The sequence below is a fragment of the Suillus subalutaceus genome, assembly GCF_016647625.1.
Source record: "Suillus subalutaceus strain FC151 chromosome Unknown DFJ58scaffold_142, whole genome shotgun sequence".
NCBI lineage: Eukaryota > Fungi > Basidiomycota > Agaricomycetes > Boletales > Suillaceae > Suillus > Suillus subalutaceus.
This window is the reverse complement of record NW_024540391.1, coordinates 1-130,555: the sequence shown is the minus strand read 5'-3', so window position 1 is coordinate 130,555 and position 130,555 is coordinate 1. Positions and strand designations below refer to the sequence as shown.

Sequence of the window (130,555 nt, the reverse complement as noted above, 5' to 3'; positions counted from 1 at the left end):
CCCCTGAATCTGACGCTGAAGCCGCCGCAGCCATGCAACGCACAGATGGCAATGAGACTAACAGTTCAGCGCAACCTGCTCAACCTGCAGCAGGCGTACAAGGATCTCAAGGACGACCAACTGCAAACACAAGGCTCAAGTGATGGGGCTGGAGAAGTTTACTATGAGGTTAATTGTTGTGGATATTTCTTTGGTCGTCGTCGTCCCGCCTCGCATCAGTCGTGAGGTCCATTTATTCAAACTCTGTCATTCGATATTTTTCCCTCTCCGTTTCGTGTGCGTTGATGCTCATCCACTTAGCTCGTGCGGTTCTACATATGTACACCTGCATGGTATGTATAATATCTTTAGATCACGCCATGGTATCGTTGTATGCCTGATGCATCGCTGGCTACTCCATCGAGGGGGCCGTTCAGATTCTTTATGCCAAAACCCTGATTTTCCTTGTCCGCTTCAACTTTCATTGAACCCTGTCGACAAGACAAATCCCAACACAACATATCGCGAATGTTTATAACAACACATAGTACGGCTCTAGACGTCCGATTTGACTCAAGGGCAAACTGCAACACACGGAGGATGGGGTGTTTTTGACGCGAAGGAACTCGGAAAAGAGAGACCTGAATTGCAAGGTAACATAAAGAAACGGGATACAAGACACCCGCAAGCCCAAGGCTCAGAACCAAGATATGCAGCTGGCGTAAAGAGTTCATTGTGTGCCTCCCAGCGTACACTATATGCTCCTCGTTATCATCTTCCAGCCGACTTCTTGTGCGCGAGCAGTATGCAGATACATCTACATCAAGTGCGTCATTGGTGGGTTCGTGTTTGATGGTGGTATAAGTAAAGAAGCGGAAGCGGTGTTGGGCGAGGAACCGCATAAGAAGGTGGTGTTGGATAGGTGCGTTTTTGGTCCTTGGGGATGCTGGATGATGGGTAATCCATGGTCATGATAAAGCTCACAATCCACCCGGCGAGGATCTGGTGCCAGGCATAGATGAAGGAGGTAAGCTATGTTGCGAGGAATGATCGTTTGTATTTTTACTTGGAGTTCCTGGGGACCGTGCATCGTCTGCATCGATTTCTGGAGTCGATACGCTCACCATTGAAATAGCCTCGTATTCGATGTACCCTGAGAAGTCGAGTCGGTGCTCGTACAATTGTACAAAGTAGCATGCCCGAGAAGATGAGACATCGGGTGGCCTCTCAGATGGAAAACTTGCATGCAATGGCCTTAATGCTACTTCATTGTGTCAGGCGTGATTGGTGCAAATTGATTACTATTTTCAGCGCCGATACTAGATGAAAAGAATCATTCTCGTTCCAGACAGCTGCCACCAAACAGCTCGAGGGCCTCCCGAACACTGACCCAGTAGATATTGATATTGATATTGAGGTGTCGCTTGGGCGTTGTCGATCATGGCATACAGTAAGTGAGGTCGTCAGACCCGCAGTTACGCCGCCCCTGAGCTTGTCTATGACAGAGGTGGTAAGTTTGTGTACGTGTGGGAGAGAGATGGAGTCAAATCACTCGAGTTAGAAATTTAGGTATTGTGGATATATACGCTGAACAAAGGCAACGGGAAGTAGACGGAAAGAATGAATAAAAAACTAAACATCCAACTCACCTTCAACAGCAGCAAGGCGTCAGCTCAAGCTGTATACTCTCAGCGGAGGCAATTGTGTGTACAAGGTCGGTGAGCACGAGATTGGATTCTTTAGTACCAAGAGGCGTCCAAGACATGTAAGTAGGCAAAATCTAGGACATACTTCTCAGGATTCAGGAAGGGTCACTGGCGCAAATCTCCCTACACTCATTAGCACTCCCATTGCTCAAATGTGCAAGGGATTGAGGACATTGTGCTGTGATGTCAATACACTGCCCCATCCTACTTCTCCACCTCCGCTGTAAAGTTCCTGATTCTGTTCATCCTTGTGAGTCCACAAGTCAATTGATGCTGATAGAACACGTACGATGCTGATTCTTCACTGTAGAAGCAAGCATCGCACAGTCGGTCTGTGTCTGAAGATGAGTGAGAGTAAGAGAACCACATCTGGGCCCAGCATGCATGAGCACGGCCGCCTTCACATATTCTGCAGAGATTTGCCTGGACGTGCAAAATCCTTCTTTCCACCAAGGGTCGTGAAGAGCGTATTCAACGTGAGGTGCTCGGTGTTACTAATGGCGTGGACAAAAATAGCGCTATCAGTCCAGTGGGTCAGTAGCTAGCAGTGGGATATGCACAAAGAGAGATGCACTAGTAAAGACATGTCGATTTTGGGAAGTGGAGGAAGAGAAGTAGCTCGGGTTTTCCCGGATTGAACTAGCTCTAAGACGAAGGAATACGATTTGACAAACGTCATTCACACTAAAGTACTTGAGCGCTATCTATGTAGTGGCGCATAGAACAGCTCTCGAGAAATGGTCACTTCAATGACGTCAAGAATGTTTCCTGATGTCGCTTAAACACGTGGGCGGCAAATCTAGATCTGATGGCGGCGTCGACTTGCTGGGCTGGTGGTGGTTCAAACTCCTTACCTCAGTTTCCCAGTCCATTCAAATCAGACCTCCCCGTAGATGTATACTATAAAGCAGGTTGTCGCCAAACTACCTTCATGAGATGGAAGGCGTATGGCATATGCACACTCAAGATCGCTCCCCTCCGAATCCTCCATATGCGTGTCTGAACTGGGTACAGTGGTGCTCCTCCTTTCAGAGTTAAAATTCACCACCGCAACCCTCACCCGCGCACTCGGATCCAGCGTCCCCTTTCTCCTCATGCACCTCCCTCCCCCTCCGCCAATTTCTTCAGATTCAGGCGTTGAAAACACGCTCGGAGAAGTCGTTTCTACTTTCTGGAACCCCGCTCTCGGTGGTGCGCAAGGTATTCTTCGCGGGGAACTTGATGTTCGATGGGAACGTGATTTGGGAGGTGGTGGGCGGCCTGGGTTGTGGTGCCGTGACAAAAGAGTGCAGAACTGGACACCGGATACGCTTGGGGAGTGTGTTAATGCCCTTGAGGACATTGCTTGATAGGTGATTCGTCTTTGGATGACTCAACTCGGGGTTGAGTGCCACGCTACCATTGTATGTATACCTACCACATATTCCTCTCTGTTGATTATACTTCTCAGAGGCGCCGACTGGGCGTGTAACCTCATTTGCATGTTCATTTCATACAATTAAAATTGACTCTCACTGTTGGTCCAGGTATCTGGACATATGTCACTCGGGTCCCGGGCTCAAGCGAACTTCATATCTTAGCGCTCGCTGCTGACAGATTTGTGCAAGTTGTGATAGACGGAACAAACCGAGATGTATCGAAATTCGATCTCACCGTCGCTAACATGCGTTTTCAGCAACGTGTCTGCAACCACGGCATCAATCAAGTCTAAGCGCCTAGCAGGTCCGTTCATCACTTCCACCATCACTTCTCCACAACTCTTATCTTGTACGTCATCTCAAGGCTCATTGTCTATCTGTTTATAAAGCACGTCGTCCTTTCTCAATTAAGGTCATGCCCCGCGAAGAGACTGAGTCAAGTACGTCAGCCGGAGTGAGAAAATCGCTGTTGGACTCATCGGCACGTATGAAGCCTCTAGCGGGAGAGAAGGATCCACCACCATATGGTGCGCAGCACCGCCAGGATGCTCTTTGGGAAGGTGAGTGGATCGTATTGGGATACCCACTGGCTTACTCAACAAGCAGGCGGGAATGATGCGCTCCCTCCGCTGTGGCATCCGTTTAAGATGTTCGATGATAGAACGTTTTATCAAGACGACACGCTGACCATAGGTTCATGGAATCGACCTTTACCAGGGGTGCGACTAGGTGAGTGGAGAAAGTGTCACGAGGAGCGAGGGACTGATGACGAAAGATAGATTATCCAGGACAACTCGTTGTTACCGGATGCGAGTGGCACATCTCACCACGCGGTCGGTCCTACTTCGTCAACCACAACACTCGGTCCACATCATGGAAGAAACCAGCACCAGAACGTCCACCAGGGAACTTGATGCTTGTGTGCATCATTGAAGGTCACTCCAAATGCATATGGAATCTTATCTACGTAGGCACGAGTTGCAATATACTGAGCGCGTCGGACGATTGTTCGATTCGCCAATGGAAAAGAGACGGAGAGCCAGTAGGAAAGCCTTTGGGTGGTCATGGGGCACCGGTAGGCTCCATAGCACTATCGCCGGATGAAACAAAGGTTGTGAGCGGAAGTGCAGACGGAAGACTATGGCTGTGGAACATCAAGAAGGGCAGCGTGGTTGGTGATCCGTGGGAGGGGCACAATGATGCAGTGATGTGCCTCGATTGGTCTTCCAATGCCCTGGATATAGCAAGTGGATCGACCGATGGCACCATACGACGCTGGAACCCGGATACTGGCCGACAAATAGCACCGCCAATAGAGAGTGGTCACGACTGGGTGAATGTTATCAAATACTCTCCGCAAGGTGACAAGTTCATGAGCGGCGGGGAGGACAAGATGATTTGCGTGTGGTCAAAGGACGGGCAGCTGCTCATCAAGATCAAGGGACATGAAGGCACGGTGACGTCATTGTGTTGGTCCAAGGACGGCGTGCACATCTTCTCTGCGTCATATGACAGCACTATCCGACAATGGCGGTCGATTGATGGGGAGGAGCTCGTCGTTCTTCGAGGCCATACCCACGATATCAGATCCATATGTCTGTCCCCTAATGAAAGCTATCTCGTTAGCGCATCAAGTGACTGCTCTGTTCGTATCTGGGATCTCAAAACCAATCAGCAAGTCGGAGATCCACTCTTGCATGATGACCAACTATGTGTTGTTATCATGTCCTCCGATGGAAAATACATTGCTAGTGCTGGATTAGATGCAAAGATCTATGTATGGAGCGTGGATGCAGTGCTCAAACAGCAGGGTGTGCGCATCTGCATTGTGTTTTGACGTCTTTTCTATTTTCTAAAGGTTTTGGTTCTTTTTTAGGGTACGGAAGATGCTAATGCAAAGCCTGACGCAAAGTTTAAGGCAAGTCAATCCTGCGTCTTTTTCCTACTTGATCTTACCTTTTTACTAGGGATTTACAGTCCGATCGAAACAACAAACCAATACCAGAGGTTCGGCGAGATATGTTCGTGTCATTTTTTTCGATCCTTGGGTCGTACTAACTTGATTTTGATATAGGGCAATGATTTCTTTGGCAACGATGCAAATCGTGCACCTCATTATGCTCCATCTGGGAGCCCATCGTCTCTCATTCGTTGGCGTCATTTGCTCGGTCCCATTCATTTCGGTACTCGACCTGCAAATGCACTTCAACCAATACCGCGCCAGCCCCGACAATGGAATTTTACCTTATTTCCTAGAGGAAGCTCCAGCCGCATCGTCGATGTAGCTCCTGGTCGCAAGAAAAATGTGAGCGGCTCCCATCACTCCTTTTCATACATTGAAATCGATACATTTGCAGAGAATTGCCATTGCCCCTCCCACTAAGGCAGAATTGGATGCAGCTATGCAACGTGCGAATGGCAACGGGACCGACGGTTCAATGCGACCAGGCCAACCTGCGTCGGGGACGCAAGGGTCTCAAGAACGACCAACACAAATTCATACTCAAACTCAAACTCAAGGCTTGACTGGCGGATCGGGAGATGTTTCCTATGAAGTTAACTGCTGTGGACTCTTATTTAGTTGTCGTCGTCCCACTCCGCGTCAGTCATGAGCCTGTCGTTTACTGAGACACTCCCTGTCAATCGAAGATTTTCTCTCCTCCCTCTCGGGTGCTTCTATGGAATATTCCGCACCCAGCTAGCTATCACAACCATGCTATCGTCTCATTTCTTGGATTACAACTGTACTCATGACTGATGTTTAGAATTACTGTGACTACCAGAGAGATGCCATTGATTTAAATCCCACTACCCAATGTGCTAGTGGGGCACAGTAGTTCACACTTGAGTACATGTCTCTGGTTCTTTCCAGGTGTACTTCCACTTGCACACCACACAATGTTCCGACACGCTCAGATATTCTACTACTCCGATCATCGGAACGCCCTCCCCTTTGCAATACCTCTTCTCGCTTTCTGGTTGAAGCGTCTGTTGCAAGAGTGTGTATAGAGGCCCCCGGAAGCTCCCTATGATGTTCAGCCGAAATTTTGCCTATTTGAGGCCCAGATTTTGCGTTTTCCTTGTCCGTTTTTTGCCTATTTGGCGCCTTGGGGAGCCGCTCCGGTGCTCCAAACACACTGATGTCTGTCCGATTTTTGCCCATTCTAGGCCTTCAGCCGATCTGCTTTTTCAACATGTGAATCTGTATGATCAGTGACTAGTGAGCACCAATCTGCGCCAATTATCTCGAGGCTTATTTATTGAATTTTACATAAATGTTGCTCGACGAGAATCTACATCGTGAAGTCCGTTCTGTGCAGAACATCGAAGTTCATTACTGCGATCTCTTCCCATTACTCAGTACTCAATATTACAACCCTGGTCACAAACTGCCTAGTCCCATACTCAATGCTTTCGGGGCAATTATCCAGGATGTTCCTGCGAGCAGTTTCTTGTCATCCTGGATTCCTGCTCTTGCAACTGGCGAGGCGACACCTACTCGAGCTGAAGGATCTACAATCGAACATGTCCAAGCGGCTGTGAGTGTCGAAAAACAAGTATGACTTAAGCTCAATGAAACTCAGTGTGGAAACCTTCCCCTCGACGATGCACTACAACGACCAAGGTGGATGATACCCCTATGTGGTGGTTGCCCTTCTCACTTTGTAGGCGACTGTGGCGGAGTATGCAAGTTGTCTCTCGATGCAGAGAAGCATTGGAATGCACTTACTTCTGTTGCAGTTCTGCAGAAGTTGCTAAAGTTAAAAATTCCTGGCGGGCGCGTGTTGAGAACATAGTTTTGTTAGCTCGCTGCATCTTTAAGTTTAGATAGTGAATTTTACCCGCCAAATACCATAGAACGCCCTTGTCACACTACCGCTGTGATATTTCCGTGACACGTGACAACCCTTGTCCGATTTTGCCTATTCGACGCTCAGAACCGTGCCTATTTGAGGGCCATTTTGGAGGGTCTTGACGGCCGAACATCATAGGGAGCTTCCGGGGGCCTGTGTATAGATATGGTGCGCCTCCTTCGTTGGCAAATGTGATGGTGGTGTCGACTTGCTAGGATGGTGGTGGCTTCCCCTTAGCTCAGATTCCCAGTTCACCCCAATCACACTTCCCCGTAGACACATACGTGTCCTTGCGCAACGTAAAGCAGAGAAGAACAAATTCTCGCCAAACTACGTCTACGAGATGGAAGACGTATGGCATATGGACGGCCAAGACCGCTCCCCTTCCGAATCCTCCTTGCCCGTGTCTGAACTGGGTACAGTCACTAGCGCTCCTCCTTTCAGAGTCAACGCACTCGGATCAAGCGTCCCCTTTCTCCTCATGCACCTCCTTCCCCCGACGCCCATTTTCTTCCGATTTACGTATTGAAACCACCCTCGGAGGTGTTGGCTCTGCTTTCTGGAACCCCACTCTTGGCGATGCGCAAGATCTTCGCGGGGAACTTGATGTTCGATGGGAACGTGGTCCGGGAGATGATGGACGGCCTGGCTGTGGTGCCGTGACAAAAGAGTGCAGAACTGGACGTTGGATACGCATGGAGAGTATATCAACGCCCTTCAGGACATTGATTCATAGGATGGTGATCCATCTATGGATGACTCGATTCAGGCGTTGAATGTTACGCTACCATTACTAAGTAATATGTATGTATACTACGTATTCCTCTTTGCTTTGATCACACTTGAGACTCACAGGCGCCACTAGGTGTGTAACTTCATTTGCATGTTCATTTCTTACAATCAAAATTGACTCTCATTCTCGGTCCAGGTGTCTGGATATATGTCGGGTCCGACTCCCGAGCTCAAGCGAACTCCATATCTTAGCGCTCGCCGCCGATGGATTTGGTGCAAGTGGAGATATGTAAGACGGAACAAACCGAGGTGCATGGAAATTCGAACAGAAGTCACCTCACTGCCACTAACATGCGTTTTCAGCAGGGTTCCCGCAACTACAGCATTAATCAAATCTAAGCGCCTAGCAGGTCCGTTCGTTACCCCCCCCACCATCTCTACTCCTCGACTCTTATTTTGGGCATCATCTCAAGGCTCATTGTCTACCTGTTTGTAAAGTACGTCGTGCTTTCTCAATCAGGGGCCATGCCTCGCGAAGACGCTGAGTCAAGCACGCCAACCAGAGGGAGAGAAGCGCTGATGGGCTCCATCGGCACGTATGAGACCTCTAGTGGGAGAGAAGGATCCACCACCATATGGTGCACAGCACCGCCAGGATGCTCTTTGGGAAGGTGAGCAAACCGTATTGGGATACCCACTGACTTACTCAACAAGAAGCAGGCGGGAATGATGCGCTCCCCTCCTCAATGGCAACAGTTTGAGGTGTTGGATGGTAGCACACAATATCAAGATGACACGCTGATCATATCTTCATTGAACCGACCTTTACCAGGGGTGCGATTAGGTGAGCGGAGAAAGTGACACCAGGAGCGAGGGACTGATGACGAAGCATAGATTATCATGGACAACTCGTTACTGGATGCGAATGGCACATCTCACCACTCGGTCGGTCCTACTTCGTCAACCACAACACTCGGTCCACATCGTGGAAGAAAACCAACACCAGAACGCCCGGCAGGGAGCTTGATGCCGGAGTGCATCATCGAGGGTCACTCCAAATCCATATGGAGTCTTGCCTGCTTGGGCGCCAGTTGCAATATACTGAGCGCATCGGACGATTGTTCGATTCGCCAGTGGAAAAGAGACGGAGAGCCGGTAGGAAAGCCTTTGAATAGCCATTGGGCACATATATGCTTGATGGCTGTATCCCCGGATGAAAAATGGTTGTGAGTGGTGGAAGTACAGACGGCAGACTACGGCTGTGGAACATAAAGAAAGGCAGTATGGTTGGCGATCTGTGGGAGGGTCACAATGGTCAAGTGCGTTGCCTCGATTGGTCTCCCAATGCCCTGGAGATAACAAGTGGATCAGAAGACGGCACTATTCGACGCTGGAACCCGGATAGTGGCCGACAAATAGCACCGCCAATAGAAACCGGTCATGGTTGGGTGAATACTGTCAAATACTCTCCACAGAGTGACAAATTCACGAGCGGTGGGGTGGACAAGATGATCAGCGTGTGGTCAAAGGACGGGCAGCTGCTTATCAAGATCAAGGGACATGAAGAAGCAGTGATGTCGTTGTGTTGGTCCAAGGATGGTGCATACATTTTCTCCGCCTCATATGATAACACCATTCGCAAATGGCGGTCGATTGATGGGAAGGAGCTCGTCGTTCTTCGGGATCATACCAAACCCGTCAGATCCCTCTGTCTGTCTTCCAATGAAAGCCATCTTGTTAGCGCATCAGATGACTACTCCGTTCGCATCTGGGACCTCAAAATCAATCAGCAAGTCGGAGATCCACTCTTGCATGACGACGAACTCATGACTGTTGTCATGTCCCCCGATGGAAAATACATTGCCAGTGCTGGATTAGATGCAAAATTTATGTGTGGAATGTGGAGGCAGCGCTCAAACATCAGGGTGTGCGCATCTGCATTGTGTTTCGACGTCTTCTCTATTTTCTAAAGGTTTTGGTTCGTTTAGGGTACGGGTGATGCTAATGCAAAGCCCGGTGCGAAGTCCAAGGCAAATCAGTTCCATGTCTCTTTCCACTTGTCCTCACCCTTTTATTAGAGACGTCCAATCCAACCGAGAGATGTACGCCAATCAGTCATGGATAATCTTATACTTCGCTAATTTGTGATGTTAGAACTTTGCCTCCCGTCCAATCGTCTCCAAACAGTATGCAAACAATGGAGGCATGGGGAGATATGTTAGTCTAAAGTTTCAATCACCAGCTCCTGCTAACCTGACTTCGACACAGGGCAATGACTTCTTCGGCAATGATACAAACAGTGCACCAGCTCGGCGTGCAAACCCATCATCTCTCCTTCATAGTTTTTTCAGTTCCCTACGTGTCGGCACGCGACCTCCAAATTCACCTCAATCAATACGGCGTGAGCCCCGACATTGGAATCTCAACTTATTTTTTGTGGGGATTTCCAGACGCCCCATCGAAGTTGCTCCTTGTCGCGAGGAAGATGTGAGTTGCTAGCATACATCACTCCTCTCTCATTCCATTGACAAAATCACAGAGATACGGCATTACCCCCGAATCTGACGAAGAAGCTGCCGCAGCCATGCAACGTACCAATGGCAATGAGACTAACGGTTCAACGCAACCTACTCAACCTGCAGCAGGCGTACAAGGATCACCAACGGAAACACAAGGCTCAAGTGGTGGGACTGGAGAAGTTTCTTATGAGGTTAGCTGCTGTGGATTTTACATTGGTCGTCGTCCCACTTCGCATCGGTCGTGAGGTCATTTATTCGAACTCTGACATTCAATAATTTTGCCTCTTCCCTTTCATATGTGTTTACGCTCATTCACTTAGCTTGTGCCGTCCTATATATATACAGCATGTTATGTATCATATCTTTACATAGATCATGCTATGCTATCATTACATGCCTGTTGCATCTCTGGCTACTCCATTGAGGGGGGCCGTTCAGATTCAATATGCCAAATCGTTGATTTCTCTGGTCCACTTCAACTTTCATCGAATCTCCCCGACAAGACAAATCCCAACACGACATATCGCGAATGTTTAACAATACAGTACGGCTCTGGACGTCCGATCTCACTCAAGGGCAGGCTGCAACACACAGAGGATGGAGTGTTGTTGACGCGAAGGAACTTGGTAGAGGAATCTGAATTGCGAAGAAACGGGATACAGAAGACCTGCAGGGTTAACACTCAAAACCAAGATATGCTGACGCAAAGAGTTTATTATGTCCCTCCCGGCATATGACATACTCGTCATCATCCTCTGGCCAACTTTTTGTGCGCGAGCAGTATGCAGATACATCTACATCAAGCGCGTCATTGGTGGGTTCATGTTTGATGAAGGTATAAGTACAGAAGCGGAAGTGGTGCTGGGCGAGCAACCGTGTAAGAAGGTGGTGTTGGATAGGTGTGTTTTTTGATCATTGGGGATGCTGGATGATGGGTGTTAATCCATGGCTATGATAAAGCTCCACAATCCACCCGGTGAGGATCCGATGCCAGGCATGGATGAAGGAGGCAACTATGTTGCGAGGGATGATCGTTTGTGTTTTTACTTGGAGTTCCTGAGGACCTTGTGTAAGAACCTGAGTGGCTCTCGCTGCGAGTTCGAAGGGGTGTGGAGACCACTAGTGCGTTGTATATGCGCTGTAGAATTGGATTAGCTTTCAACGAAGGTTATGCGATACGGATCGAGACGAGTCTGAAATGAATAGTCGATAGATATAGCGATGCGGTTCAGAAGACGAGTGCGAGAATGAAACTGGGAGACTGGTATATTTGCCTGCAGTAGTGAGACATATCGGGTGACCCCTTAGATGGAACACTGTCATACAATGGCCTTAATGCCACTTCCTTGTGTAAGGCGTGATTGGTACGACTTGGTTTACTATTTTCAGTGCCAATACCAGATGAAAAGAATCATTCTCGTCCCAGATAGCCACCACCAAACAGCTCAAGAGCCACCTGAACCCTGACCTGATAGATGCTGATATTGAGGAGTCGCTTGCGCATTGTGCAGGAGTTGAATGTGGCATGAAGTGAGGTCGTCAGACCTGCAGTTACGCCGCCTTTGAGCATATCTATGACAGAGGTGATAAGTGTCGGTGTGTGTGGGTAAGAGGGATGGTTGTGTGGGGGAGAGATGTGGTCAAATCACTTGAGTTAGAAATCTAGGCTTTGTCGATATATAAGTACGCTGGGCAAAGGGGAAGCGGATGGAAAGAACGTATGAAGAACTAACATCCAACTCACCTTCAACGGCAGCCAACCAGCTGTATACACTCAGCAGAGGCAATTATGTGTACGAGGTCAGTGAGCATGAGATTGGATTCTATTAGTACCAACAGGTGTCAAGACATGTGAGTAGGTAAAAACGTCCCAGGAAGGGTTAGGGCAAATCTGCCTACGCTCATTAGCACTCCCATTGCTCACACGTGCGATGGACTGAGGATACTGTGCGATGACGGCAATGCACTGCCCCATCCTACTTCTCCGCCTGCGCTGTAAAGTTCCTGATACTGTTAATCCCGGTCAGTCCACAAGTCAATTGGTGCTGATAGAACACGTACGATTCTTATTCTTCACTGTAGAAGCAAACACCGCACAGTCAGTCTGTATCTGAAGATAAGTGAGAGTAAGAAAAACGCACCTGGGCTCAGCATGAATGGACACGGCTGCCTTTATACATTCTGCCCAGGTTTGCCTGGACGTGCGAAATCGTTCTTTCCACCGAGCGTTGTGAAGAGTGTATCCAACGTAAGGTACTCGGTTTAATGGCGTGGGCAAAATGATGCTACCAGTCCAGTGGGTCAGTAGACAAGAGAGATGCACTATTGAAGTCGATTTTCGGAACTTCAAGTGGAGGTTCAAGCAGAAGTTGATCGGGTTTTCCCGGATTGTGCTCAGAATTGATGAGTTCTTAGACGAAATTATCTCTAAGACGAGCACAATTTGACAAACGTCATTCACACTAAAGTACTTGCGCTATTAGAGCATACTATCTATAGCATTCGAGAAACGGTCACTCCAATGACGTCAAGAATGTTTATCGATGCCGCGTAAACGCATCGGTGGCAAATCTGATGCCAGTGGTGGCGTCGGCTTGCCATGAGCTGGTGGTGACTTCCCCTTAGCTCAGACTCCAGTCTACCCCAATCACGCCTCCCCGTAGACGCATATGTACATCCTTTCGCAATGTAAAGCGAGAAGAAGAAATTACATTCGCGAGATGGAAGGCATATGACATGCACGCTCAACACCGCTCGACTTCCGAATCCTCCATATGCGTGTCTGAACTGGGTACAGTGGTGCTCCTCCTTTCAGAGTTGAGATTCACCACCGCAACCCTCACCCACACACTCGGATCCAGCGTCCCCTTTCTCCTCATGCACCTCCCTCCCCCTCCGCCAATTTCTTCAGATTCAGGCGTTGAAAATATGCTCAGAGAAGTCGGTTCTACTTTCTGGAACCCCGCTGTTTGTGGTGTGCAAGGTCTTCTTTGTGGTGAACTTGATGTTCGATGGGAGCGTGATCCGGGAGGTAGTGGGCAGCCTGGGTTGTGGTGCCGTGACAAAGAGTGCAGAACTGGACGCTGCATACACTTGGGGAGTATGTCAATGTCCTTCAGAACATTGATCGTTAACTCGGATGGTTATCCATCTTTGGACGACTCAACTCGGGGTTGAGTGCTACACTACCATTGTATGTATACATACCACGTATCCATCTCCACTTTGATTACACTTCTCAGAGGTGCCGAACCGGGCGTGTAAACTCATTCGCATGTTCATTTCTTACAATCAAAATTGACTCTCACAGTTGGTCAAGGTGACTGGATATATGTTGGGGTCTGGACTCAAGCAAACTCCATATCTTAGCGCTCGCCGACGGATTTGGTGTTGGTCAGATGTGAGGCGGAATAAACCGAGGTGCATCGAAATCCAAACAGAAGTCACCTCACTGCCACTAACTCAGCAAGGTGCCTGCAACCACAGCATGCAAATCTGAGCGTTTAGCAGGTCCGTTCATCACCTCCATCTCCTCTCCTCAACTCTTATCTTGCGCATCATCTCAAGGCTCATTGTCTATTTGTTTGTAAAGCACGTCGTCCTTTCTCAATCAGGGTCATGCCCCGCGAAGAGACTGAGTCAAGCACGTCAGCCAGAGGGAGAGAAGCGCTGTTAGGCTCATCGGCACGTGTGGGACCTGTAGCGGGAGAGAAGGATCCACCACCCATATGGTGCACAGCACTGCCAGGATGCTCTTTGGGAAGGTGAGCAAACCGTATTGGGATACCCACTGACTTACTCAACAAGAAACAGGCCGGAATGAAGCGCTCCCTCCTCAATGGCAACAGTATAAGGTACTGGATGGTAGAACACGATATCAAGACGACACGCTGTCCATGGGTTCATGGCAACGCCCTTTACCAGGAGTGCGACTAGGTAAGCGGAGAAAGTGTCACCAGGAGCGAGGGACTTATGACAAAGCATAGATTATTTGGTTACTGGATGCGAATGGCACATCTCACCACTCGGTCGGTCCTACTTCGTCAACCACAACACTCGGTCCACATCGTGGAAGAAACCAATACCAGAACGTCCAGCAGGGAGCTTGATGCCGGAGTGCATCATCGAGGGTCACTCCAAATGCATATGGAGCCTTGCCTGCTTGGGCACCAGTTGCAATGTACTGAGCGCGTCGGAGGACTGTTCGATTCGCCTGTGGAAAATAGATGGAGAGTCAGTAGGAAAGCCTTTGAATAGCCATTGGGCACATATATGCTCGATGGCTGTATCCCCGGATGAAAAAATGGTTGTGAGTGGAAGTACAGACGGCAGACTACGGCTGTGGAACATGAAGAAGGGCAGTATGGTTGGCGATCCGTGGGAGGGGCACTATGATCAAGTGAGGTGCCTCGATTGGTCTCCCAGTGCCCTGGAGATAGCAAGTGGATCAGGAGACGGCACCATTCGACGCTGGAACCCGGATAGTGGCCGACAAATAGCACCGCCAATAGAAACCAGTCACGGTTGGGTGAATACTGTCAAATACTCTCCACAGAGCGACAAATTCACGAGCGGTGGGGAGGACGACATGAGCAGTGTGTGGTCAAAGGATGGGCAGCTGCTCATCAAGATCAAGGGACATGAAGACGGGGTGATGTCGTTGTGTTGGTCCAAGGACGGCGCATACATCTTCTCCTGCATCATTCGATGACACCATCCGAAAATAGGCGATCGATTGATGGGGAGGAACTCGTCGTTCTTCGGGGATCATACCAACCGTGTCAGATCCATCTTGTCTATCCCCTAATGAAAGCCATCTCGTTAGCGCATCAAATGACTGCTACCTTTCTCATCTGGGCCCTCAAGACGAATCAGCCAGTCGGAGATCCACTCTTGCACTGACGATGAACTCATTGACTGTTGTCCATGTCCCCTGATGGAAAATACATTGCCAGTGCTGGATTTGATGACACAAAGATTATGTGTGGAGGGTGGAGGCAGCATTCAAACATCAGGGTGTGCGCATCTGCATTGTGTTTTGATGTCTTTTCTATTTTCTGAAGGTTTTGGTTGTTTTCAGGGTACTGATGATGCTAATGCCAAAACCCTGATGATGAAGTCCAAGGCAAGTCAGTTCTGTGTCTCTTTCCTACTTGATCTCATCTTTTTCACTAGGGACATCCAGCCCGACCGAACCAACAAGCCAATGCCAGAGGTTCAGCGAGATATGTTGGTGTAATTTTTTCGATCCTTGTATCTTACTCACTTGATTTTGATAGCAGGGCAATGATTTCTTCGGCAACGATACGAACTGTAATGCTTCATCTGGAAGCCCATCATTTTTCATTCGTTGGCGTCATTCTCCTCGGTCCCATTCATTTCGGTACTCGGCCTGCAAATACACTTCAACCAATACCGTGCCAGTCCCGACAATGGAATTTCACCTTATTTCCTAGAGGGACCTCTAGCCGCATCATCAATGTAGCTCCTGGTCGTAAGAAAAATGTGAGTGGCTCCCATCACTCATTTTTGATATATTGAAATCGATACATTTGCAGAGAATTGCCATTGCCCCTCCTACCAAGGCAGAATTGGATGCAGCTATGCAACGTGTAAATGGCAACGAGGCCGACGGTTCAATGCGCCCAGGCCAACCTGCGCTGGGGACACAAGGGTCTCCAGGACGACCAACACAAGTTCAAATTCAAACTCATACTCAAGGCTCGACTGGTGGAACAGGAGATGTTTCCTACGAAGTTAACTGCTGTGGACTCTTATTTAGTTGTCGTCAGTCCCACTCCGCGTCAGTCATGAGCCTGTCGATCGATGGTTTTCTCTCCTTTCTCTCGGGTGCGTTTATGGAATATTTCGCACCCAGCTATCATACCTATGTTATCGTCTCATTTCTTGGATTACAGCTGTACTCATAACCGATGTTTAGAATTACCGTGACTACCAGAGAGATGCTATTGATGTATATCCTACTACCCGACGTGCTAATAAGACAGTAGTTCACCCTGAGTGCATGTCTCTGGTTTTTTCAGGTGCACTTCCACTTGCACATCACACATTTTTCTGACACGCTCAGATACTCTGCTGCTCCGATCAATGGAATGCCTTCCCCCTCGCGATACCCCCTTTTGCAATACCCCTTCTGGCTTTCTGGTTGAAGTGTCTGTCGAGTGTGTGTATACATCTGGTGCGCTCCTTCGACCTTGTAGCTAAAATTATGACTGATTATCATGTCTAACAAAGATCCGTCATAGCTCAATAAGGAGGACAGTGGCACCCCAATCCGCAGCTCATGCTGCGACCTCACCTATGCCACCTGGCGTCAACACCCATCCGCATTGGAAGGCTGGCTCCTGGCAGTATAACCTTGCATATAACATGAATGCAGGTTCCAGTGTTCCCTGGGCACCCGGAATTGGGCGAGCTCAGAACGTCCCCGCTAACTTTAATCCTTACAAGCGCATCCCGTACCAAACCCGAGCTACTGGCAGACACTGGCTCCCTGACAACTGGTCTTGGTTTGGCGAACATGGTCCCTGCGAAGTGCGTGCGTGGTTTGGTCCTCCAGAGATGATCTGGCTTGAAGGACACTGTAGAACAGATTGAGAATCTACCAGAGATGTACGAGGGGACGCAGCGCCACAAACTTCGTGGATACGGAACCCTTCAAGTCTGTTACCGACGGATGGAGCAGACCGCTCTACCCTGAAGAAGGACTTCAACAATCGTGGTAGCTCAGGATAGCATTCGGAGAAACTCGACCCTAACCAGTTATGGGCCCCTACAAAGAGGTTCACAGGACAGCCATAACACTACAAGCATGGGCACACCTGTACGAGACTATTTTTAGTCATCCAGCCTCCCGACACAATTCTGTAGACAGCTTGAGTTCTCGCTCACAAGGGCCTGAGCCAACATTCCATCTCTTCGGCAACTCCGCCACCACCATCGTCGCACGGTCATATAGGTTCAATTTATTCGAAGCGGACATCATGCATCATCATCCAGATCGCAACATGTGCCCCCTTTCCAGCTCTGCCATCCACAACTTCGTGTAGGGGTAATGCAATACCCGTTGTAGTTACAAGTGAGGGTTAGTGCATTAACCTTTGTAACTACAAGACAAACAAATGCATTAACTCACGATAACCACAAGAGCCAGACCAGGCACACTTGACTCTTGAGCCACAAATACATTCTCGATTGATACGAGCCGGCGGCAGTGCATGCTAGGTTACAACGTTGCGTATAAGATTGGATATTAAGGAAGTAACAATTCAGGAAGGTAGAGATCTAAGTCGGCTTCACTATCTGCTGGACACGTAGTATTACAGGCTGCAGTCAGTGGGAGATGCGCTGCCCACTTGATCTCAAAACAGTGGGCGAGTTTGTCTCTGAGCCGAGCCTGACGATAGGCATAGGCGCTTAGACCCTCATTGTCAGTGGTGGATTCCAACTTGAAGTGTGTGTTCCGCAATCTTCTTCTTCCACCATGATGCGTGCCACCTAAGAAAGCAGGACACCCGGCGCATCTCCTCCTGAAGTAGCTCAACTTCTTCTGCCCATCGCATGGATCTTGCACGAGCTTTGCACCATTCGACTCTGAGACCTGCTGGCAAAATTAGCGTCTTTCTGTCGTGACTCACACTCCAGCTTACTATCTTGTACCACTTCATCTTCATCATCCCTGACTCCTTCAACCAGCCATATCCACGATAACTGTCTTCAACTTCGACCTTCACTTTCCCCTCGCTTTGGAACTGACATCCCGCGTATATCGTCCTTCCTCTCAAGAACCCTGTATTTGTTATCCCAGCCAACATGTCCAAGTACGTGCGCAAGAGATGAGAGAGCCATGCGAGCTGCACGATACTTCTCTCCTGCAGCTGTTGCCCTGGCTTCAATGCGATTGAGGGCGTTCTGGGCCCGAGTATTCGCGCTTTGGCCACGTATCCAGTCCCTCTTGAAGGTATACATGTAGTCCCGCAGGCGAAGACTTTGTCTGATTTCCTCGAGGGTGTCTCCGGCCTGAGCATGTCGTAATTCCCATTCGATGGTGAGGAGTTGGGGATTACAAGGTATAGGCTTGCTGCACAGAGCGGATGGGAGCCAGAGCTGGGAATCCTCGGGATTGATCGTGTCTGAGGTGCTGTGGGAAGGCGACTGGACCCTGGATTCCAAGAGCTGTACTGCAGGGGTGTAGAGAGCTTGAATGCGCTTCCAAGTATCAATTTTGTGTTGTAATGCATTCCGCAGTCGTTGGACTGTGCCCATTTGCGTATCCGTGGCATGCAGACCCTGCTTCATGATATCTACTTTCAAACGACGCCTGTTTACAAAGAAATGAATAGAATGAAAATTAAGTCAGATAATACTACATACTGTTCGTTCTCTAGGTCAATCCCCAATGCGATGAATATACTTGGGGACACATCAGCGTGCATCGAGATGTCAGTGCCTTGATGGAGCTCAGATGCCTTGAGTTGGGCAAGTTTGAGCCGGACAGCAGCTTGTGTAACAGCTTGTAACCCAAGTCATTAGTAGCTCCCCATGATTGGATTTAGTGTGTGCTACTCACGAATAACCTTTGCTTCAAATGGATTTGTGACCGATGAATCGTTTGGGTTCTCCTCCCAGGATTTGATTTCAACCTTCCAGGCCTCCGTCGTCTCTGGCACCAGAGCCTCGTCAAGTTCTTGGAATGCTGTTTGATGCGCCTCATGTTCCTCTTTGGCCTCGATCATTTTACGAAGGAGTGTGGCACCTGTCGCAAATACAATATCATACATGTCAGTACCAAGTTGCAGCCAAAACATACCAAGTCCCACAACCTTCTTCCAGTTCCAGTCACCAAAATGGTCGTCGAGTGCGTCTCTCTGTGAGCCTGGCCCCATTTCTTTGGTACTAGAGGCCACAGGGTTGATATTTGACCATCCACGTTCAGGCGCTTCGCCATCAGTGCGTCCAACATACTTCGAAAAATTAAAAGAAAACTTGGTCTGACGTGTCAGAATGTGCGCGGGGAGGTGAAATTTTGGAACGAAAAATCTAACGAATGTCGCCAGATGGTCTAGATGGAGGTCGAGTGGCATTGTTGACATCCTCTGCCATAGGTTCTTGTGCCACTGGCAAGCGATGTCGTACGAGACATTGAGTGTGTCGATGCAGCGTCCACGGAGGGTCGAGAAGAACAAAAAATCCATATTCATGTATCTAAGTTCAGTCAGTATCATCAATAACTGCCAGCTGGTTTAATAGATACCTTTCGCCTTTTTGTAGATCGCCAATGCCATTCGGCAACTTCATGTTGTGTCGTGCACAATCAATGGTCCCAACTCCTGTGGCAGCTAGACCATGAGATACCTTCGTGTCTGCCATGTTCACCGCATTATGGAATGAACATGTACTTTTCTGTGTATATAGCGGTCAGAGTAAAATATGTAGGCGAATACAATAAAAGCTCACCTCCTGCGGGTTGCCACTGTAGGTTTGTAGATATGCCTTGTAAGCGGTCTCCTCGACGAAATAAGCCCATCTGCGACTGAGGCCAGGGTCCATGCTGTCTTTAGATACCATGCGCCTTTTGAGGTGAAAGTTCGCATCAATTGCTAGAAAGAGACCATACAACCAACTAGTCATCAGTCAGCCAAGTGAGTATAGATATGGATGCAACCGCTTGTACCGTTTTCCTTTCAGCGCATCATTCCAATTATCGGGTAGGTTTTTTCCTGGTTGCAGACAAGCTGGGCATATCACAGCACACTCACCATGTCCAGTACCCTCCACACTGGCAGAATCATATCCCCAGCCAGCCCGCTTGAGCATTTTTAGATGTCGCCACTCGTGCACTATCCGCATAAAGGCTTCATAATGATCCTGATGACACGAGTGAGCTGGATATTTGAACAAGAGTAAGGAGGTAGAACACATACCTTTCGTGAGCGAAGTCCTGTGTTGTCTGAGAGTCATGCAACAGCATGATAAAATTCATAGCCTGAACATTTGGATTCAAACGACAGAATGTGATATTGTTCGAGGATTCGGAAAGTGGCAGCGGTACGTGGATCAGTCGTTGTTGCCAGGAACCAAGCTGTACAAAGTAACTGTATTGTATGTGTCTGTGCGGTCTCACAGCCACAGAAATCAAGGCCGATCTCGTGGATTCCATTGGTATCGATGAGAGTGAAATCGTCGTTGTAGGCCCTTTCTGGCATCAGATATCGTTCACCTGTTGGATGACCGAGCTGCACACGCAACCCTAGCGTCTTCAGTGAGATGGTCACAAAGTAAGAGCCCGTCCACTCCTGTTGAGAATCATTCTAAGTACATGTAACATTTATCTGCTTGATAGCCTCTCACCTGGATCCGATGCGAAGGATTTTTAGTATGACTTGCGATAATGCAATCATGGCAGCACAGCTCTGTGCTGAAGCAATCTTTACAGTGGAATTGTGGAGTGTCAGAGTGACAGTTTCTGCAGATAGTGTCATATACATAGTCCCCGTGGCCCTCATGTCATAGTAGTTCCTGTAAAAAAAGGTCCCGGTCCTTGATCCATGTCAAGAGCGGGTGATCCTGGATAGATAGGGCGTCAGTGTTCAACCTACATGTACACATGCAGGCCAAGTCATTGAAAAATACTTACTCCTGCACTGTGGTATAAGTGAGTCTCAGCTCTGCCTAGCTGCTATACTCGCAGAATGCAAGAACGTTCGACCCTAAAGGGGAAGCAAGGAAAGCAAGGATCCACGGAATGATGCTAATCAACCCTGGTGAATGGCGGTGAAATGCGCTGAAGGCGCGCGCGGGAAAGCGAAGTGCGAAAGTGCGCGAAGCGCGGGAAAGTAGTGCAAGCAGTGCACAAGTGTAGAAGATGGATACTGAGACTGATAAGAGGAAAAGCGCGGATCTAGACGGATACTGAAGGTGCCACTAGCTATAGACTGATGCTAGGGCCTCAAAACGATGATGGACACATGCATTGCATGGAACTAACTGGTGATAGATACTGAGTGGTAGGAAGCTGGTGGTATGAAGCTAATGTGGAATAGTTGGGGTGTAAAACGAACATGAGAGTATGTAAGTTCTACCTAAGCGCTCTCCCAGGGCTCGGAGCCGAATAGGGAGCGCTCTAAGTATGTAAGTGAGGTAAAGTGATGTAAAGTAAGGGTCCATGATGAAATAGGAAGTGTAATATGCCAAATATAGTCAGATAATGAAAAGGGACATACCAAGGGACTGGTTGGACGATGGATGGATGCTCCTGGATGATGCGCGATGCAGGGCGCTTAAGTGCGAGAAAGCACGCAAGGCGCGCATGCGGGAATACTGCGCGTTGTGCGGGAAAGTGTCGCGCCTATGGCAGCATTTCGCGGGAAGTGGTGCGCTCCATGGTGGAAGTCATAGTGGATGATGGTGCAAGTTGTGCCATGAAGGCCAGTCATCAGAATTTGTAATATGAGCCCATATGAGCCTGCAGAAACGCGAGTCTCTACACCGGGCTATAGCCTTCCCAGCGCTGGGAAGGCTATGCAGGCGTCCCACTCTTGTCTCAGAGCTTCCAAAATGTATCCCATTCCATCCAATCGAGCAGTCAGTCCTTCCCAGTGCTTGAATCTGGCTATCAATACCGCATAGTATTATAATGCATTTCCGACTCTGCCATATGGACTTTGATGCAATTTCGCAGCTAATGCATTACACCACTTGTGAGTTCCATGGTTACCTGTATTTAAGGCTGAGATATGTTGCTTTCATCCTCTAGCTTCACATCATAACCATCCCGACGATTTACCTACATGGTTCAGATCTGGCTACAGGCTGCACTCAGTCCGGAGGATGATGTCCGAGTCATTCATGAGTCCCTTCTCTATCGCTCAATTGAATCATCTGCCGTCTCACTTTCATTGACTTAGGAATCATTGGGCCACTTGTCCCCATAGCTCTGACTTTGTGTACCACACCTTCTGAGTCCTCCTATGTGCCTGCAGTTTGTCATGGCTTGAATGTCGACCCGAACGACCTGACAGAAGACATCAATGGTGTGTACTATCCTCTATCTTTGTATGAGACTCACTTCGGTTCAGATGTACTATCTAGGCCATGTGTTCCTTGCGATATGTCAACACTAACTTTGTGGGACATAAACAGGATGTACGTATCCTTGGTGCCGTCTTACGCGCCTGCTGAGGACTGTGACGACATTGTTTTCTATGAGGACGAGCGAGGGTATGCAAAAGTCGCTAATACTATTGCAGATGATTGCCACATTTATTTCTATTGTGGCACGCTGTACAATATACCAGCAGATGCTAATGCTCCTCCACCCTTCACCTGTGTCACAAGTGGGCATTACATCGGGGTTTTCAGTGCTGAGTAAGTTGCAGGTTATCGTTATCTTAACGCCTCAACATTAATTAATTTTCTTTTCAGGGATTATGTGCCCATGGTGAAAGGAATTACTGATGCTGTTTTTTTCAAGGTTGAGTCACTTGAGGTTGGGGAGAGAGCGCTGAGGAAGGCAATCGAAAGATCTGACATAGTCAGATTCCTGACACCTTTGTAATAGGAACTGCGATTCATTGGTAACTGTCATGCCTAGTCACTATCATACTCATTGTACTTGACTCTTCGTTCTTTTACATGGCATGCTGTTTACTAACACAACTTCTCTCCAACTCTCACTCCCTTCCTTGAGAAGGCAGTTACTGAGTGAGGGTAGAGCTGCGAGCACCATTCACACCCTCGTGCAATGAACAAAAGGCGTGATGTACAAACACACTGAAAATTAGTGAGGACTGCTTAGAATGAGCCGACTATAAAGAAACATTGTTCGGCAGCGCAGCTATGGAGAGAAATTCTGGATTAAAGACATCTCCAGGAAAGAGGCATCCCAGGTAAGAAGTCGGTGTTGTTTTGAAAAGTTCATGGCCAAGCTCGAGGAATTCTGTATATGCACACATCCGAGTTGTTAGCGAGAATGATTCACAGATGAAACGAATTACCGTTGCTCATACAGAGTAACTCAATATGTTGAAAGCCATGGAGTTTTTAAGTGTTGTGCCTGCACCAGACTTGCCCCTGCCAAGCTGCTGTATCATTTTAGTCACAGCCATCCGATCCTGCCTTGTGCGATTCTTCAGATCTCGAGTTGTTAGCAAGAATGATTCACAGACGAAATGAATTACCATTGCTTATATCTGAAGCAAGGATATTTCTCACAGGAAAACCATCCGCCGCAGCCTTTCTGGCATCAACACCGACTAAAACGGAGTCAAGCTGAACCAACAAAGTAGATCATGATTTGACATACAACAACAGCCAAGGTGGAGTAATATGGCATCGGGGCGCTCATGACCAAGCTTGAGGATGTGTTCATACAGAGTAACTCAATATGTCGAAAGCCATGGAGTTTTTAAGTGTCGTGCCTGCACCAGATTTGCCCCCGCCAAGCTGCTGTATCATTTTAGTCACAGCCATCCGATCCTGCCTTGTGCGATTCTTCAGATCTTGGTGTTCACAATAACCGCCACCTATATCGGAGTTAGACATGCAAATTGGCATGCAAGATCTTGCATGTAGAGATGAGCTGAACGTAGCTTGTGGGAATGAGCATCCATGATAGCTGGTAGTGAAAGGATCAGTATTTACAATTTTAATACAAGAAGGGAGACGGAAACTTGCCATGTGCGATTCTTTAGATCTTGGAGTTCAGAACACTTGTCTTGGGATCATGAATATGCATGATGACAGCTGCAAAACTTACTCACTGGGAGACGGTGACATGATAGAGCACATTCAAAAGGCTCCCTTCAAATAGTGCAGTGCTATAGATATAAGCAATGAACGATGTTAATGTTTGAACTGTGAACGAGTAAGCCAAGTTACCACTTTGGGATGACAATTCTAATTACCGTCATGTAGTACTGGCTCCTGTAGACTCAAGGATTGCTCCTGCGACTCTTGAATGGGTGTCACATACCATTCATGTGGTGCTAAATCGATTATCTCCAACTATTGTTCAAACCATGTAGGCAGCACAGACGCCTGGCAGTGTCAATCATCAGTATGTATTGTCCGGCATCAACTGATATACTTCATTCTGTCACAGTCTCACTGTTCATACTTGCTTCTCAAATAGACTATCATGATTGTCATTGATGTTATTTGAACATGTCTTGACCCAAACACCAGTCTTAATCACGAGTATGTACTGTCTAGTATCAACATATGCTTCATTCTCATCTCATTCATACTTGCTAGCATCGCCAATGATATTTGAACATGTCTTGACCCAAAAGCCGTGCTCAAGATGATCCTTGATACAATGGGTGGCGTACGGTGCGTCTCTCTGCTGTCATTTTCTGCTGTCAATATGTCTGAGTAGTATAGGCTAACAAATAATGGAAACCTGATTCTCCATCAAATCAATACTGCGGCACATCAGAAGAATTTGAACTCAGTCATACTACTCAAGACGAAGAACATGGTGATGGTTATCATCCTTCAAGTTGGTGTGTTCCTATGGGTCCCACCTCTTTCCCACTGATGCACAGTGCACGACCTCTGCTTTATTTCACGGCATTCAGATGTTGAAACCTGTCTTGATCGTGCATTACTTTCCCCTCTAAATGACTATGTTGATAGATTTTCAATGACAAAATTCTGGTGTGTTCCTATGGGTCCCACCTCTTTCCCACTGATGCACAGCACAACGACCTCTGCTTCATTTCACGGTGTTCAGATGCTGAACCCTGTTTTGATCGAGACTCCATTGAATGCGACAGAACACACTCGACTACCTTGCAATGTTTAACCCATCCTGGAGTGTGTAACCTCTTGTTAGAAATGAGATCAGTCAGAGGTGTGCACGTGCGCATCATTGATTTCTCAAAGTCTAACTTTTCAGTACATTTGAATGTGACAGAACACACTCGACTACCTTGCAATGTTAATCCATCCTGGAGTGTGTAACTTCTTGGTTAAAATGGGATCAGTCAGAGGTGCGCGTGTGCGCATCATCGATTTCTCAAAGTCTAACTTCTCAGTACATTTGAAAGCGACTGTATCTCTCATATTATATACAAACTGTTTCATCATGTACAGTGAATCGAAGACAGTTTCCTCTGTGATCCCCATATACAAGTACATTTAATGGATTTTAGTGCACAGCATTGTCAAAAGCGAGAACGCGAAGAACACTGTCTATTTGCACAGACAATGCTAATGTAGTATTTCCTGAGTTGCTACTGTAAATGTCATAGATCTGACCAAAGGGGAGTCATGCTCCTTGTATGTATTAATCAAAACATTCGGCCCAGTCAGCCTAGCCTGGGCCACTGTGTAATTCATCTATTGATGCCATTGAACTTCCGCTAGACAACAGATTGCGAGACTCGCACATTCATTCAGGTTGACTGAAAAAAAGTAACACTGGCATTGGCCACTGAACAGGGAACAGAGTAGTTTCACTGAGAACTGGCCTTTAAGACAAACAATTTATTTTCACCTTCATACTAACTGCGGGTCTACCATCTCCTACGCACCCCCCCTCCATCTACTCATCAATGGGTCATCGTGGGCCTAAGTCTTGGGCTAACACAGAACAATCCAAATTCCTGTTAGACAGACTCGGTCAGTATATTGCCTGTAAAACAGCAAAAGTATACAAGCCATTCATCAATGAAACATGGAGCATGTTCGAGACACGATGGCCAGAGCGTAATTGTACTAATAACAGTGTCCCTGTAGAGGGAGACCTCACAGAGGTCGAGATAAAAAAGCTAACTGCAGTCAAGGATAAGCGTAAGCTAGTAAGTATTCAACACATAAAATACACTGCACAATACTAACCTGCATGGCCTTTCAGATGATCAAAACGTGGTATAGATGGCAGACAAATGTCGCGCGTTTAGCCCGCTCAGGCGGATTGAAAGGGGCACTTGACCTCGGTGAAACTCTGAGCAGAGGAGATGAGGTGTTGGGGTGAGCTCCGCAAGAAGTAGAAATATACTCACAGATTTTCTACAACGAGCGCGTGAAGGGGGAAGCAGATGCGGCAATCAAGGCCGAGGGTATTTCTACACGTGGCAAAAAGCTTGCAAAACGGAAGGACGTCACTCGTGCCAAATATGCCGCTGAAAATGATAGCATCAGGACTGAGGTCCAAGAAAAGCACCAGGAAGCTCTTACGAACTGGAAAGAAAAATGAGAGCTAGCTAGAGCCGGTTTTGTTCAAGATGTTGAACAAGAGGAGAAGATTAGGTACGTCCTGATTCATATTGGAAACTTGTTCTCACCTACAAATGCAGGGCCTTCAATGAACTCGGGGCACATCTTGATTGTGTCTTCCGCCACCTGTCCCACAAGACGGGTGGACTTAAGTTCACCTGTATTGCTGGAGGACGGAACCCAACCACAGGTGAAATTGTAGTTCTTGAGTAAGTATTGAATTTGCACATGCTGGACACTATCAACTCACTATATAATGCAGCTACCATCTCAGAGAGACGGAGGTGGGGAGCGAGTTTTCGGCTGAATATGCTGGGTTCAGCTGAAGTCCAGACAGCCTATGCTAATTTCAGTCAAATTGGTGCTGGGTAAGCATCTATTAATTATTACACAATGCGATGCTTACCTTGTTCAATCAGCTCACGATGAAAAGATGCTAGCTTCAGCACTGGATGCAGGTACCATTGCGGATGAGGCGGCCAATGAGTTGGATGAGATTTTTGGGGAGGATAGTGAAGAAGATGAGGAAGAGGCTGCTGAGGAGGAGGAAAATGTTAGGGAGAATGAAGAGCTTGGGGATATGGATGATATTGGGCTGGGGCTGAACGGGCTTTATCAATTCGACCAAGTCATGGTAAGCAATGCATTAATCATCTGTTGAATTCTCACCGCTAATGCATCACACGTTCTAACAATGCTGTAATGCATTTTTGGTAATGCATTACCTTCAAACTCGTGTAGGATGACCAAGGGTCTATGGCTGACTTATCACCAGCACCTACAGCCACTTGGACCACTGCAGCTGTAGTCCCTGACAATAACATCGACTCCCTTCCTTTCAACCAGTTTGACATCTCCAGCTTGGATATGATTCATCTCAACAGTTTTCTCGCAAGCCTACCGCAGGTGCCTTACAACCCATTCACAGCCATTGGCCCAACATATGGTCTTGTGGATCAGGATCTCGACTTCAGCTTCATGCACGACTCCTCAAATTCATTCGACTATCAATATTCCCCACCGGTTATTCATGAACCAACAGGTCATCTTTTACCTGCATTCCCAGGTGATACTACCATGCCTAGTAACTTACCGCTCTCTCATTCCAATCATCTACCACCTACTACACCCCTCGCAAGCACTTCCAGCATCAACATGACAGATTCCAACACATTTGACCGTCTTGCCGGTCTAGAAGAGGAAGGTCCACGTTGAACAACACACCGCCATGTTCCATCCACACGCGAGCATATTCTCAATGCAATTGGGACGTCAAGTGCGCGTGTGCGCCCACCTATTTCTGTCAATAAAGAAAATAACAAGCGACGGAAGGCCAATACCACTGGCGCAGGCCAGCAGCCCAGGAAGTAAGACTGTTTCTATATGTTCTCCTCATTACTCACTGGACTTTTGCAACAGGAAACAGAAACACATTTGAAGAGATATTTGCTGGCGCTCAATAAAGGCTAGTGCATGAGTCTGACAGGGAATGTGTTTCGAATCGAGTAGATTAGATTTAGTTAGTGTAGAAAGCCATGGAATGATGAGATGGTTGGGGACATTTTGCTTCTGTTGGCTTCAGGGTAGAAACACGCTGGATTGAATGACCTCCGACTACACAAATACAGGCAGTCTTGTTATAAGTATGAGTATGAAAGGGAGGTGAGTGATAAGACATGCATATGCCGGCGAGAGGAGGGAGCAAAACGATTGAGATAAAGGAGTGTTGACAGGGAACTTTAAGAATAAGATAATAAGTGTCAACGATGATGAAAGGGAGAAGCTGAGGACAGAGGAATAAGGGATGTCATCATCATTTGAGAAGTTTGCGCCCTGCACAATGTAACTGTATCAAGAGATAAGGAAAAAAAACAAGGCATCTAGAGGTGTCAGACAAACGCAATTGTCTGCAAGGCCAGGATGTCTTGGTCACTGGCAGGTACAATGATGATATTTGAGCTGCCTCCACTTGAAATCTTGACTGCGATGCCTCCCAGGATGCCAGTGCACGACTGGAACAAGGGTGAATAAAATAGCTGTTTCATCAGGTCATCAGTCATGTACTCTTCTCTTTGCTTCACAATCTGTGATTCTAATTCAGCTTTTCTTGATCAGCTTGTCGGCGCATTCCATAATCATCGAAGTCTTTGAATTTGACTGAGTAGAACACCACACCCCAACTTCTGCATCACAAACCCGATCCAATTACAAGTCCCTGGCAGGATGAGCGGCAAGTGTGAAGGACCTTGAGTTGAAGGGCGGTCAAGTTGAAGTGCAGGTATATTATGGGAGGGCGGTTTGCACTAGTAATATGAGTGGGCAGGGCGTGGGCATGAACGAACCTGTTGAAGGACCAATGCCATCAAGCTATATAGCAAGCAGGCATAGCGTCGCATGCGCAGGTCATGATCACGTACAGAATCTGAGATATAATGCATTAGGTCAAACTAATGCATTAAGGTGCCTCGAAAAAGATGCGTGAAAAATGCATTACATTGTCCATCGTTGTTAATACATTACACCTGTCTGCTAACTATCATACATTATTGCATTATAATGACATGGTAGCCTGTGGCATCTTCATATTCATCTACATCAATGGCCATATCGTCATTGACAACCTGTACAACAGCTTTTTCACACACCCATGTTCACAAGAGAGCCAGAGTCATTTATGACCAGGTCAGACCTTTAAACGACATTGTCATCCAATGTTGTGCGGACCCTACACACTATCAAAGGACACACGGACACATGGATGAGGCTGTCGACCATCTGTCACACTCGTTTTCAGCGCCTCAAGCGAGCGCGAGCACATCAGTGTCCACTTCCCATGGCATCTCAGTGGCAGAACCCCTTTAGCAGCATCATTCACTCCCAATCACTTCTTCACTGTCCTCGATGGGTTCACTGTCCACATTTATGGAGGATATGGGTAGTGTACTGATCATCCTCAATAATTCTGTGTAAAAATATGCTGCTACTTGTTCGTTATCACGGAGTAGGACACAGCCTGTAATTCTGCTGGCCCACTTATCGACCATTCGGGCCAGAGTCTATATTGTCGTCTACCCATCCGAGTGCATATGAGGTACTCGGTTTTAATGGTGTGGCCAATCCAGTGAGTGCACCAGTGGCTAGTTAGAGGGATATGTACAAAGAGAGACGCACTAAGACATGTCGATTTTCAGAAGTGGAGGAAGAGGTTCAAGCATAAGTTGATCGGGTTTTCCCGGATTGAGCCACTAAGTTGAAAGCTGTTGAAAGTTCTTAGATGAAATATCTAAGACGAGGGAATACGATTTGACAAACATCATTCACACTAAAGTACTTGAGCTATTGTGTAAAGAGCATATTATCTATAGCATTCGAGAAACAGCCCAATGACGTCAAGAATGTTTCTCGATGCCGCTTAAACGCGTGCGTGGCAAATCTGACGTGCTGGGCTGGTGGTGGTTTCCCCTTAGCTCAGATTCCCAGTCTACCTTGAGTCTACCCCAATCACACCTCTCCATACAGACATACACATCCTTTCGCGATGTAAAGAGGAGAAGAAGAAGTTTTCGTCAAACTACGTCTGCGAGATGGAAGGCATATGACATATGCACACTCAAGATAGCTCCTCTTCCGAATCATCTATATGCGTGTCTGAAATGAGTACAGTGGCGCTCCTCCTTTCAGAGTCAAAATTCACCACCGCAACCCTCACCCACACTCGGATCCAACGTCCCCTTTCTCCTTGTGCATCTCCCTCCCCCGCCAATTTCTTCAGATCCAAGCATTGAAAACACGCTCGGAGAAGTCGGTTCTGCTTTCTGGAACCCCGTTCATTGTGATGTGCACAATGGGAGCATGATCTGGGAGGTAGTGGGCGGCCTGGGTTGTGGTGCCGTGAAGAGTGCAGAACTGGACGCCGGATACACTTGTGGAGTATGTCAATGCCCTTCAGGACATTGATTGTTAACTCGGATGGTTATTCATCTTTGGGTGACTCAACTCGGAGTTGAGTGCCATGTATTCATATCTACTTTGATTACACTTCTCAGAGGCGCCGACCGGGCGTGTAAACTCATTCATATGTCCATCTCTTACAATCAAAATTGACTCTCACAGTTGGTCAAGGTGTCTGGGTATATGTTGAGGTCCAGGCTCAAGCGAACTCCATATTTTAGTGCTCGCCGACGGATTTGAAATTTTGGTGTTGGTGATATGTGAGGCGGAATAAACCGGGGTGCATTGAAATTCGAATAGAAGTCACCTCACTGCCACTAACTCAGCAAGGTGCCTGCAACCACAGCATGCAAATCTGAACATTTAGCAGGTCCGTTCATCACCTCCACCATCTCCTCTCCTTAACTCTTATCTTGCACATCATCTCAAGACTCATTGTCTATTTGTTTGTAAAGCACGTCATCCTTTCTCTATCAAGGTCATGCCCTGTGAACAGACTGAGTCAAGCACGTCAGCCAGAGGGAGAAAAGTGCCGTTGAACTCATTGGCACGTATGAGACCTCTAGCAGGAGAGAAGGATCCACCACCATATGGTGCACAGCACCGCCAGGATACTCTTTGGGAAGGTGTGCAAACCGCACTGTGATGCCTACTGGCTTGCTCATCGAGAAGCAGGCAGGAATGAGATGCTCCCTCCGCTGTGGCAAGAGTTTAAGGCGTGGGACGGTAGGACACTTTATCAAGACGACAAATTGCTCATGCCTTCATGGAATCGACCTCTACCAGGGGTGCGACTAGGTGAGCAGAGAAAATGTCACTAGAAGCGAGGGACTCATCGGGAAGCATAGATGAACCTGGATATCTGGTTGTTCCTGGATGCGAGTGGCACATCTCACCGCTTGGCCGGTCCTACTTTGTCAACCACAACACTAGGACCACATCATGGAAAAAACCAGCACCAGAACGTCCGGCAGCAAGCTTGATGCCGGAGTGCATCATCGAAAGTCACTCCGAATGCATATGGAGCCTTGCCTGCGTGGGCACCAGTTGCAGCATACTGAGCGCGTCGCAGGACTGTTCGATTTGCCAGTGGAAAATAGATGGAGAGCCAGTAGGAAAGCCTTTGGATAGTTATGGGGCACCGATATGGTCAATAGCTGTATCTCCGGATGAAACAATGGTCGTGAGCGGAAGTTCAGACAGCAGACTACGGCTGTGGAACATAAAGAAGGGCAATATGGTTGGCTATCCATGGAAGGGGCACAACGGTGCAGTGAGGTGCCTCGATTGGTCTCCCAATGCCCTGGAGATAGCAAGTGGATCGACCGACGGCACCATTCAACGCTGGAACCCGGATACTGGCCGACGAATAGCACCACCGATAGAGACCAGTCACGGCTGGGTGAATGCTGTCAAATACTCTTCGCAATGCGACAAATTTATGAGCAGCGGAATGGACAAGATGATCTGTGTGTGGTCAAGGCACGGGCAGCTGCCTATAAAGATCAAGGGACATGAAGACATGGTGACATCATTGTGTTGGTCCAAGGATGGCGCATATATATTCTCCACATCATTCGATAACACCATCCGAAAATGGTGGCCGATTGATGGGGAGGAACTCATTGTTCTTCGGGGTCACACAAATACCGTCAGATCCCTCTGTCTATCTCCCGATGAAAGCCATATCGTTAGCACATCAAGTGACTACTCTGTTCGCATCTGGGACCTCAAGACGAACCAGCAAGTCGGAGATCCACTCTTACATGATGACGAACTCTTCACTGTTGCCATGTCCCCCGATGGGAAATACATTGCCAGCGCTGGAAAAGATGCAAAAATTTGTGTATGGAGCATGGAAGCAGTGCTCAAACAGCAAGGTGTGCGTATCTACATTGTGTTTCGACGTCTTTCTATTTTCTAATTGTTTGATTGTTGTTTAGGGTATGGATCATGCTAATGCAAAGCCCGATGCAAAGTCCAAGGCAAGTCAGTCCTGCGTCTCTTTCCTACTTGATGTCACCTTTTACTAGAGATGTCCAATCCAACTGAGAGATGTACGCTAATCAATTATGAATAACTTTATCCTTCGCTGATTTGTGTCGTTAGGACTTTGCCTCCCGTCTGATCGTCGCCAAACAGCTTGCGAATAATCGAGGCGTTAGGAGATATGTTGGTATAATCTTTCAATCCTCAGCTTTGGCCAATGTTCCTTTGATACAGGGCAATTATTTCTTTGGGAGCGATACAAACAGTGCACCAGCTCCACCTACAAGCCCGTTGTCTCTCCTTCGTAGTTTGTTCGGTTCCGTACATGTCGGCACACGACCTCCAAATTCACTTCGATCAATGCCGCGTGAGCCCCGACACTGGAATTTCAACACATTTCCTGTAGGGATTTCCAGACGGACCATTTTTGTAGCTCCTGCTCGTGATGAAGACGTGAGTAGCTTGCCGTTGCTCCTATTTCATTCCATTGAAACACGATGCAGAGATACGGTATTACCCCTGAATCTGACGCTGAAGCTACCGCCGCCATGCAACGTACAGATAGCAATGAGACTAACAGTTGCAGCACAACAAGCTCAACCTGCAGCAGGCATACAAGGATCTCAAGGATGACCAACGCAAACACAAGGCTCAAGTGATGGGACTGGAGAAGTTTCATATGAAGTTAGCTGCTGTGGATTCTATATTGGTTGTCGTCCCACTTCGCATCGGTCGTGAGGACATCTATTCGAACTCTGACATTCGATAATTTTGCCTTTTCCATTTAGTGTACGTTTATGCTCATTCACTTAGCTCGAGCCATCCTATATCACACGCCTGCATGGTATGTATCGTATCTTTATGTACTAGTAGATCATGTCATATTATCATTGCATGCCTATTGCATCGCTGGCTACTCTATTGAGGGGGCTCGTTCAGATTATATATTCCAAAATGCTGATTTCTCTGGTCTGCTTCAACTTCCATGGAACTCTGTCCACAACATAAATCCCAATGCAACATATTGCGAATGTCTAACAACGCACAGTACGGCTTTAGACGTCCGATTTCACTCAAGGGCAGGCTTCAACACACGGAGGATGGAGTGTTGTTAACGCGAGGGAACTTGGCAAAGAGGTACTTGAATTGCAAAGTAACATAAGAAACGGGATGCAAGACACCCGCAGGCCCAAGGCTCAGAACCAAAATATGCTGGCGCAAAGAGTTCATTATGTCCCTCCCGGCATATGACATACTCCTCGTCATCATCTTCCAGCCAACTTCTTGTGCACGAGCAGTATTGCAGATACGTCGAGCGTGTCATCGGTGGGTTCGTGTTTGATGATAGCATAAGTAAAGAAGTAGTGCTGGGTGGAGAACCGAGGTGGTGCTGGATGGGTGCGTGTTTGGTTCTCGGGGAAGCTGGGGTAATAGGTGTGAATCCTTCAACAACAGCCAGGCATCAGCTCGAACTCACTCTCAACAGAGGCAATCACGTGTATGAGGTCGATGAGCACGAGATTAGATTCTATTAGGACCAACTTGAGAGGTGTCAAGACAAGTAGGTGAAAGCTGGAACATACTTCTCAGGGAGGGGAGTCGGGGCAAATCTCCCTACACTTATCGGCACTCCCAATGATCACACATGCGAGGGATTCAGGTCATTGTGCCGGTATGCCGATACACTGCCCCATCCTACTTCTCCGCCTCTGCTATGAAGTTCCTGATACTGGGCATCCTGTTCAGTCCACAAGTCAATTAGTGCTGATAGAACACGTATAATTCTTATTCTTCGCTATATATTCTAGAAGCAAACACCACACGATCCGTCTGTGTCTGCAGATGAGTGTTAGTAAGCTTAAAATAAACACATCTGGGCCCAGCATGTATAGGCATGGCCACTTTTGCCTGGAGGTGCGAACTCCTTTCCGCCAAGGGTCATGAAGAGTGTTCTTAACGTGAGGTATTCGGTTTTAATGGCACGGCCAAAGATGACGCTACCAACCCAGTGGGTCGGTAGCTAGTAGTGGGATATGTACATAAACAAAGAAAGGCGCACTACAGTAATCCACCGCCACTTGAGTTTCCACCATCACTTGCGTCGATGCACAACAACATTGTCAAATCACATTATTTAGACACAATTCTTGCTGATGTATTTTCATGGCATGTAGAGCTATGTATGGCTAGTATAATATCTCAAATCTGCCAGGAGGAAAGGTCACGATGTTGCAATTTATAGCTGAAATTTCACTTTTCTGTACATAGCACCTTTGAATGATTTTTGTGGTGCACTCAAACTTCATATATCAATGAAGATTACCTTAACCTGACATCTGACATGTGTTGTTTGTAAGGATCGTAGCATTCCTGATGTGCCAGTTCAATGCCAGTGAAGGGTTACACGAAACTTCACAATCAACGAGTTATCATATCTAAGTACGTTATGCATGACAAATATTAGCTAAATCAGGGTGGGCACATTACAATCTGGCGCGTCGCGTACTAACAAAAATCTTTCCTACAAAATGCCTGGTATTGCCCGCTCCGTAGCAAAGAAGAAACAGATGGCTCGTGCTGAGCAAGAAAAGCTTATGCAGAGGCGATGAAGGAATACCGTAATGAGCAGAAGAAGCCTGAAAGCGAGAGGAAGAGCAGAAAGGCCATTTGCAGAGACGTTGCAGAGAAGTGGAAAGCGATGAAAAAACCTGTTACTGTCGGTGCTGATACACTTCGACTGAAGGCTCGAGGGAGGACAGACCTGTGGTCAGTTCAATGCAGAACAAAATTCGTGGCTTTCACCTGAGGAGGAAGAGAGTGTTGTTGCATACTGTATTGAACTCAGAAACCGAGGATTCCCTCTCAATCACTCTTGACTCAAGTTTCACATCGACACGCTCCTAGAAGCTCGCCTTCAGTCCAACTTCCCAAAAGGTGGGGTGGGAAAGAACTGGACCGAGCGATTCATTCTGTGCCATTCTGCACGTCTCAGTCAGTACTGGAGCAAACCTTTGGATACTGCTCATGGATGGGCCGTTAATCCATCTACCAACAAAGCATGGTATGACATTCTGGGCAGGACCATCGAAACTAAAGGTATTGAAGATGACTGCCTTTGGGCAGCTGATGAGACAGGCTTTCAGCCAGGCGGAGGACTCAAGGAGCAGGTAATCGGAGCTGCAAATAGGAAGACTCAGCATCAACAGCGAGACAGAAACTGAGAAAATATCACAGTAATGGTTACCATCTGCGCAGATGGTGAAGAGATTCCTCCAACCATTATCTACAAGGGTCAGACTTTAATGATGAACTGGCACCAGGATAATACTTTGAATGCATTGTGAGTGATTCAACACACAAACGAAAGTGTTTGCTTACCTCTGTCAAGTGTTGCACATTCCCTGAAAGGATGGACTGATGGGGTCATCGGCTGTCTGTGGATTGAGGATTTTGACAAGAAGACTCGTGAGAAGGCAAACGGGTGAGCACGGCTTCTTATTGTAGATGGCCATAATTCCCACTACACGAAGGAATTCCTTGACTATGCTAGGGAGAATAAGATTCACGTCCTATGCTATCCGGCACATGCAACTCATGTGTACCAAGGTCTTGATGTTGTTGTTTTCGGACCACTGAAACGGTACTGGACACAGGAGAGAGATGCATTCGAAACTGAAAAACGACAGAAGGTTACCAAGGCCAACTTCGTGTCCATCTATGAAAGAGCTCATCATAAAGCACTCACCCCCGAAACAATTCGCGCTGCCTTTCGCAAGACAGGTGTCTGGCCCCTTAACCCTAATGTTGTCACCAGCGACATGATGGCACAGAGCCTCGAAACGTCCTCAGTTGGGTTGTTACCACTGCCACAACCAAGTCCTGTCCGCATCATTGCCAAGGTCATCTGTCAGTACCAAAGAGATTCAGTCTCCGTTAACAAGATCCTGCCTACCGACAAGGACCCATTATTATCACCTGTTCAGGCATCAGCAGACTCTCCAAGATTGTCAAGTGCAGCTCACAAAGCTGTGACTGAATTGTCAGTGACATCAGCAGCATTCTTGGTTGCAGAGACACCCGTACATTCATCACACCGACTTCCAGCATTCATTCCGACTCCGCTAACACCAACATGTAAAAGGAAACATGATCTGTTGGACCGTGATCCTGAATCGGAGAAGGAACAGATGTACCAAGAGGCACTAAGGGATGCATACGGACGTGAGTCCAAATACAAAAGTGCGCTCCTCGGGATGCAGTCAACAGTAGTCCTACAATCAATGTTCTGCAACCGCTTATCTAATCAGCTTGCGGCACAAGAGGAGAAGAAAAACGGCAAGAAAAACGCACCATTGGTGGGTGATGGGATGCCAAGGTTACTCACTGGTGACGAGTTCTACAATTAAGTATCTGAGCATCGAAGAGCAGCAGAGGAGGAAGCAGCGGCAAAGGAAGTTCATTGGATCGAAAGGGAGGGGAGAGCAGCAGCCATGGCGGTATGGAAGGAAGTGGAGGCAGCGCAGCTGAAGAGAAACAAGGAATGTCGATGTAGAGACTCGATCCTGAGTAGCCTCACAATGGCATATATTGCAACATAGGTCGAGTCTACAGTAATATGCATGCAACGCGACACTTGCGCGATAAACGCGACGCACGCGACATAGGCGACACTTCCGTGACTTGCGCGCGCTTTAGGTGAACTTTCCCGCGCCTAAGCGCTATAGGGCGCCTGACTTCCCACTGTGTTTTCCCATGTCCAACCAAGTTCCCAGGTATGCATTTCTCCATTTATCATTTATTTCAACATCGTACCATGTTTATTTTCACTTGGTACACATTTTTCATGACACATTTTTTTACTTAACACAACACACATTACCACGGACCACCATCATCATAGACAGTCACCATCTCCGAGTTTTTATTATGTTTTGAATAAATCATCGCAAGCCCTAGTAGCAGTTAGCTCTAGTGGCCATATCCGCATCAGTTGTCTTATCAGCATCTCAGTACACGTCTTAACATCTCACTATCGCTCGCATACCGCTTTCACCCAGTTCCGCTTTTCGACGCGCGACTTTCCCGCGCTTCGCGCGCCTATAGCGCCTTTGTTCCCGCGCTTTCGCCTTATCATGCGCTTTGCGCATTCCCCCTAGAGTTGACCAGTGGATATTTGCTTTCTCTGCTTCCCCTAAGGGACGAACATATCGCACTCATATTTTCCTCCCTTCAACAATTATATCAGCTGCACCCTCAGCTGAGTTGAAGATCCTTCATCGAGCCACATACAAAGAAGAAGTGAGGTTGTGGGAGGAGGAGAGAGATTGTGCCAAGCTTGAGAAGCGTCAACCAAGGTGGACAAAACCAAAACAGGGCAAATTAGAGTTGCCGATACCTAAACCGACTCTTGATGATGTTGAAGAAGATGACGAACGTGGTGTGAACGAAGACGAGGACATTGACAGCAATGATTCTGATGGTGGGAGCTCAGAGGTTTGATCGGCTGATCGCTTATCAGCAATAATTAATCACGTACAATTAGTTCTTATCGTTGAGTAATACCATTTTTGGGACCAACACAAGTGACAGTGGAGGGTTGATAAAGGCCTTATTCTTGATTCATTCACCACTCTACAACACATGTTCTGATGCTCTCAATATTCTATCATACACAATACATAGTTCATGTATTAGAAAGTAATTGTCAATCACGATTTTTTTTTAAATGTGTTGTTGTGTTGTGAGACATTCTCAAAGTTTTACCGACGTAAGTGACAGTGCATTACTGTAATTTTCGGAAATGGAGGAAGCAGAAGTGAAGTAACCCGGGGTTTCCCGGACCATATTGAGCTATGAAATTCTCTCTATAATGGGTTTCAAAGTTTGGCGCATATGCTGCAAACAACATCGCGAATAATCGATGAATGCAAATAATTTAAACTCCGACGGCACTGCATGCCAGCCGTGATCACTAATGTCGTCGTCGCTGTCCATCACAGGCATCTCTGACCTCTATGGCCACACAAGGCACCATCCGTGGACGTGGAGCTAGTAGCTCCAGTAGAGCTCGAGGTGGGGGCAGTCGTGGATTGGCTCCTACTTCCTCCCAACAACCCAGTGGGAGAAACAGCACTCCTCACGCACTGCTCACCTGATTGAGTGGTGCAAGGCCAATGATGAAGGTTGGATCAAGCTTTTCTCCGATTCAGCAAAAGATGCAAAGGATGAGGGACGACCACGACAGCAGATGTCCACCCAGAAAAAGAACTACATCCAGCAGCTGGCTACTGCAATTTTTGCCAATGATGAAGACCCACAAATTCATGCATTATATCAAGAGCACCCTCTCAGCTTTATCAAACCTGTTCAAAGTTGGTTTACCTCATATGTTTGCTATGATTTTGTTCATCTCTACTGGTGGCGTGATTGACTAGATATGTTAAGCTTCGAAAAAAATACAACACCTTCAACAAGGAGCTTGGTCAAATGGGGGCTGGACTCAAGTCTATTGAGGAGCTGAATGCAGATCCTTGCACTAAAACTCTTGTTGGTACAAACATGCTTTTCTTTTTCTACTTGTTATATTCTGAGATTGAGCACCAGCTCAACTTCTTCAGCAATTCCCGTAGTGGTCTGACCTCCATGGATGGTGGAGGACAAACCCAGCATATAATACAGCGTTCTCAACTGCAGATCCAGGTCAAGACTTTGCCAATGAGGCACTCAATTTTTTTACAGAGACCCCCAAGTCTGGGCTGCAGGCTGCTGATGAGATGGATCTCGATGACGAGGAGCTCGAGCCAGGAGAAAATTTTAATCAGCCACTTGGCCAGTCGGAATATTCTCCAGTGGCTGCTGGAGCTTCTCATTCACTTATTGACAGTGATAATGACCTCTACAACAACCTCAGCTCTTCCAACAAACCCTCGTTTTTGCAGCATCGTGACCCTTCTTCCATCCCCTCTTCATCGCCACAAATTTCAGGCACTGATTCTCCAAGTTCAATGACATCACCACTGCTCCCTTTAAATCCTCCCCTCGACTACCACACACGTTCAACTCCAGGTCCTGCAGCTCCCCCAAGCAACATCAATCAGCCTCCGGATATCTCACTTGACTCTCCACCAAGAAATTCTGCACTGGCTCGTTCACGCACATTTATCTCACGGGAGTCTCCACCACAAGATGTCGATGACGATAATGGCTTTGGTCACATGGACCTTCAGCCAGAGTCATCTGGTAGTGAGAGCATTGAGGGTGTGATGAAATCCTTGACAGTGCACTCTCATAAAGTGAGTGGTAGTGCTCTGCGTGGTTGAAGCCCAGCCACCTCTACTCACCGCCATCAGGAAATCACCGAGGCGACGGTTTTCGTAGTTGTAGTTGGTAAGATCAGATCAAAAATTCATGTGATTATATGTAATGACAAAAGTAGACAAAATAATATATAAGATAAGCGCATTGGTAGCAAAGGATAAGATATGGCAAAAAATGTATAATTCTGATGAAAATAGGCAAGTGTACCAGCATTTCTCGACTGCATGGTCACCTATGGTCACTGGTGACCACTTGGGATCAAGAGACTCGGCCCTATAGGATGCTTATGTAAGTCCGAATTTTTTCAAAGTTCAACGTTACAGTCTTCTTACTAGTTCCTTCTCTCAATGCTACCACCACCACTTAATTACTCTCTGAATCTCGAACTCTCACTCTCTTTGGCCTTCCCTCTTGGTCCTCCTCTTGGTCCCTCCCTTATGGTTCCTCCTCCTTGGTTCCTCCTCCTTCATGGTCCCTCCTCCGCGGTTCCTCCTTGGTTCCTCCTTCGTGGACCCTCCTTCGCGGACCCTCCTTCCTGGACCCTCCTTTGTGGACCCTACTTTGTGGACCCTCCTTTGTGGACCCTCCTTTGTGGACCCTCCTCCCTCTTATACTCGTTTTCTGTCTTTTGTCGTGTTATATATGTATATATGTACTTACATCTTGTTTGTTTAATTACAAAATGAATTTTTTTTGGAATAAAATGTGTGTATAACGGTCAAAAAATTAGCTTTTGTTTGAAGCCACCCAACATTATCAAACTTTGTCATGGCTGCCAAGTGTTGGCAACATTTGCTGGTTTGATGAGAAATGGCAAGTAATTGCAGGTAGATTATCATGATTGTGCTTTTGGCAGTTTTCATCCAACTTACTCTGGGTATATAAAGCATTTTCTAGTGAACTATCATTTTGATAGATATTATACAAATTTTAAATCAGGTAGAGCTTGACAAAACTTTACCATTTTCACGTCACTTCCCTGATGGCAGTATGGGCCCATCACCATCTAGTTCTCATTCAACATCAGAGTCTCATAAGCGGCCGCACGATATCGGGGCAGATGTTACAAAGAAGTTGGCTGATGCCTCTGACTCCCTCCTACTCCATGTGCAGAATAAATCAGATGTTAAAGCCTCGAGCAAGCGGATGAAGTTCAAATATGCTAGGTTTTACAAGGAGTTGAAGGCTCGTGAGGCTCATGCTGAGCATGAACATGACTCACATCAGGTCATGGCTAATCACAATCATGAATGTGCCATGTCCGAAGACAAGACAAGGCAACTTGAGTTGGAAATCTGACTTGAAGAAGCTAAATATCGTTGTCTTGCAATGGAGCGTGGCTTGGGTTTAGGTGATGGGGCTAATTGATATTATGCTTGCTTTTGTGTGTCTGTCGCCATCTGTTTACATTCAAGTTCGTGCTTATATTTGTCTTCAGTGCTTGTTGTTTTTGCTAATCATGCTCTTGATACTCATCATGTTGCTGTACTACTACTACATGTCATCTTTCAGACTTGTTCTTAATGTATACTGCACCTAAACTCTGCGGCTATGAAGCAAACGACCCATTAATGTGTTCCGGAAAATTTGTCCATCTGTTCCAATAAATCCTTCATCACCATTGCCATCCTCATCCTCATCATCTACATCTCTGGCCCCTCACACCTGTGATTGTTTCCGAAAGTGATGATTAGAGCTTTTCTTTCCCATATTCTCCTCAATCTCGATAATGAAATTGTGAAGAATGAGGCAACAGCAAGTCCACATATTCGCATAGCTGAGGTCTTTCTGCGACTGTATCTGGATTCTTAGGTCGCACAGGGACTGGAACCGTCCTTTAAGAGACCCATAGCAGTGTTCGGATCGAACTCGGACCTTCAATTGTGGTATGAGTGCATATACCCGTCTCAAAATACTCAATGGCTTACTTTCAATAGGTGTGTATTGATTTTTTTTTGATCGTGCCTCAGACCACCAGCCACTGGACACTTGAAAGGAACAACACACCACGTTCACGATGCATATGCTGAATCTGCCTAGATCCACTCATTTGCTCCCAGAAAGTTCTCGGGGTGTCGTGCAATTCGTGTCTTCGAGAACACATTAGCGTTGTGCAGACTTCCTGGGACCCCGATCACGTAGTCGACAATACAGAGGTTGTGGGGCATGATCACAATCTAACATAACGGTCAGGATGAATTTTTGATTTATTCTAGATGACTTACCTGCGCAGACAGGGAGTAATTTGATTTTCGGTCGAAAAAACCTTCTCCATGCCATCCCGGTTTCTGGTACACATTGAAAGGTGTGCCGTCAACACACAAAAATCCACCACACCACTCCCGACATGTATGTTCCTCAACCCAGTCTTTCGCTCGATCTATCTCAATCTGGTCTTTAGCCTCCAGTGGGTCAAAGTGGATGACATCGTCATGGTGCTGCAAAATTGCAACCATAACACGCCGATAGCAGTTGTATACTGTTCCAACCGAAACCCCTGCCCAGTCAGCCATGTCTTCCGCGGTCGCTGCATTTCCGTAGTGGCCAGTGGCATTCAAAAATATTGCCAGCTGAATGGGAACAGGTAGTTGAGGATTGTTAGAATTGTTGTAAAAAATCGGATGATGGATGATTTTATTGACAAGTTCTACAAACACATCAGGATTGACTCGGAGCTTGCAACGGAACCTCCGAGGATTTTCCAATGTCCACTCTTCAAGTAGATGGAGCTGTGGTGCGTGGGTGGCTGTAGGACACGAAATGAGCGTACGTGCTTTCGCGACTTCATCTTGAAGTGCTTGATGGTATTACTAAATTCGAGAAAGACTCAGCTACTGAACATGGGTCCAGAGGCTTCTGTAGAATCTGAATTGGAGGATACCGGCATGTCATTCCAGACAGAGTCAAGCGACATCCAGGTATCAAAAGAACTTATGGAATCCATGCTGATATTTGATGATAGATCAGAATCAATAGAGCCAGAGTCCAAGTCCAAGTCCGACTCATCTGAGCTAGACTCATCGGATGACTCAGAGTCAGATGAGTCGTCATCCATTAACATGTTTACTAGCTCGAGGTACCGAGCAAGTTGAAGAGTCTTGTTTGTTTCTCGGAGGGCCTCTAGTACCTTTTTACGCTCTGAAATGTGCATCAGGAGGGATGGTGGAGAATAGTAGCTTATTGATTATCTCTTCCGTGATACTGGATACTTTCCATGATAGGATTGATTAGTAACATGACTGTTTTACGCAGAGCTTGAATATCAATATACATTCTTGTTTTTGTGAAGTTCGAACACATGCACACCATGTACTTTGAAACCCATTATATATAAGGCAAAGGAATACAATTTGACAAACGTCGTTCATTAACTTGAAGCTATTATATGCAGAGCATACTATCTACAGTCACACATGGAACAGCATCCGAGCAATGGACCTTACTCCAGCTTCTTTAAGAATGTTTCTCGATGTTACTCGAATGCGTCGGTGACAAATCTGATGGCGGCGTCGACTTGGTGGTGGCGGTTCCCCCTTTGCTCATATTCCCAGTCTACCCTGGCCAATCACACCTCCCCATAGACACATACGTGTCCTTGCATAATGTGAAGCAGAAAAGAAGAAATTCTCGCAAAACTATGTTCACAAGATAAAAGGCGTATGGCATATGCACGCTCGAGCGCTCAAACCTGCTCCCATTCCGAATATTCCATACACGTTTCTGAACTAGGTACAGTAGCGCTCCTCCTTTCAGAATCAAAATTTACCACCGCAACCCTCACTCGTGCACTTGGATCCAGCATCCCCTTTCTTCTCATGCACCTCCCTTCCCCTCTACCAGTTTTTTCACATTCATGCATTGAAGAGAAGTTGGCTCTACTTCTAGAACCCCTCTCTTGTGGTGCGCAAGGTCTTCTTCATGGGGAACTTGATGCTCAATGGGAAGACAATTTGGGAGGTGGTGGGTGGCCCGGGTTATGGTGCCATGACAAAAGAGTGCAGAGCTCGACGCTAGATCCGCTTGGGGAGTGTGTTGACGCCCTTGAAGACATTGATCGTGGTTATCCATCTATGGATGACTCGACTCGGGCGTTGAATGCCATTGTATGTATGTATACATACCACATATTTCTCTCTACGTTGGTCACACTTCGCAGAGGCGTCGACTGGGCATGCAACTGCATTTGCATTTCATTTCATTCAAATTTGACTATCACTGGTGGTTCGGATGTCTCGATACAAACTCCATATCTTAGCGCTCGCCGACGGATTTGGCGCAAGTAGTTACCATGCGGAGTACAATGTTGCGTGACGCGCAGATTCAAAACAACACCAAAGAAATCTGACTCGTTATGGTATCAAAGGCAACCTGACACAGTGAGAAAACAGACGTCATAATGAAATCCGGAATATACCATTCTCACGGCTCCCTTCACATCACGACCAGCACCCAGTCCCTACACTATCGAAAAGGTCAAGTCGCTATCCGCATACTATTATTCGTAGGGTCCCCAATAAAAAGGCAATCGCTCCGCACGGTCACAAGCCGGCACCGCCGACCCCTAGTGATATGTAAGACGGAACAAACCGAGGTGCATTGAAATTCGAACAGAAGTCACCTCGCTGCCACTAACAGCAAGACGGATCAATCAAATATAGGTGTCAGCTGCTAGGTCTAGTCATCACCCCCACTATCTCCTATCCTCGACTCTTATTTGCGCATTATCTCAAGGCTTATCGTCTACCCATCTGTGAAACACATCGTCCTTTCTCAATCAGGGACATCCCCCGCGAAGAGGCTGAGTCAAGCACGTCAGCCAGAAAGAGAGAAGCGCTGTTTGACTCATCGGCACGTATGAGACCTCTAGTGGGAGAGAAGGACCCACCACCATATGGTGCACAGCACCGCCAGGATGCTCTTTGGGAAGGTGAGTAGATCGTATTGAGATACCCACTGACTTACTCAACAAGAAGCAGGCGGGAATGAAGCGCTCCCTCCTCAATGGCAACAGTATATCGTGTCGAATGATAGAACACAATATCAAGACGACACCCTCATCATATCTTCATTGAACCAACCTTTACCAGGGGTACGACTAGGTGGGCAGAGAAATTGTCACCAGGAACGAGGGACTCATGAAGAAGCATAGATGCACTCGGACAACTCGTTGTTGCTGGATGCGAATGGCACATCTCACCACTTGGTCGGTCCTATTTCGTCAATCACAACACTCGGACCACATCGTGGAAGAAACCAGCACCAGAACGTCCAGTAGGGTGCTTGACACCGGAGTGCATCATCGAGGGTCACTCTGATTGCATATGGAGTCTGGTCTGTGTGGGCACCAGTTGCAATGTACTGAGCGCGTCAGAGGACTGTTCGATTCGCCAGTGGACAATAGACGGAGAGCCAGTGGGAAAGCCTTTGGATAGCCATGGGGCACAGGTAGGCCCGATGGCAGTATCGCCGGATGAAACAATGGTCGTAAGCGGAAGTCCAGATGGCAGATTATGGCTATGGAACATAGAGAAGGGCGGTATGGTTGGCGATCCATGGGAGGGGCACAATGGCCAAGTGAGGTGCCTCGATTGGTCTCCCAATGCCCTGGAGATAGCAAGTGGATCGGCCGACGGCACCATTCAACGCTGGAACCCGGATACTGGCCGACAAATAGCACCACCGATAGAGACCGGTCACGGCTGGGTGAATGCTGTCAAATATTCTTCGCAATGCGATAAATTTATGAGCGGCGGAGCGGACAAGATGATTCGTGTGTGGTCAAAGCACGGGCAGCTGCTTATGAAGATCAAGGGACATGAAGACATGGTGACGTCGTTGTGTTGGTCCAAGGATGGCGCATACATCTTCTCCACATCATTTGATCACACTATCCGAAAATGGCGATTGATTGACAGGGAGGAGCTCGTCGTTTATCGGGGTCATACCAACGCTGTTAGATCCCTCTGTCTGTCCCCTAATGAAGGCCATCTTGTTAGTGCGGCAAGGGACTACTCTGTTCGTATCTGGGATCTCAGGACGAATCAGCAAGTCGGAGATCTACTCTTGCATGACGACGAACCCTTGACTGTTGTCATGTCTCCCGATGGAAAATACATTGCCAGTGCTGGAAAAGACGCAAAAATTTATGTATGGAGCATAGAGACAGCGCTCAAACAGCAGGGTGTGCGTCTGCATAATGTTTCGACGTCTTTTCTATTTTCTAAAGGTATTGGTTGTTGCTCAGGGTGCGGATGATACTAATGAGAAGCTCGACACGAAGTCCAAGGCATGTCAGTTCCGTGTCTCTTTCCCACTCGTTCTCACCTTTTTACTAGAGACGTTCAATCCGACTGAGAGATGTGCGCCAATCGGTCATGAATAGTCTTATGTTTCACTGATCTGTGTTGTTAGAACCTTGCTTCCCGTCCAATCGTCTCCAAACTGTACGCGAACAACAGAGGCGTTGGTGCAGAAGTTGCTGCAGCCATGCAACGTACAGATGGCAATGAGACTGATAGCTCAGCGCAACCAGCTCAACCTGCAGCAGGGATACAAGGATCTGAAGGACGACCAACGGAAACAAGTGGTGGGACCGGAGAAGTTTCCTGTGAGGTTACCTGCTGTGGATTTTTCTTCGGTCATCGTCGTTCTACCCCGCGTTAGTCATGAGATTGGTAATGACTGTCTGTCATTCGACAATTTTGTCTCTTCCCTTACACATTTGGGATCTTACTTACACCTAGCTCGTACCGTCCGATGCACATCGCATGGTGTGTATCAAACCTTTAGATCATGCTCTGCTATCTATCATCCCATCTGTTACATCGCTGATTTCTTTGATCCGCTTCCACTTCCAGCGAACCACAATGAACCTGTCGATACAAGATAAATTACAACACAACACAACGCGAGTGTTTATCAACACACAATACTACTCTAGGTGTCCGCTCGAGGGCAGGCTGCAACACACGGAGAATGTAATTTCGTCGACAGGAAGGAACCTAGCAAAGAGGACTCTGAGTTGTCAAGTATAATACCCATTGCTCCGGGCCTCCAGCAACCATTTGGCAAGCAATCTGACGCCACGCAGTCATGAGGTCATTTGCTAAAACCCTCTATCGTTCGATGATATTCTCTCGTCCCTTTCGTGTGCATTTAGAACTGTCTCATACGCAGCTCGTGGCATCCGATGTATGGACATGACTGTTCAGTATTTTATTCTGTCTAGATGACTCCACGCCATTGTCTCATAATTTTCAGATCATGACTACTCGTCAGTAGTACTTACTACTTGGTGTTTAGAATCTACTAGAGAGCCGTCGTTGCTCCAATTGATGAGAATATAGACAGTCACTTTCGCAGCTGGTGGAGAGGTGGAGGAAGAGTTTTCGGAAGTGAAGTGAGCCCGGGGTTTCCCGCGGCATCGGTTTTGTATATTGGATGTTCGAGTAGTGCCTTCCTTCAAGCTCTAAAGTAATATGCAAGCCAAGCGGCTGTTTAAGCAGTGCGTGTCGATGCGAAGCGCATTCAACAACCAACGTTTCCTTCAACTTTTCCAAGGCTGATTCTCGACGCTCTCTCGAACGTGGCTGGGCGGTAAGTCTGACTTACTTACTTATCGACTTAAGTCTCTAATCCACCCCAATCATACTTGCCCAAGTGGCTGCAGCTATGAGACATACTACGACTTGCGACGAGGCCAACGGTTCAACGTCACTAGGCCAGGCTGCAGTGGGGGGTACAAGGCTCAACTGGTGGAACGAGAGAAGTCTCCTACGAAATTAACTGCTGTGGATTTTCATTTACGCGCCATTCTTCCTCGTCGGGTCAGTCATGAGGTCATTTTTGTTGAATTTCTATTGCTCTATGATTTTTCCTGTTTCCCTCCGTGTGTTTACGATCATCTCTTATCCCGGACATGCTGAATCTTCCATCGTCTTATTTCTGGATTTTTATACTTATTATTCACCTGTTGTATCACTGGCCATCGACCCCGGGCCGATACCGGGACTGTTTAGAAATCGCTCCAGCCCCAGCCTCCTACGTCCCGCATGATTTTGGGTACGTGGAAGGAGAAAAGGTAGAGAAAGACTTGGACACGTCATCGAAGCTTGTCGCTGTCCTTGCATTGACAGACATGAAGAAAGTGAGCGCTTTGCCTACATACACAAGAGATGGTTCAAGACAAAGGTCCATGATGTCGCATTCTGCGCATTCAAATGCCGTGTGTCAGTTTATGTCTGTATGCAAGTAGAGCAAAACTAAACGCACATCAATCCAGCATCAATTGGAACGCCTTCCTTTAGGCGCTCTACATGAGGTTTGCCTGAAGATGTGGAATCCCTGTTTCCACAACGGTTGCATCGTGTAAAGAGAGACGGACTAAGACATGTCGATTTTTAGTCTCCCCTAATCAGACCATATGGAAGGAAGACAGTCGTTCAGTCGACTTTTGGTGGTGGAAGAGTCGGAATCGAGTTAGGGAACTAGGCTGGTGTGAGTCAAATTTACGTCAATTTACCTTCTACTCTATCATCCTATAGCTCGTTACACTTCTTTGCACGTCAGCCTTCATCACATCTTATCGTCCCATCGTCATTCACATGTTCACACTAATTTCACGTCAAACCGAGATTCCCCCTCCGAGTCTAGTTCTCATGGAAACTTATGATCCATGCGTTAAGAAGTGTTGCAGATTGAATTTGCACCTTGCCTTGACGATCTGGATCACGATGAAGGGAAACAACGGACCGCATTACCCTGACCTATACTATATTCGAGTTCTTTCGAACAGCTTTTCAACTCGCTTCGAGCAGGGTGGTGTCTTTTAGATCCTGGCGTGTGTGAGCTAACATAAATGTTTCCTCCGGTTGAGATATTTTTCCCGCGGTACAGCGTACAGGTGCCGTGACCAATTCATCCACCAAACACTAACTTAAAGTGGGCGTCGGGGATGATGATATCTCAATATGTTCATTGGTTCAAGAATGTACGGCAATCGAGAGAACTGTCAATGACTCGCGGTCGCAAAGGGCGCATAAAAATACAGCATGCCCAACTGACTATTTAGCAGATCTATTCATCTCATCATCACTTCTACCATCTCTCCTCGCCTTCGACAATTCACTGTCCGGATCATTGAGCTCTGTCAACGTGTCTGCAAAGACAGCGGTATTTAAAAACTTTCTTCGCCAGCGTCATGGCCAAGTCAAGCGCATCAGCACAACGGAGAGATGGAGAACGAGTGATGTCGAACTCGCCGATTGTTAGGGCACCTCATCGGACGAAGGAGAGGGATCCGCCACGCTATGGTGCACAATATCGCCAGGATGCACTTTGGGAAGGTGAGTAACCACATTTTGATACCTATTGCCTTGCCTTACTCAACGAGAAGCAGGCGGGAATGAAGCGGTTCCTCCTCAATGGCATCGGTATAAGTTGTTGAATGATAGAATAGCATATCGAGATGACACGCTCGGAATAGCTTCATTGAACCGACCTTTACCGGGGTGCGACTAGGTTAGCGAAGAATCTGCCACTGACAACGAGATACTTATGATGAAACATAGACTATCCCGGACGACTCATTCCCGGATGTGAATGGCATATCTCACCATTCGGTCGGTCCTACTTCGTTAATCATAATACCAGGACCACATTGTGGAAGAAACCGACGCCAGAACGTCCACCAGGGAGCCTGGTGCCGGAGTGCGTCAACGAGAGTCATTCCAGAGTCATTTGGGGCCTTGCCTGCTTGAGTACCAGTTGCAATATACTGAGTGCGTCATGCGATGGTTCAATTCGTCAGTGTACAATAGACGGAAAACCAGTGGGGGGGCCTTGTAATAGTGACGGAAGAGCAGTGCGTTCAATTGCAATGTGTCGAGATGAATCAATGGTCGTGAGCGGAAGCGCAGATGGCAGGCTACGGCTATGGAACATCAGGAAGTGCAGCGTGGTCGGTGACCCGTGGGAGGGGCACGGCGGTCTGGTGATATGCATTGATTGGTCTCCTGATGCTCAGGAGATAGCAAGTGGATCGCAATACGGCACCATACGACGCTGGGACCCGGATACTGGCCGACAAATAGCAGCACCTATAGAGACCGGCCATGGGATGGTTTGCACTCTCAAATACTCTCCACAAGGAGACAAATTTGCGAGCAGCGGAGAGGACAGGTTGATCCGCGTGTGGTCAAAGGACGGCGAGCTGCTTATGGAGATTGAGGGCCATGAAAACGCAGTGACGTCGTTGTGTTGGTTCAAGGACGGTGCACACATTTTCTCCGCATCGTATGATGGCACCATCCGAAAATGGGGGTCGATTGATGGGAGAGAGCTCGTTATTTTTCATGGTCATACCGATGCCGTCTACTCCCTGTGTTTTTCCCCTGATGAAAGCTATCTTGTTAGTGCAGCAAGGGACTACTCAGTTCGCATCTGGGACCTCAAGGCCAATCAGCCGGTCGGAAACCCGCTCTTGCACGACGATGAAGTCTGGGTTGTTGTCATTTCCCCTGATGGAAAATATATCGTCAGTGGTGGATCGGATGCAAAGATATATGTATGGAGCCTGGAGGCAGCACTCAAACATACAGGCAATGATCATGTGAGTGTGTCTATGTGATATCAGCGTCTTTTCTGAGTGGGGTTTAATTGTCGTTCAGAGTGCGGGTGAGGGCGATGCAAAATCAGATGCAAAGCTCAAGGCAAGTCGTCTGTGCTTCCTTTTCGCGCTGTTTCTCACTGCTTTACCAGGGACGCCCAGCTCGACCGAGAGATGCTGTACGCCAATCATTTGTGAACACTCATATTCTTTGCTTATTCGTCTCGTTAGATCTTGCATGCTAGTCAGGTCTCCAAGCAGCAGCCCAACAACAGACTAGGAGGCTTGGCGAAATACGTCAGTATAATCTTTCGTTTTTTTTTTGGCTCTTTCAAGTCTAATACTGGTATAGGGCAAGGACTTCTGGGACGCTGATACCAACCCCATGGCTCGTCCCGGAGCTCCTCCTGCGAGCCCATGGTCTACCCTTCGTTGGCGCAGCCTGTTCAGTTCACTGCGTTTCAACACTCGACCTCCAAATGCGCCACAATCAATACAGCTGCCGCACCGGCGTTGGAATGTTAGGCCATTTCCTATAGGAGGCTCTATACGCAGCATTGAAGTAGCTCCCTGTCGTGAGGAAGATGTGAGTGTTTGACAATGCCAATATCCGACTCTCTTTAACAATTTTACAGAGATATGGTATTACCCCTGAGACTGATGCTGAAGCGGCCGCAGCTATGCAACGTACAAACAGCAACGAGGCTGACCGTTCAACGCAACCAGGTCAGCCTGAGGCTGTGCCGGGGACACAAGTATCTCAAGGACGACTGACGGACACACAAGGCTCGAGTGGTGGGATGGGAGAGGTTTCCTGTGAAGTTAGTTGTTGCGGATTGTTTTTTAGTTGTGGTCGTCCTACCTCGCATCAGTCATGAGGTTGTCTACTAAACTCTCTTTGTTGCCCCTTCGTCACCACAGGACATGTGGAAGCTTTGACGCACATAATCACACCCTTCAAATGTGAGAACCGGAGTTCTGTACCCAAGCTCGACACGGATTCTCACTCACAAGCATTGCGTTTAATAGTTTGCCTTGGACAGCCTTTGGTGCATTTTGCTATGTAGCGCGGTGGTGCGATGTCAAATTTAAGGGAATCACGTCAGATCATAATATCATTGCACAAGTTAAAGACATAACTGCTGTTGGCAACATGATAGACTCATCTGGACACTAGTTGTCAGGCCTGTAGCTGTTCAGAGTCTTCTCAAGATCTATAAGCGATTTTTGTTTGTACCTTGACGATCAAATTTGTACAGACGCATTGGGATTGGTAATGTGTGCAGTGTAAGATAGCTCGGATTCGAAGTCGTTTGCGAGAGACGTTGACAATTTGATGACATGTGTTTTTCTTTGGCGGCGACTGAACAGTGGATAGTAAAGCAGCAACCTGCAGCAACGTTGCACGCATATGCATCAGACTCACACCTTTCCACAAAAGTCTGATGGTCTACAACGATACTCGCCTGTCCCATGACAGCGCTTACCCACACATTCATCGTGCACTTTCCATGAGATTGGTAGCACGAGCAGTGCTGTTAAAGGCCAACAATTCTAATGAAAGCGCGATTTTTAATGAGTTCCGGGGACCGGCTCTGCGCGTGATTCCGATGAAGATGAATTTGGTAGAGGATTGTTAAATGAGAAAACCGAAACCAGTAGGGCCCCGGGGAGCCCGCGAAGTTGAGGATGAGATGGGCGGAGCGCTCGAAGCAAGGCTGTCAATACCTTTGGAAAGGATCATAAGAAACGCGCCTTCGAAGTGGAAATGCCCCCACTGCAGAGTTAGTAGTGTTTTGAGACTCGAGGATAGAGAGATTCGGCTGCATTGCGGAACACACAGAACTTGGGAGTCTGTAAGGAGCTACTGTCCTTTACACGCCGACCATTCCAACACACAGCTACGTCTTCAACAAACAGGAAGACTAAAGTAATAGAGTGAAAGTAGCAGTCCGGGTTTTTCCGGATTGGAGACGACGCGTCGCGTCATGGAACAGCGTTCGAGTAACATACGCACTCGAGCTGCTTGATCAAGAACACCTATAAATTGACCTTGAGATGCGTCAATGACGTCGACTTCCCCTCTCCGATGTGCGCACACTGAACCTGGCACAATACTTGGCCCTCCTCTCTCAATCGCTCTTCACCACCGCGACCCTTGCCCGTGTACTTGGATCAGCGTCCCTTCTCCTCATACACTTTTCTCTCTATATATTTCCTGTCCCCGTATCCCACGTACTGACAGCACCCTCGGGGAAGTTAGATCCGCTTTCTGAAACACAGCTCTTCCAAGATTGTTGGATTGCTCTTACTCACTATTTACAGTGCACGGAGTCGAATCTCGATGGATGCACCGTGATTCAAGGAATCTTCATTGATAATATATATATAACGAATTGATATGCATTGAAGTGCTCCAAAATTCCGAACCGAGGTCATCCAGGGTCATCCGTTTCAACGGTAACACTCAGGTCGCTAATGACATCGCGGCGGTGTAAGGAAAGGTGCCTGGAAATACAGCACGCAGAACTGAGCGTCTTGCGGGTCTCTTCATCACCTCCACCCTCTCGCCCTTGGCTGTTGATTTTACGCAGTATCAGGCTTGCATAACTGTCCACTTCGTCTGGAGAAACACGTCCTTTCTCGATCAACGTCATGCTCTGCGAAGAGGCCGAGACGAGAGCGACAGAGCCACCACCATATGGTGCACAACACCGTCAGGACGCACTTTGGGATGGTGAGTAACCCTGTTGTGATACCCACTAAGTTACCCATGAAGAACCAGGCGGGAACGAGGCGCTTCCTCCTCTGTGGCAACAGTTTGAGGTGTTGGATGGTACAACACAATATCAAGACAACACGCTCATTATAGTTTCATTCAACCGGCCTTTGCCAGGAGTGCGACTAGGTGAGCAAAGAATGTGCCACTAGGAGCGACGAACTCACGGTTGAGCATAGATTATCTTGAACAACTCGTTCCCGGATGCGAATGGCATATCTCACCCCTCGGTTGATCTTACTTTGTCAACCACAACACTCGGACCACATCATGGAAGAAACCAACGACAAAACGTCCAGCAGAGAGCTTGATGCCGGAGTGCATCATCGAAGGTCATTCCGAATGCATATGGAGTCTTGCTTGCATGGGCAACAATGGCAATATATTCAGCACATCGAATGATGGTTCCATTCGTCAGTGGAAAAGAGATGGAGAGCCAGTAGGAAAGCCTTTGAATAGCCACGGGGCACGGATAGGCTCAATGGCACTATCTCCGGATGAAACAATGGTCGTGAGCGGAAGTGCAGATGGCAGACTACGACTGTGGAACATAACGAAGGGCAGCATAGTTGGCGAACCATGGGAGGGGCACAATGATGCAGTGAGGTGCCTCGATTGGTCTCCCACTGCTCTGGAGATAGCAAGTGGATCGGAAGATGGCACCATACGACGCTGGAACCCGCATACTGGCCGGCAAATAGCACCACCGATAGAGGCTGGTGACAGTTGGGTTTATGTTGTCAAGTACTCTTCACAAGGCGATAAATTCACGAGCGGCGGGGGGGGACAAGAAGATCCGCGTGTGGTCAAAGGATGGACAGCTGCTCATCGAGATCAAGGGACATGAGCACCCGGTGATGTCATTGTGTTGGTCAAAGGACGGCGCACACATATTCTCCGGGTCAGTCGATAACACCATCCGAAAATGGCGGTCGACTGATGGAGAGGAACTCGTTGTTATTCGGGGTCATACCAACACCATCGAGTGCATTTGTCTTTCCCCCAATGACACGCATCTCGTTAGCGCATCAATGGACTACTCAGTTCGCATCTGGGACCTTGAGACCAATCAGCCAGTCGGAAATCCACTCTTGCATGATGACGAAGTCTTGTCTGTTGCCATATCCCCTGATGGAACATGCATTGCCAGTGCTGGAAAAGAGGCAAAAATTTATGTATGGAACATGGAAGCGGTGCTCAAACAGAGTGATGACCAAGTTGCCGTGCGTATGCCATCTCGTTATCGGCGCTGTTTCTAAACACATTGTGGATATCATTCAGAGTGCAGATGATGCTAATGTAAAGCCCAACGCGAAGTTCAAGGCAAGTCAGTTCTGTTTCTCTTTCACACTTGATCTCACTTCTTTACTAGGGACGTCCACCCCGATCGAAACAACAAATCAATATCAGAGGTTCGGCGAGATATGTTCGTGTGATTTTTTCGATCTTTGGGTCTTATTAACTTGATTTTGATACAGGGCAATGACTTCTTCGGCAACGATGCAAACCCCAACGCCCCATCTGGGAGCCCATCGTCTCTTATTCGTTGGCGTCATTTTCTCGATCCCATTCATTTCGGTACTCGGCCTGCAAATGCACTTCGACCAATACCGCGCCAGCCCCGACAATGGAATTTCACCTTATTTCCTGTAGGTGCCTCCAGCCGCATCGTCGATGTGGCTCCTGGTCGCAAGAAAAATGTGAGTAGTTCCCATCACTCCTTTTTGATGCATTGAAATTGATCCATGTGCAGAGAATTGCAATCGCCCCTCCCGCCAAGGCAGAATTGGATGCAGCTATGCAACGTGCGAATGGCAACGAGGCCGGCGGTTCAATGCGACCAGGCCAACCTGCGCCGGGGACACAAGGGTCTCAAGAACAACCGACACAAATTCAAACTCAATTTCAAGGCTCGACCGGCGGAACGGGAGATGTTTCCTATGAAGTTAACTGCTGTGGACTCTTATTTAGTTGTCGCCGTCCCACTCCACGTCAGTCATGAGCCTGTCGTTTGCTGAAACACTCCCTGTCAATCGAAGATTTCCTCTCCTCCCTCTCGGGTACGTCTATGGAATATTTTGCACCCAGCTATCACACCCATGTTATCGTATTATTTCTTGGATTACAACTGTACTCGTGACCGATGTTCAGACTTACAGTGACTACTAGAGAGGTGCCATTGATTTAAATCTCACTACCCCTTAAAGCACCCTTACAAGCGAATCACTCTTTCCAAGTCCCTGCATATCTACCTTCCTGATGGCTTCAGCAATACCGTCAACAACAAAGTGTCTCGCCCCCTCTTTTTTTCTGAAATGTCATAAGCGACATCAACGCCGACAAAATCTACGTTCCTCGTAAGGGTCCTACCACGCTTTCTGGAAGGACCTTGTTCGCACTTGCACTTACGTGTCGTGCGTTCTCGGAGCAAGCATTGGATGTTCTCTGGCAGTCAATTAAACGAATCATTCCCCTCATGCGATGTGGTGGAATCATCAGTGTACCACCCAAGACAACACAGAGAGGCGACAAAGACTATCACATCGTTAGTGTTTCTTTTCGGCTTTCAAGGCAAAAATGCATAAATATTAACAGAGGCATAGATTCTAACAGAGTCTCAGCTTGTCATCACCAATCGCCACGCAACTCGCATCCGATATTTGAGCATGACGTGGCATGATTGGCCTGTCTAATCCTTTTCATAAAACCTAGCATACTCCTCGAAGATTTTGAGGCCAACTTGCGAGGCTTGGATATCGTCTGTTTTGTCATACAGTCATTCAACATGAAACTTCACGAGCTCGTCCACTTTCTCCACCATCATCGCTTACATGTAATCACTCATTCTAATTCGTCCGATGAAAATCGAAAGGCAAGATCGTTTGATTAATTATGAGCGGTGGGGCTTGGAGCAATGGCATGGTGTATTTCGAAATCCGGTACACGGTCTTTCCAAGGTCCCCATGTACGATGTTGGGTCGGCGACGCGGAACCAAATTTCTCCCTGCTTTCTATTCAGGCTTGTCCTTCGACATTCGTGAAACTCGGGAGTTTTAACCGATCTAGCAATGACGAAAGGTTGCAACGTTGAGTCGGTAGTCGTGAAATTTTCATGGGGCGCGCTTGAATATCCTGAATGGGACAATAGACATATCACTTCCGCAGAGCCACGGAATACCATTACAATTCTGCAGAGTGGAGGTGCCAGTGTAATTTGATTCTCGGTTGGTACAACGACCTACTGTGTGTTATCATATTCCAGTAACAATTGATGGCTTAGATAGTAGCATACTGAGTGCATCAGTGCGCCGCAGACACGCATTGTCAACACTATGGTGGTGAGGTGTTCGAGGTTAGTAAGTGCCACTGTTGGCGAAATACTTATTTGCCGTGCTCGTCAGTTTTCAGACCATTGAGAATCTGCTGGAAGTTGGGTGAAAAAAGGACCCAGTATAATGCCCGTTCTCGTGGGCCAGTAAGTCGTACCCAGATCAACTACAAGTCGAGTGTTCAGAGTGAGGGAAGGGATTGAGAGCAAGCGGGAAATGCCGTCGGCGCCAAGTCGGCATTACTGACCATTATTAGCTTGGCTGAAAAAGTCCATGCTACCTTCCATCTTGACAACGTTAATATTGTAAAGCTGGTCGAATGACACATTAGATGTCGCCCTCTTGGTATCCCATTGCAAATCTCGCACACTTATCCGGCATCGATCAGGAGGTAACCCTTCAATGAAACCTGTCCACTGACTCGTATAGCAGCCCTGCTTCTCAAGTCGATGGACAGGTTTCGCAACGGGTCAGTGCAGACAGAGATAGGAGCGGTGGCAAGACCTCTAGATGTTGAGGATTTGCATGCTATGGCACTCTAGGCGATTGCTCTGGCCTTCTTCCCACTGTTCTCGCAAACGGTAAGGTGCCTACAGTTCCCATCGGGTACAAGGGGGTCGCATGAAATACTCGCACTTCCATCCTTCTGCGTCCACCATGACTGTGAGTAGATTGGAGGGAAAGAGGTCGATGGATCACTGGCATGTCTGTCCAATCTGGGTGCGCTTCTAGAACACTTGGAATTTGAAACATCTATTGATTATTTCGTTAGAAAACCTAAGTAACCTTTTTCAAGGCATCACGCCAGGTGCTGCGGACCAATAATCTAAAATGATGGTGCATAGTGACGGTGCGATGAATTCGACTGAGAGACAATGAGAGGCCAAAGGTTCTCAGGGGGACTCACAGCCAGTTGTGTCAGTCATCAGCAACTGCAGTGCCGGCATTATGCTGCCCGAGATCGGCTACAACTTGGATAAACGTTCAGCCTACGACTGCTCCGATCGTTATTGGTTTGGCACGACTGGTAGAGTGAATGATCTCAGGCCTGAACTATGACAACCCACCTCAAAGGGAGGCAGCTGGGAGTGATATCATGATCGATCGATGGCCCATGGCACGGAGTATTTTGAAACCCGGTCCGCTATGACCGGATTGAACCTGATTTACTTCCGCTGACCAACGCTTCCAACTTTCTATCTATAGGGTTCATCGTCCTTTGATGTTACCATATCCTAGTAATTGCAATGTGAAGCACCTGCAATCACCCCAATGCATGAATGTTAGTAGATAAGTTACCAGGTTTCTTAAAGGGATATATGGTGGGATGAAATTAAGCTGTGCAAATTTGAACTTTGAAGTTTCCGAGTCGTGCATCTTACGCCGTGTCACAGTTTCTGCCGCAGGCCCGCCAGTGCTAGTGCTCCGTGTTGGCCTCGTTCCATCATATAAAATTAGCGATACCCAGTACAATTTCCGTTATAAGTTCGTTCTTCACTGGATTGCCGGTGACTAGTTATACTGTCGAATCACCATCACTCAACGAGTGAAGCTGTAGAAACTAGTCAAACTCACATCCCCCTTGCGACGCCCCTCCTCGTTTTCTGGTTGAAGTGTCCGTCACGGGTGTATGTATAAATCTGGTGCGCTCCTTCGATCTTGTAATTAAAATCTTGACTGACTATCATGTCTATCAAAGGCCCGTCATGGCTCAACCAGGAGGACATTGGCACCCCAATCCACAGCTCATGCACCAACATTCTATTCCACAGGGTTGGCAAGGCACCTGGCCCCCACCAGCCGGCGTTGCTCTTCCTCCAAACTTCCCTGGTCCACCACCTATGCCACCTGGCGCCAACACCCACCCCCATTGGAAGGCTGGCTTCTGGCAGTATAACCCTGCCCATAACATGAATGCAGGTCCTGGTGTTTCCCTGGGCACCCGGAATGGGGTGGGCTCAGAATGTCCCTGCTAACTTTAACCCTTACAAGCGCGTCCCCGCGTCCAGCAAGCCCGAGCTATTGGAGGACACAGCTCACCGAAAATGGTCTTGGTTTGGAGAACATGGTCCGTGCGAGGTGCGTGCGTGGTTTGGCCTTCAGAAATGATCTAGCTTGAAGGACACTGTAGAACAGATCGAGATCGAGAATCTACCAGAGATGCACAAGGGGATGCTGCGCCACAAACTCCGTGGATATGGAATCCTCCGAGTCTGTTACCGACAGATGGAGCAGACCGTGCTACCCCGACAAAGGCCTTCAGAGATGGTCGGAGCTCGCAGGATAGTATTCGGAGTAATTCGACCCCGACCAGTTATGGGCCCCCACAACAAAGAGGTTCACAGGATAGCCATAACGCTACAAGCACGGGCACACCTGTACGAGACTATTTTTATAGTCATCCAGCCTCAAGACATGGTTCTCTAGACAGCCTCAGCTCCCGCTCACAGGGGCTGAGCCAACATTCCATCTCTTCGGCAACTCCGCCACCACCATCACTCGCACGGTCGTATAGGTTCGATTTATTCAAATCGGACATCATCCGGACCGCAATATGTGCCCCCCTTTCCAGCACCGCCATCTTCATCTTCGTCTACATCAACGGCTATGTCGTCATTGGCAACTCGCTCACAACAGCCTCTTCATGCGCCCATGTTCACGAGAGAGCCAGAGTCATTTACGACCAGACCAGACCTTCAAACGACATCCTCATCCAATGTTGTGCGGACCCCCTACACACTATCAAGTGACACGCAGACATACGGATGAAGCTCTCGACCATCCGTCACGCTCGTTTTCAGCGCCTAGCGCGAGCGCGAACACTTCAGCGTCTGCTTCCCGTGGGCTTTCAGTGCCGGAAACCCGTTTCGCGGCATCATTCACTCCCAACCACGTCCTCACCGTCCTCTATTGGTTCGCTGTCCACATTTACGGAGGATATGGGTAGTGTACTGAGCCCCCTCATTAATTCCGTACAAAGATCTGCTACTGGTTCGTTATCACGGAGTAGGACAGAACCTGTAATTCCGCAGGCCCATCTATCAACCATTCCAGAGTCTATGTCGTCATCTTCCCATTCGAGCTCAGATGACTTCTTTTATCCTCTACTTGTACCTCCAGATTCTGATGAGGAATCGCCAGAATCATCGCCTTCGCGTCAGCGTGTTCGCACGCGAGAGATCGAACGTGAACGGGAGAGAGATCGCGAGCGACGCAGGGACAGGAGCCAATCGTACGAAAGAGCGAGTCGGCTGACGCCATACAACAATAACTCGCGGTCCTCGAATCCTCTCCCGCCACCGCCAATGGAGCGCCCTAACCCTGCTGCGTCTGCACCGCCTCATCAGTCCCCAGAGCCTGCGCACTATACGCGACGCGTACGGAAGGGGTTCTGGAACCGACGCGGGGACCACCTCACGTCGAATATGTGTGTCGTCTATGTACCAGAGGACAGGGCGTATCCTGCGGAATTGCAGCATTACCCCAGCGAGACGGAAGGATATAAAGATCAGTATGGTGCCTTTGTGCCGTATCTGGCTGAGAGGCCAGAGTTACCTACGAGTTTGCCGTATCATGGACGGCCTCCAACACAGCCGTATGACAGCGTGAGTGTTGTGCATTTTTATTCGTCGATAACATAGCTTACGTGACTTAGTTTGTCATCTACAGTTATCATTGAGGATGAGAGGGATAATTTACTCATAGTTGTTGCAACCGATGCGTGGGATACCAAAGCATACATACAACAGATCTATTACATTGTATAATAAGTAGATTCATAAATTCCAGACAAGGCAAAACACTACAGAGGATATTGACACTAGTACAAGTCGCAGTGCACAGATGGTGGAACAAATGGAAAGAAGCAAGCCTTGAGAGCAGGCATAAAATAAGATGAAAGAACATATCAACGAATGGGTGATCACAGAAATTCTAGCCCAATGCTACCATGCTGTTCTCGCATGTGGTCATAGATACCATCTCCCTTCGGGAACGTTGCTAGACATACCCAGCAGATATGCGTTTGGCATCTAACGCAGGTCATGTGGTTACAACCTTCGCTGCGTTCTATAGGAGTCTTGCAGCCAGGGCAATTTTTGACATCATGAGTGGCTGCCCATTCATGGTACAGCTTGTCCTCTGCATGGTCCCGCTCTTCGCAGGTGAACCCATCGTGAGCCTCCGTATTGCAACCAGAACAGATGCGAACTAAACAAGATGGGCATTGGAGAATTGAGCCGCCGGAAACTGCACGATATACCTGAGCGCAGTCTGGTGTTGGGCAGTGGTGGAACTCGTCCGTCCGCGCGTGAACGTACGACCAGAATGACGCATCACACAGGGACGCGAAATCCTCACCAGATAGGATCTTTTGGGCAAGGGCGATAGAGATGCGTTCGGTACATGAGGCGTCATCACCGAGGCAGGTGAGAGGGAATGCCTTGTTTTCGACTGCAGACACGAGGTAACTCTCGAGGCAAGACGTGCACCAAGTATGCCCGCAGGTGAGAATGGTTGGAACTGATGCTTCAGTGAAGCAAACGGGACAGACAGAGCGTGGGGATGGGATGGAGGTGTCTGTATAACGGCTTTGTATCTTCTCTACTGCTTCACAGGCAATGCGGTAAGCCTGCTCGTTACCTCGCACGACAAGATTGCGCTGATCTGAGACGTGATGTACGTAGCAGTTCTCAGGACCAAGTGTTTTCTGGAGGGTTACGAGGTGTGTGCCGACAAATGGACCAACTACCCTGCCTGATAGAGGGATGCGCCACCGTTGTCGCGCCTGTAATTCTTGGAACCGCGTCATAATATCTCGTCGAGCAAGCTGACGCTGTTTTATTGGGCCCAAAAGCAGGATTTTGCCCATCCGAGTTCGTAATCCAATTCCAGGATATCGGCTCTCTAGCTCACGAAGGAATAAGTAGCCGGATGGATCAGAAAAGAATCTGTCCCATATGGGTTTCCTTTGGAGAGTCACGACTTCACCATGTTGAAGTTGTTCAAATTCTGCTTTGGCAATCCCAAGATTGCTCAAGTTTTCAGCCGAGATCCTGATGTGAACAGGTCCATCAGGCGACATGAGGCGGTCAACAAGAGTTACGTCATGGTTGAACCTTGTCCGCCACGTCCACCGAAGGCGAGCAATGTCTCCTTCCAGCATCTTAAACTTGCTCAACGGTAACGAGAAGTTGAGCGACTGCACGTGCCGAGCGGATATAAAAGTTTTTCCTCCAATTGCACGAGGACGTTGGCCATCCAGATGATCCTTGGCATTGCTGGCGTCAGCGTGAGTCTCAAAGATTGCCCAAACGAGAACGGTGCCGTTCCAGATAGGAAGAACTAGATCGAAATTTGACACATTGCCGCATGAGTGCAATATCCGAAGTACTGCATGGCGAGCGCTGTCGAGTGACTCGTAATTGGGGCGTTCGAGCAAGATCGACTCTGCGTTGCCGAACTGCTCCAGATCCTTTCTCTCTGCATCGGGGGGAAGATGAGAAAACATAACGCTATAAACACCAACTGCGGGTAGGCCCTCGTACAAAGCGGCTGAGAGAACGTTGTCCTTCATCACAAATCCAGTGGCGGCTGCAATCGCAGCTTTGGCTTCATTAAGGGTTACGTACCCTGCGTAACCAACCCGCTGGGGCGCATTCCAGGTAATACGGACAGCGGTGTCCCTGAGCACTGTGGTACCGCGCACGGTAGTGTTCAAAGACGGCTTCGCAGTGAGTTTTCTTCCCTGAAATTGGCGTCCATGAAGGGCCATCGAAGCCTCCATAGCTTGCGCTGCGGTGGAAAATTGCACTCTGACGGTCAACCGCTTGGCACCCTTTCCGTCCGGAATACATAATTCATCAATTTGGTATGCTTCCAAAGGGAGCGAAGTTGGGATTCTTTGACGTGCGGTGACACGTCTCCAAGGTGTACCCACCGTGTTTCAAACCCAGTGGTCACGTCCTGTATATCGAAACCGTCACGTAGTTTCACTGTGATATGATCCGCAATTGTCACTGGTAGGACAAAAACCTCATTTCGACGTGTGGTAGGGGGCGGCACGCTGGACGGCGAGTGTCGTGATAGGGAGTTGCCAGACGCTGGTGCGTTATCGGCATGAGTATTCCGAACTGGTGACGGAGCATTCGTTTGCGACATGTTCTAGTAGTATATGTTAGAGAGTTGAGTGTATTACCAAGCTTGCACAACTCACATCATTGGCACGTTTGTGGAGGTAACGACAAGGGTGACGCATGCACCGACCTTCCAACCAATCATAACAAACTTTCGGCTGGCGACCATCGGGCTTCACAGGATAAGTGCCAGAAATGAGGCATGAGAGGAATAACATACATTATTGAATGTCTGATCCTGCGTGGTTTCTGGTGTGCTATTAGTCGAATCTGCCTGAGAAGGTTGTTTTGAACTGGGGGATTTCGTTTGAGAGGGTAGAACTTGTGTCATAACGGAGCTGGATGTGCCAGAAGACGGGGAGTGAGTTGAGTCTGCGGGTACCGAAATGAGTTTGTTACATTCGGCTAGCTAAGCTAAAATACCTTGATGTGTGCCTCGAGCAGCACCGTTTCGAACAGGTGCTTGATTCTTAACAGAACCTTCGGGCGCTTGGACGTCCTCTGGAGTTTTGCCATTTCGTTTGAGTGGTTGATCATTCATGGGATGGTCTGGAACTTGAGCACGAGTGTTGCCGTTTCGAACAGGTAGTTGATGTTTAACAGGATGGGCAGGAACTTGCACGCCGTCTCGGGCATTGCCGGTTCGAACAAGTGCTTTATCTTTAAGGGGACGGTCAGGACCTTGCATGCTGTCTCGAGTGTTGCCATTGGAAACAGGTGGTTGGTCTTTAGCGGGACCTTGGATGCTGCCTTGAGTGTTGTCATTGGGAATTTGCGAAATGTTCTGATACCATATGTTAGGGAGTGTGTATTACCAAACTTAAAGAACTCACATCATTGGGACGTTCGTGTGGATAATGGCAGGCGGGACGCTGGCATCGACCCGCGCAACCAGTCAGGACAAACTTCCTTCGGTTGGCGACCATCGGGCTTCACGAGATGAGCGCCAGAAATGAGACAGGAGAAGAATACACATACGTTGCTGGATGTCGAGTGCCCCATGGATTTTTGTGTGGTATTAGTCGAAGCCGCCTGAGAATGTCGTCCTGACCCACGGGATTTTGTTTCCGAGGGTGGAACTTGTGTCATGGAGCGCTGAGCACTGCCGGACGTGCTAGAAGATATAGGCCGAGTTGAGTCTGCGGGTATTGGGATGAGTTCGCTACAGTCGGCTAATTATGCTAAGGTAAGCAGGTAGAATACCTTGATCTATTGCGCCTCGAGCGCCGCCGTTTCGAACAGATGCTTGACTCTTAACAGAACCGTCGGCAACTCGAACGTCCTCTGGAGTTTTGCCGTTTCGACTAGGCGGTTGGTCGTTCATGGGGCGGTCGGGAACTTGGGCACAAGTGTTGCTATTTCGAACAGGTGGTTGATCCTTAACAGGACCAGCGGGAACTTGCACGCCGTCTCGAGTTGTGCAGGTTCGGACAGGTGGTTTATCTTTAATGGGACGCTCGGGAACTTGCACGCCGTCTCGAGTGTTGCTATTTCCAATAGGAGGTTGATCTTTAATGGGACCGTCGGCAACTTGCACGATGTCTCGAGTGTCACTGTTTCGAACAGGTGGTTGATTACTGACGGGACCGTCGGAACTCTGAGCAGTAGGTCATCATTACGCTCAAATTATGACGATGTCGAACTTGCCTGATGCTCATGGGCGAAAGGACACGGCCACCGAGTACATTCCCCATTCAGCCAACGGTTTGCAGGTGAGATTGGTCGGTATTTGTTATGAGCATAGGGACACCATCTGCCACGGTCACAGAAACCAGCGAACCATTTCCTGCACATTTCATCCTTCTTCGAAGTTGACGAACTTCTCGTATCCTGCTGGCCGAGAGAATCAATACAGCCGTCAGTACTAGAGACAAACCAACGCCTACCGTAGCAAAATTCGACGGCATTGGCGCAGTCGATTCTCCGAAGGACAGATTCGGACTCGACGGTCGTGATCCCCCACGAACGGATGGCAGCTTGACGCTGTTCAAAGAAATTGGTGAGATTGGAGGTTGGGGGGTTTCTTCGTCTCGAGTGTTGCCATTTCGAATAGGAGGTTGATCTTTAATGGGACCGTCGGCAACTTGCACGACGTCTCCAGTGTCACCGTTTCGAACAGGTGGTTGATTACTGACGGAACCGTCGGAACTCTGAGCAGTAGGTCATCATTACGCTCAAATCGTGACAATGTCGAACTTGCCTGATGCTCATGGGTGAAAAGACACCTCCGCCGAGTGCACTCCCCTGTCAGCCAAAGCTTGCAGGTGACATTGAGCGGTATTATTTTATGAGCATAGTGGCACCGCCTGCCGTAGTCACAGTTACCAAAGAACCATTTCCTGCACATTTCATTCTTGCTCGAAGTTGACGAACTTCTCGTATCCTGCTAGCCGAGAGAATCAATACAGCCGTCAGAACTGGAAACAAACTAACACCCACCATAGCAGAATTCGACGGCATTGGCGCAGTCGATTCTCCGAGGGACGGATTCGGACTCGACGGTCGTGATCCCCCACGAACGGATGGTAGCTTGACGCTATTCAAAGAAATTGGTGAGACTGGAGGTTGGGGGGTTTCTGGTTTATTTGTGACGGGTTCAAGATCTGCGACTAAGATCTCAGGTCTGGATGCTTCACGAGAGTTTTCTTTACGAGTCTTTTCCTATAGCATCGATGACTAAATCAACTTTTCGGAAGCCCGAAATGATTGGCTACTACTTACATCCGCCTTGGAAGGTGGAGGAAGGCTGGCGTGAATTGATGCTACAGGTAATGCGACACATCGGCCAGCAGGTGACTGCAAACCTGGGGGTCGCTTGGGTGGTTCAGCTGGTGCTTTCAGTGTTTGCATATGGTCACCCGACGTGACTCCAAGCGGTCGGAGGGTGTCACGATGAGACATAGGTGCTGCCGCAGTTGGTGGTGTTTGCAATGTGTGCTTAATAAGTACTAATGAGTGTTTTCGTACAAAGGAATAATTGAATCGTACTTGATCAATGTGAGGATGAGGTTCAGTAGGAGGTTGCGGGTGCGAGGTACTTGGTAGGATGCCAATGTTAATGCCCTCGGCAGACAGCGCAGCTTTTATATCTAGCATCTAGCGCCCATGAAAAACTGCGGCTCTTAGGCACGTGTAATGTTGACTCACAGGTCCCGGTGAATGTGGATTCTGGTAAGTCAACGATGGCGAGTCAACAATGAAAGGACTCGTGTCGGGTCTTCGTCCACAGGTGGAAGTCACAGGATTACACAATTGTTTGGGGAAAGCTGAATAGTCAAGGCTTGGATTTGGCTTACCCATCCTGTGCCACACAAATGAAGACACTTTCGAAGAGGGGTAATAGCATGACTCACGATGCTGCCTGTTGCTTCAGAAATCGAGGCGGCATCACGTAAGGAGGTGGTTTATCACTTTGGGGATGGGCCATAGATGTACGACAACTAGACGGGTGGACCTGAGGTTGTCCACAAGAGTCCTGAATCTAGTTAGTGGAGTACGATGCAATGAATATGCCAGACGATGTACCTCGTTACCTTTGGGTGCTACATATAGTTGTGATCCTTTATTATGATCAGAGACTGTGATGGGTGTAATTGAGGGCTGTTCTTGTCCGCAAGACTGTAGATGTCTTTGATGCTTGGATGCATAGGTGTCCGTTGTCTTGTTGTGTGGGACAACACGGCGAGGATTGCGCCTGGGTGGTGGAAAGATTTTGGAGTCCCTACGGACATCGTGTGCAAGCATGACAGCTCACAACATACGACAAAGAACAGAAGCTTAGTTGGTGGACCTTAGACGCTGATGCAGACTAGGGATTAGCGGACCCGGTTAACATCAATGACAAATATTGACACAGAGGGGCATGGTAAATAATTTTATTTATTTATTTTACCATACACGTATCAAAGATGAAAGCCAGCTTCAGCTTTGCTGGTCGAGTGTATCAGGTCCAGCCTTAGGCCTCACACGCACGACCAGTGTGACTCGTTGGGACTACTGCCAAGTAAAATAAAACTAGCTTAACAGAACAGACATGAAATCAATTGGGCGACCCATCAACTAGCATCTGCGAAAGTTCACACCCTTGAGGGAGGTTTCCCGCAACATCCTTAACCTCAGGGACGCATGGAAACCATTTTGTTTTCTGAATTAACGCAAAGAGTATACAAAGACAGAAAAGGTTAAAAGAGAATTGCAACGATTTTCAATAAGGGGTGGCTCGACGACAGATCCTATCGGGTATGCGAGATACGCGAGGTCCAGTAAGTCGCCGAATGATCCGCGGGTCCAAACAGTCATTCCGTTGCAGATGCCTGACATTCGACACAGGTGACACATTCTCCTCCACTTGAGAGTCGAGACGCCATGAACTTTCTTGCGGCTGTACCTGTTTTGAACTGCGGAACTTGGGTAACAGTTGACTTCTGATGCTAGAAACTGCGACGCTAGTCTACGATAGTCACATCAGAAAGATAAAATAAAAATTTCAAGCCTTGAGTTACCATAAGAAGTGATAGTACCACTTCCAGAAGACGCCAGAGGAATACCAAGAGACTGGTCGCGGCTTGAAAAGTCTTGAAGCCGAGCAATGACGCTAACATTGGGATGTCAGAAAAAAAGAGCGCAGTTGATAGCAACACAAACTGGGTTCGACAAAACGTAAAAGCCACTGCAGGTTAATTAGCCAAGATTCGTGTTTTGACTTGCGCTGAAAGGTATCAATGAGAGCAAGGGCTGTCTGATTGATTGTTTCAAGTTCACGGTGGGTCACCTCCGTGAGCTGGGAAATTCTGTTATCAAGAAGTGAAACAGACTCTGCGACCTCTCGCTGGATCTCTTGCACATGCACGACTTGGGAAAGAGAGGAATCCAAAGAGAATGTAAGCCCTGTGATCACACTCTGCAGGTCGTGGAAGGACTAAATTACAGATGTTGTCAACTTGCGACCAAAATGGAAGAAACCTGGTCACATTTTGCATAGCAATGAAAGTTGCGTCAAGCGCGGACCATTTTTGCTGAACTTGATCCTGAGAACTCGATTAGAAGAATGTTAGGGAAAGTATTCAGACGACCGCACCGCGACTGCCCGAGATTGAAAACTCTGCTCTAACATCAAAGATGCGATTGCTTCAATTTCAGCGGTTAAACGCGATTCGACAAGTGATAGTAGCGATGACATGGATTTTGAATGCTGTGCATTCCTTCAGGAACGCTTTGAAAGCCCAGAGAACGAGAACAATACGCTTAATGTCAGGTCATCAATCCTCCGATCAACCTGGGAATGTTAGCTTTTTCATTGATAAGCTGGAGATAGGTTACCTTGTCCAATGAACGAATATGATCGTCAAAGCCGCGCTGGTTGATGACTGATAAAGTGGTTTCCATCTTTGTGAACAGCTGCAAGTGCTTCCTAAAAACGTGGCTAAGAGATCAGAAGGCCACCTACTGATTGCGCATTTTGAATGATGGAAGTGGACGCCACATCTGCAACATCGCGTATATTACCGCTAGTCGACTTCAACACACTGATGAGATCGCGTAGGTCCTGTGAGAAATAATCAGCTGCGCAGTTGTGCCCATTAGAGAATTCCACTAACTGTAGATGATTGCTCCCAGTTCTGATGCGCAGCTGTGAATCCCTCCTGCTGTTCGAGGAAAAATCGAATCAGAGCAAGTTTCTCCAACGTTATGTTTCTATAGATATCTTTTGCGGTGTCTAAGGGGTGAAACGTGAGAGAAATAGCTACCGTCTCCGCTGGAACGCACCAATTTCCATCCATCGACGAAACGCAAAGCACAGCTGGGCTGATCGCGACTATTAACAAAACAGCTAAGAAGTGATGCAGCCTCACGGATTTCTCGCAGGTACCCAGAATAGCTAGACCAAAATTGAGCGCTCCGAGAGAGTGCACTAGGTATAAATGAGCATCCGCCTAAACCTTGTCAACAGTGACGTACTCGACACAATCACCTACTGCATGATGTGAAATGTGTGGTCCGACATTGTTAATAAATGGAGAACACTCGAGAGGTGGTGTATGGTGGCGGGCTGTAGCAAGTTCACAGAGAGTGAGCCTGATAGCGACTAAAAATATAAGGAAGGTCTCAAATCGTGCACATCAGACAGAGAAAACCTTGTATGCGTTCGTCCTCGCTCATATGAGATACCTCGCAACGACCTTGGGCGTGCCTTGCGGCCTCTTGAAAGCAGTCATTTTTACGCATATATCCATCAAATGCACCTGCAAATTGTGAGATTCATGTCCCCCATTGAATGCCAAAGATCGTGATCACCAGTGTGTTTAGAAATCAGGTCGATCTCTTCGTGGGATAGCTCAGCTGGGGAAGAGAGCATTATACATACGATAATAAAAGAGCCACAAAAACTACCGTGCATCTGAGATGAAAAGGCTTGAGTATCATGCTTGACAGATTGAACTGATTCGTAGTTGATCCGGAGATTGACGCGACCATGACCAGGCGATGCAGCACCTGACGAGGAATGTGAATGTCATCAGCTTGGAAGCCTTTGCCATCGGTATGCTGGTATATAATTTTTTGCGAGTAACAAAAATGTTGGCCTTGCTTGCAATTGAGGGCTCCCGAGGGAGTAGAGGCGAAAGACAAGCTTGTAAAGCCTTGGTATCCTGAGTATTGAAGGCAGAGGGCTTAGTCAGCGCTTCACCCAAGGAGCACACAATCTGTCATAGACATCAGATGCATCATATCCAATCTCAGAGTCACTCGAGCATTCTGCTTGATGTTCTTGACAAAAGGGAGCACAGCTCTGCCAGTGAATTAAGTACATATATAAATAATTTAGATGCTTATGCCCATTGAAGTTTGAAAGTTTAAACAAAGCCGGTGCTGCCCTCATGGTGCAGGCTGAGGTGTGCACATGGCAAAATATAGTGCGTACAGTGCATGCAGGCACGATCTGCACCGGAAAACTACTAAATGGCTGGCTGTGCGCTCGCGCGCTGATCGTCGGTGAAACTCGAATTAGTACCTAGGCTGTACAGTTGGAGATTTAAATGCATCCGCATGCTGATATTAATTAAATCTGATCTAAGTCCAAAAGAAGCAACATAGCTAGTGTACGGTAAGCAATCATGATGGACATTGGACAGTGAGTAGCATTAATGGAGCACATGAGTATGTATGTACTAGTTGACGATCATTTGCAGCACAATGCACAGTCATTGATTCATTGATAAATCTTGCAGACTGCTTTCGTGGTGATTCATGATGATCCTAGTACTGCTCTCGGTTCAGAGTCTTTGTTCCAACTGTCCTTCTACTACTCTGGTGTAACTAGTAGGGAAAGACCAACTTCAATATCAATCGTGAAACAATACGTGATGAATTATCTGTCAATTCTAATACAGTCTCGAGTCAATGTAATCTACATAATTATAAGTTGTCTACGGGTACAGCATTCGATATATAAGACCATAATTATGTGTATGAGTGTCAATGAATGAGCATGCCAAATCAGCAATTGTAGACAAGACTGAAAGGCGAGACGCAAGAAAATGCAATACAGTATGCAATCTAAAAGAAAAGTCGTCGCACAGTAATGCGGGAAGATGTAGATAACTTAAATATTTACAATGACCAAGGCTTACCGACGATCGTCGCCTCTTTTCCTAGAGTTAGAAGCACCTGCGAGCAGCTTCTGCTCCCATGAGGCGCTTCCCTCACCCTCTTTCCAATTCCCCGTAGCCGGATCTCTTTCGAAGTCACCATCCCTGTATGCATATCGCTCCTGCAGTAATTTGAGGAGAGGGTTACGAAGGGCAGGGTCCATACGGACGGCCTCTCCAGGATGGTAGCTGCCAACATCATGACGAGACAAACTTTCTTCAAAAAGCGCCTCTTCATGTGTGCAACCACAGTTTAAATAGCCAGGAGGAGCCATACGGGGTGGGTGTATCCGACGCTCCCGACGCGAATCGTGCCAGGAGCATAACGCGTTTCCAGCACGATTCAACGAACAGAAAAGCCGTACGCGAGCGTCTGTCCGAGCTTTCCAGGATGCCTGCACAGCCGGAGGAGTGGGCATTCTACTAGACACTGTACTCATGGACGGCTCAGTGTGTCTGATTGAAGGGCCAGCGATGCTGCGGTCAGCTAATTCTGCTTCAAGCTCCCTGATACGCTGACGGCCTTTCTCATTAGCTAGCTCAAGGTCTTTCACCCTCTTTCGAAGGAATTTGTTTTCTTCTTCTGGGGCATCCTGTGAAGGGCGGCGAGTCTGATCAAATGACATCCGAGATCCTGGGCGGCCCAGCATCATGGCAGGAGAGTTTTGAGGAGAACGGTCTTGTTGGAATGACATTTGACTTGAGTAGGCGTGCGTAAATGGCGGGGACCTTGGTGTGGCTGATGGATGGTTATGGTGTGGTGCAGTATTAAGATCCGTGGTAGGTGTGGTATTGTAAGGGACGGTAGAATGAATATGGGATTGCATGTTTGGCGGAATATTGGGCATACTGTGAGCACCGGGCACCCAAGATGTCGGTGCATTTGAGTAAGGAGGTCTGGTTGCAGCATTCCATAAGTGCGGGGGAATATTCATATCCCCAACGGCACCAGACAGGCTTGATGTCGGCGCCAAGCTGGAACCGGACGCTTGTGGGCCTATATCCATGCTTCCATGAGACTACGAGAGCGAGAAGTACGTTCTGTGAATATGGCAGTGAGGTTGGAGAGAGGGGACTCACCTGGACAAAAGCGCTTGGCAGTGCGTAAGGCGGTGACTGCATGACGCGTTGCCCACTGTCCGCAGACCTCCGCCCAGGGGCGTCCGATTGAGAGTATAGCATCCGACTAGGCGTTCCCCTCGAAGAAAAAGGATGGGACATGATCGCGCGGCGATCAGACACTTTGCGAGAATCCCTTTTTGAGTGAGCCTGTCGAAGACTTGAGGATTGAAAGTGTGTTCGTCTTGAGGGAGCACTAGGAGAAGAATGACGCCGGAGGGCAACAGGCGAGGACGGAACAGTGCAATTTTGAGTATTTCGAGAAGGTGCAGGTAGAATTTGAAGGGGAACGCCGGTTCAATGGCGTGTCTTCTATAGCCTCGCACTTGATATCCACGGGATGACCACCCTGGACGCCTTCGAACCGATTAAATGTATGGAACATATCTACAAGGGCTAGGCAGTGTTGATCACGCGACCTTTAGCTGGCAAGGCAAAGATTGGAGGAGGAGTAGAGCCTCAGTAAGTTAAGCAACGGACAGAGCCTCCAGGACAAGGGAACGATTAAAGACCTCAGGATGAGTATCCCGACGGAATTGTTAGCAGTTGTGAAGCAATGTGTGATACGACCATAAACTCACAGCATGACATGTCTTGGCGACTTGAAGCACAACACCTGCGACGGGCTGTACGGGAGCATTGATCACACCTCCGAAGACTACCATTGCTAGGCTAAGCGCTTTGTCAAACATTTTTTGATGGCGGCCAGTTATAAACACCGGACCAGCTGAAGGTCACGGCATATGATCATCTACAAATTAATGAATTACGGTGACACTGCCCGCTGCATAGATCGCGGGAGTTCTGCATCGTCCTAGCAGATGGTAGGTTTGAGGTGGAATTTATTTATAAACTATATGCGCGGAAGTAGTCGATGGTGGCAATGGTGATTGCTAACTGGGAAAGCGGTATAAAACTGTCCTGATTCCTGAACTTGAAAGTCCAATCAACACAACCGACGCTGTGTGACCTTGGATTTATGTACTCAACATCCGACAGTGCGGACAAGCTCTCTTGGAGGACCAGAACAATACAACCAGATTCAGCTGTGTCGTGTAGATCACACGATGCCATGGACTGCATCAGACCGGCAACCCCGCCGAGTCGACCCCGATCTTCGAACATTGGTTTGACGTTTGGAACAATTGAATGGCACGCGTTTGTCGTCCAACTACAGTTTACACAATTAAAGGACATTGACTGGATCACTTGTTTATAACTTGGGAAGGGAAAAAATCTAAGGTATTATTACTACCAACAATGCCATGAAAAGCTCCACAGGCAGTGCCAATATTACATGCAGAATTTGTGACCTATACGTTTATATGCTGTAACGTATCACCAACTATTATGGCCGGTTAGTCGGAGTGTGGCTAAGAGTGAACAGAAACGATGATGGACAATAATACACACCAGAAACTGAAACATGGGAAACATTAATATTGATGACCTGAGGTATCCATAGAAGCAAAAATGAGGCTGCTGGCAGTAAATCAATTATAGCCGCAGCTGGAATTCATATAATACTGAATGCAAAAAGTCAACCCATTCGGAGAACTGCAGTCCCGAAGTCAGCGACATATGCTAGAAATGAATCGCAAGGTGTTGAGTCTTGGGGGTGGAGCCTCCGTGGGGGATCGTATGAAACCCCGTGGATTAGGTCCTGCGTGGTTTCAAAGACTTGAAATCGATCAATCACTCGGTCCAGCTTCGGCTTCAAGGTCGTATCGACGTATGTCTCGCCAGTGCTTGCCCTTTGGAAGAAGGGAACTGTATTGGATGGACTAAATAGATGGCCACGATGCATCATCCGATAACAAACCTTGACTCGTCCGGCATTTCAATCTCTCCTGTCTTGAGGTCGATCTTGATAAGTTTCGTGAGTTCCACGGCCGGTCGGTCAGGGCATCTGAAAATATAGCCACGTCAACATCATGTCAACTTCCTGAGGCGTATTGTTCACACGAACATCCTAAAGATGCGAGGGATAGGAAAGCATCGAGGACGAACTTCTCCACTAGGGAGCTCTTCTGGTTCACATGTATATTGCACTTGAAGACACACGTCGCTAGTTATTCAAGAAGGATGACTCTGTAGGGCATTTATCATACCTATTTCCATTAGTCGACACTTCTTTCTCTGAGTCTCCGTCACCTTATCAGATTCTTCATGGAAGGCCATGTGCATGAACTCCAGAAACTGTGAGAGAAGATTTGAAGGACGCGTCGGGTAGAGTGGGACTTTGTCAAGACTGGAACGATGAACTCCCACGCACCTTGTATGGAAACTCCTTGATTAGCGCACGTGCACGGTTTTCGAGATAAAAAGTCGATTTCTTATCTTGTTTCACTCATTTTCTTTCTCCCATCATCGTTCATATCATCTCCTCAGAAATACCCTAACATGGTCTTCAAAGTAGCAGGTATGATGATCATTTTGGCTCACGTTGATCGATCCGAACGAGTATTCCTGTAGATGTCTCTCTCGCAGCGTTCGGTCGCAAGGAGATCGAGATCGCTGAGGTATAAGTTTTCCCTTGCTTTTCGCGATCGTTTGTCAACCGATTTCGCGTCTTTTAGCATGAAATGCCAGGATTGATGTTCATGAGATCAAAGGTACTTTGTGCGAGATCGTTAACGAATTTTTTTTTGATCCTCTTCTTTTAGTACGGACCTTCTAAACCTCTTTCTGGCGCTCGTGTTGCTGGATGCTTGCATATGTGAGTTCGAACGACGATTAATTGCTGCGGAAAGTCCTTATACTCTGCAGGACCATTCAAACCGCCGTCTTGATCGAGACATTGACTGCTCTCGGTGCTGAAGTCACCTGGTCGTCTTGTGTAGGTGTCCATGGTTACGTGATCATCGCGAGACACTCACTTCCATTGGTAGAATATTTTCTCGACCCAGGACCATGCTGCCGCTGCGTAAGTATATCTTGTTCCATGATATCGGTATCCTAATCACGACTTTATAGTATCGCTGCAACTGGAGTCCCTGTTTTCGCTTGGAAGGGCGAGACTGAGGAGGAGTACCAATGGTGTATTGAACAGAGTCTTGCTGCCTTCCCTGGCGGCAAGCCATTGAACATGATTCTTGACGATGGTGGTGATCTTACCACCCTTGTCCACGAAAAATACCCCCAATACTTGAAGAGTAAGGATTTTTGTGTTGATCTATGTGACAACATACCTCTGACTTTGTCGGAATAAAGACATCAAGGGTCTTTCTGAGGAGACTACTACGGGTGTCCACCACCTGTACAAGGCTTTCCGTGAAGGCAGACTGAAGGTCCCAGCCATCAACGTGAACGACTCCGTCACGAAGTCCAAGTTCGACAACTACTATGGATGTCGGGAATCCCTTGTCGATGGTATCAAGCGTGCCACTGATGTCATGCTTGCCGGCAAGGTCGCTGTCGTCGCCGGTTACGGTGATGTCGGCAAGGGAGTGAGTAGTATTTTCTTCGTTGTCGCCGAGCTTTCATTGATGGTTGATCGTTTTAGTGTGCCGAATCTCTGCGCACATACGGTGCACGCGTTCTCGTCACGGAAATTGACCCCATCAACGCGCTGCAAGCTGCGATGGCTGGTTATGAGGTAACAACCATGGAGGATGCTGCTCCGCGTTCAAATCTCTTCGTCACTACCACTGGTAACCGTGATATCATCACTGCCAAGCACTTCTTGGTCATGCCCGAGGATGCTATCGTGTGCAAGTGCGTACAACATCCATTACCTTGATGATGATGAGAACTCACTCTTGGATAGCATTGGTCACTTCGATGTCGAGATCGATGTTGCATGGTTGAAGGCCACCGCCAAGCAGGCTGTCAATGTAAAGCCTCAAGTTGACCGCTTCACAATGCCTTCTGGCCGTCACATCATCCTCCTCGCTGAGGGTCGTCTCGTAAACTTGGGGTTGGTTATTCCATGTTTAATTTTCTAGTTCGTAATTAACCTATGGTGAATTACCAGTTGTGCCACCGGCCACCCGTCCTTCGTCATGTCCTGCTCATTCGCAAACCAGGTGTTGGCCCAGATTGCTCTTTGGACCACCCCAGAGAAATTCCCCCTCGGTGTTCACATGCTGCCCAAGGAGCTGGATGAGGAGGTCGCTCGTGCTCACCTTGCTCAGCTCAACGTCAAGTTGACTGAGCTCAGTCCCGAGCAATCCAGTTACCTTGACATCCCTGTCCAAGGCCCATACAAAGCTTCGCACTACAGGTTAGACAAATGCACTCTGTCGTCGTACATTGACCAACCCCTTCAATAGGTACTAAACGTATCGACTGCTGCATGATGGCCTCAACGTGCCCTCGCTAGTTAAGAGGAGACGGGACCTTCAACGTCCTTGTGGGTTGGATGTTAATTATGGAAGAGTCTCAACGCTCTTTGTCGAGGTTGACAAAAAGGCTGGCTCCTTGCGGGGTCATTGCTGGAGATCGCCTATACTTAAAAGTCTTGGCTTCTTGTAGTGCACTGTGGGATTGGGGCAGGGCAAGCCATATGGGCCTCAACGTGCCCTGTCTTACATAGTGTAGCGTATCTATGCAATCGAGATGCACATGAGGATGATGATTTGCGCAGATATCGGCTAGCTAAGCGATATTGGTGTCAGCTTCTGCCCACCAATTTTGAGCGTCGGACTACGTAACGTTGGACTTGCCTTAGCAGTGAGACTTTCGGGGATCGCCTCGGTGCCGATCTGTCCAATGCAATACCCAAGTTGAGCGCGGCCATCATTTCCACTGCCACATCCAGATCCAATCTTAGTGCCACACTGGCACTGCTCTAAGCAAGTTTTGGCCATCGCATGTAATCTTAATTGGATCACGATACTTTAGCATCATTGAGCGCTGAGCGCTCCGCGATTCAGAAAACAAAATGGTTTTAAATATTACTTGCCTGCAGTGTGGGAGGACCCGGAAGAGACCTGCATAATCCCAGAAACACCTTCGACACGTAGAGCTATTTTTCAGAAAATCTAGCAAAGAATGCATCGAAAACCATGAATTTGGCGCACAACCTTGGGGATTGTGCTGGTATCAAAGACGAATAATTCATAATCTGGCCTTGTTACGCTTGAGCGTCCCAAACGACGATCTCCTTGATGCGTCCCGAACAACGAGCTCCTTGATACGTCCCTCAGCGAGGTCGTACATCCATCCATACACAGTAACTTTCTTCGCATCCGGGTCTGCCCACGCAGTGGTAATAGGCTCCGACTTGCAGATATTGTCGACCTGCTTGATGATATTGGCTTCGACGACCTTGTTCAGCGCCTCACTCGCAGAGCACGCGGAAAGGTCGAGGGATCGAACGAGTGCAGTGAGAGGGCTCAGCCAGCGCGTGAGTGGGGTGGACGGGCCAGGGTTAGCGGCTGGGTCTTTGGCTGCTTCTACGCAAGCCATGGCACCTCCGCAGTTGGTGTGACCGACGAGAACGACTGTTGAAGGCGTATAGACGTTAGAGGAAGGATCGACCTCATCATGAGAGTAGTAAGAAACTCGCCGTGTTCAACGCCGATTTCTTTGATAGCAAATGTGAGAACTGAGAGCGCGCTGTCGTCATGGAGGTGGAATTGGCTGTAGGGACGGGTTATCAGTATAACACGTATTTTGATTTTTTTTGTTTATACGTACTTGGCAACGTTTCTGTGCACGAAGATATCGCCAGGCTTAGATGCTGTGATGATTGATTCCGGTACTCGCGAGTCAGAGCAGCCAATCCAAAGGATCTGAAATGAACTTTGAAAGACGTGGCAAAAAACAGAGCGATGGGTATACCTTGGGCTTCTGGCCAATGGCTGACCGAGCAAAAAAATCGGGTGTGTCCTTTATTACGCTCTGTGCCCACTCCTCGTTGGCGTTAAGCAAGGTTCGGATGGGCTTGTGGGACATGTTGCGGAGGGGTGGGAGGCGCACTGGATGTAAGACGAAGAGGTTTCCGAAGATGGTTGGGCCATAAGTGTATGTGGCCCTAAACATTTATTGCCTTTGTATCTTGCAGCACGGTAATTGACACTAAGTGCAGATCGGCTCAAGTACGAATAGTAGGAAGTAAGTGGAAGCGCATGAATGACGGGATGTGACACTAGTCTCGTGCAATCAAGATTTAATAATCAAGCTAAGCTATGATCAAGTGCTTAGCGCTCGAAGCTCATGCAAGTTGTCATTCTAATCGCCTGGCTATTAAGGCCTAAGGCCTAAGGCATTTGAGTTTCCCAAACCTACGGAAGAATTTCTTCTTCACTGCTATAGCTAGCAGTGCTCTCTCACGGAACACATTTTCAAACGATACACATGACCATGACTGCCACAAGTCAAATCGTCCTAGTACCTTTTATTAAACGGAGCAACCAAGGTCACCGCCTGTCACTAGCCCCCTTACTAGAGTATCGATGACAGCAAGCCTTATTGATGCATCCATTTATCCATAGCCTTAATACCCTTCTACTTCACAAGTAAGTTGTCAAGGTATGTAACGCCGGTACATTTGCACTCAGATTTCACGGGGAGTATATGATTTGAAATCCAGATCTTTCAGCTCTCACACCAAGAAATCAGTGCAGGCTTGCAATACGGTCTCGTGCCTCGCGACTGCACACGTTGGTTATCGGACACGAAGAGATACGACCTCTCAAACGCCTTGTGCTCGTCAGATGAGGCTCCGAGTTTCTGGATCACGCGCCCAAACACCACAGTGACTAATATATGTGGACTAATTACGTCGGCTCGAAACCTGACGTACACATTCGCACCTATGGGGTGTGTGACCGTTAACACGCCTAGTCATCGTTACGCCTAGGAATCGCCTCTGAATCTTGACGGAGATTTTGTGGAAGGTTTGCACCGAAAATCAGTTGTCCTTAAGTCTAGGTCTGTACTTTGATGACATCTTCTGTCAATTGTTCCATGTTGCTCGTGTCACAGCGATACAGATGGGACATACAACCTAGGCTATTCGGTGATTTGGGGCAGAGCTAAACTTTGCTAACCTCCTCGAACTGTCCACAGTATCCCGTACTCCAACAGTTGTACGATTCCCCTCAGGCACCGTGGTGTTTTCGTGGTGTGTTTGATTCAGAGCGTCCTGTCTTCCAAATGGCCCCTTTCGCCGAACATAGCAAACTGGCTGAAAGACACAAGTAACAGCAGGTAACAGCTGGGTATATAATATGTCAAGCGAGATCAATTCCTGCCGGCTATCCGGCCTCTATCACTAAGACACGCTCGATGGCGTGGAGCTGTCGGGCTCCACAAGCTAATATCGTTTGTCGCAGATGTAGCTTAGAACGGCAACCCCAAGGCAAGTAATCATCATGTGTACTGCGGATATGATGCTCGTTGCTCACAACCGTGCAGATCCGCGTTTACTATATCTCATACGAACCTTCAGTGGAAGAGCTGATGGAAACCGATGGTGCTTGGAGTGACTCTGGATACCAAGCCCAGCAGCCTGGAATCCCTGGATAGACGTAGGTAGACGAAGGTAGGCGACTGCGAACATCCGTTTGAAACTCGAATGTTCCACATCCGCCATTCGTAGGTAGTGGCAAGAGGACTATGAGGCAACGGCTATCCATTCGAGGATGCTGCTTGTACATCTTCAGAAGCACTGTGTGAGTGAGGCGTGCACGCGCGAGGGTGTTATTTGCATCCGCCAAGAATGAACGGATAGTTGTTCGTGCGAGCGGCAGCCAGACAATATTGGCAACTGGTTGTCCAACCAAGCGTCCACGGGCCGTTCCTCTCTGGTAAGGCTTTCCTTGTGCGCAGTATATTTATCCTAACATTCCAAAGGCGATTGCAATAATAGAGAAACCATTCTAGTTGTGTCGGCAATACATACAGATTGCCACCATCGTCTGGAACAAGAAAGTCCTTGACAGAGATTTATTTTCTGTGCTAAACACAGTTGATTTGCTGATTAGAAGACTGGGACGTAAAGATCCGACCCGAAGTTTGCGAATTCGAGTACAGGAGCCTATGCGTACGGTGGGCGTAATACAATTACAGGATAGAAAAGCATCAGCTGTCCAAGATGTGGCGGCCGTGATGGTAATGAGGCGGATATGGTGAGGAGGTTGAGAGAGATTAACGGATTATCAATGTCTGGACAAGAAGCATAATATGTAAAAGATGATCGTGATTGATGGGACGAATCAGGATTCAGATGCGTAGCCTCAGGTTCGATCGGCGGTTCAGTCGAGGCTCGGTTATAGCCGACGCCATTGAACGGGAAGTGCCGGTATGGGTGTAGGGGCCATTGTCAAATTATTATGTAGACAAGCGCGTGCTTGAACCCCTTCGAAATCGCCTCCCCCTACTACTTTCCATATCCCTAGTTTACATCAAACACGACCAACCTGTTTTAGCCCCCATCTCTTACCATTCCCAAAGGCCAAGCATCTCTCGAACAACCATTGACTTCCGCAGCTAGTCAATTAGTTGACTGTAAATCATCGATTTCGCGTCAGTCACTTCAGGAACGTTTGCAAGCAAGCAGATGGTTTCGTCAGCACCTGCACCATTGACAAACCTTCCAGTTTCTTATGCTGAAAGTGTAAAAAAGGCTCACTCTCCTCGTTCTAACGCTGTTCGGAACTCTCTTGGAGACTTCCCAACCGTCTCTGGCGCGTCTGGGATATCTTCCTCTTCTTCACCACCTTCGAATGCCACGTCCCAATTACCCAAATTGCTTAGTTCGATCGAAGCGATAGGCGGATCTCAGGCCGGCGCTTCTGATTTTCCAGAACTCCCTACCGAAACATCTTCGCAGAACATCGTAGAGGACCACAACGGACTAACGAACTATGTGCATCTGAATGCCAATACTGTACCAAAGGCGGCGCCTGTTGTGAACGTATGGACCGAACGTTTGAAAGAGCAGATGGCGCTTGCACATCTACACGTACACCAACCTCATCGCCAACCTCGGGCAATAGTCACATCTTCTGTCGGAACGCCTTCAGTCCCTCACAGGCTAAGACCCACTGGCATGGGTACTTCCCCTGTGCCATCGACTTCCACATCTCGTTCGAGTCCATCACAGACGATGTCGCTCAATGGAGACGATAATGACCATGATCCTTTTATCGTGCGCATGCCTTCACACCTTTCTCGACACTCGTCTTCCAAGTCCATCCGTCTAGTTAATGACACTGACAATTGGCAAGATGTCGCGAAACCTCCTTCTATTGACCTTGGCGGAAATGACGGTGGCGAGAAGCCGCGAAGTTCGGAAAGTCACGCGGGTGCATATAGTTCCTCAAATTCAGCTGATCTATCCAGAAAGAGTACGTTATTTGCCTTATCGACTCCTTGCCCTTCGGCCTTTTTAAACCCTACTTTTACGATTCTATGGTTTTTTCGATTTGTTCAGACCATGCTGATTGTATGACGGTGCTCGTCACATTTATGTTCGGCAGATAGCATTGATTCCACCCGACATCAAAGTGATTCAGTTCAAATGTTTCGGCTGAACAGCAGAAGCGTGTTCGAGGGGAACTCTACAGGTTCGCACTCGGCGCCCTATTCCCGAGTAGAAAGTCGAGCTGGGAGTTCGGCTTCGAGTCCTCGGTTACAAGTCCGAGGAAGGCGACTGCCGGACGACGAATTGACTGTAGTATATGACCTTCGTCATGAGGCTCCGAAGGCTCCCTATAATCCACCGCGCATGAATTCAAGGGTCCCAGAGAGGACTACATACCATCATCACACCTTTTCTCATCCTCCCGATTTTGCATCGCATTATTTCAGATCTCCGCCCATACCACCCACTATTGACGCACCACTGCATTCTGCACGGCTGTCGCCGCTACTTTCGGCCATTCGACATCCGTACTACGCAAGTTCCGTTTCAGGACACACCTCTCCTACGTACGCGGGCTCACGCCCTCCCTCTGGAGCTGGTACCCCGCCATACCCTGTATATCCTCCATACACGACGACATGCGGGTACTGTCATTCGCGCATTCCGTGGGATGGATTCGTTTCCCCAATCCACCCTCGCCCCGTTCCGGGTTTTTCCACCCCATTACTGCAGGACGAATATATTGTACCTCCGCCGATGCATCTATCATTCTTCAATCCACCGTTTCCAGACACAACGGAGCCATTACCAAAACCCCGTTTGACGCAGAGTGAGCGTTCGTATGAAAGCTCGCAGGATTCACATTTGCCTCCTGCTATTATTTCACGAAATATGGTCTTCGGGAGTATCGACCTGACTCATGATCGCATCCATCAGACGCCGAACGCAAAGGAGGCTACAATGAAAGAAGGCAAGAAATCCAAGAAATCCATTGAGCGAATGGCGGAACAGTTCTCTGGCTTTTATATTGGTTTTCCACCTGGCGAACCAGTGCCACCTCGTCAAGGACATAAAAAACATTCGACCAAGAGTCTTTCAAGGCCTTCTGCGAGTCCCGTAGCGGATGCTACAGACAATGCGAAGGCAGTCGATGGTGCACCCGAGGAAGGGTGTAAGGTGGTTGACGAACAACCGAATACTACTGTCGGGGAAGATGTTTCAGCACCTGGTAAGAAGTGGGTGTTTGGAACGACAGTGAAGTTTGACAGGCCGAACGAGGCTAGTCCACTGGAGGATTCGCGGAGCACGTCATCTGAGCACTCACCTCCACCCGTTGAACCTGCGCAACCAGTCGCTGACCAACACCCGCCCGCCGCAACATCCGTGGTGCAGCCCTCTAGTAGTGAGAAACCTGTCACGTCGCCAATTAGTGAAACTCAGAATGGACCTTCAACGATGAAGTCTGAGGACGGTTCTACGACGAGCGACGTCTGGGAAGTCAAGGACTATGGATATGGATTCGGCGACGTGAGTGGCACAGATAACGCCACCGACGTCATTCGCCGCGCCAAGGAGGTTCGGGAGCGGCAACGACAGGTCGAGTGGCAGAAGGAGCAGGCACAGATACAGCTGCAGAAGGAACAGGAAGTACAGCTTGGAGTACAGGATATCCACACCCAGCACACGTGGCAGGAGGCACATGAAGAGCGAGAACTGTGGGACCAAGTCAAAGAGTCCGGACGTGGGCGACCCCGTCGAGGCTCTTGGGCTGGTTCGTATGGGCCGCACGAACGGGGCGCTTATGGTGGTCGAAGAGCCCGAGGATTTGGTGGTCGCTACCAAGGGCGACATCCTGGTCGTGGGGGTTACCATCACCAACAACGATCTTCCATATCTTCTCTCACGCCACCTCCACAGTTTAACCCCTTGCCGCTACCTGGTGCTGGTTATATGAACGGTTACGTCCAGATACCATCTTATACACCTCCCGATTACGAATTATACCACCCCGTTCCAGTCACCATACCTGTGAATGGCGCACCTCCTATCCCTTTGCCACAGTTGGCATTGCCGTTGCCTTTGGACACGACACGGTCATGTCTTCTTAGCCAGTTGGAATATTATCTGAGCTCTCAGAACATGGCACAGGACTTCTTCCTCCGGCAGCGGGTGAGTTTAATAGTCGATGGGAATCTTATGTTTCTGACAAGTACCGCCATGTTACACAGATGGATGATCAGGGATGGATACCCATTTCACTGATCGCTTCATTCAACAGAGTAAAAAAGCTTACCACAGATGTCAATCTCGTGCGCGATGTGCTCGACCTGTCTAGCTTGATTGAGGTCAAGGGTGAATATGTTCGGATGGCCAGGGAGCAGTGGAAACAGTTCATCTTGCCCAATGCTCCAAGGAGCATTGTGTGCCATCCGATCGAATCTGAGGCAATAGAGCCTCAGGACGATCAGGTCGCTTATGCTCAGGTTCAGGATGGTGAAATAGAAGAAGAAGGTGATACATATGGGGAGGATGACGACGACGAAGACATTGTCTTTGTCATTGGCGAAGAAGCAGAAGGCTCATGGGCGCCAGAACGACGACCAGTAGCATCGGAAAGCACTTGATCGCTGAAATTGCGTTCAGTGACTCTTTAAAAAGCATTCTAGAACGAAGTTGATACCCTTACTCGTGTGCACATTTCAGTGCGTTCGTGGACAGGTGATCCTCTTGATTTTTACCTCTTTGTTATGTTCTTTATGTGGTTAGTTTGTATCCTCGTGTTCTCCATCGCTAACATTTTGCTTCATATGCATCCTTACACAGTAATAACGTTTTCTTCACGGCAGTATCATCCTCGCATATCGTATCATGGTTCATTCGTCCTTCACATTTCCCTGGCTGGCTTTCATACAATGTTGTTCGTTTTCCTGCAGTTATCGTTCTATTAGTACACGAGCTATCCCGTCTATAAACTAAATGATCATTGGGCTCTCTGGATAGAGCATTCGCAGAACTCGCTCTTAATGGACACTGTCCTCAGATTTGTGGTATAAAGAGCTTACATTTTGGTCCAAAAGTCACTGTTGCTATTTAGAACCCAGTGAGGTCACACTGTGGGGCTGGGGTCCTCGCGTTCTGGCCGCAGCCGCGGCTGCGCTTCGCATCCATATAATAAGCCTACCCCACTTGCTAACTGCCGTCAGTATAACCTCTCACTTGCGCGCCATGGTCAAAGCCTCTGACGTCCTTTTGATCCTTGTTCGTACCTACAAAATTTGCTTAAGCACATGGAACTGAGTCACTAAACAGGTTGCTATCATCTTTCCGCCAGCAGCCGCTGCTTTTATTACCGGCTGTAGCTGTGATTTGCTCATTAACATATGTTTGACTATGTGAGCTTCCCATGATTACCGTAATCATGACACAGGCTGATCACCGGCATAGCTTGGGATATTTCCCCGGACATATTGTGCGTTGGCCAGTCGTCTACTTGAAGAGACAGACTCTGACTTGTAGTTCCTTATCATAGCACGCATTTTGGCTCATCTACAAGAAGATGCAGGCTGAAGAGAAATATGGGTACGGGGGTTTCCATTGTACGTTTTTTGCTTGCCGTTCTGTGCACTGCGGCTGAGACTATGATGTAACAGACACTGGCAACGGGCATTACCAGGCTCTCAATCAAGGTTCTGCTGCTCCTGTAAACTATGGCACAGCAGGGCCTTAGATTATTTGTCACTCGGATGATATCCACTTGTAGAACTTTGTAACTAGGCTTTGTTTACTATTGCCCATACCTTATGAGTTTTGTCGCTACCATCATTCTTTCAAAATCTTGAAGATTCATGGATTTATCTGGTGAAGTGGAGAACGCCTCCAGCATTGCAATAATCTGAAGGGCAATTCTGTCGACAAGGGACACCGATAGAGAATGAGAATGCTTACTTCCTCAGCCTTTATCTTCTCCTTAAGTAGATTAGCAACGCGCGTAACGTCCTTGATCATGATTTTCTGACGGTCCAGCTCAGCATCAGGCACATCAGGGAAGAACCTTGCGAACTCCTCCCGACATTCAGCCTTTTGTTTCGCGCTCAATTGACTAGCATCAGGCCTCGCGTCGGTAGGCAATGACTTGGATATCTTTTGGGGTTTGCGCGATCCGGAAACAGCGGCAGGCTTATCATCTTGATATTCCTCGTCAGATGCTTCTGGTTCACTCGAGTCCCCATCGACGGACATGCGATATTCATCACTGTCCGGGCCACTATCGTCCTCCTGGTCACTGTGTGCTATCATCTCGGAGTGAGCAGCAGAAGGCCCGCCATCGTCACTCCCTTCCCTGTCTTCTCCCTCTAGAAGGGCAGCACACACAGATCGCCAGTCCTTCCGGCTGACTTCGCTCGATCCCTCCAAGCTTGCTCCCCAGCCTGACGCAGCATTTCGAAACACAGAAAGAACCTCTTCGTCATCTGAAGGGAGTCCAAGAAATTGAAGTGCAGCTGGGACAGATGAAAGTGATAGGGAGATAGGGTCTGGAGACGGAGACGGAGTGTGGTCTTCGTATCCATCAAGTAGAAACCCTCCAGCGTCCTCTATCAAGAATCCTCCTGGTGATACATCTTCTACAGCGGCGAATCCGCCAGACTGAGCTGAGCCAAGTTTACGCTTCTTTCGAGGCGGCTTTGATGACTTTGGGATGTTTCCAGCAGCTCTATCGAATGCATCATCTATGCGTCGGCGCAGACGAGCAGACAGACCAACGAAGTCGGTATCATCCATGATTTCTTCAGGGATGGTGGAAGTCTGGAAGAGGCCAAGACAATTATGTCACGTGGAATCGACCTCGGAGCTGTAAATCTATTAGCACTTTGGTAACACCTTGCTGAACTGGCAATTCAGGAATTTACCCTTGCTATCTCCAGAACATTTGGATTATGCATGGGACCTAGTGTTGCGCCGGACTTATATCCAAAATAATCATTTAACTTTGCATGTGCATTGTGAACCTTGATTACAATATACAGGATATAAACCCCTCGGGCGGTTATCATGTGGCATCCGTAGTCCCACCTCCCTGACTCTGAGCCACGATGCCCCAGCTAGAAGAACACTCGGATAAGATTGTCATCGAGGTCGCAGAAAAATTCGACCCCGCCTCTTACTACGAGCAGGCTGCCGGTCGTTTGGTGATTGATCCTCAGTATGTGACCCAGTCGCAGTCTTGGACGAGTTAAGGACTAAGATCACATCTACTTTTAACTTTAGGCAGGCGAAGATCGAGTTTGGCGAGGCACTGGCTTCGATGCTTAAACTGAGCCCTGACGGCTCTACGATTCTCTGGCCACAACCTGCCGACGACCCGAATGACCCACAGAATGTGAGAATTGTTTGCTATTTTGCTCTGAGATGAACTAACTTTTGAAGTAGTGGAGTGATTGGCGTAAAGCACTGCACCTTCTTGTTATCACTCTGGCAGCCTGCATACCCGATTTTGATTCAGGAATTGGTGCGTCCACGTTACGATGCTTGTTGTAGTGTCTGACGACATCGCTAGGAATTGCTTCAATCTTTGGATTGGCACAGACATATAGCACAACAACAGGTGTTATCAACAACCTCACATCCAAGTGCGCAGCTTTACATTCTTTAGTGAAGGGAAACCTTAATAATAGAATAGCTGGAGCATTTTCCTGCTAGGTAATTTCGGTTATTCAAGAGATGAAATCCCACAGTTAACTGATTCTTCCTCCCACAAGGATGGGGCGGGATCTTTTGGGTAATGCTCATAAGACGTTACGGTCGCCTTCCTGTGCTATTTTGGACACAGGTACGTATCTTTTTGCGATTATTTTGTAGTGCTGGATTCACATAGTCTGTATTTAGGTTTTTGCCCTCGCCTTCCTCGTCGGCGCTACCTTTTCACCGGATCTGGCGACCTTCACAGGTAATATTTCATATGCGGTGAATAACCTGAATGCCGACGTATTTCGTTTGACAGCAATGCGCTGTTTGACAGCATTTTTTGGGTGTGCACCTGATCTAAGTTTCTCAGTTAACAACGATGATACTCATGGATAAGTAGGACATGTCCCCAGGTCACAGTACGTCCTACATGTCCTCATCCATGGTACCTTCACCTGAACTTGATTCAAGGGCCTGTATGTTGTCACTGACATATTTCCATTCCATCTACAAGCTCGAAAGTTGAATATTTGGACCTTTGGATTCATCATGCATGTTATTAATGTGTTCATCAGCATTTAACACAACTCATTACTTAGTATAGATCCCCATTTTTATCGCCATTCGCTTTTGGCTTTCTCGTAGCACGTACGAGGCAAGTCTACCCTTCCCTAGATAAACAGTTGCTGATGCGTGCACAGCTGGCGATGGGCCTATGGGATTGGATCGCTCTACAGCGCCTTCGTTGTACTCCTAATCGGTCTGTTCATGGAAGAGACGTAAGTTTATGTTTCACAACTCATCTTACAAAATGCTACATTATGATTAGGATGTACGACCGCCATCTGGATCCCGACCAACAACGAATATTGCCAGGCATGCGATATCGACTCGAGACCCTGATTGGCATCACGGGGTATAAGATGGCCAAGTATCGGTCACGCTGGTCTGACATTGTGTGGGCATGTTTAAACGTTGTATGGAGGCCTCAATTTTTCTTGGTTGTATTTTTTGAAGTGAGTTCGCAAATAAAGTACTTGGAAATGTCTCAACCTCACTGGTATTTATTCAAGACTTTTGTTTTCGGATTCTCAATTGGTATCAACGTGAGCTGCTTTTTGTTGCTCAAGCGTTCTTTGATAATTAAGGATACTAGGTGACGAATGTTGTTTTTATGGGCTCCCCTCCTCCAGTCGGTTTTGGATTCAGCCAATTTGGGGTTGCTGGTGCATACGCGACTCCGATCGTGAGCCTTGCTGTTACCAGCAGATGCTAATGTGTTCATGTCGTGCTAGCTAGCGGTGATTCTAGGAGAGTTGGGCGGGCGATTCCTGAACGACCGAATTATGAACTTCACTGTTCGGAAGAATAAGGGTATATTTGAGGCTGAGAGTCGATTATGGTAGGTGCAACATGTTGGTTATCCCATAGCAGCTGCTGATAGGGCATGCAGGGCGTGTTATGCAGCAATGCCACTGTTCATCTGCGGCTTCTTGACATTGGGAGCTGGTATTCAGCATTTGAATAAAGCTGCATTGATTTTAGGGTGGGGAATAGCAGAAGTAGCGGTCATGGTGAATACAGTTGCCGTTTGTGAGCCGCGCTATCAATTGCGAATGTTGGTTAAGTTGCTAACTCGTTTCAGATGCGTATTGCAGTGATTGCTTCCCGCAGCGTCAGGGTGAAATCAGTGCTCTGCTCAACCTGGCGCGCACGCTCGGTGGTAGGCACTCTCATTGCTTCTCTACTTTTGACCACACGTCATGTCTATTCACAGGCTTCAGCGTAGCATACTTCCAAGTCCCATGGGCGACGAAATCTGGTGGAATTCAGGTATTTGGTGTTGAAGCAGCGTATGTACACACCAGAGCAGCTCAGAACAGATTCTAACCAGTTCTAACCACATGCCAGGATTGTGATGGGATTGTTTCTACTTGCCGTGCCAACAGTGCAACTGAGAGGGAGATATTTCCGGGTACGTGACAATATTATGATCTGATGTCACCCTTCAACTTCCCGCTGGCGTTGTAGGAGCACTTCGCCTTATAACGCGATGCTGCTATTTGATAACTCCGAGGCAAGTGCAAATATGAGAACTGTATTCTGTGGAGACGTTTGCACCATTACACGGCAGGTCATACATTTTGTAATTCTGATGTCTAAATTCAGCCCAATGTTCATATCACATAATATGTATGGTTTTCGCGTTATATATGGATGATATCTGGGTTTTTACATCGTACATACATTGTAGGTACATCATATGTACATCCGTGGGTATGAAAGAAAACCGAGAAAAATTGGACAAGTACGGAATCCAACTTAGAGCCCCTGTGTGTCTTGAATTAAGCGATTATATCACAATACTACATGGTCTTTGATCGGGGCTTCTGTACATAATAAAATAACTATGCCCATTATGTCTATACGATGTCTTTGGCTATTGATGTGTATATAATCTGTATGTCTAAATTCAGATGAGCCTTAGCCCAATGTTCATATCACATAATATGTATGCACTTTTCGCGCTATATCAGGATTACAAAATCAAGGGTTTGCCGTGTAGTTACCGCTGGAGGCATTAGAAGCCTTAGATTACAAGAAATAATTGCACGGAATCTCCACCAGACCTAACAAACCTTGAAGAAACCTACAATTATCCAGAATGAAGAAAGAGCATGTCAGACAACATAAAGAGCGCACTATGCCGGGAAATAAACTTCAAACTGCAAGGTCACGTAAAATATGAGCGAACTATGCCAGTAAATAAACTTCAAACTGCAAGGTTACGAAGAAGTCAAACTTCCAAAAAAACAGTCCTATGCTGGACCACAGTGGGGAATCGATTCCAGCTATGTATGTAAAGGGTTCGTAGGAAGATGTGGTATCATTATTCGGAAAAAGGATTGTGTTCACACCACGAACGCAGCGAGACACAGAACACCAGTGACGAGTATGCTGTATTGTACGCTTGCACCCAAAGTTGCTCCAGATGCAGTGGTGCTGCTTGGACTGGTCGCACTGTGTGTGCCGGAGGTATTGCCACTCGACCCGCTGGAATTCGAAGAGGATGATGATGGTGGGGCAGCTGCCGCGAGGTTGCTCACAGAGGCCCAAGTTGCAGCGATGTTCGTACTCGTGTTACCCTCAAGGTAAGGGAGGTAAGACACGGTGCCATTGCTTGTGAGCTGTACGAGAGCTGTGACGCCGGCGAAGTATGTCGCTTTGGAGTCTTTGGTAGTGGGCGCTGCTAGGGACTGAGTGGTATTCGTCTGGAGATTCATTAGTAGTGAGAATGAGTTAGTCAAATGAAGGACCGTACCTCAACATTAATTATGTACGTGGCGGAAGAATCTGCGGGAATGAAGGCGAACTCTTGCTGGACCTATTAACTACATGAGGATGTATCTCAGGTAGAAAAAAGTACAGGACTTACTGTGTTGTCTGCCTGGAAGAACGAGGCGACTTGCCCGTAAGTGGCGGGGAATGCGCTCCCATCTGAGAGCGGGTAAGCCTGGGCCTGCGGTTGGAAGTAGGAGTCTGGTGCCACTGTCGGTGTGTCTTCCCCTGGTGATAAGAGTACATTACGCACAGTGAATGACGAAAATGTCTGCGCTCCCAGCAGAGACGTTGGGGACGTCTAGGAAATGAATGTGATTTTGCGCAAGAGCCATGACTGGAACGTAGCCCGAGGGGTACGGCACCTGTTCATCGTTGACCCAGTTTAATGCTGTACTATTGGCTGCACTGAGTAAACCCATGTCTAGGGAGAAGAGGTTTCCCTGTGACAACGCATCTGTGGTGGCATGTCAACAAAACGAGGTACATGGAAACGACATCAACTTACAGAAGACGTTTGTGTCATGGTCCAGAATAGCACCGAAAGATGTATAGTCGAAAGAACCAGCATCGACTGCCTGCATGGACCATGATTTTGCAGCCGCGTTGTAGATGTAAACAGAAGAAGGATTTTTGGAGTCGGCATTAATTGCGTATATCGCGTTGGCATACTATCAACGGAAAATTAGCCCGCCGGCAAAAGCTACAATCGTGCTCAGACTTGCCTGCGAGAGATAGCATGTAGTGTTAGTTGCATCAAATGGCCTACGAGAGAGGAGTATAAGCGCAATACACGGGTGAAGAAAATTACTAACGGTCGGTTGGACGCTGTGATGTCTGTGGCCGCGGTGCCTGCATAAACAGAATGTTAGGACTCTAGATCCCATAACGACAGAAAACTGACTGCTGGACCAGGTGTCTTGGGTGCCCGCGTTCCAGTCTTTGCCGTTCAGGCCGAAAGCAAGGAGGTTCCAGTTGGCGTCAAAAGAAATGCATGGAGATGCTCGGACTGTTGCTGAAGTTAAGAAAAAAAGAGAGGCGAGGGTAGGCAAGAACATTATAGTGAAGTATGGAGGAAAAGCTGAAGAAAATATGAAATTGAACGAGCTACCGAGCTGACTTACTCCGACCTCATTAGGTAAGGTCTTAGCTAAGTCACAATGCGGAATTCATTACATATACACAAAAACATCGACCATAACGCGGTAGCGGGTGATACTTAGATGCGCAACCAAGTAACCAAGATTGTTACATAAGGATGTCTAAATCTAATAACCCTCCCTGGTTTTTGCCAGCGAGAAGTTGATTATAAAGCAAAGCGTGCCTAGTATTCGATACACAGATTAAATGCTGTAAGTCAAATGAAAAGAATCACACTCACTCGGAAGTAGCTTCCTTTCAGTTGTGTCATAGGAACGGCAATTAAAAATAAAGCGATCACAAGTCTATAAAAAAGTCAGGCACTTCAAGTGTGTCGAGCAATATCACTTGCGCTGCTTCAGCACCAAACACCGTCAATGCTCCAGATTTTGTAGCCCATGGGACTTGGAAATATGCCACCGCAAAACCTAGGCCACAAGCGTGAATGTTGGGGTAATCATGCGTCGTTGCAACTCACCGCCCACTGATCTTGCAAAGTTTAAGAGAGCACTGACTTCGCCCTAGAAGTGGGAGGACATGTTACTGAAACGCAAAAAAATATGTATGCATCACTCACCGCCCTACGAGGGAAGCAGTCACTGCAGTATGCATCTAATAATATTCCTTGAGTTATCCCTTGACACTCAAAGAATATGAGATCCCAGACTTACACACCGCAACAGTGTTGAGGGTGATTGCAACAAATGCAATGCCCCAGCCCATGATGAGAGCGGCTGCGTTGAGGTTTTGTATCCCAGCACCCAGTGTCAAAAAGCCACAGATATAAAGGGGCATGGCTAAGTAACAGGTCCTACACAAACTCTCAGCTCTAATCTTCTGTGAAAAACCATCAGTTGGATTTGCATACCACAAGCGGCTCTCGGCCTCGAAGAAACCACCATTTTTGCGAATATTCAGATTCATGATGAAGTCATTCACATGACGTCCAATGAACTCGCCAAAAAAGACGGCAACCTAAACGTTCCAAGCTGAGTACAGTACTCATGCACACTTCATAGATGAAAAACACTTGCAATTGGAGTCGCATATGCTCCAGCAACGGCATATTGACTGAAGCCAAATCCAACGGGAGGAGAAGATCCCATGAAGACAACGTTCGTCGTCTACAAAAGTTGTTAAGTCCATTACCGCAGGTCAAAACGGAGATGCTCACATTCACACCGATCGAGAACCCGAAAACCAATGCCTTTCGAAAAGGTCAGCAGATATAGTAAGTATGGTCAGCAAATTACTTCATCTCACCTCAAAGAGAACTACGAAGAAAAACTGAGGACGCCAAGCGACATCCAAAGATGCGAATAGAACTTCCGGCCATCGTGGTCTGTATTTCGCCATCTTGTACCCAGTGACACCTATCAAAGTTTCAAATCGATATCGCAGTCCCGTGGAAGTTCGTGGTGGCTTCAATACGAGGCGACGATCATACATACTGGTTCAGTAAAGTCAATGTCATTGCCCCAAAGGAAACAGTATATCAGAACGTACGTTTCTTCCATGAAAAACGCAATGAGACATAATACGATGGCGCTGTAGATAGATCCTATAGCATAGGCCCACCTCCAGCTATCCAATGATTGATGAATATTCTGAATCAAGGACAGCATAAGACGTACCTCGCACGTGCCACAAGAAAGCCAAATACAAATGGTGATAGGAAAGGAGATCTATGAGATAGTGAGAAATGTCTTTCCCACTAAAATAATTCATTTTCTGACATGACAAAACCCGAAGTCCAGATGTTCAGCTTCCGTGCTTGAAGATGGAAGGGAAAGATATCCGTCACGACATAAAGACCCTTGGAGGTTGGTAAATGCTGAGGCCATCACAAGAATTGCTACTAATCATACCGTCACCTGGGGACACGTTCTGAAACCGCAGTCAGCTCAATCCAGGCATAACGAACGTGAGGACTTGCCCAAAGAATGCAGTCAGACAGCGCATCCCTTCATCAACAGTTAACAGTGTCCGACAAATACCACACTAAGGTGTGAATACCTGCAAAGGTGGCTAGATTCGGTGCCAATGTGGCGCCAACCAAGAATGCAAGCGCAAAAAGCTGTGCTCGGGAGTTTTAGGGTTCATATCGGCCAAATCACGGGAAATATATACCTGACTCCAGAAGAGCACTGGCAGCCGACCATAGCGTCTCATGAGCATGACCCAGAAGATGCCTCCCCATCCTAGACTACAGATGAGAAGAAGCTATTCCCATGTAATGGTGTGATCTCACCCAGAAGGAAGATGCTCCAGCTTCAACGAGTTGTCATTGAATGTGAGCAACGAACAATGCATTACGCACTTTGACGTCAGATCGTTGATGACACCCGAGGTCGTGTCATAAGTTTGAGCGAGCCCAAATATTGACGCGATTCCTGCCAATAAATATATTTCACAATGACACCACTACGGATATTGAGCGAGGGCGAAATACATACCAATTCCAGAGTCGAAGTCAGGTATCACTGCAGACATTGTAATGATCATCAAGTGCATATTCTTGCGGAAATCAGTCCACTATGAATGAATAACTCAGTGTGAGTCGACATGATAATGAGAAGTGACGAGCGTTTTGCGGGTCGTTCGGGTCGTTGGCGGGCTGAGGCCAGAGAACCTTCAACCCATCAGGGCTGAGCTTGAGCCTAGATGCCATTACCTCCCCAAACTCGATCTTCGCTTGTCTAGTAAGTTACGAATGAGTAACGATCGACTCAGGATAGCGAGCAACAACCACATACTCGGGGTCAACTACTAAACGGCCAGTAGCCTGCTCATAATAAGCAACAAAGTCCACCTCATCGGTAACATCGACTTCGACTGAGTCATCTGCCTTCGTTTCTGACTGCTGCTGCTGGGAGTCAACATCCTCTAGAGCCATTGGTAGAGGTGAGAGATGGGAAGCGAACAGTCAGGTGTCGCCATTCGGTACCCATGATCAAATTAGAGTGCAGTACTCACAATGACGGTATATCTTTTAATCTCAGGGAGGCGCAGATTGTGAGGGATAAATCGATAACCAGCGATACGGGAGGGATCCGGGTAATTGGAAACGGCTATTGACAAACCAAGCTTGACGATGAAAGTGTTTACTATGTAACAGGTTAGCAGTACTACACATGTAGCACCGATATACATGATGCATGAATAAATACGTTTTATCGACAGGCCTAAAGTCACGTGATCTCGATCGCGGCGCGCGTTGGTCGAGTTCACACCTGCGGCTGGCCCTGAACAAACACTTAACTTGACGAGCACCCATCACTCCGTGCGGCATAGACCTACGGGAAATAGGCAAGTGGGAGGTTGGACGCGAGCCTGATGTAGCACTGAACAGAAATCTTATTAGGGTTCCCAGTCATTTATCCCAGCAGAAAGGGTTTGATCTTGAAAGGTTGATACGTCATCTCTCCCAGGCTATCCCAGAATGGATGTGGTCGAAAGAGTTACCTGCTGCGCAGCGCCTCGACATTTACTGTTCATTAAACTCTCTCCTACTCCGTCTACCCCTGCCTCCCGGCCGTGCCACTAAGAACTGGGGCTGTAATTAAACTATGTCATCAAAGGAGAGTTTCACGACGAGCAGCCTCTCGCTGAACCTGAATGAGGACTGGGACCGCTCAAGTGATATTATCGTGCCTCAGACGCAGGTACCACGAAATTCTGTGCTGTTTCCGGGGGAAGTGGCGCAGGACAACTGCAGCACACCTAGGGCAAATGGGAGTAGGAAAAGCAGGTCACTAAGTGAGCTCATGCGGCTCCATGCCGAGAAGGGGACCGATGTGACCTTTAACATTGAGGAAGCGAGTCGTGTAGCAGATGTTCTCAAGCAGTGGGTGAGTCTTTTGGAATCATAGGGTACTGTCTCCCGGCTCATCAAATGTCGTGGCACAGATAAATTCGGGAACTTCTCCATATGAGGGCGAGGATGACTTCTTTTCTCGTGCAAACGATGATCTGTCACTTGGAGCAAAACGTTCATTGCAATTGGGTCCGGGAGACTTCAGTGGCCGAACGAGAGGGCAGAGCGAAAGCGTTGTCTCGCGTTAGTCTTCGCTGAGATCACTTTCAGTTTCGCTTTCCAATGTCCATCTCTGTCATAGCCATTTAGATGACAATTTACGACCTCTGACGATACTGATGACTTCATGACCATATACTCTACTCTGCGAGATCAGTCATACTACTTAGTTACTTAGTAGTCCTTTCGATTTGCAACTCACGGCTGTGAGCATGTACATCGGTATATCTGGAATACACTCAATCAAAAAGCAAACAATCGAAACCAAAAAGTAAGGTAGGACAAAAAGCGAATGGGATACTCAAACCATCTTCTTATCTTCTTCCGCGGATTTCCTCCGCTCGAGAACCTCAACCCACCTCTTCGGGAACCAACCTTCACGACCCTCGCGCGTCCGACCTTTCCACCACTCACTCTCCACCTCTAACCGTGGATCCACTTCCACACCGGTGCTAGGATCCAACTTGCCCGTGATAGCGACGATTTCATTCTCCCTGAGCGCAAGCTCAGATGGAGATGAAGGTGTGAATGGATATACTGCGCGGGCAAAAGTAAGCGTAGACGGATCAAGGGAACCAGGACCAATTTGCATCGCGCGTTCAGTGAGTATTTTTATGAGTTTCATCATGGCGTATGAAACGCCGAAAATAGCGAGTAAAAATATAATGGGTTTTCGGCTGGGCTTGATAGGAGGAGCACCCATTGGGCCCTGGATGGGCTTGCCTCTAATGAACTCTCTAAATTCGTTCTGGATGCTTGTGGAGCTGGGGCGGCCCGCGATGAACTCCTTCATCCACCGTAAAAGACCGAAGATGCTTAATACACTACCCAAGGCATTGCGGAGGTGGCTGAAATGCTCAACGACACCGACCATTGCCGAACATGAGCTGTGCGTCGCCATGATTGTGGACTCGAGCATTTGTGCCACACCCGAGAATGTCTGGACCATGGAGTGGAGAAGGGAAAAGGTGTGTTGGGTTGTGGCTTCGAGCGTCTGCGAAAAGGAAGGATTGTTGGGATCGATACCAGGGTACGTGCCCATTCCGGGCATTCCTGGCATGGTGCCGTACATGCCATTCATGCCATATCCACCATAGGAGGTACCGTAACCGCTGCTCATTCCACCATAGCCATAAGGCGAGTACGTCGACCCAAAGCGAGAGTACGGCGAATTATATGATGGCTGCTAAGAACTCAAGGGTGCAAAGGTAGATACAGATGAGTTGGAGAGAGCTGGGGGACGTGGAGGCACTGAAGGTAGTTCTGAAGATAAGCTCGTCGGAGTTAGCGATGATGCGACGGCAATGGTTGCTGTTCCCCGCTCCCAAGGCTTGAGTGGTGCTGCCATTGGCCGTTGCCGACTACGAGGAAGCGTGAATCTGACATGGGCCGGCTAACGCCGGCTTTCATCCACAAACCGACTTTGTATAGTCACGTGCGATGCGAACCTTGGACAAACTACTTCCAGACTTCGAATGTGAAACTTACTATTAGACGGATGCTGAAGAGTCCGAGAAAGAAGAGTGTGACGGTAAGTGTTTTGAGGTGTAACAAGTACATGATTGCTTACGAATGAATAGCCATCACGCCCGCCGCGGAGGAATGGATCGAGGCAGACCAGTGTAAAGAGGGAGCCACCGGAGATTGACTTGAGTGCAATAAGACCCCCCAGCCCAACAGAGGACCCGCTTCTGCTGAGTGCAAGACGTTCGACATCAGCACCAGGGTCTAGATTGACCCCTGTCTTCTCAAGCTCTCCACCGCATGGGTATACCGATGTTCGTGACACCCAGTCAGGCGAATGGTCGGACACCGAATCAGAAGGCGAGGGAGAGTACACAGGGCGTTTCAAGATGTTTCAAGTGCCCACGAAGGCGGACCCGCCGACGAGTGGGACAAAGGCGCGCATGGAGGAGTGGGGTCGGCCAGTCAGCCCATTTCCGTACGAGGCACGACTAGACAGGAGCTTGCCTGATCCAGAGGATATGGAAGTTGCAGATAGTGAGAATGAGGTCATGGAAGGAAATATCTTGGATGCATTGGATTTTGAGAGCGTGTTCGAGGACATCGTGGAGGTGCCGCCTGCGTCAGATCTATCCAGCGATTCACCAACCAGTGATCGTGTCAGAGTAGAAGAGAGCGAGGATTCAGATGTGGACGTTGAAAGCAATGTAGTATGCATCACGGGTAGCGATCCAAAGGCCGCAGCAAGAGCCGCCGCGATTTTGAAATTAGTGAGTATCTCTCGCTTCAATGTCCAGAAGCTGAAGTTTTTGATCTACCAGCATGACTACGATTGCGTACTGGCTTCTTCTAAGCACGGTGCTGCCCGTAAGTCGCGCACAACGTTCCTTGGCGCAGGCGTCGGGAAACACCGCAGCTCGATACAGAGCCGGCGTGCGATCCACAGGGGAGATGATTCGACGCCGTGGTGCGATGTCGAAGATATCATGCAGGACATCACCTTCATTGAGCAACATACACCTGTAAAACTGCCCCCTCGGGTCAGTATTGAGAACACTGAAGAACAAGTGTCTCGTCCTTCGAGTGCGACATGCGCCCAACCTCCGTATAGACCCAAGGCGGGCGAGTGGAGGCGTGAAGACTGGAAGCTTTTGGATAAATGTTTTTTTGAGGAGTGCTATGTCAACGGAGTTGTCACTGCGCCGAAGGAGGTTAACAGGGAGGCGGTGGTGATGCGATTCCAATGTCTTGCTGGAGGTCACGATATTGTAACGGGGCTGGGTCCCCCCTGGAGTTGGTTTGTACTTCCTCGCTGTTTTTTTGCAGTCCCAGCTGAGCTAACACATACTCAGGGAGAACTTGCTGGCGAGAGTAGATGTGCTCATCAAAAAGCGGGCTGCGCGAGCCGATCTCTCAACACTATCTTTTACCAGCTTCGCATCGCCAAATGTGTCCACGCTGGCGAATTTCACCTCCACGCCGATCTCGCACACGCCACGGTACCGCGACCTCTTCGACAAAGCCAGTGCTATCGACGCAGCAAATGTTCCCATATATACATCATCTTACGCAGCTAGGTCTCAACCGACCATTGTACCACCAAATCATCTAGCGGAAAAAACAGGTTTCTTTTCCAGGCTTCCAACATGGGCATCATTTCTTTCTCCCCGTGTACATATTAAACCTGACGATCACCCCGACTGTCCTCCCTTACCTCCTCCGCCCACGAATATCATAGATCGTCGCAAGCCCATTATAACGCCAGCGCGGAAACTTTCAGAGCAGCATAAACCGCACAAGGATTTCGTAAATCTTCGCCATACTTCACCTCTACAAAAGCGCGCACAGCTGCGCAGGAACAAACCAAAGCGCCTCGTAGAGCTCCGTCACATATCGCCGGAGCCTATCCAACGTGCATCCACAGGTGATTGCCGGGGAAGACGGAGCAGCAGTGGTAGCGTCAAGGATCTGATCCAATGTTTTGAGGGAACGAATGATCTTGCTGGTGAAGGAGGTTCTATACAGATCTCTGCAGGTGCCGTGGAAAGCAGGCTTCCTTGGAAACCATAGCTATGTATTTCAACCGGAATATTAGGATAATCGACTTTTTACATAATTAGGCAATAGAATACACAGCAAGCTTGAGAACAAATGTGTTGAACGAGGAAAATCGACGAAGTAGGACAAAACGATTAATTTAATTTATTTACAAGGAGGAAGGGAAGCAAATTTGGTCAAGAGCAAACTCCTACCATTCCCTGTAATATGTCAATGGCGTACTCAACGGGCAACAAAAGAATTCAGAGTACTGTAGGACTCGTCCACTCAATTTGACACCCCCATTTGCGTCGTAGCTCACTTGCGTTATCCAACAGAACATTTCCTTGTTCCCTCGACGTCGACACCCAGCTCATCAATGCTTAATGCCTCTCAGAGCAATCTACTGCGTCCTCGAATTCGAATTCCACCGCTGGCACTCCCGTTTCTGCATCAGGGCCTCTGCGTCCGTCCTCCCTGTACAGATCGTTCACATTGACCCTCGCGGGCTCCTGTAACATGTGCGTGGACCAGGATGATACCGGCGTTCAAGACTGCCGAATTTCGCTGTAGCGGAAGGTATCCCGGCAGCTATCGTTGGTGTGAATGTCAAGAAAGTCTTTACGCAGCCACCGTCAACGAAGCACGTCATAACACCCTATTCAAAACGAAACCTAAAGACCCCGCTCTGACCTCATCGCTCTTTGAGCCTCGAAGGCAATCATATCAGGGAGGTGTTCGATAGGGCCGCACGGTGCTTGTTTTTTGAGGACGCGAGGCTGTGGCCACGCGTTATTATGTGGGTGTATTACCCCTGCTAGTGCGACGATGAAAGCTAGATTGTTGTCGCGATTAGCGCAGGCGTGGCATGTGCGTGGTATTCGGCTCGCAGGTCATATATTCATATTTGGGGAGAATCCAAACGACGTGTCCCACTCGACGCTAGTCTTTCCTCCCACATTCCAATCGATAGTTATCTTTTGCTCGATAGTTTGTGAGCTTGGGTTTGAATTTTGATTCCTCATGATGTGCTTAGTTTGTAGTTGAGCCATCGAGGTACTTTAGTACTGGGCTTATGTCACAGAGTGTAGATGGCTAAATAAAATGTCGAATCTTAGTGCTGTGAATGGGCGATAAGATGAGAAGCCTAGCGAAACCAAAAGCGTAAGCGATGGGATCGCAGCGAGGGTCGCTCCGAATATGCTGCACATCGTTCCGAGTATCGCGACAGATCTTTCCCGAGTATTCGGATTGAAATATGTATGTATGTGATACGATTAAATTTGTATGGTTCGATAGTACTTGGTGGTTCGAGTGTGGCTGTGCAAATTTTAGATCGTGTGAACATTGGGGTATAAAACAGCCACTATACAGGATCAGACGATCATCTTGTTTCCTCCTTCTCCTTTACAATGTCTTCAAAAGGTTTGCTTATCATTATTATCGTATACTACATACTAACCTCGATCATAGCAATCAGAGAATACGACGCAAAACTTCTCTTGGCCTATTGGCTTCAACGTGCACCGGCACCAAACCCAAACTTCGCCCCTTCACCTTCATCTACTCTTAAATTCCCTGCTCCACGCGTAGCGCAGATCTTATGGGATCCTGCAACTGATTCGATCACCCCAGATACCCTTCTCCCATCTTGGGTTTCCACCACAAAGCTCGTCGCAAAGCCAGATCAGCTCATCAAACGTCGAGGCAAAGCAGGCTTGCTCGCTCTCAACAAAGACTGGCAAGACGCCAAGAAATGGATTCAAGATCGCGCAGGCAAACCTCAGAGGGTCAGTCCTTATCTGATCTAATCGCAACTCCTTCCATATTCAGCCATTCTCCCACAGGTCGAATCAGTCACAGGCACTCTCAGCTCATTCATCGTAGAGCCCTTCCTTCCCCATCCTTCAGACTCTGAATACTACATTTGCATTACTTCAGCACGTGACGCAGACACCCTCCTCTTCACTACTTCAGGTGGTGTCGATGTAGGCGACGTCGATGCAAAGGCACTCAAACTCGACATCCCTGTCCTTGGTCCCTTCCCCACCCGTGCTCATCTACAGGCCACCCTCCTTCGTGAAGTTCCAGCCCACAAGAAAGAAGTCCTCACCGACTTCCTCGTCAGACTCTACTCTGTCTACGTAGATCTCCACTTTGCTTACCTCGAGATCAATCCTTTGGTCGTCCTCGATGACGGCTCTATCCACTATCTCGATATGGCTGCAAAGCTCGACCAGACCGCCGAGAGTATCTGCGGACCAAAGTGGGCAGTCGCACGAGACTTGACGGTCTACGAGAGCGCACCAGCTGCAACCACAACTGGCTCAAAGATAAACGCTGACCGTGGCCCACCCATGGCTTGGCCCGCTCCGTTCGGTAGAGATCTCACAAAGGAAGAAGGTGCGTAATCTGTCCATCATAGTCATGTCGTACTCATTGTATGTAGCATACATTCAAAAACTCGACGCTTCAAACCGGTGCCTCTCTCAAGCTCACCGTCCTCAACCCTACCGGTCGTGTCTGGACAATGGTTGCAGGTGGAGGTGCATCTGTCGTCTACAGCGACGCCATCGCAGCAGCAGGTTTCGCACATGAACTTGCCAACTACGGTGAATACTCTGGTGCCCCAAGCGAGGGCCAGACATTCGAATATGCTAAGACCATCCGTACGTATCCCATCAATTCAATCTAATTATACTAATCTGCATCTAGTTGACCTGCTCACGCGGCCACCTCCCCGTCCTGATGGCAAGGTACTCATCATCGGTGGTGGTATCGCAAACTTCACCAACGTAGCTGCAACTTTCAAAGGCATCATCCGCGCGCTTACAGCCTACAAATCGCAACTCATCGCACACAATGCCAAGATCTACGTCCGTCGCGGCGGTCCCAACTGGCAAGAAGGTCTCAAGGCCATGCGTCTACTTGGTTCGTTCCACTAAGCACCTATAAACACGCATACACTAACACAAACACAGGCGAATCTCTCGGCGTCCCCATCCGCGTGTTCGGTCCAGACACACACATCACCGAAATCGTGCCCCTTGCTCTCGGCCTCAAATCCACAACAAGCGCAACAGCACCCATAAGCATCCCCGCCACCGCACCCGGCTCCCCCAAGGTCTCACCCGCATCTCCTGAGCCCGGGGTTGGCGATGTCGGGGCCATCCATGCAGACGGTGAACGCACCCAGCCCGACGACGTCGTGGTCCGCTTCGATTCACTTGAAGGTACCAAAGGCTCCAGGCCCGCATACAGGCCTTTTGACGAAGACACCCGAAGCTTCGTCTATGGTCTCCAACCACGTGCCATTCAGGGGATGTTGGACTTTGATTACAGTTGTAAACGCGCGCGTCCCTCCGTGGCAGCTATGATATACCCCTTTGGTGGACACCACATCCAGAAATTCTACTGGGGCACACGCGAGACTCTTCTCCCTGTATACACCTCTCTTGAAGAAGCCGTCAAGAAGCACCCCGACGTCGATGTCGTCGTCAACTTTGCGTCCAGCAGAAGTGTGTATAGCAGTACGATGGAGTGTTTAGGCTATAAGAGTATCAAGGCCATTGCATTGATCGCCGAGGGTGTGCCAGAACGCCAGGCAAGGGAGATTCTGTGGAAGGCGAAGGAGAAGGGCGTGTTGATTATCGGCCCTGCTACTGTTGGTGGAATCAAGCCTGGTTGCTTCAGGATCGGCAATTCTGGAGGGTACGTTCACTCCTTTGTGCTTCGACTCGCGTTAACCTGAACATTCTCACCCGCAGTATGATGGACAACATCATCGCCTCCAAGCTCTACCGCCCCGGCAGTGTCGGCTACGTCTCCAAATCCGGAGGCATGTCCAACGAACTCAACAATATTCTCAGCCTCGTCACAAACGGCACCTACGAAGGTATCGCCATCGGTGGTGACCGTTACCCCGGCTCGACCTTCATCGACCACCTCCTCCGCTATGAAGCTGACCCCGGATGCAAAATGCTCGTCCTCCTCGGTGAAGTTGGCGGCGTTGAAGAATATCCGCGTCATCGAAGCTGTCAAGTCTGGCAAGATTAAGAAACCCATCGTTGCATGGGCGATCGGGACCTGCGCAAGCATGTTCACTACCGAGGTCCAGTTCGGACACGCAGGGAGTATGGCCCACAGCGATAGCGAGACTGCGGCTGCTAAGAACAAGGCTATGCGCGAGGCAGGCTTCATCGTGCCTGCCACCTTCGAGGAGCTCCCTGCTGCTCTGAAAAGCACATATGAGGCCCTTGTCGCGCAGGGCGTTATCGTCCCCACTAAAGACGTCGAGCCGCCTGTGATTCCCATGGATTACAAATGGGCGCAAGAGCTGGGGCTTATCAGGAAACCGGCTGCGTTTATCAGTACGATCTCTGACGAGCGTGGACAGGAGCTACTCTATGCAGGCATGCGTATTTCGGATGTCTTCAGAGAAGATATCGGCCTTGGAGGAGTCGTCTCTCTTCTCTGGTTCAAACGCCGTCTTCCCCCCTGGGCAACCAAATTCATCGAGATGGTGCTCATGCTCACTGCAGACCACGGCCCAGCCGTCAGTGGTGCCATGAACACCATCGTCGCTACCCGTGCTGGCAAGGACCTCATCTCGAGTTTGGCGAGTGGCTTGTTGACGATTGGGAGTCGGTTCGGTGGGGCACTCGATGAGGCTGCTAGTATGTTCAGTGGGGCTAGGGATACGGGGTTGACGCCAAGGGAGTTTGTGGATAATTCTAGGAAGGCGAATAAGCTCAGTGAGCTTTGTTTCTTTTCGTTTGGACTCCAGACTTGCTGACGCCCGAATCAGTCTCTGGTATCGGCCACAAGATCAAATCGGTGAACAACCCCGATCTCCGTGTCGAGCTCGTCAAGGAATACGTGAGGAAGAACTTCCCAAGCCACTCGCTTCTTGATTACGCGCTTGCTGTTGAGAAGGTGACAACGAGCAAGAAAGATACCGTGCGTCCTCCATCCCTCACCAAAACTAAAATTAAAACTAACACCCCCCACAGCTCATCCTCAACGTCGACGGTTGTATCGCCGTCTCCTTCGTCGACCTTCTGCGTGACAGTGGTGCCTTCACCCCAGAAGAAGCCGATGAATACATCAAGATAGGGACCCTCAACGGTCTCTTCGTCCTTGGCCGCAGCATTGGTTTCATCGGGCACCACCTCGACCAAAAGAGGCTTCGTGCGCCGCTTTACAGACACCCTGCTGATGATATCTTTATCAACATTGCCGATTTGAGTCAGCCCAGGGTGCTGGGGAAGATGCAATGAGGGGTGCGCGTCGATTGTACTTGGACCTGGATTTGGCGTTGTCAAGTGAAGTGAACTCGAAGCCGAGCCGCCGTGCCGTTGTAAAATGAAGACTATTAACACATACATAATCATTACGAACTCAACTTCGCAGTTTGTTGTTTCTGTACTCAGTACTCATGGATTCGGAGATCGTTTAAAATAGGTAGCATGAACGCATTTCATACTGTTTGCAATGGATAGATTTTCTCTTGAATTTGTGTCACAGGTGGAGTTTGGATTCGAGTTGAGCGATTATAATGTGTGTTCTTGACTTCCATGTTCAGTTTTGTCAACCACTCCAAAGTACTGGAGCTTCATTTTATCTTTGTGCTCAATTCACGGCATCAGGTTCTGTGTGTAGTTCATATTGGAATCCGAGAGATCCGAGTCGAAGAAGACCGAAGGATCCGAGATAGGACCAGGGGGAGAATGAGAGGTACGAGCACACGCCAAAAGAGGACAGGACGAGCGACAGAGTGACATCGGCTCGCGTCCTGCAATTTCTTATGTTTCTCTTTCATATATGTCAGTAAAAGACTCACTTAGTATAAAAGTGCCAGTTGTAGCGCACAAGCATCTCAGTTCCTTCCAAGTGACTGAGATGTGAGTTAGAACCGTCACCTGTATATATCAAAGCTAACACTACATAGTGTACTACTTGTCTTATAGGTAGATGCGTTGTTATCAGAGTTCCTTCCAAGTGACTGAGATTGTACTTGTCATATAGCGTTTAGTGTGTCCCTACTTCGTCTACTCACCAGAGTTCATACGTGCAGTTCTATATTCTGTGACGTGAGTGAATGAGTGGTGGTAACTCAGGGTTCGATGCCTCGGTACATGCCCACAGGATGACTGAAGTATAGTTCATCATCCCCATTGCATGTGTCGCGGTACCGTTGGTGTGTTGAAACAGATTACAGTCTAAAGGTGGGCCTGTGATGAGCCTGCATGGCACATACACGATTCACGCCAGTGTTGTTCTAGACTGTGATCTAAGAAGTGCCACAGGCAGGGGCGCAAGCTCAAGTATTACTTGACCTGTGAGTAAATTTCAAAGTAGGTCGCTCATGCACTAATCTTGCGCTAAAGCATTTCCGGTCGACCTTAGAAGTGGGGCTGGTATGTATAGCACTAGGGATTATGGGGACTTCCATGCAACCTGTGTAAGTTACTATTCAATACACCGCACTGACAACAACATTAAACCTCCTGACCTTGGTGCTTGCTGTATGACAAAGGTGCCTGCGAATACAGCATGCACTCCCTAGTTCTATCCTAACGAGAGCTTGCATTAATTCGCTCACGGTCCCTCCCATTCAAAATCAAGAAGACTGATTTTCAAGCTAGTAGATGCAAATGCAAGCCACAACTTCAACTTCTCAGCATCGGAAAGCCTGCCGTTTCAATAATTCTCACCTAACGGCCTCCAATGACCTAACATCGGTCATTGTAAAACTGCCTGACACACTTGGGTATACATTATTTTGCAAGGTGCTAGTACTGGGCTGGCATGAAGCATGTTGATGGATATGTTATGGACACTTACGAACACTTATGACTTCACTGGTAGCGCACTCTGAAGATAACATAGGCTTGATTCGATCTCTAAAATAATATAGACAACATGGTGCAGTTGAGCCACAACGAAACAAAGATGCAACTAGTGCAAGTCTGAGCAGAATGCATAATACACCTGCAGTGGTCACAAATTGTGATTGTACTAACTTAACCAAAAACGGACGTTAGTACGGACACTTGACCTGAGCTAACTAAAAATCATATGCACACGAGCATCTTATGAGCACTTTCGAACCAAGTCATGCTGACTAGATCAAACAACTGTATGTTATATTTAGTCAAGATATACCTAAAGAAGTTTCCGAAGCAACACAGATGTGGCTGGAACCCAAGGGTTGTATGCATACAACTTGAAGGAAGCCATGAGCGCAGCTGGTGAGTATGCATATATACTCTTCTACCATAGCCAGGGTTGTATTAATACTACTAAAGGATTAATAGAAGTCGCGTGGATCTGTGGAAGACAGATACTCTCAGTCGTTGCATGCGATAACACAACATCTGGTATATTACCTGTGAAAGACAGATACTCTATGTAGTGTAAGTAAGGGTAAATATATAAATGAATACAAAGTGTCTTACCTCAGTCGTTGCACGCGATAACGCAAACATCTGAGGTATACGGGCTTGATACTGTGAGTATAAGTAGGAATGAAAGCTCTTGTAAGTAGAGTAGGTATCTGAGACTGTAATCAATTGTCAATGGTTCTGGGTCAATGCGTATAATGGATTCAGTAGAGACAAAAGGAGAAACATTCATAAGAGCATACAATGAGAAACATACGAGTCAATGAAACAAGAGATGATAACAGACAACAATGCGCCACGACTGTGGGTGCACTTGCATACTTCCAACAACTACTGCCAGCAGGGTGTGGTGACGATGTTCAATGGATGTCAAGGGCTGACACTAGAGAATGACGTGTGACCTCTGCACAGATTCATTCACTCATGGACAGCTATACGCTGCACTTTCAAGAGTGCAACATTGTTGAGATATTCAAACACTATTCACAGGAGAAAAAGAAGAAAAGACGATGGCAAACGTAGTGTACAGACATCTCTTATTGTAATTCACAGTAAAAACTGTCCGAAGGTGAATGGAATACTTGTACACAATATGCACAGAAACAGTTGATATTGTTCATCTAGCGCCTAACGATATACTATGGCAGGCAAGACATGGACATAGTAAGGAACATCATTGTTATTCAATGGCCAGAAGCATGAACCTCTTCAACTGATTCAAGTAATCCACTACATCCTTGCTCTTCACAATGTTAGAGTTATAATCAACACTAAGATTGATCTCGCCCCCCCAAGAGGAGAGATGAAAGAATCTAAGTGCTCCAGTTAGTAATTGCATTAGAGAAATACTGAGACCTATAAAACTCATGGGCCATGATCAAATCAGTTGACAGATGTGAAGAATTTGGTCACTGAAAAGAGTGTGTTCCCAGTGTCATCCGTGAAAGTGGAATTCAAGTAGTTTTTCCTTTGCCATCACTGGAAAATGAGTAGCACTGATTGGGTGGCAGCCTGCCATGATATGAACAAACATAAATGATTTGTACTCCACATGTACATTTCTGCAGTCGCAGCTGGCACAATGGCAGAGGCGAATGCTTTGCCAACCTGGGGCATGCAACTCAATGCAGCTGGCAATTCCATGTGGGCTCAATACTGTTCCTTGGCAATGTCTGTGACCTTTAGAAGCATGTTCCTGTCCAATGGGAAGACACTTCTGTCAGGAGACAAGAACACTGACACTGGAATCCTGGTCATAGAAACACCAAGGATATAACCTGGATGCAGCGAGTACTTTGAATCCAACTGCCCTCAGAGATTAGCCAGAGACATGTTGTTCAAGTAATGTGACAAAGATGCCAAATTGGGTGGATTATCAGCTATGATGACCATTGCTAATGCAGAATGGGCTGGTATATTCTCAATAGGATACACTGATGGAGGGGAGACATCCACATACCAAGGTGTGTAAGTGTGAACCCAGAGATCTTTGAGGCAGTTAGAATTCCTCCTGATTCTTCCCTCATTAAGAGAACCTCAGCACAACATGTCTTTGGCCACTCTGTATCTTTTTGGCAAGCTCTAAATCTGTACATATCCTTCATATTCATGAATTAGCCACGAAAAAAATCAAAAGAGACAATAATTGTCACCTTCGCTGCCACGCTGAAGCTGGCAAGGACACTTCCAAGGGACTTGTAGTACTTGTGGTCAAAGGAAGGTTCCTCTGGTGAATTTGGTGAAATAGGAAGGGGTTCATTGGAATTTAGTATGTTGTAGGCTGCAGGAGGGAGGTTTTCCAGCTTGTTTCCCTATTCAATAGAGTTGGATGCGTTGTAGGAGTCAGAGAGCACCCTCGCCAATTGCATCAGATAGTGATTCACGATGATCTTTAATCCTGTGCCATCGAATGGTGTGTGATGTGTATGGAATAGCAGCCCGAATTTGGAGACCGTCCCATTGGCAATTTCACCAGGGACAAGGTGCATCCATGCCTGGTCTCCGTCAGATGAAGGGACCTTCTTTTGGCCCTCATTGACCCGCAATTGGTCAAGGTTGATATGTGAGGGTGAGTGGACAATGAGAGTGCAATGTGCCCACTGGCTGATCTCTTGTGGACTCACAGTTGTATAGGTCATCATGGGCAGCTCATGATTGGATCCATTTATGAATGATGCAATGGTAGGAATTTGGAAGTGGAGCCAGCACCAGCATTCTTGAGCAGAAGAGGTGAGCTTGGTTATGCTCATGGGGTTGTGCAAGTCAACAATGACTCTGAAGAATAATGTTTGGTCACCCTTAAGATGTCAGTTCAGAATATCCTGGGCATGCTCAGCATCTCCAAGAGGGCGAGCACATCCATTTCTGATGCCTTCACCTTCGAAGGGCTTCCATTTGAACTGTTCTAAATTGTAACGTGTAAGGAGATTAGCCATCGGTGACCTCATCTTAGTGACTGAAGTTACCTCTAAGTTCCTGTACAGTTATATACTGTCTAAATTAGACTGGATTGAATGAAACCCCCAGGGCCCAGGGTGTTCCTCTCACGCATCAGTTTTCAAAGTTATCTGAGGATTTATTGGTTGTGACTCAAATCGACAGTTGCTGTATCATGTATTGGACCTATTAATTCTCTGCTCAGCATCCAAACTTTCTGTATCATATTCTTGTGATCTGAGGCTCCATTTTGGCCCTTAGGACCAAACCAAGAGCAAACAATGGTACAAATCATGTGAGTGTTGTATTTTCAAAATTTGATTTTGCAGGAGCCAACACACTGATGCCATCATTCACATGCCACCTGAACATCATCTCATCAAAATGAAGCAGAAGATAAGAGGTAGTGTTTCCATATTTGCACGGGAGGAGTGTGATTCAAGTTGGTTGGTTGGTTGAAGCAGTGTGTTCCATACTAGTCTATGTCTCACAATTATTGAGCGGCATATCCAAATCTGATCTTCATTTATGTTGGGGGGTACCGGTAATGAGTTGTCTGACACTGTGTCACAACTCCAATCAGATTGTGATTGATGGTCGATTGATCATTGATCAGGCTCCATGGTGGCACTGCTATAATTAGGCAGTGGGATCTCAGAATTCTTCCCTGGTCTCAAACAATTTTTATAAGTTGAGAATTCATCAGCAAAATCTCACATTCCTTTTAGCTTTGCATCACTTAATTGCAGTTAATCACTGTTGTAATAGCAAGGGCCCTCCGGGCATCCCAGGACCCTTTGTCGGTGCTCTTTGTGTTTTGCATTAATTGTGCGCCTCAGTCAAGTCATTCTTGATTTTCTTGTCTCATAATTGGCTATTTAGTGTCCTGTCCATATCTTCTCCATACCAATTGTACTGCTCAGATGGTTTATATGAATAAAAATGAGTAATCTGTGAAGCACAATGACACGCACAAAACCTGTTTCATACATGGTCATGGCAAATTTATGATATATGCAATTCCTTACTATAGCCTATGCACTTCCCTTGAATTTTCTATACCTTACTTCAATTTACTTTGGACATTTCTGAGCATGTATGACCAAGATACGACTTAGCGGTTCAAATTAAATACTTAACATACCCTTTATCCTTTCTATAATTCTTTATTTTATTTACCCCTATGCCAAACATATGTACACACACATTCTATGCACACTTTATTTACATCTATGTACTCAAGGCAATGGTGCCAACCAAACCAAGTTAAACTAGCTCGGAATGGATTGGTAATCAATGCACAGCAATTAGGCAGTGCTAGAGGAACCTGAAACACAGCCTTTGCTAAGTATTCTAGAACATTCTATGACATTCCATGACATTCTACTGTTCTTTCTAGAACATTTTATGAGTATCTTACTAATCATTCTATGACATTCTATGATATTCCATGACATTCTACTGTTCTTTCTCAAACATTCTGGAATATTCTATAGTACATTAGTAATCAGTAGTGGGGCTCATTTTCCCCTCTTGTGAAGTAATCAATTTCATTCCCAAGTATTATCAGAGTGAGACAAAGTTTATAGGGGAACACAGGGGAACATTCTTTCACTCCTAAGATTCTTAGCCCCTACTGTTTGAGTGAACATTCAAGTGATTATTAGGAGAAAATATTAGTTTATTTGCTCCACACCTTTGATATCATTCTTCACACATTCTTCAAATGTATTTGGCCACATACTTGAGCCATCTTTGATTACATAATCATCCTTCATTCTAGTTCTCTTTTAGACACAGGAAAAGTTCTGTGGGGAGAATTATATGTATTAATTCATCAATTAGGGAAGACACAAATAAGACCTACAATCTGTCAATGAATATTAAGAGCTTGGCCACTTAAGACTACATCAAGAAGGTGTACTCTATTCTGGACTGCGTCATTACTCATTGTGAGATCCTGAGCAGCAGAGAGTTGGTTTCGAGGCCACGTATTGGGACAATCCCGCTAGTGAGTTTGTTCTCCATTGCTGAGTATAAGTAAGAGATATCCAAGAGGGATATATTAAAGTTCAAGCTCATTGCATACAGGTGCAACATATTATTCTGAAGGTTATAGCACTACCTTGTGCTACTATTGGTTTCTATCAGTTCTTTGCCCCTTTTACATCACGAGTGTTCACTTGAAAAGTTCAACACATCTCATCCCCCACGAATGACCACGTTATCGACTGTTGGTAATTGTCTGAACCGTTGACCGTGGAGGATAATGAAATTTGGAGAGTTTTTTTGCCTTTCACATCCTAGTAAGACAGTGAGCTTGGGCAATGAGCATCAAATCATATACAGAAGCCAACTTAAACACCTGACGAATATCTAAAGGCAACCTATCATGCCTGTAATGAAAATTGGCCAGCGAGTTGACAGGTTGATGTGGATGTTTGCAAACAAGAGTGAAATAGCATGGGACACATGCAATTTCCATGTATTGGTCACATGTAAAAGTTGAGAAATTCTCAATAATATAAGCAAGACTTGGAGCAGTTGCAGGCAAGAGGTCACCAGACAGAAACTGTCTGACAAGAGGCAGACAAACTTGAGTAATCCCAAAGTACCCAAAACACTTGCATAAAATGCACATTGACACAGCAGACATTCTGTCATCAAGAACTTCTTGATCCAAAACAACAAGGGCAACAGGAGGGACCAAGGGATCACATCAGCAAACATGCAGGCACCTGGCTGCACCTGGTCAACACCTGGATATCCTGGAGGTCTGGTAAGTATTCCCTTCTCTGTCAGAAATTTGCAAAAGTGGTTGCAATGATGTACAGTTGACATGCCATTTGGATGCCATTGAAACATGTTGAAATGCCCTGAAATGATAAGGTAATATGATGGCTGAGTTATAATCCATTGCAAGCCCCTTGTAATGATTATTATTAGCGCACCTAATACCTCTACACTTGCAGTGAATTCACTTGCTCTATTGCCCTGCTTTGATTTTATTTGTATCAAACTGCTCATTTCTGTCACTTACAATATTACTGTAACATAATGGGTCCAGATCACAGCACAAAACATTGTGATCTATGTGATCAGCACATCAAGCCATGAGTAGTGATGTTCCAGCCCGGCTTCAAGCCCTGGGCCAGCTGAAGCTGGGCCTGATTAAGCCAGGCCTAGGACACGGCCTGACAAGGGCTTTGGCTTTGGCTTCAATTTTTTGAAGCCTAAGCCGCTGGCCCAAGCTGTGGCTTAGCAGTGTAAAGTATAGCACTTGTTGCAGCCAGACAATGATGGACAACTTTCCCACAGTTGAGCTCAAATTATTTATTTGTGTGCTTTGAAGTTCCTGTTTGCGCCTCTGCTGCATCTGCCATCTCAGTATCAGCTTCTTAGTCCACCATACCACAAGATATATCAGAGAAATCATAGTGAGTTGCTGTGTATTGTTTTCAGTGGGCCAGGTGAAATTGATGTGGCACTGATGTAGCTTATGTGATGTGGTTCTGTCACAGATCCTAGGGTACAGATTATGTTTAAACACTATCTTATGTTGCTTAAAATGAATTCCAAACACTTTGTATCCTCACTAATGATCAACATATGCATGTCCATCTGTGTACAGGGCCTGGAATTGTCATATACCATACTTCTGGTCCAGGTCTGGACATCCAGATCTCAGATCCAATCCAGATCCATTGTTCCCTTCCGTCGTCTGGTCCACTGATCTGATCTGGTCTGCTATTCATTTCCTGTTCATATAACCTTAACACAGTGTCTATCTCCTTTTCGGTAATTCTTTGACTACCAGTACTCCAGCTATCTGTACTCCCATTCATCTTACTGATCCATTACATACCTTTCATCTATGTTTCATGATTGGTGATCAATCCTACTTACCAATAGACTTTGCATATACTTCATACATAGCCTTGGACATTGCTGATTAATCATTCCATTAGGTACCTATAGTATATAAACCCTTGTACAACTTTGTAACACCTCAGTTTGAATATCATCTTAGATTCTACTTATTCTTATCTCGGACTCAAGTCCTCCTCCGTCTGCCTTCCATCTTCTGTCTGGACTTGAGTTACTATGACTCTTGTCTACTCTGAGACTTAGGATTGATTCCTATAGTCTATATCTCTGCCTCTGTCTTAGACAGTCTACCTCTGATAGTTTCTAGTTCGGACTTCATCCAGATTAGCAGTTACACTACACTGTCCGCCCTTCCGGATGCGATATCCTCAGCCTTCTGAAATAAGGGGCAATACTTGGGAAAGGGGCACAGTGCACAAGCTGAGGCTGAAGCCCTTCAGATCTGTTACCATTTGAGTACAGTCTTAACAGGAATGCTGCATTCACCTCTCATCAATTTCAGAGTGCTTGTCCTCTGTGTTCGTACTCTACTACTTGGAATGTTCTGTGCATCTTGTGTTTGTATTGTATCATCTCTAATCATTGATCTAAAGTTCATTTTCAGACAGCAGTGTGAATTATTGTATCACTGTGTCAAGTCTTGACCCCACCTTATCAAGTCCAGGCAGCCTCTGTGCTTCATACTACCATGTCAAGCCCCCTAACCATGCCATGTCAAGCTTCAGTCAGGCTGGGTCAAGCACTACTCATACTACAATAAGTTCTCCCCAACATCTTTGTGGCCTCTGTACTAATATAAACCTCCACGCTTACCCATGCAGTGTCAAGGCCCACTCATATGCCATGTCAACCAAGTTGCGACATGGCAACAGGTGGACTATCAGCATTTTCATAAAGGAAAAATGTCTTTGTATGCACCTTCATGGTGCGATATATATGCTAACAACTAGGTGTTCAGGTACAAATAAAGCCTCCCACATCATCAACATCAACATCTTGGTCCCTTCTACTATTGTCTCTTCTATTTGATTGTCATGGACGCATTCTTGTCATATTATGGTTACTTTCTCTCCTAGGGTCATGCTATTATTCCTCCTTCCATCAACGAGCTATTCATTGGGAATGCACATTCAATTGCCATAGACGCCCCTCCTGGCTTCGATGAGTGAACTATCAGTGGTCTGATAAAGGAAAAATGTGTATGCATGCACTGGCCATGGCCTGGTCTGGCTCAAGCCGCAGCTTTGGGCTGGCTTGGGCTCATGGCCTAGGCTTGGAATCTGGTAAGCCTAAGTCCCCCTGGGCCAAGCCTAAGCCAGGGCTTTGAGCCTAAGCTGGGCTGGAACATCACTAGCCATGAGGCTACACTACCCACTGGAAATCCTGTGAGATGAATGCAGAAAAATGACATCGGGATCAGATTGTTATAGACCACATCCATATGGAGAATGGTATGTCTCTATATCATATTGTCTTGCTGTTGGGTTATTATTAACATTTAAAATCTGAAATAAGATGTAGTGTCTGAATCTGAACCGTTGGGTCCTTTGACAGTGAGATGGTCAGGTGCTGATGTCTCTGCACCAAGTGAGTTACACTGTTCCATTATTGCTCTGCTCACAATCTCTCAGTTGAACCACAGTGTGATCTGAATCGCACCTTGGACTATGATTTCGATTATGCTATCAATGATCCGATAATCAGTGAGTCGACATACATTTGTTATAGTTGATTTCTCTTATACTAACACTATCCTATACAGACCCTCCTATACTCAATGAACCAGAACTTCCAGTAGCTGCAGCCTTCCATACCTATAATCTCGATGATATCAAAGTTGAGTATCACCTGAGTAGTGGTATTGCAGCTAAGACTCATGGATTTGATACTTTCCAGCATTGTCCCACAACCTTGATTCTACCGCCTGATAAAACCCCTTGGCGTCCATTTAGGCGTCCATTTAAATCCTAGCTTGAGTTCGAAATTGCAGAGCTTACACTCGAGGTCAGGCTAAACAATGGTCAAACTAATCGTCTCTTTACATTATGTCACCGCTGCATGATAGGGAAGGAGAAAATGACCTTCAAAAACCACAAGGATATTCATAACTTGTGGGAGGCAGCCTCACATTGTGTCACAAAGGTGTGTTCTATTTCCTACCAATCATTGAAGTTTACAAGACCTGAATCTGATGTTCGATTGTTTGAGGTATAGTTTACAAAGGAGGTGATTTTGGTTCGCTTTGATGGTGACAGTGAATTGTGGGACTATGAAGTACACTATTAGGACCTTTGGGACTTGGCTACTGACTTACTTTGGAACCCCTGCCTCTTCCCACACTTCTCATTTGATGCACATCAATTCTCAAAGTTTGATGGTACCACTTTGTTCATTTTGTAGATGGGCCTTTCACTGTGCAGGACATCTGGGATATTCAAGTAGGTGTCAATGATACTTAATAGTTGTTTGATTCATCAATTGTTTTTTAATCATACATCTGTAGTCAAAACTCCCACCAGGCACCAAACCATTGGCTTATATATTGTATGCATGTGAAGACCGTACTCAAAGGGTAACGGATCTGAAGGGCTTCAGCCTCAGCTCATGCACTGTGCCCCTTTCCTGAGTATTGCCCCTTGTTTTAGAAGGCTGAGGATATCATGTCCAGAGGGGCAGACGAGTATTGTAGTCCAGTCGATGACTTCTGGATATTGGACGAGTAGTATAATGGCTAATCCGGACAGAGTCCAAACTAGAAACTAATGGAGGTAGATTGTCAAAGACAGAGGCAGAGATATAGACTATAGGAGTCAGTCCTAAGTCTCAGAGTAGACAAGAGTCATAGTAACTCAAGTCCAGACGGAAGATGGAAGGCAGACAGAGGAGGACTTGAGTCTGAGATGAGGATGAGTAGAATCTAAGATGATATTCGAACTGAGGTGTTACAAAGTTGTGCAGGAGTTTATATACTATAGGTATCTAACAGAATGATCAATCAGCAATGTCCAAGGCTATGTATGAAGCATATGCAAAGTCTATTTGGTAAGCAGGATTGATCACCAATTATTAAACAGAGATGGAAAGTATGTAACTGATCAGTAAGACAAATGGATGTACAGATAACCAGAGTACCGGTAGCCAAAGAATTACTGAAAGGAGATTGATGCTGTGTTAATGTTATATGAACAGGAAATGAATAGTGGACCAGACAATGGAAGGGAACAATGGAACTGGATTGGATCTGAGATCCAGATGTCCAGACCTGGACCGGAAGTACAGTATATGACAGTAGCCCCCCTTTGGGGCCAATCCCTAGAGGCACAAGATCTGGCAATCCGAATCCGATGATATGAGTGCAAGACAATGGAGAAGTCAATGGGTGGAGTTTCTGAGTTCGGATTTTGACAGATATATGGATGCCAAAGCGTCCTAGGGTGTTCCTTCCTTTCCCCACTTTTCCCACTCACAAACTAGCTTTAACAATATGTCTGGCAGCAAATCTGGCAGACAAAAATAAATGAGGGAGCAACTTGTGGACTTGCAGTGCACAATGGCAACCATAGAAGCCATGGCTCTCTGTGAGGAAGAAGAGGAGCGGAAGCGCCAGGAAGAGGAGTGGAAGTGTGAGGAGGAATGGAAGCAGATTGGGTTGGCAGAGATCCGGGTGCAGATGTAAGAGAATAGGCAGAGGGAGCTTGTAGCGGCAAAGGTGAGTGATTGGGAGCTCTAGCGTATCTGAAAACTGAGGCATCACTAGTCTTCCGCTGCTTCCGGAGCTAAGAAAGGAGATTGTACCAAGTGCGCTGATAAGGGCTGGACCTGCATGTGGACAGCTGCTGAAGGGAACACTTCAGTGAGTTATATTTCTGGATCTCCGGATGGGAGCACTGATGTCCAGATAAGATCAAGGCTTGTGATACCTGCCGGAAAGGCAAGGTCCAGTGCCCCGGATAGACCAGAAATGTCAAGGAGCCTAAAACCAAGATGAGGCAGCGCACTGTAGGAACTCCATCTCTGAAATCCAAGGGTAAGAGGCGCCAGCAGAGTCCTACTTCAGAGGTTCTGGATGTGGACATCACTTCCAATCCACAGACTGCGGCGGATCTGGATGAGGAAGGCACAGACTATGACAACCAGGCTTGGGTTGCAGTGGCCAATAGCATTGTGGCGGAACTGGTCCAGACCAACGGACTTTTGGAGAGGTGCATTGGAGCAACGGAAGGGAGTCAGGCTGCTATGGTCTGGATGAATACTAACATGAAGAAGTTCTTGGAGCAGCAGAGGGAGTTTCATTCCCTTCTCTTGGAGGGGATTTGGAACAGATTTTGCTTATCCATGGATCTGAGTACTGAGGAAGATGTTGTGGTGACAAGAAATGGCTAGCCTTGGGGAAACTAGCCAAATAAATGTGAGTCTATGCTCTGCCTAGCTGCTACACTTGTAAGCAAGAACATTTGACCCTAAAGGGGACTGCTACTGAGAACAGCTATGAATCTATAGGAAGTAAGGACACGGGAATATAGATAGGGGTAGACCGGACGCTCGGGAACAGGTCCGAAGGTATCCGAAGCGCGGGAACGGCCGAAGCGGACAGAAATAGCACGAGAACTCGGCCGATGCAAAGCGGACAAGTAAGGAAAGTGATAGGGAGTGACTAGGTTTCAAAGGATTGAATTGCAAGGTCAAGGAAAGACTAGGTAAGATGTCCGAGTATCAGGTAACCAAATAGGGGCTAAGAGCGGAACCTAATGGGTGACTACTTCGAAGTAAAACCAAAGGGAAGGAAATACCACTGAAGGGAAGTAATGATGAAATAGTCACTACAGGCTCTTTATACTAGCTAAATCCTCTCGGACTCGGAATAGACAGGAATAGTGGAAATATGTAAGAACATGTAATAAGGCTGAAACCCTTGTTACAACACGAGGCAAGTAAAAACACGCACCAGTGGAGTTTGGATGGACATGGAATTGACACGGGGCTTTCCTAAAATGGTTTCTGAGCAGTCCAAAGGTGTGGGAACTCGACCGAAGGTGATCAGAATGCGCGGGAATGGTCCGGACGTGCAAGAATAAGTTCGGGTATGCAGGAACAGCCGATGCGGCTGTGCAAAACATTTGTTGTCTCCAAGTCCTTCCAGAAATATTTTATGATCGCCCTGGAAATCGCAAGTGCCGGCTTGGTGGTGTTCCTTAGCGTTTTGTTCTTGTTGGCACCAACAGCCACATATTTATGAGAATCTATGACCATAGTGCATAGAGCGATGAGAGGCCTTGTGAATAATCCTTGTGATAATGATAAGAGGACCAACGCAGGAAATATCATGGTGCATCACTTACTGGTATGGCAAGACTGCCCGTGGAAGATAAATGACCATTCGCTCCAGCGTTTCCAGGGAGTGTTCATGAACTTGATTGGTGAGGAAATGTCCCTTCTTCACGTCAACAATCCAGGATAGCTCACTGTGATGCAAGAATTCTAGGTTGGGTGGGCCATTAATGCTGATAGGATAGATGTATGGTTTGGTCAACTCACAATAAATCCCCCCCCTGAAGAGTGACCACCTCCATGTACCAGTTGGCCTCAATCTCTGCATGGTTGGTGAGAAGGTTTGTCATTGGTAAGGAAAGCTCAGGTGAATTTAGTGCATGAAATGTTTGGATTTCTGAGGAAGGCCGGAATCCATTTTTTTTGCCCAGTACCGACTGTACAAAGGTGACTCCTCCATCCAAGTCATGGTGGAAATTTGTCAGGAATCCGGGTTGATAGAGCAAGGACCACCCGTTAAGGCGGAAATTGTCGGGATGGACCTTGTCCTGGATAGGGAAATCAGTTGTGGTCTGATTCCATCCATGCACTATCCCATGATCAAGTTGTCTGAAGGAAACAGAGGTTTAAAGAGTTTATGAAGAGAAAAAAAACAATTACCCACCGCAAATGATCCGGGATGCCTCGCCCTGTATATGGAAGATCCAGGATGAACTGTATGCAGTTTGGGTCACATAAGTTGCGCAGGAAGTCTTTGATCATTCCTTCAAGTTGTGGATGCATATAATCCCTAGTATGCTCTTCTACATATGTCCATCGGATCTGGATTGGATCTGAGATCTGGATCTTCAGATCTGTACCCAGGTATATGGTATATGACACTGGTGCAGAGTGTGAAGAGTCTGCATCGGGTGTTACAGCCCGGCGGCACTTGGCAGAAGGCTAGGGTACTGCACAGGTAAACCCGTGGGTATGAACAGTCCAACCCGTACCTGTACCTGGAGATATACCCATACCCGTGGTGTGGGTATGGGTTTTTGTATGGGTATTGAAAAAACGGACCTGGGGTATCACCCGCGAGGGGTATACCCGCGGGTCACTATGATAAGCATTGTAATGAATGATACTAACAAAAGATGTAATACTATTCTACCTGGATGCTGTCCCAACCCTCATCCAATGCTTCCTCTTCCCCAATGACATCCAGGAGCTTAGATGCGTGAATGATATCCTTCGAATCGACCAGGCCCAATTCACTCCATAAACCGACACAAAGCAAAGCATGCGTTGATTGAGCTGATAAATGATTTCGGACGTGTGACAGGATGAGATGCACGCGGCTGAAGAGACGTTCAACATCTACAGAAGTTGCTATAGCCAAAGTAAGTTTACGATGTATTTTTAAAAAGCCACACACCAGGGATAGTAAGATAGTCAATGGCCATGCGTGACAGGCGGGGGAACAATTGGTGACATGTTCCATGTCCATACTAAGGTAGTGGTCGAGTTCAGAGGCTGGGTTAGTAGGTTTGGGGGCTGCAAGTGTTGGGAGATTGTCAAAAATGTTGTCACTCTAAGATTGAGTCAGTACAAACACTAAATAAAAAGCAAATAGACAAATACCATTGATTTATCACCATTTGACTCCAAGATGTCCTCCTCACACCCAAAATCAGAGTCGTCATCAAGCGACATGTACGAATGTTCGAATTATTCGCGGACAAGTAGGTCTGCAGTTTGGATCCAGTTGTCTGGCCAGTGCTGCTGCCTTGAAGTATGATAGCTTATGTTGGGGATGTAACACTAGTATAATAATATTAACCGTCAGTAGAAACCCAAAAAAAACTAGATTGAATAGAACTTACCCATTGTGATCCGATATGTGTGAGACTTGTCTGTGAGTTGATAGTACTGGTTGAGGGTCTTTTTAGTGAGCCGAAACAGCCGAACGAATTGAGGGCAAGTATTTCTTGTTGCGTGAAAAGGAGGTGAGCGTCTTGTTGACGTGATCCATTGCTGGGATCACTGTTGCAAGGTTAGGTGTTGCGTGCGAGAAGTAAAGGGTGGCGTCCTTTAGAATCTAACAAGAGCAAACAATGCAGTGCATGTGACATTGGAAAAGGAGCATGCACCTTAAGTATATCCCGCAATTGTTGCAGTATCACCCACTCATTATCCTCCAATTCATACTTCCGTAAACCTAAGTCCCGCCGTTGTGTAATGGCATCCACGGCCTCTCGATGCTCCAGTGCATAGTTCAACATATCGAATGTGGAATTCCACCATGTGGCCACATCACGTGGCATGAGGGTTTGGGGTTCCGACAAATCCCTCTGGATGCCATGCCAAGCAGGAAGGACAATATTAGTGGAGTGTATGATTTTGTAGGCAAGTTTGTGCACCTGGGGAATATGTTGAGTTCAATGGTCACCCCAGCATGAATGCACATGCTTTCGTATGTTGCCAGTCAAGCATGCATCACCTTTGTCAACGTACCATCGCACTTTGGTCTTGCACCTTCTGGCTTGGCACTTGAAGTCATGAGCACGATGGCCATCAATTTCGACGATCTGTGGCATTGGATTGAAAAACGCATAGACTGGTGAATTCCAATCTTTCATTACACATTCTTTTTTGTACTCAATTAGTATGATATTTATATCAAGGTCATTGCACTTACCGAGCTCATCCTCCGCCGTCTCATCAGCTTCATCCTCGGCTGACAACACTATGTTGTTGTCAGCATCAGCATCATCATTGTTGTCATTGTCTTCGTACAACGCATTCTCTTCCTCCTCGGTATGCACAACAGCACGCCGACTCAAAACCAATTCTGGCCGTGGAGACAATGATGCTGTTGATGATGCTATGACAGGCCTGTTTTGGTCAACTGCCTCGTCTTCATTGGTAGATCCTGCATCATCGGTGGGAGTTTTACCGGTCAGTAGGCTTTTTTTTTGCCTTCTTCGGGTTCATGTTCCCACTATCTCGATTGCCGTCGGTTTTGCTGCTTCTTTGATGAAGTTCTGACAGTCTTCTCTTCTAGGGCAGCTTTGGTCCTTCCCGGTCATTTTGATAACTCGTTTGGCTGTGGCTGCAAAGGTGAGCTGCATGATGGGCAGTACTAGTAGGTGGTGAAGGTTTGCAAGTGTCACGCAGGATGTTTTAGAGTTTGATATTTTTCAAGTTAGAGTTTTCATCTTGTTTAGGTAGTCAAAATTTATTCACATGTCCCCCATTTTTGTATCGACACCCACAGGCTGGGGTATGGGTATGGGTTTGGGTACTGTGACCCCAGACCCATACCCATACCCTAGTAATACCCATACCCTGTGACCTGCGTGGGTTACCCGTACCCGTGCAGTTCCATACAGAAGGCTGTTGGAGCCCCTGTTGTGCAAGCTTCTGCCTTGCATGTGATATTTGTTTGTGCTCGTTCTGCTGTAACTTCAGTCACTCGGCTTCAGCAGGGTCTTGTTTCTTGGCATGGCGCCAAGTTCTTTTGGCTTCTGCAACCTTGGTTTGGGACTGGTTCAGAGGGTTGGTTCAGCATTAAGTATGGGATGCAGGTTGACTAGTTTGTTCAGATGATGGATGGAGTGTGATGGTTCCGGAGTTGAAGCAAAGCTGACTGTTGGTGGTGAATTGAAGTGTGGACAACCACAAGTTATATAACCACAAATCGGCAGGAGTGGGCTCTGAGTCAATGATTGTGTGGTTGGATCCACATCTTTTATCAATCTCCACGCAGCCAGTTGCTACATAAGTTGTATACTATAGGGACGTTCAATTCTAAAATGTTGCTGTCAATGTCAACTTGACCTTACGGCTGCCCTCTCGTAAATTACACATTTCTGCATGGTCATCACCCACTGACACTGGTGCTCCACAATTGACAAAAGTCTGGTGGTCACTGATGCGCCTGGATGTCGGATATGGTTGAAAACACATGCCAGGCGGTCAAGTCTGCGGTCGAACTACCAAGTTGGACAATGTTGATCACAGTGTTCGCAGCAAGCCTGATGATATCAACAGGCGCACCTACAACTGTTGTCACCTGTCCAGTTAAAAAAAACAGCAGGAAATGGCCATAATTTGTAATATTCAAACCTGCAATACACATGAAAAGAATCAGTTGGTGACTGTGCAACCTCACAAATGGGAACTGCATAGAATCATCGGTGTATAGACATGGAAGGAAATCGGCCCAACCACACATGGTTAAAGGGGTTAGGTGTAAATACATGAAACAAAAAAGTAGATCCACTTGTCAACAAAGGGACTACAAAACACCTGTGCGATATCGTATGCACCAGCCATGGTACTTGGATTTCAGCCTCCAAGGTGCCGAACTTGCAACAATCACAAAGCTGTCTTCTGGTGCCCTGTGGCCCAACATATTTTAGACCACTCAGGACCAAAAGATCCGGATACCAAAGTTAGAATGAAAGACATCGGAGTCAACACACCTTGTCAGGGTTTGGAGATGCTAAAACATCATTGGGGAAACCTGTGTATCCAGAATGGACGGTCATCACAATATGACATTGCAAGATAGAACAGAAGACTCAACTGAGATCAGACCATGGTGAACAAAATGAACATCAGGAAGAACCCTTCTGGAGTGGTGGAAGTCAGCCAGGACTGGTGTCCATGACAGTGATGCAAATGTTTGTGCGGGGCCAGACATTGTCAGCCCCATGGAATGTATTTGCACACCCAAAAAATCACATACCTGACACCCACAGTCAACCCTGAAGGGAGAAGAGAAAGCAAAAACAATGGAGGCGTCTAAAATCTGCCAGGTGTCTAGCTTTGGTGACAGTCCTAAAGACCACCCCATATCAGAAATATCAGATACTCCGGGCTACCCCACTGAAGATTTACACAATCACCAACCTGTGGGGGCCGTGCAACCTGGCAGCATTATCGCCCAAGGGAGTGTCTGACGATAGGCCTGTGGTTGGATAGACCATCCCACATCAGAAACATCGGATACTCCAGGCTAACCCACTGGAGATTCACAAAATTGCCAACCTGTGGGGACCGTGTAGCTCGACAGTGTTATCACCCAAGGGAGTGTCCATCTGGGTGCGTATGGTTGAAATTGGAACTTAGAGAACCTCCTGCCCGTGTTGAGACTCTGCCTGAAAGTTTGAGTTGGTGTTCAATCAGGCACATTGTGTAAGCTGAGCACCCCATAATATTTGTGATGACCACCTGGCCTGCACAGGGGAGAGGTGGTGGCGAGTTTCTCTCGTCTGAAATGGCAGAATGGGAATTTTTTGGCCGCATAGTCAAGGGACTTGTGTGAACTTCAGACTGACCTTTGGACTGACTTGTGTGAACTTTAGACTGACCTTTGGACTGACTTGTGTGAACTTCAGCTTACCTTTGGACTGACTTGCTCAGGTGAACTTTAGACTGACCTAAGACCGACATTAATACTTGAGCAAACTTCAAGTTCTTAATTTGATGAGTACACACTTACTCATACTGCCTTCAAGCCTTTTGAACTTTAAGTCTATGGTGTTGCACAGGAACTTACGTGGTGTCAGCGAAGAGAGACTTAGACTTTTTGGTTTGCCTAAGTCCACTTATGCCAGGGTACAGTGTTGTATTACCCATGATCATGTCAACTATTCTATACGAACTTGTATGTAGAGGGCACCAAAAGACTTCGCTTCTTGTTCCTCTCCCAAATTTGTCTTGTCCGGTATTCTCCTATGCCTCACCTCCATGCTCAAGATTGGTGGTGCCCAACTGCAATGGCTGCCCCTGGGATGACTATGTCACTGAGACCAACACAGATTTCCATTCAGTTTGCAATTATATAACCCTGGGACACATCACAGAATTATGAAGTCCATCTTAATAGAGGACAATAACATTGATGAAGGGCTCACACCATGCCAATATATCTGCCGAACTACTTCCAAAGCACACGACTGATCGAGTACATGCCATCTTGACCTTCTCAGGCTTTCGCCGTCTTTCTGTTGCTTGTGGATTGATGCCCTTGTCGTCAGTCTCATCGGGTCTACCATATGCATTGGTCATTCTGATCATATTTGGCACAATGACATGTGCACGCATGTGTTCTTTCATCGTTCAAGTCCATTACCTTAACCACCAGACGCAAGTTTGTGAAATTGGGCTATGCAGAGTGCAGGAATTAATATGTCTTCTTTGGCGACAAGGAATTTATGCAGAAACAGATTTAGGACAGTTGTTGTCAATTTCTCACTTCCCGTCAGACTCCTGGAGGCACACCTATAAACTGTGGTAAGAAGGATGCATGGACGACAATGTGTTTTCCTTCAATCTGTCCCAAGATCTCTTTGTCATTCTCTGGCCACTTCTAACGCCTTCTGGTATCTCTCCGCTCTATGACAGCTGACAGGTGATTTTGCAGAATACTGGACTTCACGAAGGACCGTCATGTATACATGATGATCTGTCTAGTCTATGTTTCGGTTAGCAAGATACAAGAGCTGTAAGAGCAAGCTCAAAAGTTCAGTAGTTGTGATGTATTTCGCCGGAGGCACCTGACATACCCCACTGACCACACACTTACCTGTGGTTCCTTAGAGCTTTGCGATCCACCAAATAGCTTCTGAGCTTCTGAACAGGATACTCAACACTGCTTGCCTGCCAGCACAGTTCAAGTTGTAGAATAGGTAAATGTGACTGAGCAATTTCTCCAAGCATTTATCGTTAGATGCGATGGACGATTTGTCATATACCATATTCCCGGGTACAGATCCAAAGATCCGGATCTCAGATCCTGATCCAGATCAATGGACATATCCGTCGTCCGGCCCACAGATCCAATCTAATCCTTATTTCATGTCCTGTTCATATAACTCTAACTATTGTTCATCTCCTTTCGGCATTCCTGTACACCAGTATACCGGTTACCCTTTACTTCCATTATGCTTACTGATCCGCTTTAGCTTATACTTCATTCCCAGTTATGATTCGTTACCCATCCAACTTACCGATATGCTGTACACATACTTTGCTTATACTTCGTACATAGCCTCAGCGTCCTTGCTTATTGATCATTCCGTTAGTTATCCGTAGTATATAAACCCTTGTACATGCGCTGTAGTAGATCAGTTCGAATATCATCTTAGATTGCACTCATTCTGTCCTGGACTCTAAGTCCCTCCGTTATCCATCCGGACTTGAGTACGATACTCTTGTCTACTCCGAGACTTAGGATTGATTCCTATAGTCTATATATCCGTCTCTGTCTTCGGACAGTCTTCACCCGTTAGTTTCTAGTTCGGATCCAATCCGGATTAGCCGTTACTCTATACGTTCGATATCCGGAAGCCTTAACGGATCTGTTATGATACTTATCTGTCTCACTAGACGCGATACTCTAGCACTCTGAAATAAGGGGCAAGACTCGGGAAAGGGGCACAGTGTACGAGCTGAGGCCGAAGCCCTTCGGATCCGATACTACTTGAGTACAGTCTTAACACGATTACATTACATTAACATAGCATTTAAATGACCGTGTTGGCGACGCCACGACCGGCCTGGTGCTATAAACCCAGATCAATACCATGAAATATCACATCTGTCAGACACAACCTGGTCTTTGGCTCTGGTAAGGCCTTACCGGGTGTTAGTGGTGTTGGATCCTCAATTCTCCCGTTCTTTGGTGCGGGATTCTTACAGATGTGTCGACTGGGTGACCTACAACTATCCCGCCCACCTGGCTGCTGATCTCTTGGACAGTCCAACCCTTCACGGCTTTGTCTTTCAAGGAAAATCTGGTCATCTAGTTATGAAGGGAACAGGCTTTGTTCCAGTGAGGCTTCACAAAAAGGTTTGGATGTTGAAAACTGGGGGCGTTTTCTGGACTGATCCTGGCAATCAATAAGTTGTTATTTTGGCTTAGAATCCGACACAGAGGAACAGTCATGGAGTTCATGAAGTTTGAACAATTTCGGGATATATTGATCTTGCCAAACCCCAACCTCCGGCAGACATTTGAACAATATCACTCCATCTGGGGTGGTATAGACCTTATGGTAGATCCAAGGCAAGTAGTCAATGTCTAGTTACCAAATTCAAATCGTTGAAAATCAGGACAAGTGAGCAGGCTGACGGTTGGGACAGCCTGGCCCTGCTGCAGCAATACCTATCTGGCCTGCAAATGCTGGAGTCTATTGTTCCGGTATGGCCCCTGTCCAAAGAGATGCTGCATGCTTCCCTGAAATTCAATGTAATTATCAATGTCGACCAAATTGCATCCAGGACGGTCAATTCCCCAAGACCCCTGACCACACTCCTTTCTCACAATGATGTCTCACAATCCTTTGAAGGCTGTATTCTCAAACGTGAAGGCAGCGATTGCAACTGGCATGTTTTATTACCTGGCAAAGTGGATCCGTTGAATCTGCCACCGGATCGTGGTCACTTCAGGTGGCTAAAGCAATCGTATGTACCAACCCTTCAGAAGCTAGGAGAGTGGTGGATTATCTTGGTGGATTGTCAGCCATTGTGGGTGGTGCACATGGCTCCAGGAAATGGGGAAGGGGAGTGGGTCTTCTTGCATCAGGATGCTGGTCCATCACTGGCAGAAATGAGGTGGGTTCTTCAATTGACCAGCCGTCACGATCTGATTGGTATTGTTACAGCTGATTTGGAAACTATGCGGAATCACAAAATCAAACCTTGAGCATTGGAAACGGCTGAACAAGGACCCCATAAGCATATGACTGCGAGATTTGCGCTGTGCAGCGTCTGTGTCGTTAAATGCAGCCATGCACTGTTTCAAATGATCTAAAGGCTCAAATCCCTGTTCTCCATCGGCGTGGGCACTCCATTAAACATATCTGCCATCTACTTGGAGTAAAAAGCACTCTTGTGTACAAGGCCTTACAGCTCTGTCCCTTGACTTGGAGTTTACAGCACTCTCATATCCACAGCAAGCATACAGGCTGGCGTCGCACCCTCACCATTGATGACATTGCCTTCATCACTGCCATTCTTCGTCACCACCCTACTATTTATCTCGATGAGCTACAGCATGAATTGCACTCTCGCCGTGGTGTGCTTGTGTCTCTGCAAACACTTCTTCGCACATTTTCACAGTTACATTTCAAGCACAAACACATTTCCGCTTATGCTCTCGAACAGAACTAAGAAAAATGTGCTATTTTATGAATAGTATTGCTAACATTGCACCTGACCCTGAAATGTTGATGTTTGGTGATGAGGCTGCGAAAGATGAGAGAACCCTCATTCAACGCTATGGCAGATCGAGGATTGGAATGAAGTATGTCAAATTTTATTGTGATTGACATGCAATGACCAGTCTAAATCAGATGCATCCAAAGGAAGTGTTTCGTACAAGGCAAACACTACTCGATCTTGCCAATACTGACTCTCGATGGAATCATTACTTATGATATCATTGAGGGAACAGTGACGAGTGAGCGATTTATACAATTCTTGCACGAGCATGTGGTATGGTTTCATTTATATGACTTGGATCAGAATTTGACTCGTCGTTTGCAGCTGCCTTTAACCAACCCATATCCAGGGCCATGTAGTGTCTTGGTTTTAGACAATTGCCGCATTCACCATAGCAACAAGGTCCGTTGTCTCATTGAGGAAGAAGCTCTATGCAGGCTCGTATTTCTGCCTCCATATTCACCTGACTACAATTCTATTGAGCAAGCCTTTTCTGCTATCAAAGCATATTTACAACGTCATTTTGATGACAAGGGTTTAACGAGCATGGTACGAGCATATCAAGCCATCACACCTGATAAGGCAGAAGGTTATTTTCAAGCTTTGGGGTATATTTCCTAGCTATTCTACTGATTCATAGTGCTACTTCTAAATAAAAGGATCTTCTGCATTTGCATGATCACCCTCTGACTCGAAGGTGAACCCAGGAGGAAAGATAACCCAACTTTTCCTGTTTTCACAGAAGTAGTAAAGGTCATAGTCCAAAATTGTTCGCTCCGCTAATGACTTGTCAGCATACACAATGATCGGGATATAGCCACGCACCTGGTGGACGCTCATCAGGCTTCATACAACTTCCACTGATGCGAGCTCGTCCCCCATCATGGTATCTCTTCTCATACTGGAATTTCTTGTACTCGGGAATGTCCGACTCAGTTGTATCACTCCGTTGACACTTTGCACTACTCTTTGCGAGAGGCCCATTCCACCATGTAACACTGCCTTTCTTCAGCCGAATAATGTCACCTGCACTAAGACCAACTCGAGCAAGATCTTGGTCAGCCATGTCCACAAGTATATCTGGACCTGCACCAATGCCACGCAGAGAGGCTTCATATGTTGAGGCAAATGCAACACCGAGGTGGTCTTTGGCATACTTCAAAAAATGAGTGAGTGTTGAGGGTGTTGGAGCAACAGGTGACGTGACAGGGAGTGATGTCACAGTTCGAACAGGAACTGGTGTCAAAGGGGTAGCCTTGCGTGTGAGATCTTGCACAGTTCGTAACAAGAGCATAGACGTGAGTGAACTGATGTCAACAAATATTTTCACCTTTCGAGGCTCTTTGGAGATGAGTTTCTTTGCCATTTCCGCATAATCAGCTTGGTTGTCGACATCCATTGCTTCGGCACGTCTATAAACAACCACTGTGAGATAAGTTTTAATTTCTATGAATAATACAAAGATCACTCGCCCATGAGAATTGCCAAGGAGGTACTTGAAAGTGTATTTCTTCCTCTCAGTGATCCTATAGTGTGATTTGTCATGCTTCATGAGAATTGTTGTCAGAAATTCAATGTAGTTGGACTCAGAGACTTGAAAGACAAGTTCCTTGACTTCGTAGATTTCACTTCCTTGGTTTTGCTTTGCCATTATTTTCAGTAGTAGTCTTGGTGTATGTATCAAGGTAAATAATGATGTTGCCATGAATCCAGGTGTCTCTGGGGAGGAATCTGATGGCAACGACATTGTCTTTCAGTGAATTGCATATACTACACTAGCGCTACTACAAATCTCGCAGTCATGTGCTTATAGGGTCCTTGTTCGGCCATTTCTGATGCTCAAGTTTTGATTTTGCGATTCCGCATAGTTTCGGAATCAGCTGTACACTTGAACCAGGGGATTGGCCCAGCCTGCACCTGAGGAAACCTTATGTCTTTGACGATATCATGGACCCCATAGGGGGCACACTCTCTGAACAACGCCAAGCTGATCAAGAGCTGGAGTCCTTTGCCACAACCACATTGAATCAAACTCATAAGCCTTGAGGAAGAGTCGCTGGGTGCACCCAGCTCCTTGAGGTTGATTGTCCGACTGGATTTGGGTGTCATGCATGGTCCTGATGGGCAATTAGGGTATTTTATAAATGAGGTGGAGTGCAGCATGGGTATTGGACTGTTCAGCACCGGGAATCCAAGGTGGACCTTGTGGCTGGCTGATGAATTTGGGTGCGTGTTCTCCAGGTGGGTGAATGAAACATGCCTGGCCATGAAATGCCTAATTGAGCCGTTGACATAGTTCCAGCAGGATTTTAGTCTTTGACATGCATTCCTATGGCTCATTGCCATGTACAAACTTTATTATCCAAGTCATCCAACGACACCATACTATAGGTTTATGCTAATTCTGTGGGCTTTGACCCATTGGCTCCGGTCTTTGTGATTCATCAAAATGCATCACCGTGCAATAAGCCTGATTCCAGGCGCCACCTAGACCTGCACCTGGTGTAGACTAACCGCTGGCTGTGGACCTCAGACTGACTTTGGTGCAGGCCCATACCAGTACGTGTAAGATGTTGCAATTGGAGGCATACAGTACCTGGCGTTCAGAGTTCCTAAGTATGGCTCCTGAACTTCTTTTGATTCACCAGGCCCTTCTGCTGACACAATGATCCAGTAGCGATCTGATAATTTTATTAATGGGCGGTTTCATTTCCTATCACCATTGATGTTAGGTAAATATATGTAACACATTTTTATGTCCTCAACAAATTTTCTCCAGCTTTTATGCCACCCGCCATAGATCTGTTGGGCATTTTCCTATTATGTTTCACACCAATCAGTTTGATTTCCTGGCGCAGGTTGTAGTGCCCAGACTTGGTCACTTGCGAACATCCCAAAGTACATAAGAGGCACGAGTGTGCAGGGCACCTCTGGATGAATGGTTAGGACCATCCAGCTCTCTCAATGGTAGATCCAGGCCTGATCACAGGGATAAAAAATTTGACTGGTGTGGCCTATTAAAACAACATGCCAGGCCCCACCTTTGAAACATTTGCAATAGCTCAAGGTCATTACGGGCTGGCTGAGAGCTGACAGTTCCTACAGCATGTTGACTCAGATAGGATATGTTGATCCATTTTCCCAGCCTCACGCGGCGTATACATACATAATGTATGCAAGGTCCAACACTACATTTTATATTAGTGGACCCTGATTCAATTGAATAATAGATGGCGAACACAAATTGTGGCCGCTTCTGTTGTCGCTTCTGTTGCCGCCATCACTTATCAAACGCAACTTAACCAATTTGGGAACCCTAGCCACACCATTGTGGGAATTATAGGATGTGTTTTCTGTTGGCCTCATCACTCGCGTCGACCTGAACTCCTCCAAAGCGCTATGCAGGCATCCATTCCTTCTGTCAAGATGATAGACCTTAACCATTACTGGAATAAGGCAAGTACAATGCGCAAGGATTGGTGCCCAGAGCTCTATCACTGTGGACTCTACGAGCAGTCTATGGACTGTTTTCCGGTGATACGATCACATGAACATGTTATTTCATTCCCGCTTCCTCAAAACCTCTCTGCTGATTTTTGCAACATGCAATGTATGGGCTGTGGTACCTGTCACTCAGTCAGCGCTTCACCGAATGGACCAGAGAAAATTTATTTCAGGCATCTGTGTATTTGCACCATCTGTGCGAGGCCTTTTTTGACGAGGTCCAGGAAAATTTCTATCCCTCTACAATCAGCACCGAGTCCAGGAGATGCCCACATCAAATAAAATATGTGTCAATGGTTCTCTAGCATCCTATTCTCTTGGGCACAAGCAACATATCACCCGCAAGATATCTCCTCCGGATTCAACCTGGTTGCCACCGGAGCCTCAAATTGACCAACCGGCTTCAACTGTATTTGGTGAGCGTCCAATTTGTTCAATCTCCCTTTGTTATGAATGGTGGCACAGACTGGGCAACTTGATGATATCACCTGAATTGACCCTGT

At 47.3% G+C, this 130,555-nt stretch overlaps 37 protein-coding genes across 37 annotated transcripts; 21 read left to right on the top strand and 16 right to left on the bottom strand.

Moving 5' to 3' along the window:
* Nucleotides 1-347: 347 nt before the first annotated feature.
* On the bottom strand, nucleotides 348-1,421 carry DFJ58DRAFT_845609 (uncharacterized protein; the record flags this gene model as incomplete). The annotated part of the gene is made up of 6 exons (XM_041393175.1): nucleotides 348-470; nucleotides 575-620; nucleotides 733-925; nucleotides 964-1,072; nucleotides 1,104-1,240; nucleotides 1,370-1,421. 6 exons carry the CDS (start codon nucleotides 1,419-1,421, stop codon nucleotides 348-350), a joined length of 660 nt encoding a protein of 219 aa, XP_041238771.1.
* Nucleotides 1,422-2,348: 927 nt separating this feature from the next.
* Nucleotides 2,349-3,367, top strand: DFJ58DRAFT_103179 (uncharacterized protein). The gene is made up of 3 exons (XM_041378613.1): nucleotides 2,349-2,471; nucleotides 2,545-3,092; nucleotides 3,212-3,367. Exon 2 carries the CDS (start codon nucleotides 2,633-2,635, stop codon nucleotides 3,032-3,034), a length of 402 nt encoding a protein of 133 aa, XP_041238770.1. The 5' UTR covers nucleotides 2,349-2,471; nucleotides 2,545-2,632; the 3' UTR covers nucleotides 3,035-3,092; nucleotides 3,212-3,367.
* Nucleotides 3,368-6,320: 2,953 nt separating this feature from the next.
* DFJ58DRAFT_811688 (uncharacterized protein) lies at nucleotides 6,321-7,112 on the top strand. Its single transcript, XM_041391500.1, has 3 exons — nucleotides 6,321-6,642; nucleotides 6,688-6,776; nucleotides 6,834-7,112. The coding sequence occupies exons 1-3, from the start codon at nucleotides 6,379-6,381 to the stop codon at nucleotides 6,898-6,900; spliced, it is 420 nt and encodes a 139-aa protein (XP_041238769.1). The 5' UTR covers nucleotides 6,321-6,378; the 3' UTR covers nucleotides 6,901-7,112.
* An 11-nt stretch (nucleotides 7,113-7,123) lies between these two features.
* DFJ58DRAFT_103098 (uncharacterized protein) lies at nucleotides 7,124-7,962 on the top strand (the record flags this gene model as incomplete). Its single annotated transcript, XM_041378612.1, has 2 exons — nucleotides 7,124-7,822; nucleotides 7,886-7,962. A coding segment is annotated over one exon (363 nt), but the record flags the coding sequence as incomplete, so codon positions are not given.
* Nucleotides 7,963-12,853: 4,891 nt separating this feature from the next.
* Nucleotides 12,854-13,822, top strand: DFJ58DRAFT_103023 (uncharacterized protein). The gene is made up of 5 exons (XM_041378611.1): nucleotides 12,854-13,401; nucleotides 13,451-13,480; nucleotides 13,528-13,628; nucleotides 13,679-13,718; nucleotides 13,776-13,822. The coding sequence occupies exon 1, from the start codon at nucleotides 12,945-12,947 to the stop codon at nucleotides 13,383-13,385; it is 441 nt and encodes a 146-aa protein (XP_041238767.1). The 5' UTR covers nucleotides 12,854-12,944; the 3' UTR covers nucleotides 13,386-13,401; nucleotides 13,451-13,480; nucleotides 13,528-13,628; nucleotides 13,679-13,718; nucleotides 13,776-13,822.
* Nucleotides 13,823-15,134: 1,312 nt separating this feature from the next.
* DFJ58DRAFT_748933 (uncharacterized protein) lies at nucleotides 15,135-16,929 on the top strand (the record flags this gene model as incomplete). The annotated part of the gene is made up of 9 exons (XM_041387620.1): nucleotides 15,135-15,224; nucleotides 15,289-15,437; nucleotides 15,491-15,713; nucleotides 15,767-15,820; nucleotides 15,858-15,995; nucleotides 16,150-16,242; nucleotides 16,297-16,407; nucleotides 16,464-16,767; nucleotides 16,817-16,929. 9 exons carry the CDS (start codon nucleotides 15,135-15,137, stop codon nucleotides 16,927-16,929), a joined length of 1,275 nt encoding a protein of 424 aa, XP_041238766.1.
* A 552-nt stretch (nucleotides 16,930-17,481) lies between these two features.
* Nucleotides 17,482-20,851, bottom strand: DFJ58DRAFT_718504 (uncharacterized protein; the record flags this gene model as incomplete). Its single annotated transcript, XM_041384484.1, has 12 exons — nucleotides 17,482-17,652; nucleotides 17,678-17,907; nucleotides 17,957-18,549; nucleotides 18,603-18,741; nucleotides 18,799-18,984; nucleotides 19,039-19,433; nucleotides 19,483-19,631; nucleotides 19,686-19,851; nucleotides 19,903-20,096; nucleotides 20,195-20,524; nucleotides 20,580-20,729; nucleotides 20,828-20,851. 12 exons carry the CDS (start codon nucleotides 20,849-20,851, stop codon nucleotides 17,482-17,484), a joined length of 2,727 nt encoding a protein of 908 aa, XP_041238765.1.
* Nucleotides 20,852-22,018: 1,167 nt separating this feature from the next.
* DFJ58DRAFT_845606 (uncharacterized protein) lies at nucleotides 22,019-22,785 on the top strand (the record flags this gene model as incomplete). Its single annotated transcript, XM_041393174.1, has 4 exons — nucleotides 22,019-22,080; nucleotides 22,211-22,261; nucleotides 22,371-22,595; nucleotides 22,653-22,785. 4 exons carry the CDS (start codon nucleotides 22,019-22,021, stop codon nucleotides 22,783-22,785), a joined length of 471 nt encoding a protein of 156 aa, XP_041238764.1.
* A 602-nt stretch (nucleotides 22,786-23,387) lies between these two features.
* DFJ58DRAFT_667565 (uncharacterized protein) lies at nucleotides 23,388-23,599 on the bottom strand (the record flags this gene model as incomplete). Its single annotated transcript, XM_041382632.1, has 2 exons — nucleotides 23,388-23,482; nucleotides 23,533-23,599. Coding segments are annotated over 2 exons (162 nt in total), but the record flags the coding sequence as incomplete, so codon positions are not given.
* Nucleotides 23,600-25,915: 2,316 nt separating this feature from the next.
* On the top strand, nucleotides 25,916-27,665 carry DFJ58DRAFT_733203 (uncharacterized protein; the record flags this gene model as incomplete). Its single annotated transcript, XM_041386267.1, has 9 exons — nucleotides 25,916-26,032; nucleotides 26,089-26,196; nucleotides 26,254-26,382; nucleotides 26,434-26,483; nucleotides 26,531-26,659; nucleotides 26,713-26,734; nucleotides 26,788-26,818; nucleotides 26,870-27,084; nucleotides 27,192-27,665. The coding sequence occupies 9 exons, from the start codon at nucleotides 25,916-25,918 to the stop codon at nucleotides 27,663-27,665; spliced, it is 1,275 nt and encodes a 424-aa protein (XP_041238762.1).
* Nucleotides 27,666-29,849: 2,184 nt separating this feature from the next.
* Nucleotides 29,850-30,049, top strand: DFJ58DRAFT_667555 (uncharacterized protein; the record flags this gene model as incomplete). Its single annotated transcript, XM_041382630.1, has 2 exons — nucleotides 29,850-29,940; nucleotides 29,970-30,049. Coding segments are annotated over 2 exons (171 nt in total), but the record flags the coding sequence as incomplete, so codon positions are not given.
* Nucleotides 30,050-37,142: 7,093 nt separating this feature from the next.
* Nucleotides 37,143-37,889, top strand: DFJ58DRAFT_845603 (uncharacterized protein; the record flags this gene model as incomplete). The annotated part of the gene is made up of 2 exons (XM_041393173.1): nucleotides 37,143-37,162; nucleotides 37,547-37,889. The coding sequence occupies 2 exons, from the start codon at nucleotides 37,143-37,145 to the stop codon at nucleotides 37,887-37,889; spliced, it is 363 nt and encodes a 120-aa protein (XP_041238760.1).
* Nucleotides 37,890-47,178: 9,289 nt separating this feature from the next.
* Nucleotides 47,179-48,440, top strand: DFJ58DRAFT_811650 (uncharacterized protein). Its single transcript, XM_041391499.1, has 2 exons — nucleotides 47,179-47,914; nucleotides 47,979-48,440. The coding sequence occupies exons 1-2, from the start codon at nucleotides 47,626-47,628 to the stop codon at nucleotides 48,011-48,013; spliced, it is 324 nt and encodes a 107-aa protein (XP_041238759.1). The 5' UTR covers nucleotides 47,179-47,625; the 3' UTR covers nucleotides 48,014-48,440.
* A 9,342-nt stretch (nucleotides 48,441-57,782) lies between these two features.
* DFJ58DRAFT_102853 (uncharacterized protein) lies at nucleotides 57,783-59,340 on the top strand. The gene is made up of 4 exons (XM_041378610.1): nucleotides 57,783-58,064; nucleotides 58,121-58,373; nucleotides 58,431-58,504; nucleotides 58,553-59,340. The coding sequence occupies exons 2-4, from the start codon at nucleotides 58,128-58,130 to the stop codon at nucleotides 59,169-59,171; spliced, it is 939 nt and encodes a 312-aa protein (XP_041238758.1). The 5' UTR covers nucleotides 57,783-58,064; nucleotides 58,121-58,127; the 3' UTR covers nucleotides 59,172-59,340.
* On the top strand, nucleotides 59,018-60,222 carry DFJ58DRAFT_102782 (uncharacterized protein). The gene is made up of 2 exons (XM_041378609.1): nucleotides 59,018-60,026; nucleotides 60,077-60,222. Exons 1-2 carry the CDS (start codon nucleotides 59,187-59,189, stop codon nucleotides 60,098-60,100), a joined length of 864 nt encoding a protein of 287 aa, XP_041238757.1. The 5' UTR covers nucleotides 59,018-59,186; the 3' UTR covers nucleotides 60,101-60,222.
* Nucleotides 60,188-66,327, bottom strand: DFJ58DRAFT_811630 (uncharacterized protein). Its single transcript, XM_041391497.1, has 19 exons — nucleotides 66,081-66,327; nucleotides 65,909-66,030; nucleotides 65,703-65,856; nucleotides 65,544-65,651; nucleotides 65,277-65,492; nucleotides 65,091-65,216; nucleotides 64,756-64,938; nucleotides 63,759-64,152; nucleotides 63,607-63,694; nucleotides 63,389-63,485; nucleotides 62,979-63,339; nucleotides 62,776-62,927; nucleotides 62,636-62,728; nucleotides 62,329-62,583; nucleotides 60,737-62,257; nucleotides 60,524-60,715; nucleotides 60,431-60,499; nucleotides 60,400-60,406; nucleotides 60,188-60,378 (listed from the first exon to the last, which is right to left on the bottom strand). Exons 1-19 carry the CDS (start codon nucleotides 66,297-66,299, stop codon nucleotides 60,344-60,346), a joined length of 4,392 nt encoding a protein of 1,463 aa, XP_041238756.1. The 5' UTR covers nucleotides 66,300-66,327; the 3' UTR covers nucleotides 60,188-60,343.
* Nucleotides 66,328-66,675: 348 nt separating this feature from the next.
* DFJ58DRAFT_708692 (uncharacterized protein) lies at nucleotides 66,676-69,317 on the bottom strand. Its single transcript, XM_041383793.1, has 14 exons — nucleotides 68,850-69,317; nucleotides 68,690-68,797; nucleotides 68,514-68,640; nucleotides 68,408-68,466; nucleotides 68,322-68,360; nucleotides 68,153-68,271; nucleotides 68,002-68,100; nucleotides 67,875-67,952; nucleotides 67,798-67,830; nucleotides 67,633-67,746; nucleotides 67,526-67,582; nucleotides 67,200-67,473; nucleotides 67,058-67,149; nucleotides 66,676-67,005 (listed from the first exon to the last, which is right to left on the bottom strand). The coding sequence occupies exons 1-14, from the start codon at nucleotides 68,950-68,952 to the stop codon at nucleotides 66,760-66,762; spliced, it is 1,548 nt and encodes a 515-aa protein (XP_041238755.1). The 5' UTR covers nucleotides 68,953-69,317; the 3' UTR covers nucleotides 66,676-66,759.
* A 775-nt stretch (nucleotides 69,318-70,092) lies between these two features.
* Nucleotides 70,093-71,604, bottom strand: DFJ58DRAFT_102685 (uncharacterized protein). The gene is made up of 2 exons (XM_041378608.1): nucleotides 71,282-71,604; nucleotides 70,093-71,220 (listed from the first exon to the last, which is right to left on the bottom strand). Exons 1-2 carry the CDS (start codon nucleotides 71,420-71,422, stop codon nucleotides 70,180-70,182), a joined length of 1,182 nt encoding a protein of 393 aa, XP_041238754.1. The 5' UTR covers nucleotides 71,423-71,604; the 3' UTR covers nucleotides 70,093-70,179.
* A 1,465-nt stretch (nucleotides 71,605-73,069) lies between these two features.
* On the bottom strand, nucleotides 73,070-73,561 carry DFJ58DRAFT_811595 (uncharacterized protein). The gene is made up of 3 exons (XM_041391496.1): nucleotides 73,432-73,561; nucleotides 73,290-73,371; nucleotides 73,070-73,229 (listed from the first exon to the last, which is right to left on the bottom strand). The coding sequence occupies exons 1-3, from the start codon at nucleotides 73,505-73,507 to the stop codon at nucleotides 73,127-73,129; spliced, it is 261 nt and encodes an 86-aa protein (XP_041238753.1). The 5' UTR covers nucleotides 73,508-73,561; the 3' UTR covers nucleotides 73,070-73,126.
* Nucleotides 73,562-73,673: 112 nt separating this feature from the next.
* DFJ58DRAFT_689483 (Adenosylhomocysteinase) lies at nucleotides 73,674-75,926 on the top strand. The gene is made up of 12 exons (XM_041383367.1): nucleotides 73,674-73,742; nucleotides 73,796-73,842; nucleotides 73,900-73,935; nucleotides 73,987-74,039; nucleotides 74,090-74,159; nucleotides 74,212-74,246; nucleotides 74,297-74,475; nucleotides 74,534-74,769; nucleotides 74,826-75,037; nucleotides 75,090-75,239; nucleotides 75,297-75,545; nucleotides 75,595-75,926. Exons 1-12 carry the CDS (start codon nucleotides 73,724-73,726, stop codon nucleotides 75,599-75,601), a joined length of 1,293 nt encoding a protein of 430 aa, XP_041238752.1. The 5' UTR covers nucleotides 73,674-73,723; the 3' UTR covers nucleotides 75,602-75,926.
* Nucleotides 75,927-77,500, bottom strand: DFJ58DRAFT_811591 (carbonic anhydrase). Its single transcript, XM_041391495.1, has 4 exons — nucleotides 77,108-77,500; nucleotides 76,964-77,058; nucleotides 76,833-76,906; nucleotides 75,927-76,767 (listed from the first exon to the last, which is right to left on the bottom strand). Exons 1-4 carry the CDS (start codon nucleotides 77,306-77,308, stop codon nucleotides 76,382-76,384), a joined length of 756 nt encoding a protein of 251 aa, XP_041238751.1. The 5' UTR covers nucleotides 77,309-77,500; the 3' UTR covers nucleotides 75,927-76,381.
* A 5,086-nt stretch (nucleotides 77,501-82,586) lies between these two features.
* On the top strand, nucleotides 82,587-83,260 carry DFJ58DRAFT_667562 (uncharacterized protein; the record flags this gene model as incomplete). The annotated part of the gene is made up of 2 exons (XM_041382631.1): nucleotides 82,587-82,805; nucleotides 82,865-83,260. 2 exons carry the CDS (start codon nucleotides 82,587-82,589, stop codon nucleotides 83,258-83,260), a joined length of 615 nt encoding a protein of 204 aa, XP_041238750.1.
* Nucleotides 83,261-84,052: 792 nt separating this feature from the next.
* Nucleotides 84,053-85,415, bottom strand: DFJ58DRAFT_845594 (uncharacterized protein; the record flags this gene model as incomplete). Its single annotated transcript, XM_041393172.1, has 3 exons — nucleotides 84,053-84,155; nucleotides 84,434-84,528; nucleotides 84,582-85,415. 3 exons carry the CDS (start codon nucleotides 85,413-85,415, stop codon nucleotides 84,053-84,055), a joined length of 1,032 nt encoding a protein of 343 aa, XP_041238749.1.
* Nucleotides 85,416-85,592: 177 nt separating this feature from the next.
* DFJ58DRAFT_811576 (major facilitator superfamily domain-containing protein) lies at nucleotides 85,593-88,623 on the top strand. Its single transcript, XM_041391494.1, has 21 exons — nucleotides 85,593-85,836; nucleotides 85,902-86,013; nucleotides 86,064-86,142; nucleotides 86,191-86,263; nucleotides 86,314-86,333; nucleotides 86,393-86,463; nucleotides 86,520-86,580; nucleotides 86,635-86,662; nucleotides 86,719-86,737; nucleotides 86,790-86,869; nucleotides 86,923-86,973; nucleotides 87,020-87,097; nucleotides 87,148-87,334; nucleotides 87,392-87,424; nucleotides 87,475-87,564; nucleotides 87,614-87,720; nucleotides 87,772-87,911; nucleotides 87,964-88,041; nucleotides 88,096-88,171; nucleotides 88,230-88,293; nucleotides 88,350-88,623. Exons 1-21 carry the CDS (start codon nucleotides 85,727-85,729, stop codon nucleotides 88,365-88,367), a joined length of 1,575 nt encoding a protein of 524 aa, XP_041238748.1. The 5' UTR covers nucleotides 85,593-85,726; the 3' UTR covers nucleotides 88,368-88,623.
* A 676-nt stretch (nucleotides 88,624-89,299) lies between these two features.
* DFJ58DRAFT_629629 (uncharacterized protein) lies at nucleotides 89,300-90,709 on the bottom strand (the record flags this gene model as incomplete). The annotated part of the gene is made up of 8 exons (XM_041381179.1): nucleotides 89,300-89,590; nucleotides 89,641-89,703; nucleotides 89,755-89,858; nucleotides 89,911-90,114; nucleotides 90,166-90,328; nucleotides 90,365-90,422; nucleotides 90,473-90,509; nucleotides 90,562-90,709. Coding segments are annotated over 8 exons (1,068 nt in total), but the record flags the coding sequence as incomplete, so codon positions are not given.
* Nucleotides 90,558-93,615, bottom strand: DFJ58DRAFT_102341 (major facilitator superfamily domain-containing protein). Its single transcript, XM_041378607.1, has 22 exons — nucleotides 93,554-93,615; nucleotides 93,385-93,496; nucleotides 93,254-93,332; nucleotides 93,118-93,190; nucleotides 93,049-93,068; nucleotides 92,928-92,998; nucleotides 92,814-92,874; nucleotides 92,734-92,761; nucleotides 92,666-92,684; nucleotides 92,534-92,613; nucleotides 92,432-92,482; nucleotides 92,304-92,381; nucleotides 92,061-92,247; nucleotides 91,972-92,004; nucleotides 91,832-91,921; nucleotides 91,666-91,772; nucleotides 91,469-91,608; nucleotides 91,375-91,409; nucleotides 91,276-91,318; nucleotides 91,150-91,225; nucleotides 91,039-91,102; nucleotides 90,558-90,981 (listed from the first exon to the last, which is right to left on the bottom strand). Exons 2-22 carry the CDS (start codon nucleotides 93,466-93,468, stop codon nucleotides 90,964-90,966), a joined length of 1,437 nt encoding a protein of 478 aa, XP_041238746.1. The 5' UTR covers nucleotides 93,469-93,496; nucleotides 93,554-93,615; the 3' UTR covers nucleotides 90,558-90,963.
* Nucleotides 93,616-94,047: 432 nt separating this feature from the next.
* Nucleotides 94,048-94,998, top strand: DFJ58DRAFT_102311 (uncharacterized protein). Its single transcript, XM_041378606.1, has 3 exons — nucleotides 94,048-94,106; nucleotides 94,162-94,648; nucleotides 94,707-94,998. The coding sequence occupies exons 2-3, from the start codon at nucleotides 94,367-94,369 to the stop codon at nucleotides 94,860-94,862; spliced, it is 438 nt and encodes a 145-aa protein (XP_041238745.1). The 5' UTR covers nucleotides 94,048-94,106; nucleotides 94,162-94,366; the 3' UTR covers nucleotides 94,863-94,998.
* A 117-nt stretch (nucleotides 94,999-95,115) lies between these two features.
* Nucleotides 95,116-96,217, bottom strand: DFJ58DRAFT_907995 (Peroxin 13, N-terminal region-domain-containing protein). The gene is made up of 2 exons (XM_041395085.1): nucleotides 96,050-96,217; nucleotides 95,116-96,019 (listed from the first exon to the last, which is right to left on the bottom strand). Exons 1-2 carry the CDS (start codon nucleotides 96,179-96,181, stop codon nucleotides 95,135-95,137), a joined length of 1,017 nt encoding a protein of 338 aa, XP_041238744.1. The 5' UTR covers nucleotides 96,182-96,217; the 3' UTR covers nucleotides 95,116-95,134.
* A 67-nt stretch (nucleotides 96,218-96,284) lies between these two features.
* Nucleotides 96,285-98,494, top strand: DFJ58DRAFT_811557 (uncharacterized protein). The gene is made up of 4 exons (XM_041391493.1): nucleotides 96,285-96,364; nucleotides 96,414-97,067; nucleotides 97,119-97,594; nucleotides 97,650-98,494. Exons 1-4 carry the CDS (start codon nucleotides 96,332-96,334, stop codon nucleotides 98,365-98,367), a joined length of 1,881 nt encoding a protein of 626 aa, XP_041238743.1. The 5' UTR covers nucleotides 96,285-96,331; the 3' UTR covers nucleotides 98,368-98,494.
* Nucleotides 98,495-99,681: 1,187 nt separating this feature from the next.
* DFJ58DRAFT_811551 (ATP citrate lyase) lies at nucleotides 99,682-103,848 on the top strand. The gene is made up of 10 exons (XM_041391492.1): nucleotides 99,682-99,759; nucleotides 99,808-100,124; nucleotides 100,182-100,737; nucleotides 100,875-101,003; nucleotides 101,050-101,265; nucleotides 101,316-102,045; nucleotides 102,102-102,328; nucleotides 102,369-103,088; nucleotides 103,142-103,293; nucleotides 103,347-103,848. The coding sequence occupies exons 1-10, from the start codon at nucleotides 99,747-99,749 to the stop codon at nucleotides 103,611-103,613; spliced, it is 3,327 nt and encodes a 1,108-aa protein (XP_041238742.1). The 5' UTR covers nucleotides 99,682-99,746; the 3' UTR covers nucleotides 103,614-103,848.
* Nucleotides 103,849-107,051: 3,203 nt separating this feature from the next.
* Nucleotides 107,052-107,989, bottom strand: DFJ58DRAFT_733179 (uncharacterized protein; the record flags this gene model as incomplete). The annotated part of the gene is made up of 4 exons (XM_041386266.1): nucleotides 107,052-107,149; nucleotides 107,200-107,338; nucleotides 107,393-107,551; nucleotides 107,624-107,989. The coding sequence occupies 4 exons, from the start codon at nucleotides 107,987-107,989 to the stop codon at nucleotides 107,052-107,054; spliced, it is 762 nt and encodes a 253-aa protein (XP_041238741.1).
* A 9,112-nt stretch (nucleotides 107,990-117,101) lies between these two features.
* On the bottom strand, nucleotides 117,102-119,027 carry DFJ58DRAFT_733176 (uncharacterized protein; the record flags this gene model as incomplete). Its single annotated transcript, XM_041386265.1, has 5 exons — nucleotides 117,102-117,336; nucleotides 117,404-117,526; nucleotides 117,600-117,880; nucleotides 118,486-118,905; nucleotides 118,956-119,027. 5 exons carry the CDS (start codon nucleotides 119,025-119,027, stop codon nucleotides 117,102-117,104), a joined length of 1,131 nt encoding a protein of 376 aa, XP_041238740.1.
* A 232-nt stretch (nucleotides 119,028-119,259) lies between these two features.
* DFJ58DRAFT_733175 (uncharacterized protein) lies at nucleotides 119,260-120,308 on the bottom strand (the record flags this gene model as incomplete). Its single annotated transcript, XM_041386264.1, has 5 exons — nucleotides 119,260-119,412; nucleotides 119,465-119,734; nucleotides 119,829-119,863; nucleotides 120,013-120,209; nucleotides 120,271-120,308. The coding sequence occupies 5 exons, from the start codon at nucleotides 120,306-120,308 to the stop codon at nucleotides 119,260-119,262; spliced, it is 693 nt and encodes a 230-aa protein (XP_041238739.1).
* A 4,961-nt stretch (nucleotides 120,309-125,269) lies between these two features.
* On the top strand, nucleotides 125,270-126,030 carry DFJ58DRAFT_845586 (uncharacterized protein; the record flags this gene model as incomplete). The annotated part of the gene is made up of 2 exons (XM_041393171.1): nucleotides 125,270-125,395; nucleotides 125,452-126,030. The coding sequence occupies 2 exons, from the start codon at nucleotides 125,270-125,272 to the stop codon at nucleotides 126,028-126,030; spliced, it is 705 nt and encodes a 234-aa protein (XP_041238738.1).
* A 77-nt stretch (nucleotides 126,031-126,107) lies between these two features.
* DFJ58DRAFT_667527 (uncharacterized protein) lies at nucleotides 126,108-126,497 on the top strand (the record flags this gene model as incomplete). Its single annotated transcript, XM_041382629.1, has 1 exon — nucleotides 126,108-126,497. The coding sequence occupies one exon, from the start codon at nucleotides 126,108-126,110 to the stop codon at nucleotides 126,495-126,497; it is 390 nt and encodes a 129-aa protein (XP_041238737.1).
* Nucleotides 126,498-126,511: 14 nt separating this feature from the next.
* DFJ58DRAFT_613625 (uncharacterized protein) lies at nucleotides 126,512-126,902 on the top strand (the record flags this gene model as incomplete). The annotated part of the gene is made up of 3 exons (XM_041380924.1): nucleotides 126,512-126,630; nucleotides 126,680-126,821; nucleotides 126,873-126,902. Coding segments are annotated over 3 exons (291 nt in total), but the record flags the coding sequence as incomplete, so codon positions are not given.
* A 294-nt stretch (nucleotides 126,903-127,196) lies between these two features.
* On the bottom strand, nucleotides 127,197-128,199 carry DFJ58DRAFT_733174 (uncharacterized protein; the record flags this gene model as incomplete). The annotated part of the gene is made up of 2 exons (XM_041386263.1): nucleotides 127,197-127,327; nucleotides 127,374-128,199. The coding sequence occupies 2 exons, from the start codon at nucleotides 128,197-128,199 to the stop codon at nucleotides 127,197-127,199; spliced, it is 957 nt and encodes a 318-aa protein (XP_041238735.1).
* Nucleotides 128,200-130,555: the final 2,356 nt, after the last annotated feature.

Coding starts and splice junctions, on each gene's coding strand:
- DFJ58DRAFT_103179 (XM_041378613.1), top strand. CDS start 2,633: ATGGCATATGCACACTCAAGATCGCTCCCCTCCGAATCCTCCATATGC.
- DFJ58DRAFT_811688 (XM_041391500.1), top strand. CDS start 6,379: ATGTTGCTCGACGAGAATCTACATCGTGAAGTCCGTTCTGTGCAGAAC. Junction 6,643..6,687: donor TCGAACATGTCCAAGCGGCT/GTGAGTGTCGAA, acceptor AATGAAACTCAG/TGTGGAAACCTTCCCCTCGA. Junction 6,777..6,833: donor CCTTCTCACTTTGTAGGCGA/CTGTGGCGGAGT, acceptor GAATGCACTTAC/TTCTGTTGCAGTTCTGCAGA.
- DFJ58DRAFT_103023 (XM_041378611.1), top strand. CDS start 12,945: ATGCACGCTCAACACCGCTCGACTTCCGAATCCTCCATATGCGTGTCT.
- DFJ58DRAFT_811650 (XM_041391499.1), top strand. CDS start 47,626: ATGCTGAATCTTCCATCGTCTTATTTCTGGATTTTTATACTTATTATT. Junction 47,915..47,978: donor AAGGTCCATGATGTCGCATT/CTGCGCATTCAA, acceptor AACTAAACGCAC/ATCAATCCAGCATCAATTGG.
- DFJ58DRAFT_102853 (XM_041378610.1), top strand. CDS start 58,128: ATGGCTCAACCAGGAGGACATTGGCACCCCAATCCACAGCTCATGCAC. Junction 58,374..58,430: donor CCCTGGGCACCCGGAATGGG/GTGGGCTCAGAA, acceptor CCCCGCGTCCAG/CAAGCCCGAGCTATTGGAGG. Junction 58,505..58,552: donor ACATGGTCCGTGCGAGGTGC/GTGCGTGGTTTG, acceptor AGGACACTGTAG/AACAGATCGAGATCGAGAAT.
- DFJ58DRAFT_102782 (XM_041378609.1), top strand. CDS start 59,187: ATGAAGCTCTCGACCATCCGTCACGCTCGTTTTCAGCGCCTAGCGCGA. Junction 60,027..60,076: donor CAACACAGCCGTATGACAGC/GTGAGTGTTGTG, acceptor TACGTGACTTAG/TTTGTCATCTACAGTTATCA.
- DFJ58DRAFT_811630 (XM_041391497.1), bottom strand. CDS start 66,299: ATGCTTGCACACGATGTCCGTAGGGACTCCAAAATCTTTCCACCACCC. Junction 64,153..64,755: donor TTTTCACCCATGAGCATCAG/GCAAGTTCGACA, acceptor CCTACTGCTCAG/AGTTCCGACGGTCCCGTCAG. Junction 63,340..63,388: donor CACACGAACGTCCCAATGAT/GTGAGTTCTTTA, acceptor ATATGGTATCAG/AACATTTCGCAAATTCCCAA.
- DFJ58DRAFT_708692 (XM_041383793.1), bottom strand. CDS start 68,952: ATGCACGGTAGTTTTTGTGGCTCTTTTATTATCGTATGTATAATGCTC. Junction 67,474..67,525: donor CTTTCATTGCTATGCAAAAT/GTGACCAGGTTT, acceptor TCTGTAATTTAG/TCCTTCCACGACCTGCAGAG. Junction 67,150..67,199: donor TTTACGTTTTGTCGAACCCA/GTTTGTGTTGCT, acceptor TCCCAATGTTAG/CGTCATTGCTCGGCTTCAAG.
- DFJ58DRAFT_102685 (XM_041378608.1), bottom strand. CDS start 71,422: ATGTCCCATCCTTTTTCTTCGAGGGGAACGCCTAGTCGGATGCTATAC. Junction 71,221..71,281: donor TGCCAAGCGCTTTTGTCCAG/GTGAGTCCCCTC, acceptor TCGCTCTCGTAG/TCTCATGGAAGCATGGATAT.
- DFJ58DRAFT_811595 (XM_041391496.1), bottom strand. CDS start 73,507: ATGCACATGGCCTTCCATGAAGAATCTGATAAGGTGACGGAGACTCAG. Junction 73,372..73,431: donor GTGTCGACTAATGGAAATAG/GTATGATAAATG, acceptor TGTGTCTTCAAG/TGCAATATACATGTGAACCA. Junction 73,230..73,289: donor ATCCCTCGCATCTTTAGGAT/GTTCGTGTGAAC, acceptor CTATATTTTCAG/ATGCCCTGACCGACCGGCCG.
- DFJ58DRAFT_689483 (XM_041383367.1), top strand. Junction 73,843..73,899: donor AGGAGATCGAGATCGCTGAG/GTATAAGTTTTC, acceptor CGCGTCTTTTAG/CATGAAATGCCAGGATTGAT. Junction 75,038..75,089: donor GAGGATGCTATCGTGTGCAA/GTGCGTACAACA, acceptor ACTCTTGGATAG/CATTGGTCACTTCGATGTCG.
- DFJ58DRAFT_811591 (XM_041391495.1), bottom strand. CDS start 77,308: ATGTTTAGGGCCACATACACTTATGGCCCAACCATCTTCGGAAACCTC. Junction 77,059..77,107: donor CCATTGGCCAGAAGCCCAAG/GTATACCCATCG, acceptor AGTTCATTTCAG/ATCCTTTGGATTGGCTGCTC. Junction 76,907..76,963: donor GTGCACAGAAACGTTGCCAA/GTACGTATAAAC, acceptor CCGTCCCTACAG/CCAATTCCACCTCCATGACG.
- DFJ58DRAFT_811576 (XM_041391494.1), top strand. CDS start 85,727: ATGCCCCAGCTAGAAGAACACTCGGATAAGATTGTCATCGAGGTCGCA. Junction 86,143..86,190: donor CGATTTTGATTCAGGAATTG/GTGCGTCCACGT, acceptor CGACATCGCTAG/GAATTGCTTCAATCTTTGGA. Junction 88,172..88,229: donor GTATTTGGTGTTGAAGCAGC/GTATGTACACAC, acceptor ACCACATGCCAG/GATTGTGATGGGATTGTTTC.
- DFJ58DRAFT_102341 (XM_041378607.1), bottom strand. CDS start 93,468: ATGGCATCTAGGCTCAAGCTCAGCCCTGATGGGTTGAAGGTTCTCTGG. Junction 92,999..93,048: donor CTGGAGCATCTTCCTTCTGG/GTGAGATCACAC, acceptor TCTGTAGTCTAG/GATGGGGAGGCATCTTCTGG. Junction 91,609..91,665: donor GAGGCCGAGAGCCGCTTGTG/GTATGCAAATCC, acceptor GAGTTTGTGTAG/GACCTGTTACTTAGCCATGC.
- DFJ58DRAFT_102311 (XM_041378606.1), top strand. CDS start 94,367: ATGTCATCAAAGGAGAGTTTCACGACGAGCAGCCTCTCGCTGAACCTG. Junction 94,649..94,706: donor CAGATGTTCTCAAGCAGTGG/GTGAGTCTTTTG, acceptor GTCGTGGCACAG/ATAAATTCGGGAACTTCTCC.
- DFJ58DRAFT_907995 (XM_041395085.1), bottom strand. CDS start 96,181: ATGGCAGCACCACTCAAGCCTTGGGAGCGGGGAACAGCAACCATTGCC. Junction 96,020..96,049: donor CAGCTCTCTCCAACTCATCT/GTATCTACCTTT, acceptor TTGAGTTCTTAG/CAGCCATCATATAATTCGCC.
- DFJ58DRAFT_811557 (XM_041391493.1), top strand. CDS start 96,332: ATGCTGAAGAGTCCGAGAAAGAAGAGTGTGACG. Junction 96,365..96,413: donor CGAGAAAGAAGAGTGTGACG/GTAAGTGTTTTG, acceptor ACGAATGAATAG/CCATCACGCCCGCCGCGGAG. Junction 97,595..97,649: donor CTGGGTCCCCCCTGGAGTTG/GTTTGTACTTCC, acceptor ACACATACTCAG/GGAGAACTTGCTGGCGAGAG.
- DFJ58DRAFT_811551 (XM_041391492.1), top strand. Junction 100,125..100,181: donor GCGCAGGCAAACCTCAGAGG/GTCAGTCCTTAT, acceptor ATTCTCCCACAG/GTCGAATCAGTCACAGGCAC. Junction 100,738..100,874: donor AGATCTCACAAAGGAAGAAG/GTGCGTAATCTG, acceptor CAATGGTTGCAG/GTGGAGGTGCATCTGTCGTC.